The following is a 144,179-nucleotide window of genomic DNA, read 5'->3' as shown; positions in this document are numbered from 1 at the left end:
TCGACAAGAGGCGAAACCGGACAGTGATGTTGGACGCTCGGGTCTGGAATGAAGTGCAACTTCTGACTCATCCCAAATGTCTGCCACTGGGTTCAGGCCGGAACTCTGGGCACACCAGTCCATTTCAGGAATGTTTTTGCCCATACACGTCACACATGCTCCTTTATGACAGGTGGATTGTCTTGCTAACATAAACAATGTTCGTCTCCGAACTGTTCCTCTGATACTTGTATACGCTGTACACAATGCTGTAAGTTGTATTAATATGCTTTCCCATTAAGAGTTTTCTTAACTGCAGTAAGGAGAGCGTGTCACAACAACGAAAACACATGCCGTCACCCACCTCGTCCCTACTTCACTGTTCGCTTTACATGATGGGAGCTAACGGTCTACAGGCATTAGCCCGACCGTAAACTTTGCGTTGTGTTGCCGCAGTGTACAGCGTGAATCATGACTAAACATCACTCGTTTCCAGTTAGTGCCCAATGACGTCCCTCTTTACACCGACTCACGTGTCGCTCAGGTGACTACATAAATACGTGGCTCGTCATGAGCAGCTCGATTACTCTACCACATTCTTCTTATGTCCCTACGCACAATTAGTGAGCTAGCTGACCTGCTGGTAGCTATTTTAAATTCAAGAGTGATTCTTCCACCGATTTCATGCTGTTTTACGCCGTCACATCACCAGCAGTTCACTTGGTCACTCTTAGAGGTGATGGGTTCGTTAGTCAGGTGATGTACAACGATGAGCCCCAGTTCGAAATCGCCGAACTCTCCTGACCAGCTGTTACAGCTTGTCTGCTGGCAACTTTTGTACTTTCGGGTGTTCACCTCGTCACACCCAGTCGTCAATACCGCATTACATAACGATCGTCAGATAGTGAAGATATAAGGAAATCATAAGATGCCCGACGCTTTCCGCAGTGTACGCACTAGGAATTTCATGAGCAAACTACTCCATCCCGCACAGCGCCTGACTTATTAAACATTTCAGTGCAGTTTGTCGAGTCTGTGCGTAACCCTCTCGCGAGAAGACGTTGAAACGCGCCATTCTTCGTTGGATCCCTTGTGTTAACCAGGCAAGTGTCACGAACAGGAGCAACAAACATGAATCAGTCGAAGAAATGTTTCCTAAGGCACTGATTAGCCAAAACATTACGACCACCTGCTTGATAGCTTGTTCATCCATCTTTAGAAGGAAATATATCACTGATGCTGCATACCAAGAATGCAGTGGTTTGTTAGTAGATTTGTGGAGGTATGTGGCATTAGATTTGTACGTCAGGTCACGTAACTCGCGTAAATAACGGGCCGCTGATTTGGGTACGCTATGATGGCACCCGATAGCGTCCCAGATGGGTTCCATAGGATTTACATCAGGCAAATTCGGTCGCCGAGACATCAACGTCAGTTCACGATAATGCTCCTGAAACCACTGTAGCGCGGCTCTCACTCCGATGCCCGGACAATTATTCTGCTGAAAGATGACATCGCCCGAGCGGAAGAAATCAAGCGTGAAGGGGTGCACGTGGTTCGGCGCTGTCAACGTGTGTTCGATTACGACCACAGGTTCCACGCAAGCGCAAGGAGAATGTTTCCAACGTGATTGTCCCGAAGGGCCGACACGTTTCCATTGATCGACGGCCGAATCCCGATCGTCTCCTGCCCACTTCAGTCGTAACTGACGATGTCGTTCGGTCAACATGTGAACACGTAGGGGTGGTCTGCTGCGGAGCTCCGTATTCAATAATATACGATGAATGGTGTGCTCCGAAACTCTTGTGCGTGCACCAGCATTGTGCTCATTCACAACAGACGCCACAGGTCACCATCTATTCTCGTTTGCAGAATGGACAAGCCTCAGAACCCCACGTCCTGTCAAGAGTCATGGGCGTCCAAACATTTAGTGCCTAGTAGTAGCTTCACAGACCTTCTGCCTCTTTCCGTAGATGCTTACTAGAGTAACATGTGAACATTCGCCGCTTTGGAGATACCCGTTCACAGGCTCTGTGTAATAATAATCTACCCTTTGTCAGAGTCGCTAATCTCAGTGGACTGCCCCACTTGCAACCGATACCTTCGCTAGGACGATCTCCTGTCTGTGCCTGCTCCACTTACATACTTTTGTTATCGCGTCACGTTCGCCCAACGCCACGATGCGCCATCCAACGGCGCTGTGGCCACTGGTCAAACCACTGGTCAAAATGTTTTGGCTTGTTGTTGTTGTTACTGTGGTCTCCAGTCCTGAGACTGGTTTGATGCAGCTCTCCACGCTACTCTATCCTGTGCAAGCTTCTTCATCTCCCAGTACTTATTGCATCCTTCTGAATCTGCTTAGCGTATTCATCTCTTGGTCTCCCTCTAAGATTTTTACCCTTCACGCTGCCCTCCAACACTAAATTGATGATCCCTTGATGCCTCAGAACATGTCCTACCAACCGATCCCTTCTTCTAGTCAAGTTGTGCCACAAACTCCTCTTCTCCCCAATCCTATTCAATACCTCCTCATTAGTTATGTGATCTACCCATCTAATCTTCAGCATTCTTCTGTAGCACCACATTTCGAAAGCTTCTATTCTCTTCTTGTCCAAACTATTTATCGTCCATGTTTCACTTCCATACATGGCTACACTCCATACAAATACTTTCAGAAACGACTTCCTGACACTTAAATCTATACTCGATGTTAACAAATTTCTCTTCTTCAGAAACGCTTTCCTTACCATTGCCAGTCTACATTTTATGTCCTCTGTACTTCGACCATCATCAGTTATTTTGCTCCCCAAAGTGTCTCATTTCCTAATCTAATTTCCTCAGCTTCATCCGACTTAATTCGACTACATTCCATTATCCTCGTTTTGCTTTTGTTGATGTTCATCTTATATCCTCCTTTCAAGACACTGTCCATTCCGTTCAACTGCTCTTCCAAGTCCTTTGTTGTCTCTGACAGAATAACAATGTCATCGACGAACCTCAACGTTTTTATTTCTTTTTCATGGGCTTTAATACCTACTCCGAAGTTTCCTTTAGTGCTTGCTCAGTATACAGATTGAATAACATCGGGGACAGGCTACAACCCCGTCTCACTCCTTTCCCAACCACTGCTTCCCTTTCATGCCCCTCGACTCTAATAACTGCCATCTGGTTTCTGTACAAATTGTAAATAGCCTTTCGCTCCCTGTATTTTACCCCTGCCACCTTTAGAATGTGAAAGAGAGTATTCCAGTCAACGTTGTCAAAAGCTTTCTCTAAGTCTACAAATGCTAGAAATCTAGGTTTGCCTTTCCTTAATCTATTTTCTAAGATAAGTCGTAGGGTCAGTATTGCCTCACGTGTTCCAACATTTCTGTGGAATCCAAACTGATCTTCGCCGAGGTCGGCTTCTACCAGCTTTTCCATTCGCCTGTAAAGAATTCGCGTTAGTATTTTGCAGCTGTGACTTATTAAACTGGTAGTTCGGTAATTTTCACATCTGTCTACACCTGCTTTCTTTGGGATTGGAATTATTATATTCTTCTTGAAGTCTGAGGGTATTTCGCCTGTCTCATACATCTTGCTCACCAGATGATAGAGTTTTGTCAGGACTGACTCTCCCAAGGCCCTCAGTAGTTCGAATGGAATGTTGTCTACTCCCGGGGCCTTGTGTCGACTCAGGTCTTTCAGTGCTCTGTCAAACTCTTCACGCAGTATCGTATCTCCCATTTCATCTTCATCTACATCCTCTTACATTTCCGTAATATTGTCCTCAAGTACATCGCCCTTGTATAGACCCTCTATATACTCCTTCCACATTTCTGCTTTCCCTTCTTTGCTTAGAACTGGGTTTCCATCTGAGCTCTTGATATTCATACAAGTGGCTCTCTTTTCTCCAAAGGTCTCTTTAATTTTCCTGTAGGCAGTATCTATCTTACCCCTAGTGAGATAAGCCTCTTCATCCTTACATTTGCCCTCTAGCCATCCACGCTTAGCCATTTTGCACTTCCTGTCGATCTCGTTTTTGAGACGTTTGTACTCCCTTTTGCCTGCTTCATTTACGCCTTTTTATATTTTCTCCTTCCATCAATTAAATTGAATGTTTCTTCTGTTACCCAAGGATTTCTACTAGCCCTCGTCTTTTTACCTACTTGATCCTCTGCTGCCTTCACTACTTCATCCCTCAGAGCTACCAATTCTTCTTCTACTGTATTTCTTTCCCCCATTCCTGTCAATTGTTCCCTTATGCTCTCCGTGAAACTCTGTACAACCTCTGGTTTAGTCAGATTATCCAGGTCCCATCTTCTTAGATTCCCACCTTTTTGCAGTTTCTTCAGTTTTAATCTACAGTTCATAACCAATAGATTGTGGTCAGAGTCCACAACTGCCTCTGGAAATGTCTTACAATTTAAAACCTTGTTCCTAAATCTCTGTCTTGCCATTATATAATCTATCTGATACCTTCTAGTATCTCCAGGATTCTTCCATGTATACAACCTTCTTTTATGATGTAATGTAGAGTAATGAAATTCCGGGAATGCACTTGTCTAGGTAACATATGTAAGTGATTAACTATGCAAGACTACAAGTTAATGTAAGGCGAAATAAGCCGTTCCAATTGTGAAACACTGATGCAGAGATAACCGATGTAACCTCCAGAGTGTTGAATGCAAACGTGCACGCACTGTGTTTTACAGTTGCCTGACGTCAGTTTGTGGGATGGAGTTGCATGCCCATTGCACTTGGCCGGTCAGTAGAGGAACGGTTGATGCTGTTTGTGGTTAGTGCTGGAGTTGTCGTCCGGTGATGACCCGTATGTGCTCGACTGGAGACAACTCTGGTGATCTAACAGGCCAGGCCAACAGGTAAGCAGTCTGTAGAGCTTCTTGGGTACAACAGTGGTTTGTAGGCGAGCGTCATCCTGTTGGAAAAGATAACTTGGAATGCTGTTCATGAATGGCAGTACAACAGGTCGAATCATCACATTGACGTACAAATTTGCAGTCAGAGCGCATGGGATAATCACGTTAGTGCTCCTGCAGCCATACGAAATCACACCCCCGGGATCAAAACTCCAGATGGAGGTCCAGTGTGTGTAGCTCGCAGACAGATTGGTTGAAGGCCATCAGCTGCCCTCCTTCTAACCAATACACGGCCATCATTGTCACTGAGGCAGAACCATGTTTCGTCCAGTTTCCCTCCAGTGAGCTCACTTTTGACACCACTGAAGTCATAAATGACTATGGTATGGGTCCCTGGAATGCACGCTATAGGGCGTCTAGGTCGGAAGTGTCCTCGAACTAACTGTGGTGCCAGCTGCTGCTCCAGTTGCCGCTGCAGACGTAGGACAATGCACCAGAGCCTTATGCCGAGGACGATGGCTGGTCTTCCCTTTCGGCAGTGCCACGTGACCATCCATCTTCTTGAGACCGTACTTTCCGCGGCCACTGCCGCCAGCAGTCATGTACAGTGGCCACATTCCTACCAAGTCTTTCTCCAGTATTTCACAAGGAATATCGAGCTTCTCGCAGACTCGTTCAAACTCGGTGACGTGTTGGTATTGGCATCTGTGTCACTCTAAAGGCATTCTTGACTAACATCAACTCATTTCGCCCATTCGTAAAGGTAACTAACGGTCACTCCACTCTTATGGACCTTGAGTGGGGCAATTGCAAATTACATGGAAGGATATTCATCATTTGGGGTGCAACTCTTGTCTTTTTCGTGTTTGCAGATAAACATGTACCCAAACTCATTTGAGAAGCTAGTTACCATAGACGACCAAATAACTTTTCTCACAATAACTTTCCAGAGTCTAGCTAAGCAGCTGTTAAAAAGTTATTGTGAGGAAAGTGATTTGGTAATCTATGGCAACTACCTTCTCAAATACGTTCGGGACCATGTGAAGGAAGAAGATATGAACTGAACCTTAAGTGCAACCGTTTGAACAGAATTTCATTAAAGAAGAGAATATTATGCCAAGTTACCAGTAGGAAATAACCATGGAAACCGGATGCAAAGATGCAATAAAACGAAAGTCTACTGATAATGGTTCAAATGGCTCTGAGCACTATGGGACTCAACATCTGAGGTCATCAGTCACCTAGAACTTAGAACTACTTAAACCTAACTAACCTAAGGACAGCACACACATCCATGCCCGAGGCGGGATTCGAACCTGCGACCGTAGTGGTCGCGCGGTTCCAGACTGAAGCGCCTAGAACCGCTCGGCCGCACCGGCCGGAAACTGATGATGGCACAGAGGTGTTGAAAAATGTTTGGAAACTTTTGATTAAACGCTGTTTCACATAACTGGTGGACCTTACATACAACAATTATATGGAAGGATTAGGAATGCCAACCGCAAAAATGAAAATACGTTAGTCATGAATATTTATTTTCAAAAGCAAAATGCCTTTGGACCGCGGCTTTGAAAATACAATTTACAAGTTAGCTTTACTCAGGAAGTAGAAAATAATAATTGTCATTAATAATTTGCTAATTATCAAATACAAGGTTCTCTGCTTCGTCACCGTGGTATTTGAATCGTGGTTGCTATAAGGCAAACGGAGCGGGCACACGGATGTAGATGAGAGCTGCAGTGCCTCTTAGCGGCCGGTGATCGGACTGCTGGCGCCGTGGAGAGAGACGCGCTGCGGGTCAGCTGGCGACCTCTCGCGCCAGCCTCACGGCCGGCCGTGTCTGCCGCGTTAAGGCGGATGGCGCCGCCTCCATCACACCACTGTGTCGCCAACAGCTGTCCCCGCACCTCCTCCCCCCCCCCCCCCCCCCACGGCGATCTCTCTGCGTCCTCCAGAGCTACGTCCCTGGGCGTGACCTTACACTCGACTGTCTGCTTCATATTCTCCTCCAGCCAATCAAATCATTGTTTAGTTTATTATTGCTGCTTATGGTTCACATCCTCGTAAAAATGTTGTGTGCCGCCCACAACCACACGCAGACTACAATGTAGGTGGAATTCCCTCGCTGGAAAAATTCCATGTCACCAGTTGGGAACTGATATACTTTGTGGCACCCCACCCGTGGCTTGTCCGCTTTTTGCGAGTGTTCGCCCCTGACAAACAATTTACAAAGAAATTGCGAGTGGAACTGTGCGCAAAAATGGATAACGCTAGATTTAAATGTGGCCCTGTCACCCCTAATTAATCTGCGGTGGTAGCGTTGACGATAAATCACACCTGTTTTTACTTCCAAACATGAACGATCACGAACACTTTGGGTGTTCAGTGACATCAAACACATACACAAAAATAAAATAAAGCAAAAGGCTGAATTCAGGATCAACTACTGAAAGTAAAGGCTCTACTTAATCACAATAATTTTATTATAACCTTCAGATCAATGCTGAATAAAACACAATGAACAATTTACAAATTATCCTCCTGACTGGCATTGGTAGTGAACTGTGTTAAAATTGGTCCAAAACGCGATCTCTTATAACTTGGCTGACCGACTGACATCGACACAAAACGTAAAATACGAAGAACCACTACACACCAAAGTACCGTGAAACCTCTGTGGAAACAGCAACTGCACGTGATCCAACTACACTCCTGGAAATTGAAATAAGAACACCGTGAATTCATTGTCCCAGGAAGGGGAAACTTTATTGACACATTCCTGGGGTCAGATACATCACATGATCACACTGACAGAACCACAGGCACATAGACACAGGCAACAGAGCATGCACAATGTCGGCACTAGTACAGTGTATATCCACCTTTCGCAGCAATGCAGGCTGCTATTCTCCCATGGAGACGATCGTAGAGATGCTGGATGTAGTCCTGTGGAACGGCTTGCCATGCCATTTCCACCTGGCGCCTCAGTTGGACCAGCGTTCGTGCTGGACGTGCAGACCGCGTGAGACGACGCTTCATCCAGTCCCAAACATGCTCAATGGGGGACAGATCCGGAGATCTTGCTGGCCAGCGTAGTTGACTTACACCTTCTAGAGCACGTTGGGTGGCACGGGATACATGCGGATGTGCATTGTCCTGTTGGAACAGCAAGTTCCCTTGCGGGTTTAGGAATGGTAGAACGATGGGTTCGATGACGGTTTGGATGTACCGTGCACTGTTCAGTGTCCCCTCGACGATCACCAGTGGTGTACGGCCAGTGTAGGAGATCGCTCCCCACACCATGATGCCGGGTGTTGGCCATGTGTGCCTCGGTCGTATGCAGTCCTGATTGTGGCGCTCACCTGCACGGCGCCAAACACGCATACGACCATAATTGGCACCAAGGCAGAAGCGACTCTCATCGCTGAAGACGACACGTCTCCATTCGTTCCTCCATTCACGCCTGTCGCGACACCACTGGAGGCGGGCTGCACGATGTTGGGGCGTGAGCGGAAGACGGCCTAACGGTGTGCGGGACCGTAGCCCAGCTTCATGGAGACTGTTGCGAATGGTCCTCGCCGATACCCCAGGAGCAACAGTGTCCCTAATTTGCTGGGAAGTGGCGGTGCGGTCCCCTACGGCACTGCGTAGGATCCTACGGTCTTGGCGTGCATCCGTGCGTCGCTGCGGTCCGGTCCCAGGTCGACGGGCACGTGCACCTTCCGCCGACCACTGGCGACAACATCCATGTACTGTGGAGACCTCACGCCTCACGTGTTGAGCAATTCGGCGGTACGTCCACCCGGCCTCCCGCATGCCCACTATACGCCCTCGCTCAAAGTCCGTCAACTGCACATACGGTTCACGTCCACGCTGTCGCGGCATGCTACCAGTGTTAAAGACTGCGATGGAGCTCCGTATGCCACGGCAAACTGGCTGACACTGACGGCGGCGGTGCACAAATGCTGCGCAGCTAGCGCCATTCGACGGCCAACACCGCGGTTCCTGGTGTGTCCGCTGTGCCGTGCGTGTGATCATTGCTTGTACAGGCCTCTCGCAGTGTCCGGAGCAAGTATGGTGGGTCTGACACACCGGTGTCAATGTGTTCTTTTTTCCATTTCCAGGAGTGTATTTAACGTCACTCCTAACACAGGCCGAAGCGGGAGCGATCTCACCGTAGTCTTCCTGTTGCAGCGGCGGTCTCTGAGGGCGACGGCGCGGCTGTGCGGCTGGCGTGTGGCGTCTCGGAAGGTACACTCCTACACTACTCGGACAACAGACCGCTGTCCATAAACTTCTCTATTTCCAACGATCATCCCAGCAGCAAAGAGCTGGCGCGGCTAACGTCGATTCAGAACGAAAGACCAAGACGGGAGACGACTTGGCTAACGTCCTCTCAGTACGAGAGCCCAGAACGAAAGACCTCGACCGAGAGTCCAGCAAGATCGCTCTTCACCTTTGTTTTCTCACCTCAACTTTTACTGAGCGCATCACATCACTAGAAGCTCTCAAACTACCCAATTTGCCGGTGCCCACCAATGTACGGACTGGGAATAGAATTCTTTTCCACAATTCTTTTATTTCTACAAAATTTCACAAGCTAACTCCGCCCTCGAAGGCTGGGAAGAACCACAGCTGTGGGCAATAACACGTTTACTGGAAGTTTTCTCCCAAGAGACCACTCGAGATTCCACGTCATAGCGAACACTGATCCTTGCATTGAAAGTTTGTTATTCGGAACTTCTGGCCTGCCCCACTTGAGTTACTCGAAGGCGTAAAATTAGTGGGACATAGGCGAGAGCACGCACAGGAAAGCCCGTCCAGCTATCCACTGCTCTGTTTTGGTAAACACTTGGACACCTGCAGCCGCGCGTCCCTCCGAGGTTGGCGGCCGCTGTGGCCTCTCTAAACGGATTACAGAAATCCCCCAGTTCACCATTCATACCATCAGGCTGTGGCCTTCGGCGGTTAGGCGGGGACGTAGCCGAGCTCTGTCTCGCGAACTGCCTTTCCGCAAAATCTTATAGTTACAAAATTTTGGAATTATCGCGTGCCGATGCGTTTCCACATAGATTTCCTACACCGTAATTTAGAGTATTACTCCAACAAAACCTAAAGTGTCACGTTAAATGCACTCATGTAAGGTGCAAGGCCGTTGCCACCTTACAACGTTTATTGTGTCCCGTCCATTTGTCAACCCCTCCTCTTCTGCTAAAACCTCCTCCAACTTCAGCGTGATTTTTACTATATATCTTTCAGAAGAAAGACACACGCAGCAGTCACAGCAAGCGTTCTTTCCTTTAGCAAACTGCGATTCGTCCATTTCACATCGGCGTCTCACGTCCGATAGAGGCTCCTTCATTTGGTAAGGGGTCTCTTCTTACTTTTCTCAGCAGCGTTCTGGCTTACGGTAGTGGCTACCCAACTGGGGTGGGGGACACTCTTCGGTGGCTCGGCGCTGCCTGTCCCCCAGAGGTGGCCAGGCCTCTGCGCTCTTTTCCATTTTGGCGTTACCTGCAGCCAACTGTGAAGCAGCGATTACCTCATACAGTGAGGTTTTCCGTAGTTTGGGTGCGGTCCTCTTATTGCGCTGAGGGAAATGCTGAGTGCGAATGGATATCAGCACATTTTACATCACTGTGTACTGCGTTCAGTAGAGGAGCGTTGCGGTTGTGTGGGCGTGACAACAGAATCTGTTTTAAAACAGCGTCTGTGAGGCAGCGGTCTGTGGGCAGCAAATAACACTGCTGAAGGAGACTGGCCCCACCAAACTGCCGGCCTGAACCCAAGATGACACCTCTGGGATTTGAGGACGTCGACTTCCTTCCAGACCCCTACCACTAACGTCTATAACTTATTGTGTTTGTGTCCTCGATGACGAATGAACTATCACTTGTCCACCTCACTGACGGTGTTCACACAAGAGTTCATGCAAGCTAAGGTTGCGCACAACAAGTATTAATGTCCTCTAATCGTTAGGTTGGTTGATTTGGGGGAGACAAATAAACAGCGAGGTCATCGGTCCCCTCGGATTAGGGAAGGTCGGGGAAGGAAGTCGCATTGCCCTTTCAAAGGAACCATCCCGGCATTTGGCTGAAGTGATTTAGGGAAATCACGGAAAATCTAAGTCACGATGGCCGGACGCGTGTTTGAAGCGTCGTCCTCCCCAATGCGAGTCCACTGTGCTAACCACTGCGCCACCTCGTTCGGTCCTCTAATTTTGAACAGATTGTGTATAACGTGCCATCATTCAGAATAGTGTCAAATTTGGTTTTATTTTTCTCTTGTGGCCATTTCCAGTTCCTTCAGGTGAAAGGGTACAGTACCGCCCGACATTGAAAATAGGTACAACATACTTCATTATTCTTGTCAGTACAACGTATTTTTTCTAATAATAAATCAATTTCAATTAATACAGCGAAGCCGGATACCAGTGTGGGAAAGAATGACAATTTATTCATTTAATTTATCGCATGTGCACTCCCACAAAATAAATACCCACATCCAGTTTGGTGAGATCTGTGAAATGAATGAATGTATGGTCGTCTGCTAACCGCAGATAGTGAATGTGAATATATGATCATCTTTGAGACGATCCTTTGGCCACCTTTGGTGGAACCAAAGAGATGAAACTTACCGGAGCTTTGAGCGCCTGAAATGTGGCTGACCAATACGGTAGCATGGTCTTCCCCCACCTCGACAGAGGTGCGAGATGACCTGAAGAACGGCCATTTTTCAGCACTCTGACGCTGGATCTTGTGTTGGTAAGACCTGTCTTAGGTGTCCTCCGTAAAGACAAAACAGTGGAGAGAACGGTATGCATGTGGAATACTTAAAGAGTAGTTTAGAATAATAATTTCTCAATTTCAGGAACTTTTGTGGGGAGAATTAAATGTCAGGCAGGTAATATTAAGGGGATCGTAGTAATCTTCGGAAGTGACCAACGGTCACAATGAAACCACATGTAGCAATAAGTTGAAATACTTCCGTGTGCTTAAGTTAAGCTTAATTACTAGCGTGTGTACCATAAGTTGAAATATTTAAGAAATGGCGTGTGCAAGACTTGAAATTAGAGACGAGTACTTCCACGTGGTGAGTACTGTGTGAGTCTCAAACTGTGTATGAGACAAAAGATAAAGAGAAGTACTCGTCCATGGTATCAGTTGAGGACTCGCGTGTGTGATGAATACGTTCTTAATATTAGTTTGCGTGAAATGATTCCGTGTGACGCTAGATTCAAACTCTGAGAGAGAAGCAAGGTGAGTCGGCCGTCTATCCAGCAACGCCACTTGGCTTGCATTGCACAGGAAGACGTGCACATATCTCCATAGTAGGAAAGTAGAATTACGGAGTGGGGCAGTGTCGGGTGAAACTGGGATAAATATTAATTGAAGTGGGAAAGCTGAAAGTGATAATGTTGTGACTATTCCCTGTGTAGTATTTCATATTGTAGTGTGGTGTATGTCATGTAATTTGGGTATGTGTGGTTTGCATGGGAGAGTACCGAGGTAGTTTCAAAAGATTAGTGGGTTATGCTTGTTCCTTCGGTACCGCTCGGTCTGGAGGAAAGTTTCGTGATGATGATTGTGAGAGTCGAAGTGTGACGTATAATAAAAGATCCACCATCCTATCCAGAAAGTGCACTGTAGCGTTAAATAATTACGAGACCATAAGGTAGAGAATCACCAATGTAAAGCCATGCCCACTGGGCGGAATTTCTCATGTGTTATTGTTGTAGGTTATAGAATTTGTGTGTTTAGGTTATAGAATTTATCGGAATAAATAAGATAGTGAAAAGAAAAAGATTGGTGGCCTTTTCCTTCGAATTGTATGTTGTCATGATATCCAGAATTTATAATGTGTGCGCCACTCATACTCAGTGCGGTGGCCACGTGTTGATAAAAGCCGTTAAATAAAAAGGAAAGAAAATGTGGTATTGCCAGTGCGTAGTGAACAGTCAGAGTTCTGTAAATTACTGACAGTCAGATGCGTGTTTCCGTTGCGTGTTATTCATATAGGAGGATAATTTGTAACTTAGTTGTGAGTACGAGAGTTCATGTTACTCGATAAATAAGAATGAATCCACTCGCCTGGCAGACCACTCATCTTGCAGGCCTGACTGTTTGATGCCACAGTATGAGCAAGGCACGTGGGTGCCTCTCACAGGAAGCAGCGGCAAGAACAGGGATGGAAGAGGGCGTAGGAGTGAGAGGCGTTATATGTCTGCTTTCTTATTGTTTTCTTGCTGCTAACACACGAAAGCGTACATCAATTTAATCAGGTAATAGTTGATATGACACTACGTCGCAGTTGAAAGCAACATCAGTGATGAAAATTACTTTTACTTAAGTCAGTTAAGAATGAGATCAGAATTGCTTAACAACTATATATCAGTACGAATCTCTGTATAAATAAGTATTTCTAAGAATTATTGCATTATATTCAACGAGCCACCGTAACGTCAGGGGCGTTTTTGTTTGTACTCAGCGCGCACGTACACAGTGGGCGAACTGAGGCCGTGGCGAAGACTCGCCAAGGCAATCGCCCCGAACCGACTCGCCATCGATCGCTCAAGCTTCTGGCGAAGCTGTCCGTGTGTTGTGGTACGTCGTGCCTGTATCTAGTCAGTAACATAACAGTGCATTTTGAAACCGTATTCTTCTCCACATGACCAAGAAAAATAAGTGCTGCCGCTATTCGAAAGAATACTTGACATATATCACCTTGGCAACGACTGAGCAATTACCGCTGTTCGTCATTCGTGAAAAGTCGCTTTAAAATGAAGCTGCGAGGCTATCTCTGCCTTGTCATTACCTTGGAAAGTACTATTTTCCAGCTCAACCGTCAAAGCTCGGTGACAAACGCTCCTGTTTCCAACATTCGTTTTCTTACATCGAATACGGCCAACTCTGAAAGACGTACGACTGTTACTCAGAGTAGATGTTCTTTGGAATGAAATTCATCTTCTTACTTTCCCAGCACTTTTTCAGTTTTTGTTCCTCGGTGAAAATTCTTCCTTATTTCCCTTCTTTTTCTTGAGCACACTTGAAATTTTTCTTGGTTTTCGTGTAAATTATTCTCTGTTTTGAGTGTCTTCTTCAGTTTAGTTCATCTCTTCTAACTCTTTTTTACTACCTTTGATCAACTGATTTTCTGCCCTTTATTATGAAAATACTGGAACGTTCTTTTCGTTAACCTAAATCTATCTCCAAAGAAATTTCCCCGGGCTGTGCCTGGAGTTAAGCAATTTTTTGACACAGTTATTTCTTGCCATTTTAATTCGAAGTTCCCATATTCGTTTACCTCAGCCCACCTCCATCTGATCATAACCCATGGACGGGTCTTGCCGAGATCGGGTGGCTTGAGCACCCTGTAGGTGCAACCACAATGGAAAGATATCAAAAGAGACCAGACTAACTCATGGTTAGTGACGAGGGAGCAGAAGCGACAACCTGCGCTTTTGACTGATCCCGCTTTTAACACCAGCCAACGTAGCCTCGCTGCCCTGCTGTTGCGAATAGCTGAATGCAATCGAAATATTCTGGACGTAAATTAGTACTCCATTTTGATCTCGGGGCGGGAACTACTCAGGAGTATGTCATGACCAGGAAAATCAAATGTGTCGTTTTACAGATCGGAGGGTGAATGTTATATCCTATAACCGATTAGGCAGGTTACAGAAATTAATAAGCGAAGCGGACAGGCTGAAGCTAGACATAGTGATAATCGTTGAAGTGCAGTGGCAGGAAGAGCAAAACTTCTGATCAGGTCAGTACAGGATTATCAGCACAGTAGGCCAGTGTGGCCGCGCGGTTCTAGGCGCTCCAGTCTGAAACCGCGTGACCGCTACAGTCGCAGGTTCGAATCCCGCCTCGGGCATGGATGTGTGTGATGTCCTTAGGTTAGTTAGTAGTTAGATAGTTAGTTAGTAGTTCTAAGTTCTAGGGGACTGGTGACCTCAGAGCCATTTGAACCATTTCTTTTATCAGCACAATATAAAGTAGCGATAATGAAAGAGTAATGAATAGGAAAATATGGTAGTGAACAAACTACTTCGAACAGCAAGGCAGATACGAAACAAACACCCACCACAACAGTACGAGATTATAAGCCAACTAATTCCGCAGATGATGATAAGAGTGAAGTAAATAATGAGATAAATGAAATTATTCCGGTAGTTGGGAAAGGGAGGGGAGACGAATATTTATTAATGGTGGTTCGCAGGAATTGCCCTGTACAAAAAGCAAGAAAAGGACAAACAGTAGAAAGACATGGGCTTACGAAAAGGTATAAAAAGTAAATTCATCCAGTTGAATTTTGTAAACAGCATAATTAACCATTGCTAACATTCTGTTTAAGAGTCATGAAAGAACGCTGTAGTATATGTGGAAGATATCTGGGGACACTGGAAGGGTTCATGTTGGTTATATGATGATCAAACAGAAACTTTGAAACAAGATATTAAACTGTAAGATATATCCATGAGGCAGATGTGGACTCTGACCATAATTTATTAGGCATTAAATGCTGATTAAAACTCACGAAATTGCGAAAAGGTAGGATTTTAAGGAGATGGGATCTAGATGAAAAATAAGGAAGCTGAGGTTATTGAGAGTTTCAGAGGGAACATTAGGCAACGTTGGAACGAAACAGTGGGAGGTAACGCAATACAAGGCGAATGGGTAGATTTGAGAGAAGAAACTGCCTATTGGCTTCTATCTCGGGTTCTTCGGCCGAAGGTTCATCTGATGATTTTACTGACGTTTCGCCAGCACGAGTAGCTGTCATTGTCAAAGTTTCACCCTCCATTGCCGTTGGTGAACTGGAGCCGAGCTCGCGGCCGCAGACTGTATGTACCTGGCGCGCCAACATTCGAGGGCTTCTCTGCTGTCATTTACGGTGCGGTTCTCCTCTTATTACCTGCGACGGTCGTTCGCTGCAGTACGGGAAGCCAGGATCCGTTTACCTTAAGGGGGGTAGCACGTCAAACGGGCCGACTTGGAGCAGGAGAGGCACCACAGGACATTTTAATTTCCACTGTCTATACTTTTACAAATAAATTCATAAAACTTTGAAAGCATGATTAGGAAGGATTCAGGATTCATACACATAGTAGTGGAAGCTCAAAATATATTTTTTTACATGTGAAATTCCATCATTTTTTCACTTACTACTGGCTGCATTGTTGCTATAGGTACACTTTTCTTCCTAAGTAAGAGAGATTCTTCGATGAATTTTGCACAGCATACAAATTACAGTTACATATGTATGAAACTCTAGAGTTTATTTAATTTATGAAAAAATGAATGAACTGTTACATTTTAAACTTCTTGTTCAGAAAAACTCAAGTTTTATAGTTAATTATCTCAATTTTTACCACAGTTTCTAGCAGATTTGAAAAATTCTAGAGTTTCATACGCCTGTAAGTACTGCTTGTATACTGTGCAAAATTCATCGAAGAATCTTTCTTAGTTAGGAATAAAAGTGTACCTACAGAAACAAATGCAGCAAGTAGTAAGTGAAAAAATGATGAAATTTCACATGTAAAAAAAGGTATTTTGCTAGTTTTTGAACTTCCACTGCTATGAGTGTGAGTCCTCAATCCTTCCTGATTATGCTGACAAAGTTAAATGAATTTATTTGTAAAAGTATAGACAGTAGAAATTAAAATGTCCTGTGGTGCTTCTCCTGCTCCAAGTCGGCCATTTTGACGTCCTGTCCCCCTTAAGGCTTTCCTCTTTCTTGTTGAAGCTGTTCGCGTTTGTTTGTATTTCTACAGCTTCTCTGAACAAGCAGGTGTGATATTGCTTCTCTACAGCGAGAACTTCTGTGTCGGCGAATTTTATTACGTGGTTGGTCTCACTTAGTGCGTGCTCTGCCACAGCCGATTTCTCCACCTGCCCCAACCTGCAATGTCGCATATGTTCTTTGATCCTGGTGTTGACCGATCGTCCAGTCATTCCGACATAAACTTTTCTGCATGTGCATGGTATACGGTACGTTCCCGACATTGCAAGTGGGTCCCTTTTCTCCTTTGTCGATCTAAGACATTCTTTGATCTTCCTTGTCGGTTTGAAAATCGTCTTTACGCCGTGTTTGTCAACAAGTGGCCACGAAAGCCCCAACAATTTTGAGAGAAGAAATAGGAAGGCAGAAGATGACGTAGGTAAAAAGAAAAAACCTGGTAGAAATCCTTGATAACCTAGACAGTGAATTTGATTGACAACAGAATAAAACACAAAATTGCAGCAAATGACGAAGTCGAGAGAGATAATACACGTTAAAAAATGAGGCAGAAAATGAAAAATAACTAAAGAGGAGGGGCAGAGGGGAAAGTGTAAGACTTTAGGAAAATGCATTACTATGGAAAAGTAGACATTACGTACGAGGAAATTAAAGAGACCTTTGCAGGAAAGAGAAGCAGCTGCAAGAATATAAACAGTTCAGAAGACAAGCCAGTTCTTAACAAAGAATGCAAAGCTGGAAGGTAGAAGCAGTATATAGAGTGTCTACGTATATAACGGAAGTAAACTTGAGAACAACATTATAGAAAAAGAAGAGGACGGAGGTGAAGACGAAATGGGAACTACGAAACTGAAAAATTTGACAGAGCACTGAAAGGCGTAAGTAGAAACTAAGCGCCATGGAGTTGACGAAATTCCCACAGAATTATTGAGACTCTAGGGGGAGCCAGTGTGACAGATCTTTTGCACGTGCAGTGCAAGGCATACGGAACTGGGAAAACACCCCTAGAAATCATGGGGTCGCCCGTTGTGGCCGAGCGGCCCTAGGCGCTTCAGTTCGGAACCGTAGTAGTGACCTCAGATTTAAGTCCCATAGTGTTCAGAGCTATTTGAATCATGGACTTCGAGATTTATCGGTAACAAGACGGCAAAAGTCTTGGAAGAACAGTTAAACAGAATGGACAGTGTCTTGACAAGAGATTATAAGACAAACATCATAAAATAATTTGTACAGTGTAGTCGAATTAAATCTGGCGATGCTGAGAGAATTAGATTACGAATGAAGAGTAGCAGATAGGTTTTGCTATTTGAGTAGAAAAAAAAAAAAAAATTAATATGGTAGAAGTAGAGAGGATATGAAACACCAACTGGCTATAGCAAGAAAAGCAGTTTTGAAAGAAGTGTAATACAACATATAATATGAATTTAAGTCTTACTTTTTGAAGGGATTTGTTTGGAGTATAGGCTTGTACGGAAGTGAAACTTGGACGGTAATATGTTCAGACAAGAGGAGAATAGAAGCTTTGGGAAGGTAATTATGTAGAAGAATGCTGGAGATTAGATGGCTAGATCGAATAACTGATGGTGAGGAACGAAATCCTATGGAAGAAGAAAGGAAGTTTTGTATGTTCAACCTTGTGGCTGGAGGTCAGGGGGACCACAGCCGTTCACTAATGTAAGAAAATGAACCCACATCCGTCCTTGTGATCTAACTTATTGTGTAGCTACCAGTTTCGGTGCTTCAGTGCACCATCTTCAGGCGTTAGTTGATGCTGAAGTGGTTATCACGATCCATATTCATCAGTGGTCAATATAACCGGTTTACGCAGACTACCTCTAAGTGTGAAGTTTCCTCTCCAACCATCAACTGTTAACGCAGCTAATTGTTGGAGAGATGATATCACAGTTACAGCTAGTCTGCGTAAACCGGTTGTGCTGGCCACTGATGCATCGTATGTATGGACCGTAACAACCACTTAACCATCAACTAAGGCCTGAAGATGGTGCATACAAGCAAGGAAACTGGTAGCTATACAGTAAATGATATCTTAACGACGGCTGTAGGTCTTTCATTTTCTTCGAAAAGAAACTTTTTTTAAAACTGACTAAAGAAAGGGATAAATTGAGAGGACACATCGAGGGAAGCAGCAAATAGTGTATTTGGTTAATGGCTGGAAGCGTAGTGGTAGTCAAAAGTTATAGAAGCAGAGCTAGTCACGAGTAGAGCAAGCGGACTGCAATAGATGTCGGTTGCAGTTGTTATTCAGAGATGAATGCACAAAATAGAGTGGAGAACTACATCAAATCAATCTTGGGTCTGAAGATCAGAAGAAGAAATTTTTCGTTTATGATGAGAACAACGATATTTTCGAGTATGTTAAGACCTACAATTTTTCGAAGGATTCTCGACACTTTTTCGTGTCCATTTTTTCTCTTGCCTTAATTCTGGGAATACAATCCACTGTATATACCACATCTGGCTTTGTAACTTTCGTAGGTTCTAATTTTCGCATACATACTGATTGATTTTTTATTATAGTTATTCTTGGAGAGATGTTACGCCGTCTCTTTGTTCTGTTTGCTTCTTTGGTGAGTCCATGCGTTTGAATGATTACTTCGACGTATATAAACGTCAGGACATCGTAACACTTTCCAGAATCTGGTTTCGACAATTTGTCGACACCTTCGATAGTCGTCATGCTTTCTGCTCAAGATATGGGTATTTGTAAGTACGTTTCCTCTGATAATCCACCGGGAAGGTCAGTTTGCGTGATAACTGACCCTATATTTTTGGAAATGAATGTAAAGAAATCCCGAAAGTTCAGTCATTGATTTTAATTCCTACGTGTTCCGCTCGTAATTTTATTTGTTGATTTTTTCCAGGTTCTTTTGCATAGTGAACTTTTCACATTTAGTAATGATTTTTTTTTTCAATACGCAGTGAAGGAGAACAGGGAAAAAATGGAAATGAGTGTACGGCACTGCCGGCCGGGACTCCCCCATTCGGTAAAGTTTGGCCGCCGAGGGCAAGTACTAATTGCATTCGACGCCACACTGGGCGACTTGCGCTTCGGAGATGAGGATGAACTTATGATGAGGACCACTCAACACTCAATACCTAAGCGGAGATAATCTCCTGCCCCAGCTGCGAATCGAACCCGGGCCCCATGCGAAATTTCTGTTCCGATTTTAAAAGTTCAGTAATTTTTGCCTCGGAATTTAAATTTAAATGTTTTGTTCGTCAGGGAGAGCTTTATGAAATTAAGTGTTTTCTGTCCACTGCAAATTCTAGTGTAGGTAATAAGACTGATCTGTCGATATAATCGTAAGCTTCTTTAAAATAAGGTGGTGACGTCGTATTGCCGCGTCATCCTGTAATACCTTCTTATTGAATTTTGATTGATTTGTTACACACTAAACACATTATTGATTGGAAATTACGAGAATCGACATCATCTACATCTATATCTACATCCATACTCCGCAAGCCACCTGACGGTGTGTGGCGGAGGGTACCTTGAGAACCTATATCGCTTCTCCCTTCTATTTCGGTCTCGTATTGTTCGTGGAAAGGATTGTCGGTATGCCTCTGTGTGGGCTCTAATCTCTCTGATTTTATCCTCATGGTCTCTTCGCGAGATATACGTAGGAGGGAGCAAAATACTGCTTGATTCTTCGGGGAAGGTATGTTCTCGAAACTTCAACAAAAGCCCGTAACGACCTATAGAGGGTCTCTCCTGCAGAGTCTTCCACTGGAGTTTATCTATCATCTCCGTAACGCTTTCGCGATTACTAAATGATCCTGTAACGAAGCGCGCTGCTCTCAGTTGGATCTTCTCAATCTCTTCTATCAACCCCATCTGGTACGGATCCCACACTGATGAGCAGTATTCAAGCAGTGGGCGAACAAGCGTACTGTAACCTACTACCTTTGTTTTCGGATTGCGTTTACTTAGGATTCTTCCAATGAATCTCAGTCTGGCATCTGCCTTACCGACGATCAACTTCATATGATCATTCCATTTTAAATCACTCCTAATGCCTATTCCCAGATAATTTATGGAATTAACTGCTTCCAGTTGCTGACCTGCTATATTGTAGCTAAATGATAAGGGATCTTTCTATGTATTCGCAGCACATTACACTTGTCTACATTGAGATTCAATTGTCATTCCCTGTACTATGCGTCACTTCGCTGCAGATCCTCCTGCATTTCAGTACAATTTTCCATTGTTACAACCTCTCGATATACCACAGCATCATCCGCAAAAAGCCTCAGTGAACTTCCGATGTTATCAACAAGGTCATTTATGTATATTGTGAATAGCAACGGTCCTACGACACTCCCCTGCGGCACACCCGAAATCACTCTTACTTCGGAAGACTTCTCTCCATTGAGAATGACATGCTCCGTTCTGTTATCTAGGAACTCTTCAATCCAATCACACAATTGGTCTGATAGTCCATATGCTCTTACTTTGTTCATTAAACGACTGTGGGGAATTGTATCAAACGCCTTGCGGAAGTCAAGAAACACGGCATCTACCTGGGAACCCGTGTCTATGGCCCTCTGAGTCTCATGGACGAATAGCGCGAGCTGGGTTTCACACGATCGTCTTTTCCGAAACCCATGCTGATTCCTACAGAGTAGATTTCTAGTCTCCAGAAAAGTCATTATACTCGAGCATAATATTGACGAATCTCTTATATTACCGCTGTTACAGAAACTGTCAGCACGCGTTAGGACCTGACACGATTGCCGTGTGGAAATGTATTCCAAAAGAGGTGGTGTTTCTCGCCAGAGCGTGGCTGCAGGGCCCGGGGCGTGCGCATCCCGCAGCGACCGGCGTGGCGCCTCGCGCCGGCCATCCAGTTTTATGCGTCGCCCGCTGACGTTCGTTCCTCCTCCACCACGTGCCGCCAGACGCCGACCCCCGCTTGATTTCCTTGGGGTCGCCGCTTCGAGAGGTTTCTTCCGTGCCTTCTCTTTTTTTCCCCTCGAATACGGCGGAAACTGCTCAGAGGGGAGTATTACTATCGGACAACATTACGACGTGGACTACGGCTTCAGCGTGTGGCATACTCACCCAGATAATTTTCGACCAACTTACGGGAATTCAGCCAGATAATATTTTCAGCCTGGCTGAATTCGCGTAAGTTGGTCGAAAATTGTATACGCCAGGAGGAACTCAAATCTGATCCAGACAATGTTCAGTAAATGGAAAAAGTCGGAGCAGTTTAGAACCAATACATGGAAAAGCACCGATAAATACTTAAGGTGTCCACCAAAGCACTTTGAGTCTCAGATACAAAAACACTATTACACCATTTCTTTCAAAAAGCTTTCTTCTTCCTTTTTGACTGTCTTACTCGTGCATTCTGGAGAACATTAGTTTCTTGACACGTCTCTGTGAACTCGTTTCATAAGACGCATGTCGAATTCGGTACAACTTATTCACTTTACTACCTGGTTTTGGCTCAATTCATGAACTCTTCCAGATAGACTGAGCACTCAAATAAGGCCTATTGAATATTATATGTGTCTTTTAATGCGGGGTTTCGGTTTTGTTTTGTGGGAAACGCTGAGTTGGTCATCGTCTGCTGGGCACAGACGATGTTGCTTCTCGTTCGAAGGAGGGCACAGGATGACCAACTTCGGTTTCCAGTACCTGAACAGAGAGGTTTACCCATCTTAGTCGAAGGCTGTTTTTGTGTATGAGGTTGGTGACGGAGGGCTACCCCTCTGGTAGCTTCCGCTGCACGGGGAGCTAGGTAATCTCGAAAGAAAAAGCGGCACTCTTCGCTGAACGCTTGGTGATTACGGATTCTAGCTCTTAAGGGGGGTTTCAGGTGATGGGAAGTAGGTTGAGTTAGGACTTCGTTGTGTTTAACTGTTGAAACACCTAATAACTTGAGCTTAACTGAAGCGTGTGAAGCGAGTTAGTTTTTCGAATGTGCCACAATTATATTGTTTAAATAGGCGATTTTTGGGTGTTTCAGTTAAAAGTGTGGAAGTTACTTTGTTCATTTTGAAGAACAATGAAGTAGAATTTCAAACGGTAGATCTGTTTAGGAAATTCTGGTTAGGACCACTTCAACCGTACGTGAGTGTAATACTGTGTCGAAGCGAGTATGATTTTTAATGATATTTAATCTTACATTTTGTGGAAGTTCCTTTTCTCTTTGTGTGTCGATTTTGTGCCACATTTTTGGTAATCCACCACGGCACCGCAATAGGCTTTATTTTAACAGTTTGCTTGTTTAATGAGCAAGAATATATGTTCTTTCGTGCGCTTTCTACAAAGCAGCAGAGCAGTTTGATTCGGAATGCACCACGTACTCTAGTTCGGCCGCTTGCAAGCAGCAGACGCAGTTAGTATGTTGAATAATTATCGAACAACCTCGTGCATTGGTTAAACCTCTGCCCAGAATAGTGCAAGTGTAGAATCGTAATGCGGATCTCACTGAGATATTTTTATGGTATGAATGCAAAGGAGATGATAGTATCATTGTCTCCCACCCCCGTTTTCTGTGTTTCTTCTTGCTGTAGTTTAATTGTGCTCTGTTTCATTCGCACGCAATTCTTACTTAAATGTTTATAGTCAGGCACCAGTTATGTGTAGTTAGGATTTGCAACCAAATACTTAGATTCAATAAATAATGTACGTGAAAGATAAATTCTGTGGCGTTGATCTTACCCTCTTACTCCGATTTCCAATCCTGAATTAATCAAGTTCCTTCATGCACTACATGGACTGCTATTTATCTGGATACTTACAGAAATTTGCATACTTGTAATTAAATTATTAATGTAATTAAACTAATAATATTCCAGCTCCGTTTCTTTCTAAATGGTTATGGAGGGCTTGGGCTGGTTGTGATCCTGAATGTCTGAATTTTTATCATTATTTGTGTGAGAGAAGCAGCCAGAAATGCGAGATAGCGTCGTAAAGATAATAATACGTTACATGCTCTTTCGTAACTGATATTTGAAAAAATGTATGAAAGCCAAAATACTATGATCACCGCGACATTGTACGCAGCCTGGTGGCGTTGCGGCCACGTGACACGGTAGCAAAAATATGTAAGCAGAGAAGACACGGATGGGTTGTCACCCTTGTGAAAATATGGGCTTCAAATGAGGCAGTTCACTGAGATAAGCAACTTTCACAAAGGCCAGAGTGTTATTACTCAGAGCCTGTGAACGAGTATCCCGAAAACGGGGAAGCTGGTCGAATGTTCACATGCTGCTGTTGTGAGCATCTACTAAAGAGGTAGAAGCACAGTGAAACTACTCCTAGGCACTAAATGGTTAGACGTCTACGACTCTCCACAGAATGTGGGATTCAGCGATTTGTTTGCTCTGTACAGAAGAATCTCTGCTGAAAGAACACAATACCGGTGCATGCGCAGTTTACACCGTACTATAGCATCAAACAGTGGTTCAGTCATTCACCTTCGTGATAGCTAGAATCACAATTTTGCAGTACTGAGCTCATTAGAGTATTCTCGGATAGATTCTCGATATATTCTAACATGTGTGAGACTGGTTCTGATCTATCTTCCTACCACAGTTGCACAAGGACGCTCTGTTAGTGTTTTAGGAATTTGTTGTTGAACCTGTGCCTGCAAGGTAGGAAGATACCATCTGATGCATGCAGAGTTCAGAAGAGTGCAGCAGTACAGACAGTGATGTAATCAGACAATGATCTCAATGTCAGTTCCACTAAGCTCCCTGTAAAGGAAACACTATCACTAACAGAAATTAATGTACGGGTTCAGGCTTAACTACGTGTTAGCAAAAACGAAAATCTTAGGTTTTCGTTTTTAAGATTTATTTTTCCTCTAAGTATTGCTTCATGACGTACCAATATTAGCGAAATTATGTACAGGATGGTAAAATATTGATACTGGGTATTCACATTGGTGAAGATAAATTCCTAACTATTTTTTATTTATTTTATTTACTTAGCGTATGGCTAATACAGACATATCATAAAATTAAATTGAAAAAAAAAAAAAACAGTTTCTGCTATTTAGTTGATATGTCATTGCCAGGAGATCCTATGGGTAGTCTGGCTGGCTGCAATCACTGTTGCTCGATTAGCACCACCCAGGAGGCACGTGTAGGGTATCCTAAGATTCGCCTGCGGAAGTGAGCAACTATTATAAGGTTTTTAATGGTAAGATGGTTGATGACCATGTCCGGGGGTCGATAAAAATGCAAACAAATTAAATACAATTGGGGCCAGTGATATCAATTACGCTAAAATGCACAATTAAAATACCCAAAATAGAATGGGGTCTATATATAGGGTACGTAAATATCACTGCAAAGATAATTGCACAATCAAAACTGTTCAATAATTTCAGAGTATAAAGCACTCTACAGTGGCTGATCACTCCTTTTTGTTAGACCGGAAATCTCGCATTTCTGCTTCAATTAAGCCCGACAGTCGTGAATATGTTTAACTACAGCTCATGGTCGAACGTAGGATAAAGATAGGTGGGATGGAGACTGTGGTGTCACCGCCAGACACCACACTTGCTAGGTGGTAGCCTTTAAATCGGCCGCGGTCCGGTAGTATACGTCGGACCCGCGTGTCGCCACTGTCAGTGATTGCAGACCGATCGCCGCCACACGGCAGGTCTAGAGAGACTTCCTAGCACTAGCCGCAGTTGTACAACCGACTTTGCTAGCGATGGTTCACTGACAAATTACGCTCTCATTTGCCGAGACGATAGTTAGCATAGCCGTCAGCTACGTCATTTGCTACGACCTAGCAAGGCGCCATTATCATTTGCTATTTATCTTGTGATGCATATACCGTCAGACCGATGTTCACCAATTATGGATTAAAGTTAAGTATTCCACAGCTACGTCCTGTTTTTGCTAGTTCATTTCCGTGTCCTGTTCCAGACCTCACGCCAGCCTGCGTGAGCTTAAACGCGTGCCTTTCGGCTTCCTCTCATAGTGGATTGGCGCTCTTGCCAGTCCACAACAGAGACGACCGCAGTTCTGGTTGTCAATTGCATATCGCTTGCTGGCGTAGAGCGAGCGCTCGTGTTTACCTTCGATCGGCAGCAGCAGTGGCTGCTGTCGGCGTGATCTGTGCGCCTGAGAATCTATGCTAAAGTCTCTCTCGACTGTTAAACAACAGTTCGAAACATTTCGTACATCTTCAGTGAAGCCGAGACTCCCAGTTATTCCCTAGCAAAGTTAATTGGCATGTTACACGCTATTTGGCTGGAAGAGCAGATACATTGTTGCCCTGAAATCAGTCACAAGCGTTAACACCAGTGCTTGGTGCGATTCTCTGTACTAGGAGACTTTGCAGTTTAACTCCTTATGAGTTAAGATGAGTCTGTGCAAAAGTGTTCCCGTAATGACTCTCGCAGTTATCTCAGCGTGGCGCGAGTCGCCTTGCTCAAACACTTGACAATTTTCTGCAAGAGAAGAGGCAAATTACTCTGTCTGCAATTTGCCTACATCAAAGCTGGTGTCCACACGTTTTCCTTCTGGACAATCAGAGCGTTCGTATTTGCTATAACTCCATCCACTAGAGTTTTTGCAGCCTATCACACGCGTCGTTTCTTTCATAGGGCAGAGTTTAACTTTTACTACGTAATGCAGAGATAAACAACTTTTTCTTTCATGCAAGTAGGCTACAGTGAGTCACCAATGTTTTGAGTTGGGTTTCTCCGAACGTTTATTTTCCATCACCGGCCATGTTCCTGTACAAAGACTTTCCAAAGGGTCGTCGTTAAAAGCAAGGACAAGGGGCAGCTTTTGCTAATGGCAAGGGTAAGTCAGTTATTATCCGCAATTTAGTTATATTCTGGTAGTACTGTCGTTTTACTTTGAAGACGCATGCTTTGTTTATTTCTAGTTATATCTTTGCAACTTTCAAGCTGATAGATTAGTTTCGCTATCGCTGTCGTGCTGATAATCATGGCTGCTCCGCTGTCTATTTGCATCAAAGAAGAGCAACGTTCAGTGATTCGTTTTTTGTGATTGGAAGGCGCATCAGGGGCCGAAAGTCATCGAAGACTTTCGGTACAGTATGTGTACAGTGTTTTGCCACAACGGAATGTCAACGAATGGATTGAAATATTCCGAAGTGGTCGCAAAGTGTTACGTATGATGAAGCCGGACGACCGTTTACTGCCACAAATGAAGAAACCATTGAGCGTTCACGTGAAATGATTCTCTTGGAGAGAATATTAACTGTTGACAAAGTAGCTCATTGTTTGCAAATTAGTCACTATTCTGTCTACGAAATCATCCACAACAGACTTAGGTCTTGTAAATTTTGTGCAAGATGGTTCCCAAAACAACTCACACAGTTGCATAAACAAACGCGCTTGGACATCTGCAAAAAAACATTTGGATCGCTATGGTAACGAAGGGGATAAGTTCTTAGACAGGATTATTACTAGCGACGAAACCCAACATGGATCCATCATTGTGAGCCAGAGGAAAAACGACAGAGTATGGAATGGAAACATCCAAATTTACCGTGCAAGCAAAAGTTCAAAACCCAACCGATCACAGGAAAACTGATGCCAACGTTGTTTTTTTTTTTTTTTTTTTTTTTTTTTTTTTTTTTTTTTTTTTTTTTTTTTTTTTTTACGCGCAGAGCCCACTACTGGAACATCGAATGTTAGTTAGACTTAAGTAGTTCTAATTCTAGGGGACTGTTGACCTCAGATATCAAGTCCGATAGAGCTTAGAGCCATTAGCACTATTTGGAAGTACTGAATCATGCGCCATATAGTCCCGATCTTTCCCCTTCTATCACTTGTTTGGCCCACTAAAACAGGCATTAAGGGGCCGTAGATTTGCCTGGGACGAAGCAGCGATAGAAGCGGTGCATTCGTGGCTCATAGCTCAACCGAGAACTTCCTTTAAGAAGGCATCAGGAAGCTTGTACAACGATGGACCAAGTGCGTTGAAACGCAAGGAGACTACGTTGAAAAATGATGTTCTTGTAAGTTTCCTATTTGATTACAATAAAATTTTATAACTACTTTGCGGATAATAATTGACTTACCCTCGTATCTGCTAGGTCCTGCTGTGAACGTTTTCAGCCTAACGCAGGATTTCTGTGCCATTGTAAAATTTTCATTCCCTCAGAACTGCGTCTCATAGCTCTGGTCGGGAAAATTACTTGTGTGCAATTACTAGTGTGAGTGTTAGTGGTTTACATTCAAGAAATGCTGGCTTATTTATTAGAGCTGCATGTCAATAAAATTAGTGCATTTTCACGTGTATGTGTCATGTGACATATCTATTTAACCAGAATTGTTTCAGGAATTCAATGTAAGGTGTGGTATTTGTATGACACCTTACAATATAAGTCTTCAGGCTTTCGTAGCCATTGTTATCCATTTACAAGTAGTCTCCTAGATGTAGATACGACATTACTCACTGCTAACATGAGTCTTCACTGCGTTTCTCTGACTTCAAGTTAACTACTGTTTATTTTAGATCCAGAATGTTGTCTTTTCTGATGCCTTTGTAACAGCTATTGTCCCAAAAGTTTTTTTTTTCAGAATCTCTGGGACACAGAGCGTACTGGAGGCTTACCGACAGAAACAAGTATTTAGACACGTTGTAACATCATCACCCATTGGAGAAGCAGGCACCACTTAGCACTGCCTTCACCTTCCTTCTGCAACAATGGAAACGACTGCCAAGAATCTGCCACATCGGTTGCCATCCAGCGGGGCTACACTCCAAAGCACGCACGCTGCCAGCAAAAAAATTGTTCAAATGGTTCTGAGTACTATGGAACTTAAGATCTGAGGTCATCAGTCCCCTAGAACAGAACTACTTAAACCTAACTAACCTAAGGACATCACACACAGCCATGCCCGAGGCAGGATTCGAACCTGCGTCCGCAGCAGCAGCGCGGTTCCGGACTGAAGCGCCTAGAACCGCTCGGCCACACCGGCCGGCACGCTGCCAGCCATTGCATAACATTTCCTACAAATTGAGGGTGTTGCCACAAAAGGTTACACCACTGCGAATGACATACAAGTATCCCCTCTCTGGAACCCCAGTAGCAGGTGCACTTAATAGGTTCGATCATCCATGCAGAGCCCATTTTATAGCTTGAGGACTCTCATAGCGGTCAGGGTTCGTCATCTACGGAATAGTCATTGTACTGAAGACTGTGCAAATTTTAAACCTTTGTATCGGTATATACACTGTCAGGCAGACCACTATCACCACAAACCTACTATCATTATAAAACGTCATTATCCAGAAAATGGCAGTGTCACCTGGAGAAAAATGACTGCCAGTCAGACACATGCACTGTGTATGTAGTATCGGTGAGAATACTGCCCATGTCTAGAATGGGGAAGGCACTCGATCTATCGGATTTTCACTGAGGGAAGATTGTGGTGGTCCAGAGGCTCAGCACGAGAAATTCGGGAGCTGCACGGATTTTCGCGTATTCGAGGAATGCTGTGGTGAGTGTCTTCAACACGTTCCGAAACCAAGGTGAAACAACGTCCAGGCATTGTGGCGTTGAACGGCCACCCCTCATTACAGTTTTCCGATGTCTTAGGCTGGGCAGACTGGTAAAACAGGACAGGCAGCCAGCTGTGGCGAAACTATCATCATACTTTAAAGCTGGGCAGTGTACAGGTTTGTCTGAATACACAGTGCACTGTATGCGCCTAACGATTGGCCTCTGCAGCCGACGACCCATGCATGTGTCTCTGTCAGCACCGCGACATTGGCAGCTGCGACTGACCATCGACACCGGACACTGGCACAGTGCCAGAGCATTGTGTCATGTCATGAATCTCGATACTGTCTCCATCTACTGACAGGAAGAAACCAATACTGTCGTCTTCCAGGGCCACAGCTCCTTGACACCTATACAGCAGGACGGAGACAACCTGGAGGCAGCGCCATTATCCTCTGGAGAACATTTATGTGGCCATCCAGTGGAGCTTGAGCACGGCACCGCGACAGCCAAGAAGCATTGTACGCTGGTTGCAGACCAAGTACATCCCTTCACGACGATCGTGATTCCGGATGGCAGTGGCATTTTTGAACACGATAATGCGAAGTCCCAAGGCCATGAGTGTGATGGAATGGTTAGAGGAACACAGTGCCGAGCTCCAATTGATGTTCTGCTCCCCGAGATAGGCGGATCTGAACTCGATCGAATGCATCTGGGATGTGATTGAATGTAGCATCGGAGCTCAGCGCCCCCCTCCGCTGAATTTACGGGAATTGGGTGACTTTGTGTGCAGATGTGGTGCCAACTCCCTCCAACGACCTGCCCGGGCCTCACTGCTTCCATGCCACAAAGCGTCTCCGGTGTTACTCGTGCCACAGGTGAAAATAACAGGCTGTTATGTAGGTGGTCATTATGTTCTGGTTAATCAATGTATTTCAACATTCAAAGTCACTGTTAGCAACGGAGCTGTCGCTACAGCAAAGTTATGTACTACTTTTACTATTTGATATTGGACGTAGAATTAATTAATATCTCATTTCTCTCTCCGGGAATCGCGTCTGTTCCTCACTCTTGCATCGGTTGAAGAACCAAAAGCGTGGGAAGAAAGTTAAACAGAATCATAGATGAATTTCTTAAGGAAAGCACTGATGACGAAGGTCAACGTATGTTTACTCATAGAGATCGTCTTCAAATGACGTTTCAGTAGTGTTGATAAGGAGAACGGGCAATCTCCTCCTCACTCGGTAGCTGACTGCTTATTAACAGGGTAACTATCAATCAAATTATTTCGGAATTAATTCGCTGATACCAAATCCTTGACGCGAGTTGCGTTAGACAGAACGTTTTATTGCCTTCGATGTGCAACTGAACCTTCAGACTGCTGACGCCGATGACGAGGGCCGTTGACGCTTCATGCAGTGGATTAGTCAACAGCTGCAGTTAGTGCGAGTGTCTGGGAGTCGAGACCACGCAAGTGTCGAATACTTTATCACAAACGCCCCGAAGTAATCCGTCGGTTATCGGGTTGCCAGTGAACAGGAAGTTAATATTTCAGTCACGATTTTTCGACCTTGGTCACTGAAAGTTGTCTTTGCCCATGGTCCTATACACCAGCGTATACGTAAGGCTTTCATTTCGATCGCAGTGTTCGATTTGTTAATAATTTCTATGATTCTTTCCTTGGGTGGTCTTGCACGCTATTACGCATTGTTTCGCTGTGCCTTACTACATACTTTATGTAACTAGAAAATAGCTAAGTTCTCACTTTCGCGCACAGAGAGGCTCAATTGTCTTAAGTAAATCAAGTTCCTGTTCATTTAGCAGATTTGAACAACGCTGTTTTCTCTAGTTCCAAGAGTATGTGCTATTCGAACAGCCAGTGATTCTGTGTACCGCGGTGTCGGTCATACGGCAGTACTGACAGTGTGGGTGGATGCTGTGCCGTCTCTCGGCGGTGGGTAAAAGATCGTTGACGAAGCTGCGGACGCCCAGCTCTATACATAGGCCAGAGAGATTTTCGCAAGTAGTCTTCCAATGTACATGCAGTACCTTCGATTGGCTGTGTCATGTGTCTACATAACTTCATTACCTAATGCTAGGAACACTACTTGAATCACAGCAACTAGCACAATGAGACAACGAGAAATCACAACCAATATTGATATGGTTGTGTGTCTGCCTAGGCTTGTAATACTTACAAGGGGGCATGTCTGACAGAAATTCTCTGTCAGTTTCCTGGGCAATTAAAGTACTCAGTAGTAAAGCCGCTTTATAAAAAGGGAGAAATGGATAATGTAGATAATTTTATACCTATTTCTGTGCCATCAATGTTTGCCAAAGTTATTGAAAAGGCTGTGTATGTAAGGATAAATGATCATTTTATATCACTCGATTTGCTGCCAAATGTACAGTTCGGCTTTAGAAGTCGTTTAACAACTGAAAATGCCTTATTCTCTTTTCTCTGTGCGGTACTGGATAGGTTAAACAAAAGTGTCGAATGTGAGGCATATTTTTTATTTAACAATGGCACTTGATTATCACAAAATTTTGCTCCAGAAGTTGGACCATTACGGAATACGGAGAGTAGTTCACCTCTTACTTTAGCAACAGACAGGAAAAGGTCATTATTCACAATGTTGAGAATGGCTGTGATGTGCGGTATGAGTGGGGTACGGTCAAGTGGGGTGTGCCCCATGGATTTTGTGTTGGGGCCACTCCTGTTCCTTATTTATAAAAATGATATGCCGTCTAGTATTACGGGTAACTCTAATATATTTATGTTTGCTGATGACACTAGCTTTATAGTAAAGGATGTTGTGTGCAACATTGGCTCGGTTTCAAATAGTGCAGTTCATGACCTAAGTTCATGGCTTGTAGACAGTAAACTAACACTAGATCACAGTAGTACTCCGTTTTTACAGTTTATAACACGGAGTTCAACAAAACCTGATGTTTTAATTTCGCAGAATGGGCATATGATTAGTGAAACCGAACGGTTCAAATTTCTAGGTGTTCAGATAGATAGTAAGCTGTCGTGGCAAGCCCACGTTCAGGATCTTGTTCAAAGACTTAATGCTGCCATTTTTACTATTCGAAGGGTATCTGAAGTGAGTGACCGTCGATACGAAAATTAGTCTACTTCGCTTATTTTCATTCGCCTATGTCGTATGGTATTATACGATTTTGGGGTAACTCTTCTAAAAGGACACTTTTGGCTGAGAAACGGGCGGTTCGGGCAACAGGCGGTGTAAGTTCACGAACCTCTTGTCGACCCCTGTTGACGAGTTATGAGACTGGCCTCTCAATATATATATATATTCCTTACTGCCATTTCTTGTTAACAATATTGGCTTATTCCCAAGAATAAACGCCTTTCACTCAATACTCGGCAGAAATCAAACCTGCATCTGGAACGGACTTCTATAACTTTTGTGCAGAAAGGTGTGCATCCATTTTCAATAAGGTACCACTCGAATTAAAAAATCTTAACAGTAATCCACGTGCTTTCAAATCGAAACTGAAGAGTTTCCTCATGGGTCATTCCTTCTATTCTGCCGAGGAGTCCCTTGAGAAATTAAGCTGATTCTTGTGGTATTGTTGATTGCGTTTTTCTTAAACTTACGGTCTGACTTTTTTCGGGTTCATAAACATTTATTTTTACATGTTATTACTATTATGTTGTACTGTCATGTACCGACACGTTCCATGACCTTGGAGATTTGCTCCTCGATTTGGTCCTACGGAACTTGACGTGTAAATAATATAAAAATAAAATAGTAAATTTCAGACATTAGTAAGTAAGTAAATTGCGTCGTACTGCTGTGGATGGTCAACAGTGTCTGTTCTTTCAGACATGCTTGTAAGTAGACTCAAATTTCAAATGGTTCAAATGGCTCTAAGCATTATGGGACTTAACATCTGAGGTTACCAGTCCCCTAGACTTAGAACTACTTAAACCTAAATAACCTAAGGTCATGACACACATCCATAAATGGGGCAGGATTCGAACCTGAGACCGTAGCAGCAGTGAGGTCCCGGACTGAAGCGCCTAGAACCTCTCGGCCACATCGGCCGGCAGACTCAAATTTCTTCGGATGAATGGTATAATGACTACGTTTTTCAGTTAACACAAGATGAAATACTGGCTCCGGCCTATAACTACGTGTGTGATCGCGACCACACTGGGGAGGTCTGTGAAGTCACCTTACGCTCTCTATTCTCAAGCGATGTTACGAAGCTGGAAGACAATTGGACAGCCACGTTTCAACACACCGACAAGTGGATCAACATCGAAACAGTATCACTGCTGTCTGTTTAGAATCCACTGCAACCGACTGATAAACACACTACCCTGCACTGTCAGGTACTACGTCAGAGACGGAGGGTGACCTAACCGGCGGGTCACAACCAGCCTCGCATCATCTGCAGCGCTACAAATCGGACGGTGCGCTCTTTTCAAGAGATGGCTAACATCCGACTTCCGACACTATCTACTAGGTCATTTATATATATCGTGAAAAGCAATGGTCCCGTAACACTCCCCTGTGGCACGCCAGAGGTTACTTTAACGTCTGTAGACGTCTCTCCATTGATAACAACATGCTGTGTTCTGTTTGCTAAAAACTCTTGAATCCAGCCACACAGCTGTTCTGATATTCCGTAGGCTCTTACTTTGTTTATCAGGTGACAGTGCGGAACTGTATCGAACGCTTTCCGGAAGTCAAGTAAAATGGCATCTACCTGGGAGCCTGTATCTAATATTTTCTGTGTCTCATGAACAAATAAAGCGAGTTGGGTCTCACACGATCGCTGTTTCCGGAATCCATGTTGATTCCTACATAGTAGATTCTGGGTTTCAAAAAACGACATGATACTCGAGCAGAAAACATGTTCTAAAATTCTACAACAGATCGACGTCAGAGATATAGGTCTATAGTTTTGCGCATTTGCTCGACGACCCTTCTTGAATACTGGGACTACCTGTGCTCTTTTCCAATCGTTTGGAACCTTCCGTTCCTCGAGAGACTTGCGGTGCACGGCTGTTAGAAGGGGGGGGGGGGGGGCAAGCTCTTTCGCTATATCCAGGGCTCTGGCATTTTTCAGCTGTATGAGGCCTAGATCACATTCCTCTTTTAAGGTAAATACACGAATGTAGTCTGTATTTACATGTATACCCTGCAAGTCACCTTGCGGTATGTGGTGGAGGACACTTTCTGTAACACAACCACAACTCCCATTTTCTGTAGCGGCCGGAATGGCTCGCGGGCAGAAGCAATGCCGGTAAGGCTCAGTGTGCGCTCTACCGTCTCTAGTTTTATCTTCGTGGCCTTTCCCCGAAATGTGCGTAGGAGGAAGCAATATATTTGTTGACTCTTCTAGGAAAGTGATCTCTCGAAACGTTAACTGTAGACCATAGCGTGATGTGGAGCGCCTATTTCGCAGTGTGCTACTGGAGTTGGCTGAGAATTTCTGTGCGCTTTCACTCTTACTAAATGAACCTTTAACGAAATGCATTGCTGTTCATTGAACATTCTCTATTCTATCTGTCAACTTTATTTGGTACGGTTCCCACACTGACGAGCAATATTCAAGTAATGATGGAGGAAGTGTTTTGTTCACGGACTGCATTTGGTGAAGATTATTCCAATGAATTTCAGTATGTCACCTGTCTTTCCCTTGATTAATTTTATGTGGTCGTCCCACTTTAAATAGCTCCCTACGTATATTCCTAGATATTTTGTGGAAGTAACGAAATCCAGAGATTTTTCTGTAATCGTGTAATCGTAGAATAACGGGATTTCTGTCACATTTGCTAATGTCGAGGGTCAATTGCCACTGTCCGCACCGATCGTCGATCTTCTGCAGGTCTTCCAGAATTTCACTACAATTTCCTGGCCTTGCGATTTTTCTGTACAGAACAGCATCATACGCGAAAAGCCTCACGGAACTTCCGGTGTTGTGCACTGTGTTCTTTGTGTATACTGCGAAAAGCAATGATTCTGTAACACTCCCCAGGCGTACACCCGAAATCACATTTACGTTTGATGACTTCTCCCCATTTAGAACAAAACGCTGTGTTCTGTTTGGTAGAAACTCTTCAACTTAATCACACATTTGGTCTGATATTGCATACGTTCGCATTATGTTCATGACAGAGAAGTGCGGAAATCAATCGAAGGCCTCAACGGAAGTCATGGAGCACCACATCGACGTGAGCGCCAGTATCTGCCCCTTCTGAGTCTCGCAGGCCAACAGACCGAACTGTGTTTCACACAGTCGTTGTTTACGGAAACCATGTTGATCACCACGGAGGGGATTTTATGTTTCCAAGAATGTCTGATATACGAGCATCAGACATATTCCAAAAAACTGCACCTGACTGTTGACAGAGATATGGGCCTACAGCTTTATCCATCTGTTCGGCGAACTTCTTGGAAAGGGGAAGGACCTGTGCTTTTCTCCAATCATTAGAAACATTGCCCTCCTCAACTTAAGTTTTTTTTTTTTCATCTGGTTTCTCACTTGTTTGATGCGGCCCGCAACAAAATCCTCTCCTGTGCCATCCTCTTCATCACAAAGTAGGAAATACAGTATGCGTGGTAAGTTCCTATAGGACCAAACTGATAGGTCATTGGTCCCTAGACTTACACAATAAGTAATCTAACGTAAACTAACTTACGCTAGGGACAATGCACACACCCATGCCCGATGGAGGACTCGAACCTACGACGGGGGGATCCGCGAGGACCGTGGCAAGGTGCTCTAGACCGCGCAGCTACCCCAGGTGGCACCTAAAGTAGGTTTACCATTACCATCCTTCAGTATCTGTACGATTTATTCTGGTCTTTCTCTTCTCCTACACTATTTACCATTCTAGTTCCCTCAACTACCGCGGAAGTTATTCCTTGATATCTTTGCACATTCTCTATCATCCCATCCCTTCGTCTTGTCAACGTTTTCCACATGTTCATCTTCTCACCGAATATTCGGAGAACCTGCTCATTTCTTACCTCATCAGTTTGCCCAATGTTCAACACCCTACTATAGCAGCTCATCTGAAACGTTTGGCATCTCATCTTTCCCAGTCCGCAAAGCTCGATTTTCTTACACGGTAGCGGAATTCCTACATTTGGTCTACTTCAAGGTCCCCACTTACGATGTCAAGTTTGTCGCTAATCGTATTTCTGCTGCTCGTCATTACTTTCGTGTTTTTTCGGTTTACTTTCAGTTCGTAGTCTGTGTATCTTGACTATCACTGACGATACCAATGTCATCAGCGAATCTTATCACTGGTATATTTCCACTCTGAATTTTAGATCCACTCTTGAGACTTTCTTTTGTTGGCGTCATTGATTCTTCAAATGGCTCTGAGCACTATGGAATATAACATCTGAGGTTATTAGTCCCCTAGACTTAGGACCACTTAAACCTAACTAACCTAAGGACATCACACACATCCATGCCCGAGGCAGAATTCGAACCTGTAACAGTGGCAGCAGAGCGGTTCCGGACTGAAGCGCCTAGAACCGCTCGGCCACAGCGATCGGCCATTGATTCTTAAATGTATACTTTGGAGAACAGAGGCAAAAGACTTTCTCTATAGCTTACACCTACTTTTCGAAGAATTTCGAACATCTTGTACCATTTTACGTTGTCTAACGCGATTTTTCTAAAGTCTTGCCTACTTTATCAAACGCAACGTCGGGCTTGTGCCTTTGCTTTTACGTAAACCGATACTGGTCGTCATCTCACTAATAATTCTCTTTTCCAATCGTCTGTATGTTATTCTCATAAGCATTTTGGATGCGTGAGTTGTTATTGTTGATATTTCTCGTACTTAACTGCGCGATTGCGTGGACGATATCTTTTCGAAAGTCTGACAGTATGTCACCAGTCTCATACAATTTACACACCAGCCCACAACAGCTTTAGAAACTCCGAAGGACCTTTATCTACGCCTACTGCTTTATTTGGTCGCAAGTCTTCCAGAGCTCTATGTTGACATTGGTATTGGATCCCCTATGTACTCCGTATCAACTTCCATTTCTTCTCCTACGAAATCATCAGACATTTTCTGTTCTTATTATGTATGTAAACTGATTTCTTATACTTCACTGTCATGTGTTGTAACGTGAGCGTGAACAATGTAGATGGTGTACTCATGTAAATGCTATCTCGTAAAAGGGGTCAGCAACTTCGTCAGAAAATTTGTTCAGGTATTACGATTAACTTTCACCAAAAATAAGTAAAAATCATAAAACTTTGTACTAAGTGTGCTATACTGTGAAATTTTGTATTGTGCAACGGAGTGGACAGTGCTAAAGTGCATGACGTCTGAGCGCTTCTCTTACAGTCCCAACAAACACAACTAACAGATTAAAAATTCTACATAAAATTAAAAATCTAATTTTGTAAGAATAAATGTCCAAAGTGCTTTTACTAAAACGCCCTGTAGTACTAAGTACAATCCTGAACACACACACGCATACGTAACACGAATAAGACTGTCTGACAAAGTAAATGGGATCTGAACTAAACTTTATCGAAAGGAACGTGATAATAAATTTGGAATGCAAAGTTTGACTGTAAAGTATTTTACTGTGTCCTGATTGATGTTAAACTGGCCTTAAAAAGCTTTCATGACTTACCTCGAGGCGGCTGGGATGACCGAGCGTTTCTAGGCGCTACAGTCTGGAACCGCGTGACCGCTACGGTCGCAGGTTCGAATCGTGCCTCGGGCATAGATGTATGAAGATGTCCTTAGGTTAGTTGGGTTTAAGTAGTTCTAAGTTCTAGGGGACTGATGACCTCAGAGGTTAAGTCCCATAGTGCTCAGAGCCATTTGAACCATTTTGAACTTACCTTGTGGTAACGGAAACTCGCTACTTCTCGAAACGGGTGAAAACTGAAATGCAGCGCAGCAGCTAAAGATAAACCCTGCCATCTGCGATGCAAGGGAAAACAATTAAGATCAGCACATAATGCTTCTGACCAAGTGAGTTCCACTAAGTGCAATGTGGCGACACATAATTACAAAATTAAACTCTACAGAGGAGATGGTGGTAGGAAGTCGACGTACTAAATGACTGAAAAGAGACCAGCATTCAAAACTTTATTATGAACCTCATTCCCTAACAATTGCAACCATCTTTACAAAACTCACATGTTATACAAATCATGATTATGCCATGAAATTAGTTAATGGATTGATGAAAGAGTAGTGAATCTAATACTCTGAGTCCAAGTTACTTGAACAGATAACTTTGTTTACTCACGTCTCGACAATCAAACTAACTGACCTGAACAAGTAAGAAAAATCCGTACTAAATACTTACCTTTTTCAAACTCATAATAAATTACGCACGAACAAACAGTGCAGCCTCAACATTAACCGAATATCTTCACAGTTGTGAAATCAGTCTTTGCAAAATCATAATTCCAAAAAGCAACACCCGCTGCGTTTGCAGTCCTGCGTTCTGGTAGATATTTCCGGACCTCTCAGCAGCATGACAAACACTCGACTTTCTCACTTACTTCTCACTGAATGTTGCAGTGGCAACGACAGTGCTACTAACGACTAAAGATCACATTGTTTGTACTCAGGACCTCTGTGGCGTAACATATCGACCGCGAAAACTTCTGTTTTAAAAATATCCTAAGTACATATATGAAGCACAAGACATCAAATAAAATGAGAACTCACATAACATTCACTGAATACGAAACAAAGCTGCAGACCATATGCTCTGTCTCGTAGAGATCTTCATTGTGTTCTTTCCAGCCATCTGCTCTCTGCTCAACGTTCAACCGGAATTTCTCCTGCACTCTTAATGTTGCAACCGATTCTTTCAATTTCACTGAAGGTTGTTTTGATTTTTATCCATGCTAAATGTTTCCTTCCAGTGACGATTTCAGTTTCAATTTCTTCATATTTTTTTTGCAGGCGTTTCATCTTGGATTCCCTGCATTTCGTATTGATTTCATTCCTAAGTGACTTTCATTGTCACTTTCACTCCTTTTCCGTAGCATTTTTGTACTTCCTTCTTTCGTAGATCAATTGAAGTACGCTGCCGGAAAAAATTCATTCAAGATCTATTGTTGAAACAGTGCAGGTGGAATGCACGGAATGATTACTTTTACAGATCGACACAACAAGAGGGTCTGAGGTACCAGGTATCGACGCGTGCTGAAACACCCACATTAGTGTGTGGAGCAGCCTCCACGGGCGGAAACGCAGGGGCTGACTGTGAAATCCAGTCGATCGTACAGATGGCGAATACTGTCCTGGAAAACGTTACGCCACGCCTGCTCGAAGTGTTCACGTACTCCTGCAAGAGTTGTTGGCTGACCGGTTGCGCGAGTCACTTCTCGTCCCGTCATGTCCCACACGTAGCCGACCGCAGACAAGTCCACAGATCGTGCTGACCGCGGAAGTTGGTGCGCGTCTTCCAGGACACGTTGAGTTTCACTTGCACTGTGTGGCCGAGCATGATGCTGTTGGAAGAGCACATCACTTTTCGCTGCATGAACGGCAAAAGAACGGGTCCAACAACATTCTGCTCGTATTGAGCCCTGGTTAGCGTCCACTCCAGAAATACCAAACGTGAACGAGAGATGTAGCTTATATCCCACACCAGACCATAACGCTTTGGATGGGGTCAGTGCGTATTGGACGAATGCACTCTACGAGACAGCGCTCACCATATCTACGTCCCACGTGCAAACGAACATCATTCTCGTGAAGGTAAAGCTTGCTGTCACTGCTGAAGATCACGACGCGCCATTCCGTCTTCCAAGCGATTCTTCGACGGTATCAGTGGGGCCGTGCACGTCGATGCTGTGGCGTGAGTGGAAGACGGACTAGAGATGTGTGTGCCCGTACTCCCTCCGTTGCTAAACGGTTCTCAACAATTCGCGTTGACACAAGCCCTTTTCCCGTGCTGTGATAACTGTACGATCTGCCACTGCGGCCCTTACAATACGACGATCGTGGCCGGCATTCGTGTGTGAGAGTGATCACGTGACCACTGATACTAGCGTCGTTGCACAGCTGACGCAGCACGTCGTATTTGTGAGGCAATTCTCCGAAAGACCATCCCGCACTCGGAAGGACACAATTTCTCCCCTTTACAATTCGCTCATTTGGCTATATGAAGCACAAGTGGGTCTCTGTGGCATGGTTGCTTCACACGTTTGCAACATAATGAGCCCTCTGGCTGTGAGCATTCCGTGTTAAAGGGTAAACACAGATGGCACTCTGGTGGCTATGCCACTAAACTACCTGTTGGCAGACGATACTGTAACCATTGTCAGTACATCAGCTGCCCCTCCCCGCCCCCCCCCCCCCCTCCCATCAGTTGGCGTATGCCGTCATAGGATCAAATTCGACGTCGCTTTTCCAGGTCTACTTCTTTTTCTGGTAGTGTATTTCTTCTGTTATCGATACTACATGCGCTCTTCCCTTCCTCGTTTCTATACTTCCAATTTCTGTGATTGTCCTTTTGAGAGATGTCCGTTGCTGTTCAACTGGACTGCCTACTGTGGTATCCATTGCCGTTGTATCTACATCCTCAAATCACTTCAAACGCACTTCATCGTTCTTTAGTTTGTAGCAGTTTGTTTCTAACACCCGTGTGAAAGAGTGGATGTCCTCTTCTCTTTGAAAAGTTGTTTCTAGAAGATCTGAAGCAAAAGACCAATTAAATATATAAAATGTAAACTGTGAGAGCTGCCTGTGACCCTACCACACTGTCCAACACTTCTACGATAACAGCACAAAGTACGATACGAACAGCTAATTGAATTGAGTAAACTGTAGTGTTGCAAGTAAGGAGAGGGGAAGGTTGCCTCGAAAGCAGCAGTCCGCAGCTCGTGGTCCAGTGAGTAGCGTTGCCGCCTCTGGATAACGGGGTCCCAGTCGGGCTGGGCATTTTCTGTGCCCGGAGACTGGCTGTTTGTGTTGTCCTGCTCATTTCATCATCATCACCACCATCATCATTCGTGACAGTGATTCGAATTGAATGCGAAAAATATAGGACTGTGAGAAAATTGGGACTTTGTAGAGGCGCTGATGCCCGCGCAGTGGAGCGCCTCACAAACCAAACATCACCACCGAAAGCAGCAGGCCGATGAAAAGGGTGCAGTTTCGGCCGTTAGGAGGAAGAACGCCGTACAGTCCCAGCGCAATACTCCTCCGCTCCCTTCGGAACTACTGGAGCACCTGTTTCCAACTGCAGGTGTTGCTTGACGATGGCTTAGGTACGACTCTGTTGCAAGTCGTTCATTCAGATCGCCCGAGGTTGTGCTTTTATCTAGAACCACGTGGTGGCGGCTTTGTGCAACAGAAAAGTTCGACATCGAGTCTACATCGCCGCCAAACTCCCATTGTCCTCTCTCAGGTTTTCGCAGTTTTCAGCTGAGGCACGTGGCCGCCCGCGGCTCGTCTCTGTACTCACCAGTTCGTCGGCAAGTGGCCGTTCCCATGAGGTGAGCCATTCCGCCATTACTCTCCCTCGAGGCGTACTCCAGCATTTCCCCTCGGTTAGGCCTTTCTTAAAGACATTCAATCATAGGGTGACTTGCTGCAGATGGATAATTTGCTGCATCTATCTTTTCTTGTACAATATGTGAGTGTGTGTGTGTGTGTGTGTGTTTGTGTGTGTGTGTGTGTGTGTGTGTGTGTGTGTGTGTGTGTGTTTGTGTGTGTTTGTGTTCCCGTTCCTTTGTATTGTTTCATTCACATTCAGGGTGCCCATTCCCCACAGCTAGGTGCTATCGTGAAAATATTGAACATCGTCCTGATTGTCCGTACACTTTGCTGAACTCTGTAACAAACTTGTGTTACGGAAGTCTTGTACCATGGAACACATTCCATACTTTTGTCGTATCATTAACGTTAATATATTTTCTCATTCCACATCGAAACGATAGCTTTCACTTTCTGTGTGCAGCAATCTTTTCCTGAAACTACAAAAATTACACTGGCGAAGTAAGTGTTTTCCAAATGTGAAAATCTGTTGCAAGGTAGAGCATGATTATCTACCTAGGAACAAACATTCTATTCAGTTTTAAAATATTGCAATGGAGAAAGCCTTGTCCGTAATGCATTCAGTAGTCTATGTGTTACATTATTACTCTACTACACACTTATAGTGAGTAAATGAAATCAAATTAAGATGAAAATCAGTTACAAGTTGAAAAGGTTATGGAACAGAACTTATTGCCAGCAAAAAGAAAATTCCATTTTTGAGACAGGGAAAATGTTAAAGCTTTTAAAGAAACTCAGTTCATTTGCAAGTATCATGTATTCTATGGCAAAGGGACATTCTGCTTCAAGGTACAAGACAGTGCACACCTAACGACGCTAGGTCAACCATCGTCACATTATGCAGTTAGTTTTGAAAATATGCGGAATTTTACTCACCATAAGTCTCTAACAGCAGAATCAACAATATCCTCAAAATAGTATATTCTATATAGAACTCGTAATACTCTTGATAACATAATTAAAGGACCATTTCTTCGAAGGGTGGCCAAGGAAAAGAATTCAATCACACCGCAGCTAAGAATCGACATGACAAGGTCACAGGTTAATGAAATCATCCCTTTTCAGTGGGCCATTTATTTCTGCACATTTCGAGGTCGAAAATTACAATTCTTAGTGAAATGAGCACCGGAGAATGTTTCGACAATCTTTGATGCTGCTGACATACCTGGACTTGTCGAACCCTCTCTAAGGACACTGTAGAGCTGTGTCCTCACTGAACATGGCAGCATCTCTTTGGAGTGGAGCTCGAAAGCAATTTCTGCTCTCGTATACAATTTAGAACCACTGTGGACCATTCAGAATTCTTCTAGAAAATTTGAACATTATCCCAAGCAGCCAACAGTGCTTACGCCATTTCAGTGCTCCTGCTTCACACCCTTCTGTAGTGTGATCATGGAGGGGTGCAACATTGATGTATGCGTGAGTACAATGGAAAAAGAGTCTCTATAAATCCCCCTGGTTCAGAAATACCCTCGACTGCACATGCCTCAGAGTTACTGAGAGTTTTAAAAGTATAACTTTTACAGAGAAAAACTGCAAAGTAGCCCTAGCGCCTACATGCAGGCAACTCCTTGACACACCTGCGATGCTGGTTGAAGCATCAGCGAGCTCAAGCTGCATGTTGCAAAGCGCCATGCTTTTGCACAACTTATACATCATAATGGGAGGCTATTAAAGGGTTTCAAAAAATTGGCCCTTGTTGTTGTACATTTTATTTACAAATGCCGTACAAAACACAATGTCGTGTCTCACAACAACAAAAACAGTAGAAAATTCCAGAAAGTACTTATTGTGTTCCTTCACGTCTTCCTAAAAGTGGCCATTACATTGAAAAAGCGAACAGGAAGCATCATACTTTCCTAGGTACACTGTTCTTGAGTTACTACACTCTCCCGTATTTCAGTGAAAAATAGATTTATTATTGTGTTGTGTCTATAGGGAGGATTTATCTTATCCCTTGGAAGCCACAGTCACTACCTGTAAAATTATATGACATGATTCTCTTCTGAAAGTAGCAAAAGGAATCCGAATTTCCTGATGTTAGTTAATCATCTTAGTTGCGTGTGAGTAAATTTCAGTTTCTCTTTAACTTAAGCCTTCTCTTACTCATTATTAAACTGTGGTATGAGTCTTGTTCCTAGGTATTCCTTACGATTCGATAGCCCATCTGACCGTCACAACTTACTGACTATAAAACCGCCGTGATGTTAAACCCGCAGCGTCACTCGGGATGTGCTACTACTTGGTCTCGGCCCGTTGTGGTGGTGGTGGAGGTCCGGCGTTAGCGAGGGAGGAATGCGGCCTCCGTCACCAGGTCCCACCCCCGCCTCCGCCCCCGGCTGTGTGTTTCCCGCCCCCTGCCACGGCTCGTTAGCTGAGATTAGCTACGGCGGCGCCACGGGCCACCTCCGCGTCTCAGCCGGTTTACAGCCCGTCGCCCTGGGGGCTGGGCGAGCCTGCGGCCCATTCACGCCCGAGGCCCCATCCCACGCACCGGCGCGCCTCAGCACCAACCACGCGGCTGCTGGCCCACCACCTGTGTCCGTAAACTTTATTTCTTTCCCTCCGGTCAACACTCACAAGGCAAGTAGCCTACAACAGCTCCAGTGGGTAAAATAGAGTAAAAATTATTTAAAAAGACGGAAATGTGTCTGTACTGCTGTAAGATAACAGGCGGCAGTGTCGTTTACACGTCGGAGCTGTAGCACCGTCTGCTGCAACATGTGTACTGTCGGAAATTTCGACAAGAAAGTCCCGACAGGAGAGAAATTTGATTTAGAAAAAACAAGTGCCAAGACAAGTCATCCACAACGAAACGGTCCAACCTGACTGAACCCACATAAGGTTTGAATGTGAAGATGGAAATTAGTGCAAAAAACAAAAGCAGCTGTGTCGAAACGGGAGCTGTAAATATGGTAAGAATCTTGACCAGCGTGTATGGATTCCGGCGATGTGGTGATCTAAAAACAAATAAGATGAGTTTTATAGCAATTATTTATTTTATAACAATTATTTTCATTTTGCTACAGTTTTAACTAGTATGACTTAAATGTCAAATATATATGACCGGTTGCAACCAATTCAGTTTGGCCGCAGTTAGGGATTTGCCTGGGGTAGTTGTCCCTTGACTCGTGGAGCTCAGAGCGTGCAGGGATGCTTCCCAGGTCTTTTGTCGGTGGGCGGCGAAGTGCCACTTGGGTATGTGAGCTGATTACGGGATTTTGGAAGTGTGTTTTGACTTTAGAATAGAAATATATATTCCAGTAGCCGCTTGCCTTTTCAGCACTACGTAATGCCCTTTTTTGGATTTCGCATATGCGTTATTTGCTTGCAAACTGCTTTCCATGCACTGGCAAACACGTCAACAATTCAGTTTCTACTTAGAATAATACCGTATGTGAACTAATGTCATTAAATCAAGTGTTTTCAAAAATTTTAATGTGTTTTCATAATTAATGGACAGAGATTCATTGTCCACTTGATGAAACTGCAACATCCACATAAGGGCGTAAATGTATCGATGGACAACCGCCCCCTTAGTAGACGAGCCATCTGCTCATTTTAGGTTGTTCACTTGCTCCTTCGGTGGGAAAGTAGCTCTGGTGCCTGCTGATGCAGTTTGATAGGCTCGACAGGTGTTTATTAGTGCACGCTTCTTCCCCGGTACACTGCACAGGACCCACCAATTCCTTTTGCCGATGATACTCTGAATTTGTGAATGATGTGCGAGATACATCAGAAATTAATATCCCCCATTAAAAAAATAAAACAAAACATAGACCAAAACTTTGTCGCCAAAATGTTGTAGCTAATTATCGACATAATCACCACCAATATCACTGCTTTCGGCAGAGAACCGAAATAACACGTGGAAAGATTACGCTCAAGACTTCTACTAGGTGGAGGAACTGTCCGACGACAAGAGAGCTGATACGGAAGATATAGGGTATGCAGCACTAGAGTTTGGAAGACTTGCGATGAAGTGAAGGAGAATTTCTGAAATAATTGAGGAAATGTTATCCAGTTCTTCAAGTTAGTGTGCACAGCCTACCAGATTTGCGCAAAAATATTGTCAACATAATTTCAAACTTAACACGGGGACATAAGCCGGAGAAGTATCTCACTGCTCATGTATCAGATTCCTAAGTAGAATAATGTGCAGAAGAGTGGAGAAGGAAGGTGAGGGGCTTTTAGATGAGGATCACTTTCGCTTTAGCAAAGGTAAAGGCACCAGAGAGACAGTTCTGACCTTGCACTTCATAGTAGAATCAAGACTTCCTCACAGGAAATGTTAAACAAAAAAAGGGTCGACTAGGTAAAATGGTGCTACATTTCCTTGGAAAGATCGGTGAACGCTATAAGGAAAGGCGGATAACACAATTTGTACGAGAACCAGGAAGATACTGTTGTTGTTGTGGCCTACAGTGCAAAGACTGGTTTGATGCAGCTCTCCATGCTATTCTATCATGTGCAAGCTTCTTCATCTTCTAGTAACTACTGCAACCTACATCCTTCTGAATCTGTTCATTGTATCCATGCGATGGTCTCCCTCTGCGATCTTTACCTTCCGCGCTTCCCTCTAATTCTAAATTGATGATCACCCGATGCCTCAAAACGTGTCCTACCAACCGATCCCTTTTTCTAGTCAAGTTTTTCCACAAATTCCTCTTCTCCCCACTTCTATTCAGAACCTCCTCATTAGTTACGTGATCTACCCATCTAATCTTCAACATTCTTCTGTAGCACCATATTTCGAAAGCTTCTATTCCCTTCTTGTTCAAACTATTTATCGCCCATGTTTCACTTCCATACATAACTACACTCCATACAAATACTTTCAGAAAACACTTCCAGACACTTAAGTCTATACTCGGTGTTAACAAACTTCTCTCCTTCAGAAACGCTTTCCTTGCCATTGCAGCCCGCCTCCAGTGGTGTCGCGACAGGCGTGAATGGAGGGACGAATGGAGACGTGTCGTCTTCAGCGATGAGAGTCGCTTCTGCCTTGGTGCCAATGATGGTCGTATGCGTGTTTGGCGCCGTGCAGGTGAGCGCCACAATCAGGACTGCATACGACCGAGGCACACAGGGCCAACACCCGGCATCATGGTGTGGGGAGCGATCTCCTACACTGGCCGTACACCACTGGTGATCGTCGAGTGGACACTGAATAGTGCACGGTACATCCAAACCGTCATCGAACCCATCGTTCTACCATTCCTAGACCGGCAAGGGAACTTTCTGTTCCAACAGGACAACGCACGTCCGCATGTATCCCGTGCCACCCAACGTGCTGTAGAAGGTGTAAGTCAACTACCCTGACCAGCAAGATCTCCGGATCTGTCCCCCATTGAGCATGTTTGGGACTGGATGAAGCGTCGTCTCACGCGGTCTGCACGTCCAGCACGAACGCTGGTCCAACTGAGGCGCCAGGTGGAAATGGCATGGCAAGCCGTTCCACAGGACTACATCCAGCATCCCTACGATCGTCTCCATGGGAGAATAGCAGCCTGCATTGCTGCGAAAGGTGGATATACACTGTACTAGTGCCGACATTGTGCATGCTCTGTTGCCTGTGTCTATGTGCCTGTGGTTCTGTCAGTGTGATCATGTGATGTATCTGACCCCAGGAATGTGTCAATAAAGTTTCCCCTTCCTGGGACAATGAATTCACGGTGTTCTTATTTCAATTTCCAGGAGTGTAGATTGAATGAAACGGAGATGGGCTACACCACGTCGTACTTCCTTCTCAACCACTGCTTCCGTTTCGTGCACGGAATGAATGATTGAAAAGGGTGAAACACAGGAATGATGTCTTTCATCGCCACTGTTCAGTCTACATATCGAACAAGCAATGGGGGAAACAAATGGAGAATCATGTGTGGGATTAAAATTCAGTGTGAAAGGATATCAGGGGTCAGATTCGCTGATGATATTAGCCTCATCAGTGAATGTCAGGAAAAGTTACAGGACATGTTAAATGGAATAAAGTCTAATGAGTACAAAAACTACGTAAAGGATGAAATGAACAAAGGAGGAAGTAATGAAGAGAAACGGAAATGACGATAGCGATAAACTTAGCATCAAAACTGGCGACCAAGAAGAAAATGAAGTGAAGGAGCTGCCCTATCTTGGAAGCAACGTAATGCATGGAAGATGGAGGATGGATGACGTAAAAAACAGACTGACGTATACCAATAAAAAGGTTCCCCGCAGTGTTGGTCAGGAACGTAACACACGGACGCCGTCGACAAGTAGAAGAGCAGGATAATAGAATATGTGTTGGCACGTCAAGGAACAATTTCGTTGGTACATGATAGAGGGTAAAAATTGTAGTGGAAAAGAGAGATTCGAACATAAGCAACATTCAGGATGTAGGAATATGTGCTGATCTGAAATGAGGAGACAAGCACAGGAGGCAGAATCGTATCGTGTCTCATCTCATATCGGAGACTCAACTTTTATGTTCCTGTATTGAGCAAGCGGCTTTCCTGGTGCCTATCTGCAACGTAGCACGACTTCTGCGCGGTTAGTTAAGAGAGTAGTGTGGCATTTATGTCATTCTGAGGCGCGTGCGGTAAATGGAGAATCATGAACCGTGGCGAAGTTATTACCATGTGCGTTATTCTTTTCTTGGCTGCCTAAGTACGAGCACCAGTAGATATCCATCGAAGAATGAAGAGTGATTCTGCGGCAGCCAAGTCTGTTGAAAACCATCGTTGTGGAACTGTGCGCCAAGTTCCGTGCCGGTAGTGGTGCGACACATGACCCCAACTCAAGTAGACACACTCTGGCACCTGCCTCTCCCCACGCGACTACCACGCTTTGAAAAGGGTTGAAGAGTCGATGACCAATGTCGAACGTGCAGCAGGCAGTTACGGATTTCTTATGCAGCAGACCACGCTTTTTTACCAAACGGGTATCTTCAACCAGACGTGTTGGAGCAATGATTGCCTCAGCGCTCAGAGCGACTTTGCCTGAATCCCTTGCTTATTCTAGACTGCCCCTTTATCAGTCTGCCGCTTGGGAAAGGAAAGAGTGTGTGACAGTTTCTTCAACTCTCTTTCATTGTGAAAATGATGACCGGGATACTGCAGTATCTTGAGGTGCAAGAAAATATGTGAGTAGCTGTGACGAATGTCTGGACTGTGTGATCAAGCAGCCCCGCGCTAATCTCCTTCAGAGCAGTTGTTACGCCCCGAGCCGTGCCTCGGCAGCGCATTCCTCGCCTCCGGTTTTGAATGGCGCCTCGCAATTTCCGCAGAGTATCAGAGCGAACGGTCAGCGTTCATTGTTTCCTGCCTGGGCTGTAAGTCCGCGAGCAGAGTGCCGCTCCTGTTCCAGGCCACCTTGCCACGTCGCTTTCTGCACCGACACAACCTCTTTGAACTTCGTCTTGACCGGACATGCGCTCTGACGCCACTGAACGGACTCCTGCTCCTTCCAGTGAGAAACACACGTCTCATCATGGCCCTTGACCATTCTGTTGAGATACTTGTCACTGTTATCATGTTAGAGATGCAGGTATGCCGCTACTCATACTGAAGGACATATTTTATGTCGGCAAGTGAGGTTTCTCGGTCCCCATCTGGGGCACACTTTCCTCAACAGCGGTTGCTTAGCAATGATTTCTTGCAAGAAGGATCACTGTATTGGAGAGGTATTCATGCAAGACATCTTCCTACTTTTGTTTTCATCCAGACGCATGTCAGTACTTTTTGTGCTACCTTGAGGTACACAGAACCTCCAAGAGCACTGAAAAGCAATAGCTCACGCTCAACATTTCCAGATCACCTAACAGCACAGTATCACCACACAACCAACACAGAAACATACTTCAAAATCCTTAAAATTAATAACGGTCAGCACCAGAAATTAACAACAGAAGGAAACCATCACAGGCAAAAATCAATAGCCCATGGAAAGGAAGTACTGAACGAATACACATTACTGTGCAATAAAACCTCTTTTCCACAATATATGACCTTTATGAATATCAACTACCCCAGAACTACATACGATCAACTTCTAAAATCAAATTCCTGTCTCCCTACATGGCCGAGCGGTTCTAGGCGCTACAGTCTGGAACCGCGCGACTACTACGGTTGCAGGTTTGAATCCTGTCTCGGGCATAGATGTGTGTGATGTCCTTAGGTCAGTTAGGTTTAAGTAGTTCTATGTTCTAGGGGACTGATGACGTCAGAAGTTAAGTCCCATAGTGCTCAGAGCCATTTGAACCATTTTTTTTTGTCTCCCCACATTGCACACAATCACAGTAGATGCCAGTATCTCTCTGTCTCTCTCTTGATCTAGGAAACACACACACACACACACACACACACTAACTAAGCGCCACAGTCGTCAACATCACTTCAAATACGCGCGCCACATCACGAACAAAGATGCCACACAGCGACAACAACACGTAATGGCGGCGAAAGCTCTGTGCTTGGCAGGAAATCGTGTCAGATGAATGTGTAACGTGTCAGATGAATGTGTAACGTGAAAAACTTAAGAAACATGCGTGTTATCTCGACACAAAGAATAGAAACATCGCAGCGCCAAACAAAATGATGCATAATGAATCTCGCTCGCAAAAGCATGATAAACATAAAAATAAAATAATGTTCTGCTCTGTGCAGATGACAAGCTCTAGACTGCATAGTAGACTTGAACCTAGTACCATAAATATCCAGTAGTTTCATAAGCATGTAAACAAATGCATACATCCACTTCATTTCCAAATGTACTATAAAACTAGAAATTTTGGAGATATCGTACATAAACAATATATAATGTCAAACTCAGTGATATATGTCTATCTCTGCACTACACGCAAAAGATGTAAGAACATTTGACAGTAATCGCTCATTTTACGGATGGATGTGTATTGTACCAAAGTTTCTTCAAAGGTTAACATGTAACAATTTTGCAGAAGAAAAATAAACAAAGGCAGTAAAGATAGCACAAAAAAGTGCTGAACATGTCTGGGCGAGAACAAAACTACAAAGGTGTCTTGCATAAGGTGGAATTCCTCTCCAATTTCCTTATACGGCACAGAAACAAGAAGCACTGCAACATTCACAACAGGTACCGCGGTATCCGCCGAAGCTGGCTACAGAGATAGCTCCCTATTCGTAGACCGAAGGTTCTTCACTGCGCAACAGCTCCACGACAGCGTCACTGGCGACGGACTACCAGCCACGGTTCTGTCCCAACCTGCGGAAAACTGTCTACACCAGCGACTCGTCATCTGTTCGCTCATGACATTCAGGCCGTATACAAGACACATTCGACGATGATTTTAGATGGGCACAGTGTTGTGTCTATTAAGAAATTTCAGCCCAGCTGGTGGGAGAAACAGTAAGAGCTGACGTTCTCAGTGACTGTGAACTGCTGAGACTACTCCAGGCGTCATACCCTTGTTATGCGCTCGCGCTGTATTTACGGCTAAATACGTTTCCTAAAAGAAATAGGGAAATTTAATTTCTGGATGATTCCCGTATTCTTCAGGGCTAAGAATCTAACTGATGTGGTGACCGTCAGTTTCACAAGGTCCTGAACGAGACACTGTTAGTTAAAAATCTGCCGAAGTTGAAAATGCCGTACTTACAGTCATAGTTTTTAAATTGGAATTTCTGATTGTTACCCTGCAGAGTCAGCGCCGGCAAGCCAGTGGGAGACGACAGAGAAGAGAAGGCTGTGAGGGAGGTCAGCCAGTCGCACGCTGACCGACCTCCCTTCAGGACTACAACGCGACAACAGTGGCCGCTAGGTGAAGACGACATAAGCGCCGTGGCCGACTGGCGGACCTCACTTCGATAGCAGCTTCAACGATAGCCACTTCGTTAGCCGACGTATCATAGCCTCTGTCATTAGCAAACACTGCGTATGACACACTTGTGCTTGTCTGTTCTGAAGAAGACTGGTTATTTTGTGTGTCGCCCTTTGCTTGTGACCCGTCTATCAAATTTAAGTTAAAAAAAAATGGCTCTGAGCTCTATGGGACTTGACTTCTGAGGTTATCAGTCCCCTAGAACTTAGAACTACTTGAACCTAACGAACCTAAGTACATCACACACATCCATGCCTGAGGCAGGATTCGAACCTGCTACCGTAGCGGTCGCGCGGTTCTAGACTGTAGCGCCTAGAACCGCTCGGCCACCCCGGCCGGCTCAAAGTTAAGTATTTGTATTTTTCTTATTGTAACAACAGTCATTAATACAAGTTGACTGTTTGTCTAGCGAATAAAGTATACAGGATTCCTAGACATAACAGTGATAGTGTTCATTCGTCATCAAAGAGCAAACGTCGAGTTTCAGTGAAGTGATTCAAACACAACGGAATGGTGTAACAGGCGCACTTGCGGTCATGCTACGTCAATCTACATATGCATCAACCTTTACATCCATGACTCTAGAAACCACTTTGAAGTGCATCGCAGAGGTTACGTCCCATTGTATAAGTTATGAGGGCTTACTGTTGTTGCAGTCACGTATGTATCGCGGGGAGAATGATTGCTTGAATGTCCCTGCGGGAGTGATATGAAGGGAGTAATAGTATATCCCTACATTCATCACTTAATGCTTCTTCTTGAATATTATTAAGAAGGCTTGCTTGCGCGGGATGGATTGTGTCTATCTTTAGGCGTCTTCCTGTTGTTTTTTTGTTTTTTTTTATTTATTTTTTTAGAATGCGTCGCGCAAGTGATCTGTAAATAACGTCCTTTGTGGGCAAACAGCATTCCCCTAGAATTTCTATCTGCTTCACCTACCATTAAGCTCATGCGATCGTTCCATTTCATACCTCTACAAAGTGTTAAACCTAGATACTTGCATGTGTTGACTGATTCCATCTGTGACTCGCTGATACTTCAGTTATAGCGGACTACTTTTTTTCCATGACGTGAAAAGTTTTATGTTTCTGTACGTTTAAAGCAACCTTCTAATCTAGCACCAGGCTCAAATTTTTCTGAGATCTGACTGAAACGTTGTTAAGCATTTTTCAGAGGATACTTCATTATAGATTACTGCAGCATCAGTGAGAGGTCTGATGTTACTGTTTATTTGGATGTATTTGTACTAAAATAGTCCAGTACTGAATGACTCGGTGATCACATTATCCAGATCCTTGGGCGAACTGTTTCATTTTGCTGTGTTTTAATTACTTCATTCTTCAAATGTGTGTGAATTCCTGAGAGACCAAACTCCTGAGATCATCGGTCCCTAGACTTACACGCTACTTAAACTAACTTATGCTAAGAGCAACACACACACCCATGCCCAAGGAAGGACTCGAACCTGCGCCGGAAGGGGCCGCGCAATCCGTGACATAGCGCGTCAAGCCGAGCGGCCACTTCGCGCGGCTTACTTCATTAAAACACAACATCTGCATTTCATGGCGAATGAGGAACAACACAGCAGCATCTGTTTTGCGAAATATGTCACTGAACGTACTGCATGTTCGGATATACAGGGCGATTCAAAAAGGCTGCGGACAGAATGAAGCAAGTGATAAAGGAGTCGAAATAACTTTAGAATCAGAACTTATTGTCTGGGGAATAGTCCCAAGCCAGTGAGAGCTTCGCGCGATCACTTTGGAAAAGACATGAGCGGTTTCCTTCCCTGTTATTTCCTAATCCCAACTTTTACCCCTTCTAACATGAACCCATCGTCATCCCTCTTTTCTCTCCCTGAGTGAGAACACGTCAATGTAACTAAAAAAGGAACATTCTTTTAACTGAGCGTAGTGTATCTACGTAAGAGCAGTAATCATATAGGTAACGAAGTTGCAGCAGAAGCTAATTGGAAATTCAAGTCTCAGAACTGACAGCGTCACAGTCACGCTGTACAGTTGCTGTACACTTTGCCGTTATCACACAAGTTTTCTTCGTCTGAGTCAGGAAATTAAATCACCGAAAATACCTAATAAAACTAGGATGGACTGAGCGGTATGGGAACGCGCCAGGAAGCAACATAACCATGGACAAGTCACATACCACGGAAATCGGCAGAGGGTTCCGGGAGGCGTCACTGTGGACAATGGATGCACTTCAGGGACAAAATGGCGGTCCTCACTAACACCGACGTGGCGTCGCCCTGTTGTGCTCGCTCATATTGCACCTGCACTCTCCCACATCAGAACCTTCTTCCTCGACCCCATCTTCCTCATCTATGTGCACATGAATTTCCCCTGTGACGAATCACCCTGAGAATGTGGTTGAACGACTCTACCCAGGTGTGGCGTGGCCTGCGGTAAGGATAATGATTAACTAAAAATGTTTCACCCTAAAGTTCCGCGCCACCTGGTGCTCTGTGGTCAACGAAAAGTTGGCTACAAGACGTACACTGCACGACTTTGCTTTAACTGACTCCCCGACGTGCATGCGGTGTCGTGGGACCACTAAGGATGACCATTGTCTGGATGTGGACCTTCCACAGATGAGCGGTTTCTAATTCAGAGGATACTTGCCTTCTATCTTCGAGTGTTGCTCCACATGATCGAGCCCAAAATGTTCCTTCACCCGGTTAAGACCTACTTCCCCAACCAGAGGCACATGTGATGAATTGTATCAAAGGACTTCTTGCGTACTACCTTTCTCAGGACGCCTTCGAAGCTGTGCGTCACTTCTGGACTTCCTTGCAGAAACGACACGATCAATTGCCTTCTAATCCAGATATCGTCTGACTTTTCGTCAGACTTTTGCTAATTACTGAAAGAGTGTATTCAATGATTTCTGCCTCTGCCCCCTCCCCGATAATCCCCACTCCCGCTGCTGGGCATTACTGCGGAAGAGAAGTTGATTGTGGTGGACGCAGATTTCATTCTCACAGTGGAGCATTGAATGAAACTTTACTTCCAGAAGACGTACGCAGGTCTCTGCTCTGGAGAGTTGGGACCGGACACCATTTATTGCCAGCCGGGGTGGCTGAGCGGTTCTAGGCGCTTCAGTCTGGAACCGCGCGACCGCTACGGTCGCAGGTTCGAATCCTGCCTCGGGCTTGGATCTGTGTGATGTCCTTAGGTTAGTTAGGTTTAAGTAGTTCTAAGTTCTAGGGGACTGATGACCTCAGAAGTTAAGTCCCATAGCGCTCAGAGCCATTTGAACCGTTTGAACACCATTTATTTTCTGATATTTTCGAGTGGTCGCCATTATTATGTTGTGCTCTCGGGAGGATTCCCTCAGTTTGGTTGTACTGCTTTACGTTGTTTACTATTAAAATATAACACTGTCAGACAGGTTTCATTTTAAGAATGAAATTTTCACTCTACAGCGGAGTGTGCGCTGATATGAAACTTCCTGGCAGATTAAAACTGTGTGCCGGACCGAGACTCGAACTCGGGACCTTTGCCTTTCGCGGGCAAGTGCTCTACCAACTGAGATACCCAAGCACGACTCACGCCCCGTAGGAGACGAGGTACTGGCGGAATTAAAGCTGTGAGAACGGGGCGTGAGTCGTGCTTGGGTATCTCAGTTGGTAGAGCACTTGCCCGCGAAAGGCAAATGTGCCGAATTCGAGTCTCGGTCCGGCACACAGTTTTCATCCGCCAAGAAGTTTCAGGTTTCATTTTGTATTTTAATTTTATTTTGATGACTGTTATTAGGAACATGTAAGTACATTAAAATACTAAAAACATATGTTCATGCCACAAGTGGAAAAATTACAGTGACATTTTCTTGTTCAAAATGCTCAGCACATTTTTCACTTCGTTATTGTTGCAGAATTTTTGTATTTCTGATTTAAAATACTAAATAAATGGAAATAAAAGATATTTGTGTCGCAAGAGGAAAGGTAACAGTGGCATTTTCGTGTAACAAGATGTCGACAAGGCGACCAGTCGCGATAACCGTGAAATACAGGTTCGAGTCCCGCTCCCACAGAAGTTTTCGTGTTCACTATTGAGTAGCAGCTGTGCATCTAATATAGCTGACGTCAAGGTATTCGGAGTCGACGAATCACTTACGAAGTAAATAACAGGCGTAAAAGTATCAGCATAACTACATTGAATATTATGGGTCAATTTAATCAAATGCAATACCTTGGATAGCTTCTGTTCGTGTGACACAGAAACCGAACTTCGCATCGCCCACGCTTTGTCCACAGTTCCAGAGAGACAGACGGCCAGCAGGAGCGCCACCCTCGGGGTCGGAGGCGGGGCTGGCGCGATCGCCAGCGCGGCGCCATGTTTTTAATGAACGACTTCTGAACTCCGTTAATTAGAAATTGCTCCGCGGCTACGGCGGTCGCTCCGCAAATTCTGTGCGGCTGCGCTGCTCGCCGCGCGAGAACTGAAACCGAGCGCTAAATTATTTCCAGCGGTCAAGCGATGTTTTAAAAACAGGATCAATTAAAAACGCGAATTGCCTTTTGGAAATAACGACAAAATATATGTGGCACAAACCACAAACACTTTACAAATGCTGCCGACTCGGTTGGGACAGTTTGGTAGTTTCTGTGATGGTTCCATTCATTTTTTTGCAATGGCGCGTTTTTTTTTTTTTTAGGACGCACACATTGAATGGGGGCACAGAGTGCAGCACATATACACGTCTAATATGCTCTTTGAAATGAGTCGCCAATGGTGAACTGATGAGCCAAAACGTTATGATTACCTGCCAAGTGGCTTTGTTTTCCGTCTTTGAAAAGAAACACTTCACTGACTTTGCGCAGGCCGGAGTGGCCGTGCGGTTCCAAGCACTACAGTCTGGAACCGAGCGACCGCTGCGGTCGCAGGTTCGAATCGTGCCTCCGGCATGGATGTGTGTGGTGTCCTTAGGTTAGTTAGGTTTAACTAGTTCTAAGTTCTAGGGGACTGATGACCTCAGAAGTTAAGTCCCGTAGTGTTCAGAGCCAGCCACTGATGTTGCGTATCATGGATCAGACAGTTTGTTGGTAGGTTTGAGGAAGAATGTGCATTAGACGTTGTAATGGTGCTTGAATTACGTATCCATTACAGCACCTCAACTTAACCTCTCGATACCAGCAATATTCTACTGTGTTACTGTAAAGTAGTTAACATATTTCTGAGACAACATACAGATTTGATTTCATTAATGCAGAGGTACTTTGATACATCGATATGTTTATATTGCAGTGATATTATTCTTATGTATATTATTTCTTTTGTCACTATGATCTTTTACGTACTTGTAACTCTGATTTTTGGGCGCATAAGCGATTATTAGTTAGTTAGAGAGTCGGACCTTTAAAAAGTCAAGTCTTGGACGTCATGCTGGAAAGACGCATATTATAGTAAGCATATAAAATGCGAACTTTAACAGTAAGGAACATGTTTTAAAGTATGTTTTGTATTGTGAATTTATGTTTTGTGTGTTACGTGATATTGTAGCAAAAGTAATAAAATAGAGGTGTAACTTAAATTCGGAGTGCTGATTATTTTTTTTACATCACCATTGTGCTAACTTTCAAAGGTTTAATCTTCAAGAATGATTTGTGAAGCGCATCTACAAAACTTTTGAACATAGCAGTATAAAACCTAGGCCTCTTTGCACCCGAGCCTGGAATCATCACCACCTAGATTTTCGACGATTGAGCCATGATTTTACAACTAGACCACCGTGGGAAACACGAAAAGATGAGTGCCTAATTTATTCATTATTACATGAAATGACTTTATTAACTGTGCTCTAATGACACCTGCCACATAATAACTTTGTTGTTGCCCGAAAATTCAGTATTTAGCAGCGTGAGCAACACCACAATCATTATTAAATTTTGACCTTTGTTGTGGTAGGGTTGTTAGAACGTCTATGCACAGATGATGTAATTCGCGTGAATAACGAGTTGCTGATTTGCGTAGTTGGTATTGTCTCTCAATAACAACTCAGATGGGTTGAATAGGATTTGCAGAAAACGAATTTGGTCGCCGAGACATAAACGTGAGTTCATTACTATGCTCCTCAAACTGCTGTAGCACATTTCTGGCTCCGTGACATCCACAATTACACTGCTGATAGATGACATCGCCTTCGGGGAAGACATGAAGCATTAACAGAAGCAGGTAAGCTCCGCCGTACACCTCGATCACGGCTTTTGTGGAGAGGACCATCGGCCTAATATAGCAAAAGTGTCATTCACGTGGTGAGCCGACACGTTTCCATTGATCGACGGTCAAATACCGGAGGACCCGTGCCAGCTGCAATGGTAACTGACGATGTCGTTGGGTCAGCATGTGAACACATAGGGGTGGTCTGCTACCGAGCTCCGCGTTCAACAAACTATAGTGAACGGTGTGCTCCGAAACACTTGTGCGTACTCCAGCATTGTGCTCTTCCGGCTGACATGCCGCAAATCACCATCTATCTACTTTACAGAGCAGACAAGCAAATGGCTCTGAGCACTATGAGACTCAACATCTGAGGTCATCAGTCCTCTAGACTTAGAACTACTTAAACCTAAGGACATCACAGACATCCATGCCCGAGGCAGGATTCGAACCTGCGAACGTAGCAGCAGCGCGCTTCCGAACTGGAGCGCCTAGAACCGCTCGACCACCGCGGCCGGCTGCAGACAAGCCTACGCACGCCACTTTCCGTGGGGAGTCTTGTACTTCCAACCATTTAGCGCACAGTAGCAGTTTCACGGTCCTTCTACGTCATTCCGTAGATGCTCGCAACATTACTATCTGAACGTTTGACCACCTTCCCCGGTTTTGAGATACTTGTTCACAGGCTCTGCCTTTTCTCATCGTTGCTTATGTCAATGGAACTCCCCATTTGCGGCACTTATCTTCGCTAGGGTGATCCCCGTCCATGTCTGTTCGGCTTACGTACTTTTGTTACCATGTCACGTGCCCGCATCGGCGACAGGCGGCATCCAATGTCGCTGTGGGCGGTGGTCATAATATTTTGGCTTATCAGCGTATATTAGCAGTAATGGCTATAAAAAATTTAAATGTCGTGATAAATCACAGTTTTTTCTGGTATGATTACCGCTGGGTGTACGTTTGAAAGTGAATGTCAAGAGAAGTATTGTCGGGCAGTGTGTATGTGTGTGTGTGTGTGTGTGTGTGTGTGTGTGTGTGTGTGTGTGTGTGAGTCTGTGTCTGACAAAGAGAGAGAGAGAGAGAGAGAGAGAGAGAGAGAGAGTTGTGTCAGGACACAGTGTGCAGTCCGTGTGACTGCATGACTTCATGCCGCATTAAGAATGAAGCGTTATTTGAGATGTTCCACGTGTAATTTGGGGATAAAGGATGATTTGAGATGATTTTATTAAGAGGTTGCTCATTTCGAGAAAGGTAACCAGCATCACCTTTATTTACTTCAAGACTAGTTCCATAATTATTGTAATGTAAAGATTTTATCATGTTTAGCAGTACCTACATGTTGGTATCTAGGCTGAATTATCATTAATGTATTCACTATTCTAATTAATTTGCCCCATCAGATTTAAGTTAAAGATATTTCATTAGGAATGTAAGATAGAAAATATGACGTAATCTAAATTTTGCGTTGAAACAAAATTTATCGTTTATCACACTGCTGAGAGAGATAATACTGAGAAAGTATAATTGTTCAAATTAGTTAGAGTTTCTTTCCTAGTCCCCGCCTGGAGATCCGAATGGGGGACTATTTTACCTCCGGAATATTTTACTCAAGAGGACTCCATCATCATTTAACCATACAGTAAAGCTGCATGCCCTCGGGAAAAATTACGGCTGTAGTTTCCCCTTGCTTTCAGCCGTTCGCACTTCCAAAACAGCAAGGCCGTTTTGGTTAGTGTTACAGGGCCAGATCAGTCAATCATCCAGGCTATTTATTGCCCCTGCAACTACTGAAAAGGCTGCTGCCCCTCTTCAGGAACCACACGTTTGTCTGGCCTCTCAACAGATACCCCTCCGTTGTGGTACGGCCGTCTGTATCGTTGAGGCACGCAAGCCTCCCCACCAACGGCAAGGTCCATGGTTCATGGAGGGAGGATGTTATTGATAAGCATTTTTTATTTTCAGTTTCGTTTGCAGACAGTCAGATGCGTTTCAGTAATTTGCATAAATACGTTCGTCTTCAAAAGCAGGGTAGCTACGCCGATTCTAGATCAGACACTTTACTGGGAATTTACAACTAGTACCCAAAAAACACGAGATGTACAGACACTTTAAATTGAACTTGAGTAAGATTGTAGACGTTTTTCAGACTTGTATTACCTCTAGAGCTTGATATACTCGAAATATTAACATCGGCAGCTAAAATAGAGTCACCTCAAAATGAACGAGAGTATGTCTTTAATATGGACAACTATACTGTCTTATTCAACTGGGAGTCCCCAAGAAAGCCCCACTAAAACTACTCCGCGTTGGAAAACATAAGCAACAAATATTCGTTGGCTCTCGATTCCATTACATCATTCGCCCTTCAATTTTTAACCGTGTTTACCGAGCTTTCAGAACGTTCTGCCACATTTAACCGTGACCACGACGTCGATATTTCCAGTGACGCGGCGTGCTGGTGTACGGACTAATTTATAGTATTTGATCTGCTGTCAACTGACGCGTGTAAAGTATTTTCCTGACAGTCGATATGAGAGCGCAAAGTGAATAATTAAAGAGTTTTGTATAATATTTGCTGATGTTTTGCGCCACCATATTACTCATTGACAATGTATGTCATTAATATTCATATACGTCGAAAATGTAAAGGCATGCACCCCACCTCTTGCCTATACTTTTAGTCTGCTTCCCCCTCTCCTCTCTCTCTCTCTCTCTCTCTCTCTCTCTCTCTTTCTCTCTCTCTCTCTCTCTCTCTCACACACACACACACACACACACACACACACGCACACTCACACACACACACACCACACTCATTCAAATCGTTAATGCGTTAACATTAATTAGAGCGAGAATCAGTGGCGGAGGAAGATCGAGAAAGTGAGAAGATAGACATCTCCCAAAACATCCCTAACATTAGCTTTTGGTCTCGCTTGGTGCAGGCGACGTGGCACTAAACTGCCCAAGTAGCGTCGGCCACGGTAGTGAACTTTTAGAAACTTTACTTTCCTTTTCCTTTTTAACGTTTATACGACGGCGCCGGTGCTCTCCCGCATATACATGGCATCTTAAAAGTCGGGCTGCTCGCGTGTCTATGGGCGAGTAAACAAAGTTGCTCCAGGGACGCCGCGTGCCATTATCATAAAATGTAAATTTGTCCACGCACCAAGTGAGGCTCTCCGCACCTGACGGAAGTTACGCCACGCTGTCTGATGGGCACAGACGTCCGCGCGCGTCATTAGGTGGACTCCGCACGGCAGTCGTTCAGGAAGGAGGCGAACGTTCTTGCACCTAACCGGTCAGTACATTTAGGTCGAATGCACCGTAGACGATCATATCGTTACAGACTAAGCAGGCGGTGTACCTAGATACGTTCAGCAGTATTACACTGGTGCGTAAAGCTTGAGCACGAAACTAAGCCTGCCGGTGTGACCGAGTGGTTCTAGGTGCTTCAGTCTGGAACCGCGCCACCGCTACGGTAGCAGGTTCGAATCCTGCCTCGGGCATGGATGTGTGTGTTGTCCTTAGGTTAGGTAGGTTTAAGTAGTTCTAAGTTCTAGGGGACTGATGACCTCAGATGTTAAGTCCCATAGTGCTCAGAACCATTTGACGAAACTAAATTTCATATGATACCGTGCGTGACTGCCGGAAACGTACCTTCTTGAAACTCGGACTTTCCATAGAAAGAAACGCTGCAGTACACGACGGAAAGTAACTGAAAGAAGCACGCGGTGAGACCAAAAGAAATGACACTTTTACTCGAAGACAATAATTACACCGAAGGCGCGGCGATTTACGCCGCTCCCCAGGTTCCCCGTGTCCGTCACGGCCAATGCGTACTCGCCACCGTGCTCCTATGCTGCCCGCAAGGTCGGTAAGGTTTTCTTGTGGCAGGGCATTCCATTCCTACACCAGTGCAATTGAGATTGGTCACTGCTACCGTAACACTACACTCCTTCCTTTCGTCCGTTTTCACTTGTGACAATGCGTGACCACCGTGAACAGCGCAGGTGAAGGAACTCTTAGAACTAAAAGGTGACATGCTTTGGAGTGGCGTACTGGCACGGCTACACGCTCCAGCGACCACCCAGCAGTTTTCCACCACGCCTGTGGATGAGTAAAATGCCCGACCACTAGAACTCCATACTAGCTTTGTGGCCAGTGCGAGAGCATGTTGCGAGACATGTATTACGGTAATCAAACACTTCGTAAAGAACCATGTCCCGCCTTTTGTAATGTCCAGAGAACCATCAGAAATATCGATAACTACGGTGCACTTATTGTCGTTGAACAATAATCTCATTTCTCTTCCTCATATCGTACTTCATTCAGTCCTTCTAGACTGTAGCAGTTCCTTCCCTGTGTAGTTCAAGTCTCATGGAGCAATGTTAGTTGGCAGTGACACATCATGCGAAATTTACTTTTTTCCTAAAATTTCTGACCAGTGCACCCCCATCATCCAGAACATTATGAGCGCTCACCTAATAGTCGGTACGTCCACCTTTGGTAACAATAACATCGTCGCTGTCTCTCTGCTTTGTTTTACTACTCGCGTAACAACTAATATATGTGATAAAATATGTTGCTACGAAAAGAGCCCTGAAATACTTTTTAGGGATGCCGTGCTGTGACTTTCTTTGGATCATTAATTTTCAACAAAACAAAATATTTTATGTTCTTATTATTCTGGATCTGGCTTTCTATTAAAGGAACATTGTTTCGTTATTGTAAAACACCAATAAGTACCACGACTAACACGAGAACATGAGACTATTATCAGAGAAAAAGATGTTTTTATTATAATGTTTGCCAGACCAGAACTACGCACAGCAACATTTCTTTTACGTTATGAAGGTAAATTATCTTTTTGCACTGTTAACAATATATCATCCGCAGCCCGCGTCCACCTGTAAAACACATCATAAAATCTGCTGCTCGGCCCTGCAATTCCGAAAGCTGAAAGAAATGATTTTAGGTCACTATTACCTGTCCGCTTCTTTGCGGTATGATAGGTTTCATGTGCCGCGGCAGCGGCTCGTTCGCTCGTAGCGCAGCTCTGCACCACGAACAATATTTAAATAGCTGAAAACTTCTTAAAAGGATGGGATAAAATACCAGGCAGCCTTATTACAAATCATAATGCAAGTTTTCACTAAGTAACTCTATTCAAAACATTTAAACAGATTAAATTATTACACACCTTTACAAATCAGTACCTAATGGCGTACGTCTCTCAATCTTGACAAAAGAATGCTACACAAGCGTACAATATAACGTCACAGGCTCTTCCTACTCACGTTACTCCCAGAAGACGACAGAGAAATTAATGTTCGGTCACTACTATCTATACTCATTGTCACATATTCTCATCTTTGTTTGATATTTAATAATTATCGTCTGTGGCGGTTTCAGTACTCGCCGACGCAGATATTATCTTTAAAAAAAATCGGTACATAATTCTATACAGGTATAAAACATGACACATAATGGTTTCTCTCTATTACATAAAGTTCACACAATCATTGTCCACGTAATTACAATCATCCAGTTCAATTATTCTTTTCTCCTTTTTTACCACATAGAATGTGTGTTTTGCCACGAAACGTTACAGCACCCACCTAATAGTCGGTACGTCCACCTTTGGTAACAATAACAGCGCCGACGCGTCGTGGTATGGAAGCAAAGAGACCATGGTACGGCGTTGGAGCGAATTGGCACAACATTTGCACACACAAGTCATGTAATTCCCTCAAATTCCGGGGAGGGGGCGATGAGCGCTGACGCCACGTTCAGTCACATAACACATTTGTCCGATCGGGTTCAAACCTGGTGAGTTGGAGGCCCAGGACATCACCTGAAAGTCGCCACTGTGTTCCACGAACTACTCAATCACAGTCTTGGCCTTTTGGCATGGCGCATTGTCTTGATGAAAAATGCCTCTGCCGTCGGGGAACATGATCGTCATGAAGGGGTGTAAGTGGTCTGTAACCAGCACACGATAACCCTTGCCCGTTGCGGTGCCTTGCACGAGCTCCACTCGACATATAGATACACACGTGAATGTTCCCCAGAGCATAATGGAGTCGCCCCCAGCTTGCCTCCGTCCCGCAGTACAGGTGTCAAACAGCTGTTCCCCTGGAAGACGACGGATTCGCGCCCTCCCATCGGCACGATAAAGAAGGCATCGGGATTCATCAGACAATGCAACGCTTTGCCAGTGTCCACTGCCGATTGTCCCGTGCCCATTTCAAAATGGTTCAAGTGTCTCTAAGCACTATGGGACTTAACATCTGAGGGCATCAGTCCCCTAGACTTAGAACTACTTAAACCTAACTAACCTAAGGACATCACACACATCCATGCCCGAAGCAGGATTAGAACCTGCGACCGTAGCAGCAGCGCGGTTCCGGACTGAAGCGCCTAGAACAGCTCGGCCACAGCGGCCGGCCCGTGCCCATTTAAGCCGTAGTTCTCGATGTCCTGGTGTTAACATTGACACATGCATGATTAGTTGGTTACGGAGACCCATCGTTATGGGTGTTCCATGCAATGTGTGTTCAGACGCACGTGTACTCTGCCCAGCATTAAAGTCTGATGTTAGTTCCGAGACAGTTCACCACCTGTCCTGTTTTACCAGTCTGCACCGCCTTCGGTGTCTGATATCTGTAATGAAGAATGGCCGCCCAACCCCACGAAGTGTGGACGTGGTTTCATCTTGCTTTCGCCACGTGTTGAAGACGTCAACACAGCACTCTTCCAACACCCGAAAAGTCTTGCAGCTTCTGAAGTGCTCGTGCCGAGCTTCCTGGCCATCACAATCTGCCTTCGGTCATACTCGGACGGATCGCGGGCCTTCCCCGTTCTACACACGGGCAGCTCGCTCACTGATACTACCTGGACCGTGCGAGTGTCTGACTAGCAGTCATTCCTCGCCAGGTGACGCTGCTATTTCGTGGACAGGTTTGCTGATCAGTGTGTATAGAATTCCTTTGTGTTTATTCACTACTCATCATACCAAGCCAAGGAGACTTCGGAGTCAAGATCGTTAATGTATGTCTGTGCTTTGGCGGTAGACTCGCATCGACAGCCTGTTCGAATCATCGTGGTCGAATGTTTTCATTGGCAGTATGGCGTCGGGAAGGGGCAAGAGGTGATGACGTAAAGTTCTTGATGACAACTCTTTTCGCCAGTTCCCTGGGTTGAATTACGGACCTTTCCTCAGTGTCTCATTTATTGAGGGCCTGTGACACAGCTGATGATGAGCGACACTGTTGATGATGATTCGTCCGTAGGATAGGGACTTTAACCTCGAGAGGAGTCGCCGATGTGCTGGCACGCTTTCTCTTCCCGTCATCCACGAAATGACGAGCACTGCACTGCCCTGTACGTACTTGCTTCTGAAACCAGATACACACAGGAAATCGTTTTGATAACTTTGGAGCTATGTAATGAGATGAAAAACTGACCGAGGAGAAAACTTTTTATTTACACGAACAAGATTTAGTCTTAGTTATTAAGTCATAACATTTTTATCAAATAGGACTGGTTCCGTGACCAGGTCGTACGTACTCTTCCGGCGAATCGGAAGTACGTGCTTGAGTATAATGCTGTGTAGGTTTCTTCGTGTATTTCAAATTCTATTGCATGTCATCCACATTATGCGAAACAAACAACAGTAAACTGTCTTGGAAAAGAATACAGATGTGAGACTGGGGAGCTGTGGATCATATAGCTGTCCTACGTAATTTGTTGTCTTTTTCTCTTTGTCAACATCTCGATACTGATTGTCAGGGACTGGAGCATCCATACTCCGCCGCACTGGACGTTACATCAGCGCAACCGCTCGTCCAATCCACATTGCAGGTTGTCTAACGACTTACATCGGCAACGAAAATTTAATTTTCAGTATTTGGTAAAATTATTGACCGAGATTAAAATTTAAAATGTCACAATCTACTCATTAACACAGGAAAAATTTAACGCAGTAAGTGAAGTATTAAAAACTGTGTATATGTTTGAGACAATGTTATTCAATGTGTATTAATCCAGTACCTGACGATTTCTAATGATTTTATGACATTATTTCAAACCTCTTCCATCCTTTTTCTCGCTGACACGTACTCGCAATAAACGAGAAGAAATTCGATTATCGCCCACTATAAACTCGCTGTTTATGCAGTAAACTTCGAGCAGCAGGCACGATGTTTTAGTTTGTTACTTATTTACAATCAACACTATCCGCAGCACAGTTTTCAGACAGTATCCTCGTGTACCACAACATGTACTTGAAACCTTATGTCACTGTAAAACAAATCGTTCAGGAGATATGACATTATAAATACACTTCTGGCCATTAAAATTCCTACACCACGAAGATGACGTGCTACAGACACGAAATGTAACCGACGGGAAGAAGATGCTGTGATATGCAAATGATTAGCTTTTAAGAGCATTCACACAAGGTTGGCGCCGGTGGCGATACCTACAACGTGCTGACATGAGGAAAGTTTCCAGCCGATTTCTCATACATAAACATCAAGTTGACCGGCGTTGCCTGCTGAAACGCTGTTGTGATGCCTCGTGTAAGGCAGAGATATACGTAACATCACGTTTCCGACTTTGATACAGGTCTGATTGTAGCCTATCGCGATTGCGGTTTTTCGTATCGCGACATTTCTGCTCGCGTTGGTCGAGATCCAATGACTTTTAGCAGTATATGGAACCGGTGGCTTCAGGAGGGTCATACGGAGCGCCGTGCTGGATCCCAACGGCCTCGTATCACTAGCAGTCGAGATGACAGGCCTCTTATCCGCATGGCTGTAACGGATCGTGCAGCCACATCTCGATCCCTGAGTCAACAGATGGGGACGTTTGCAAGACAACAACCATCTGCACGAACAGTTCGACGACGTTTGCAGCAGCATGGACTATCAGCTCGGACACCATGGCTGCTGTTACCCTTGACGCTGCATCACAGACAGGAGCGCCTGCGATGGTGTACTCTACGACGAACCTGGGTCCACGGATGGCAAAATGTCATTTTTTCGGACGAATCCAGGTTCTGTGTACAACATCATGATGGTCGCATCCGTGTTTGGCGACATCGCGGTGAACGCACATAGGAAGCCTGTATTCATCGCCATACTGGCGTATCACCCGGCGTGATGGTATGGGGTGCCATTGGTTACACGTCTCGGTCACCTCTTGTTCGCATTGACGGCACTTTGAACAGTGAACGTTACATTTCAGATGCGTTACGACCAATGGCTCTACCCTTCATTCGATCCCAGCGAAACCCTACATTTCAGCTGGATAATGCACTACCGCATGTTGCAGGTCCTGTACAGGCCTTTCTGGATACAGAAAATGTTCGACTGCTGCCCTGGACAGCACATTCTCCATATCTCTGACCAACTGAAAACGTCTGGTCAATGGTGGCCGAGCAACTGGCTCGTCACAATACGCCAGTCACTATTCTTGATGAACTGTGGTATCGTGTTAAAGCTGCATGAGCAGCTGTACCTGTACACGCCATCCAACCTCTGTTTGACTCAATGCCAGGCGTATCAAGGCCATTATTACGGTCAGAGGTTGTTGTTCGTTATACTGATTTCTCAGGATCTATGCAACCAAATTGCGTGAAAATATAATCAGATGTCAGTTCTAGTATAATATATTTGTCCAATGAATACCCGGTTACCATCATCATTTCTTCTTGGTGTAGCAATTTTAATGGCCAGTAGTGTATTGAGATGATCGAAAAATTACCTTGTCTTAAAAAGTTCTTTAAGCTGTGCAGAAAGTGGTATTACTGGTATATGTTGTGTGGTGTCGGTTGTGCTCGTGGCATAAGATGCACAATACTTAATTATGGTGCCCAACAGAATGGGTAACCACAGGAAATGATCATCTAAATCAATTAAAAACAAGGATGAACTGAAATGATCGTGTGGCATTGTTGGCCGGGAGACTCCACGCGGGGAAGTTCGGCCGCCGTATTGCAAGTCCTTCTTTTAGTTGCCGACACTTCAGCGACTTGCTGGTCAATCACTATGAAAATGATGATGAAGGACACACATCACCTATACAGTTGGGGAAAGGAAAACGTCTTAGTTGGTTAGTTACATGTTTCATGGATCATTTTGCAGGATGGGTCGTAGTGATGTGGGACGACTCATTTTACATTCACATCGCAGGTTAATTTGTACATACGGTAACATTCTGAACATTTCTAACATTTTTTATTTTATTTGCCTTTTTACATAAAGAGAAAAGGTATGCAGATGAGGGTTAGTAATTCCTACTCACCATCATTTACAGATTACAGTAATAGAAGTTCATCTACGGAATAGAGAGAGTTGTCAAGCAGAAAATTTCTCAGTTTATTACCAAATTTTACTTTGCTTTTTGTGAGTCATTTTATATAATTGGGTAAGTGATCAAAAATTTTTGTTGCAGCATTGTGCACCCCATTTTGCGCTAAAAACAGCCTTAATGTGGTGTAATGAATGTCATTTCTCCTTCTGGCATTGTAATTAGGAAATGCAGTGGATTATTTATGACAAACTAACAAACTAACTTCATGAGGGAATACACATACGTGAAGCAGTTGTGAAATGCCAAACTCCTTAGACAGATATCTACAAGATGATGGTGGTGCACCACACATTATTCTTAAAGCTTACTGATTTGATGTGTACGTACTGATTTGTCTCTCCTCAGGATTTGCAAATGATTACATGAATATTAATAGGAGTGGCTCTACTAAGCATGAAACAAATGAGTGTGTCACTGACACAGATACATTAATTGGAAAAGGGACTTTGTAGCTAGAAATGGAAAGAAACGGACACCATAACAGTTAAACTGAAATGAAAGTTAGCCACTGACATCTTAAAAAGATTTATTAACAATTGGAAAATGGAATACAACTCAACGTATAACTATGACACTGGTGTGTGCTGGGGATGAAACGCAGGCTACGTTAATAATTCGCGAACACGGCCAGTGACTGCCAAAGTTGTTAGTTAAAAGTAGTAAGTACACAGAAAGATAAGAGCGAACGCTGTAGTATCTACAAAAATGCGCATTGAGAGCAACAGGCTGGATGCATGCTTTAACAGGTCGTGCGCCCATCTCCTGAAGGGGGCGTGTGAACGGTGACGGCGGGAGCGACGATTACCAGCGCGCACGCAGGGTGATCGAGGCTAGCTGGCGGCAGCAGCGGCTGGAGAATGTCACTTTCGCAGTCCCTTTGTACTTAGTGCTCAAGTACAGAAACTGTTCCAGCGGCAGCTAGACTTGTCTCATCAGTCAACTCGCCTGTCTGAACCTGAAGCCTTTATGAAATCCTGAAAAGACGTGTCTACTTTTCAAAACCCTAAAACCAAATAATTACTCTACGGAAGCCTAACACGGAGTGAGTTCTCTAAGAGCTGTCTGAAACGTGTTGCCGGAGCTGGAAGTCGCCACCCAGTAAACTCAGAGGTTCCGAGCTCCGCCAAATAAGAAATACGTACGGCGTCAAACGACCTCGTACTCTTTTCTGTGTCATTGTAATTCAACCAGTCGCTCAGAGGCAGGTAGATGGAACCAGGAGACTTCTATCACTCCACGACATGATTCGGAAATCGAAGGATGAAAAATTCTGTACGTAGGTACGGCGCGAAAGCACGAGATCTCCCCAAAACAACAACATGACCCAATCAGAAGACTGTACTGTAAAAGTTGAACACGATAATGCAGTGCCTATATTCTCAAAAAGAACAATGCAATGTTTCTCCGGACGTGCACACGTGGTTGTGACACGAGGATGACGACATGCGGAAGTTCGACTTTCGCCGTTCGTCGAGCGCTGATAGCCAAAGCGGTTAAGGCGACCGCCCGTGTAAAGCACGATATCCTGGTTCGAGTCCCTGCCTGATACAAATATTCATTGGTCGTTCGTTACTCTTATGCACAACTGCGAATACATTTCATGTAAAACTGAAAGTGTAAACCCAGCATTACTCCGGAGCATCGTAGTGGACATTCACTTACCCTGAGGGAAGCCATACCTGCAGAGAGGCTCCTTACCTGGCTGAAAGACTTTTGCGAAGAATTCCACGTTTACTTTGACACAGAAATGCGTTTTCTGTAACGCTCCTGGATAGTGAGCTGTGGGAAAGTGAAGCGCAACCCCGCTACCTGCGACGGGCGCCTGCCGACGGTACAGCAGATGTACAGAGGCCAATTCCTCTTAATAGGACCCTTAACTGCTGCATCCAACTTTTGGACTTTCGGGTCTTCGATAGGTACGAGAAAGGTAGGAAACAGACAACAAAGCGGAAAGAGCCACTGGCAATGCTAACCCAGATCCGCAATTACAGAACAGTGCAACTGCACTTAACTAACGGAGTTTACATAACATCCTCTGACATATTTTAGTGGACAGTTACATAGAAATAGGCCACGTTACAATATACATTCTGAGATTATGAACAACTCGTCGTACAGATGTAGATGAGATACAGAAGATTCAACCAAGAGTGTTCGACGTCTCGTGACCGTTTTAGTGACCACACCGCCTTTCTTTTAATGATATTCAGCCCAAATCCTGTATCATTTCTGTGACACTCTCTCCCATATTTCGCGATAATAGAAAACGTGCTGCCCTTCTTTGAACTTTTTCGATGTACTCCGTCAGTTCTACCTGGTAAGGATCCCACACCGCGCAGCAGTATTCTAAAAGAGGACGGACAAGCGTAGTGTAGGCAGTCTCTTTTTCTAAGTGTCCTGCCAATAAAAGTCAGTCTTTGGTTAGCCTTCCCTACAACATTTTCTATGTGTTCTTTCCAATTTAAGTTGTTCGTAATAGTAATTCCTAGTTATTTGGCTGAATTTACGGCTTTAGATTCGACTGATTTATCGTGTAACCGAAGTTTAAGGGATTCCGTTTAGCACTCCTGTGAATGACCTCACACTTTTCATTATTTAGAGTCAATTGCCAATTGTGGCACCTACAAGTTGTGATGAATGTTTGGTTTGATGACAATAGATTGTGGTCGCCAATCTTACTCCGAAATGTTGCTACTTCTGTTTTAGGGAAATATATTTTCTTTGGGTTGGCTCCAAGTAGACAAAGAAAAACTGCTTTGGCTTGAACTTTACAATCTAAAAATATTCCTTCATTCACTGAAACCGATCTTAAAAGCTAGGTATTACTTCTGTAGTCTCCATCTCAGGAAAGTAGTTACAGATTGAATTTACACTCCTGGAAATGGAAAAAAGAACACATTGACACCGGTGTGTCAGACCCACCATACTTGCTCCGGACACTGCGAGAGGGCTGTACAAGCAATGATCACACGCACGGCACAGCGGACACACCAGGAACCGCGGTGTTGGCCGTCGAATGGCGCTAGCTGCGCAGCATTTGTGCACCGCCGCCGTCAGTGTCAGCCAGTTTGCCGTGGCATACGGAGCTCCATCGCAGTCTTTAACACTGGTACCATGCCGCGACAGCGTGGACGTGAACCGTATGTGCAGTTGACGGACTTTGAGCGAGGGCGTATAGTGGGCATGCGGGAGGCCGGGTGGACGTACCGCCGAATTGCTCAACACGTGGGGCATGAGGTCTCCACAGTACATCGATGTTGTCGCCAGTGGTCGGCGGAAGGTGCACGTGCCCGTCGACCAGGGACCGGACCACAGCGACGCACGGATGCACGCCAAGACCGTAGGATCCTACGCAGTGCCGTAGGGGACCGCACCGCCACTTCCCAGCAAATTAGGGACACTGTTGCTCCTGGGGTATCGGCGAGGACCATTCGCAACCGTCTCCATGAAGCTGGGCTACGGTCCCGCACACCGTTAGACCGTCTTCCGCTCACGCCCCAACATCGTGCAGCCCGCCTCCAGTGGTGTCGCGACAGGCGTGAATGGAGGGACGAATGGAGACGTGTCGTCTTCAGCGATGAGAGTCGCTTCTGCCTTGGTGCCAATGATGGTCGTATGCGTGTTTGGCGCCGTGCAGGTGAGCGCCACAATCAGGACTGCATACGACCGAGGCACACAGGGCCAACACCCGGCATCATGGTGTGGGGAGCGATCTCCTACACTGGCCGTACACCACTGGTGATCGTCGAGGGGACACTGAATAGTGCACGGTACATCCAAACCGTCATCGAACCCATCGTTCTACCATTCCTAGACCGGCAAGGGAACTTGCTGTTCCAACAGGACAATGCACGTCCGCATGTATCCCGTGCCACTCAACGTGCTCTAGAAGGTGTAAGTCAACTACCCTGGCCAGCAAGATCTCCGGATCTGTCCCCCATTGAGCATGTTTGGGACTGGATGAAGCGTCGTCTCACGCGGTCTGCACGTCCAGCACGAACGCTGGTCCAACTGAGGCGCCAGGTGGAAATGGCATGGCAAGCCGTTCCACAGGACTACATCCAGCATCTCTACGATCGTCTCCATGGGAGAATAGCAGCCTGCATTGCTGCGAAAGGTGGATATATACTGTACTAGTGCCGACATTGTGCATGCTCTGTTGCCTGTGTCTATGTGCCTGTGGTTCTGTCAGTCTGATCATGTGATGTATATGTCCCCAGGAATGTGTCAATAAAGTTTCCCCTTCCTGGGACAATGAATTCACGGTGTTCTTATTTCAATTTCCAGGAGTGTATTACTGATGATAAGTGCCGATTTATTTCATGTGCGAACGAGCATTTTTCACTGTCGGCGTCGAGCATCACAATCAGTTCGTGCAACATGGAAATATCTTGAACTTCAGCCCTGCGATGCTGAAGTTCCAGTCTCCGAAGAGAACTGGCACCGCGTATCTTGCGCTGTAAAAATATTCACCTCATTTCTCTGCAAGCCGTAGTGAAGCATATTTGGCTCTGCAAAAAAATCCGCAAGATAGGCTACTTTGGAAATAAATGGCGCCTAAGTCTTTCTCCTTTTCCGTCCATGCCCTTTCCAAAAACAAAATATTCACCTCATTTCTCTGCAAGCCGAAGTTAGGCATATTTGGCTCTGCAAAGAAATCTGCAAGATAGGCTACTTTGGAAATAAATGGCGTCCAAGTCTTTCTCCTTTTCCGTCCATTCCCTTTCCAGAAACAAAGCGTTCGCTGTGAAGGCTTGACTCTAGTGTCCAGTGATTTCCGACAACAAGTATTTGTCTCTCAAGTTTTCTTTTCCTGATTTATCGGCGGTGAACTTTCGCTGAGACGTAGTACGCATTTTTCTGCCTGATGTTTCGTCGTCGGACCCAGGCATCTTCTTTAGGTGACGAGACTTTTGCTACCTGGACACCAACCAGCCTGCCAAGTACTGTCAGCCTCGCGCCGCTATTTATAGCTAATTGTGAGTTCGACTACTGGCGCCCACTACTCCGTCGATGCCCTTCTGTTTTAGAGCCTGCTATGATATTCCGTGAAACTCACAGTGCCTCAGTGTCCCCAGTTCTGATGCATGTTGTGGTCGGCGATATCTTCCTTGAGTGGCAGACTACTAGGCCTCTTTAAATTGAAACTTGACTCCCCGTGAATTAGGGTTTCTGACATCTTTATTTCGAAATAATTCTTCATTGTTCTGTTAGAGAAACTTGTCCTCTACACTACAATACTGGGGTCCCTGTATTTCATTTCGTAATTATATCCGAGATACAGTGCTATTCGGCAACCGACTCGCTCCGTTGCTGTAGTCACGTGTGTGGTGGACGTTGTTTACACACTCCGCGACTGTCCTACGACGGAATGCCCCTCGTCACAGATGCCACATCCACGATGATTACGGTGACGTACAGCTTGCGGAGCCCTTGATCGTTTTTTGCGTCACCATTTGTTGAAGGGAGCAAATACACTGGACGTTGTGTTTCCCAAGGAGTCTACGGATCTTGACACATATTGGGCAATCGTGAGGCAGGTAGGCGATTCTCGGCTTCTTTTTCTGAGTCTCAGTCTCAGACTCTTTCTTAGGTGTTCTTCACTCTGACTGCTACACCTGCTCAGTTAGACGACTTTAGTATCGATTTCTTCGGAACACTGTCCATAGGTATGGTAGCTCTTCGGCGAGAGTAGTCCTGTCTGAAAGCTTTCGTGATTGGACAGGAGTATTTTTACCACTGAACGTCTTTGTGACGGATGGTGATGATGAACTTAGCGTGTTCTAGAAGCTTTGCTTCGAAGTGTTTCATGCATAGGTTCGGCATGACAGGCGAATGCGGACTACACCTCGCCACAACACCAGTTTGTTAATAATACTTTCCGTCGAACAGGAAACGGGCTTAAGTTAACATCGAAACGTGCCTAAAACGTTTAATAAAGCAGTCGTATAGTTTTCAGATATTAATTCCAAGGTTTTAGAGATTTTGAGTCTCTCATAAAGAGGGAAACTGCGTCGAAGTTTACCATACACTGTGTCTGACGACGCAGCTGACATAGCTGATGTACAAAGGGAGCGGAGCTGCCTGTGTGGTTCTCATGCTTCCCCACCCATTCAGTGAGTAGGGCCGGTTCAAGGCTCAAGTGACGGAAGCGTCTCCTTGAGGTGCCAAGCTTACAGCGGTACCAGAGGCGCTCAAGCGCAAAATTTGTACGGCGGTTGTATTATAATTGGTAGTGAAAACAGCCTGTTTTCAGATTCATTCTTGGTTTTATTTTTAAATGTATTACCAAAACCCCCAGGAAAGGTAAGTAATGTGTGAGGTAACGAAAGAAGGACACGGGGGCACCAAATGGTATGTCGCTTGTGTGGAAAAATGTTCTCCATCCGGCCCTGTCGCTGAAAATGCGTTTCCGTATTTTTCCGGCTGGTCTGTAAGTGCGTCAGTATTACTGTGGGCCTACGAGGAATGCCGCTTTTATGTACATAACTCCCAGGAGAAACGCTAAGTATTCAGTGATATGACAGGAAAGACCATACGAAGCAAAAATATCTCGTAAACATGGGCTTTGAAGTGTGTACCTTCATAACTATGACCGCTGTTACCGCTGCTACTAAACAATTCTGCCACTCAATCCTAATCGAAACCTTACTGTTTTTACGTCCCATATAATTCCATTTTACCCTAAGAGAGTCATTATGCCGAGGCTGGGAGCCACAAGTTTAGACCCGGAACAGAGAAAGCTTTTGAGCCCAGCAAGGCATAATTGCCATAGACCTCTCCCTTCACGCTGTCATTTCCAAGCTAAAGTTATAAGCTATGACCTGTTATTTGTTTAAAGAAGTTTTTGCAAAAGTGTGTGTGAGTAGATATCAAACTGATACTTGACTCATCATCATCTACAAACATAATCCTCAAGCCACCGTACGGTGCATGGCAGAGGGTATTTGCATTAGAGCTAGTCATTCTCTTTCACGTTCCGCTCGCTATTGAAGCGTGGAAAATAGACTGTATATATGCTTCCGTACGAGCCATAAATTTTCTTACCTTGTCTCTGAGGTCCTTCGCTAGGTGTACTTTTCTGGCGGTAGAATCGTTCCGCAGTCAGCCGCAAATGCCAGGTCTCTAAGCTTTCTCGATAGTGTTTCGCGAAAAGAACGTCTCCTCCCCTTCAGGGATTTCCATTCGAGTTCACGAATCATTTCCATAGTATTCACATCTTGAGCGGATGTGCGGTAACAAATCCAGATCCGCCCCTCTCAATTGCTTCGATGTCTCCCTTTGTTCCGACTTGATCACGATTCACGGATCTTTCGCACATGTGTTACGATTGCGATCTGCTTTATAGGTGCCCTACACTTTTCTACAGTACTCACAATAAATTGAAGTCCACCATTCGTCTTTCCTGCTACTATCCTTAGGTGCATATTCTATACTGCGTCTACATCTACATCTGCATTTACATACGTACTCCGCAAGTCACCTTATGGTGTTTGGTGGAGGTTACACTGCACACTGCTAGTCACTTCTTTTCCCGTTCCACTCGCTAATAGAGAGAGGGTAAAAGCCTGTCTATATGCCTCTTTACGAGCCCTAATTTCTCTAATCTTATCTTCGGAGTCCTTACGCCAAATGTATGTTGGCGGCTGTAGAATCGTTCAGCAATGAGTCTCAAATGCCTGCCGGTTCTCTAAATTTTCTCAATAGTGCTACTCGAAAAGAATTTCGCCTGTTCTCCAATAATTCCCACTTACGTTCCCGAAGCATCTCCGTAATACAGGGCTATTACAAATGATTAAAGCGATTTGATAAATTCACTGTTGCTCCATTCATTGACATATGGTCACGACACACTACAGATACGTAGAAAAACTCATAAAGTTTTGTTCGGCTGAAGCCGCACTTCAGGTTTCTGCCGCCAGAGCGCTCGAGAGCGCAGTGAGACAAAATGGCGACAGGAGCCGAGAAAGCGTATGTCGTGCTTGAAATGCACTCACATCAGTCAGTCATAACAGTGCAACGACACTTCAGGACGAAGTTCAACAAAGATCCACCAACTGCTAACTCCATTCGGCGATGGTATGCGCAGTTTAAAGCTTCTGGATGCCTCACGGTTTAAAGTTTACGGCCCCTTTTTCTTCTGCGAAAAAAACGTTACAGGACACGTGTATCTGGACATGCTGGAAAATTGGCGCATGCCACAACTGGAGACCGACAGCGCCGACTTCATCTTTCAACAGGATGGTGCTCCACCGCACTTCCATCATGATGTTCGGCATTTCTTAAACAGGATATTGGAAAACCGATGGATCGGTCGTGGTGGAGATCATGATCAGCAATTCATGTCACGGCCTCCACGCTCTCCCGACTTAACCCCATGCGATTTCTTTTTGTGGGGTTATGTGAAAGATTCAGTGTTTAAACCTCCTCTGCCAAGAAACGTGCCAGAACTGCGAGCTCGCATCAACGATGCTTTCGAACTCATTGATGGGTACATGCTGCGCCGAGTGTGGGAGGAACTTGATTATCGGCTTGATGTCTGCTGAATCACTAAAGGGGCACATATCGAACATTTGTGAATGCCTAAAAAAACTTTTTGAGTTTTTGTATGTGTGTGCAAAGCATTGTGAAAATATCTCAAATAATAAAGTTATTGTAGAGCTGTGAAATCGCTTCAATCATTTGTAATAACCCTGTATTTTCTTGTTGTTCGAACCTACCGGTAGCAAATCTAGCAGCCCGCCCCTGCATTCCTTCGATATCTTCCTTTAATCCTACTTAGTCCAGATCCCAAATACTCCAACAGTACTCAACAATGGATCACACAAGTGTCCTATAAGCGGTCTCTTTTAGAGATGAACCACACTTTCGAAAATTCTCCCAATAAAACGATTTGGACCATTCGTCTTCCCTAATATAATCCTTACATGCTCATTCTATTTCATTTTGTCTTGCAGCATTACTCGTAGATATTTAATGGACGTGACTGTGTCAAGCACTACACTACTAATACTCTACTCCAACATTATGGGTTCGTATTTCCTACTAATCTGCATCAACTTACATTTGTCTACTTCTGGAACTAATTGCCATTCATCACATACACAGAAATTTTGTCTAAGTCATCTTATATCCTCCTACAGTCGCTCAACGACACCTTTCCACACACCAGGTCATCATCAGCAAACAGCCGCAGATGGCTGTTTACTCGCTCCGCCAGATGATTTATGTATATAGAAAATAACAGCGGTTCCATCACAATTCCCTGGGACACTCCTGACGATACTTTCGTCTGTGATGAACATTCACCACCGAGGACGACATATTAGGTTCTGTACAACGTTATTCTATCGATGTGACTTTGTCAAACAGCACACCAGTAATACTGTATTCAAACATTAGAGGATTGTTTTTCCTACTCATCTGCATTAATGTATATTTTTTCACATTTAGAGCCAGCTCGCAGTCATCACATAAAATGGTGATTCCGCTCAGATCAGTTTACAGCTGTAAAATAGCAAAACGAACACTGTAAAGTGGTTTCCCTTGCTTTCTGAAGTTTGGCTATGATTTCGATGCCACACCAATCTTCATACATGCGATCTACCCCGGTGAGCAGAAACATTATGTTCATTTGCTTAATAGCTTGTTTGCCCTTCTTTGGAACTAAATACATCATTGATTCTGCGTAACAGGGATCCAACGGTTGTTTGGTGGATCTGTGGAGGTATGTAGCAGTAGATGTCTACGCACGGCTGATGTAATGCGCGTAAATAACGGGCAGCTGATTTGAGCACGTGGTGATGGCACCCTTTAGCGATCAACATGGGCTCCATGGGATTTACGTGATGTGAATCTGGTCGCCGAGACGTCAACGTGAGTTTAGTATAGTTCTCCTCAAAACGGTCCTGGCTCCGAGACACGGACAATTATACTGCTGAAACATGTCACCGCCGTCGGGGAAGATATCAAGCGTGAAGGGATGGAGGTTCTCCATCGCTGTCAGCGTGTCTTCGGTTACTACCGCAGGTCCCACGCAAGCCCAGGTGAATGTCTCACGTTTCGGGCCTCCGTTCACCTCGATGACGGCGTTTGCGGAGAAGACCCTGAATCTAGTGCAGCAAAAGTGTGATTCACCCGAAGAGCTGACACGTTCCCATTGATCGACGGCAGAATCTGGATGGTCCCGTTCCCACTGCATCCGTAACTGTCGATGTTGTTGGGTGAATATGTGAAAAGGCAGTGGTGGTCTGCAGCGGAGCTGTTCAACAATCTACGATGAACGATGTGCTCTGAAACACTTGTGCGTGCACCGGGACTGTGCTCTTTCGACAGAGCTGCCACTAAGCAAACAACCCTCCGAACCTCACGTTCTGTGTAAAGTCGTGGACGTCCGACCATTCAGCCCCTATTAGTAGTTTCACTGTCCTACGTCTTTTTGTGGATGCTCACGACTGTAGCACGTGAACATTCGACCAGCTTCAACGTTTTCGACACACTCGTTCACAGGCTTTGCACAGTAATAATCTGCCATATGTCAAAGTCGCTTATCTCCATGGATTTCCCTTTTGCAGCCCATATCTTCGCTAGAGTGATCCCTCGCCCATGTCTGCTCCGCCTACATACCTTTGTTACCGCGTCACGTACCCGCAACGCTTCCACGTGGCATCCGATGTCGCGGTGAGCGGTGGTCATAATGTTTTGGCGTATCAGTGTAGAACAAAGACTGAGTCCGGACTCCTTCGACCGCTTGCAGGAAAACGTCTTCCAACACTACTGATCCATAGCGCTACTCACACAGCAATGAAGTTAGTGCACTTGGGCGACGAACGATATAATTTTTTGCCGTACACATGAACGTGTTGGAAATCAGTCAAGGCCCAGTACATGCTTTATGCGAGGATGTGCGAGATGATGGCAGCAGTGAAAAACGGACTACGCTGTTCACACTTTAAGAGAATATCTTTTGTACACGGCTGTGTACGGGGGAAATGTATGGCATTTCGCTACTGTTCCGTTGCGGCATGGTTTCCCATTGTACTAGTGAAATTATAAGGGACTATCAAAATAAACGGGACTGATGGAAAACAGTAAGTAAACTGTTATTATTTCACAGGTAATGTCTGTAACTGTTAACAGTTTTATCCCACTCAGAGACAAGACCGTTAATGTCTTCGTGGAAAACTGTTTGCTGTTCCTTACAGAACCGTGATTGTAATTAGACGTGTACGTGCAACGTGGACTATAAACAGTTTAGACAAGAAAATAATAGAAGCTTTCGAAATGTGGTGCTACAGAAGAATGCTGAAGATTAGATGGGTAGATCACATAACTAATGAGGAGGTATTGAATAGGATTGGGGAGAAGAGGAGCTTGTGGCACAACGTGACTAGAAGAAGGGATCGGTTGGTAGGACATGCTCTGAGACATTGAGGGATCACCAATTTAGTATTGGAGGGCAGCGTGGAGGGTAGAAATCGTAGAGGGAGACCAAGAGATGAATACACTAAGCAGATTCAGAAGGACGTAGGTTGTAGTAGGTAGTGGGAGATGAAGGAGCTTGCACAGGATACAGTAGCATGGAGAGCTGCATCGAACCAGTCTCTGGACTGAAGACCACAACAACAACAACCTCTTCTTCCGAAGTACCAGAAATTTGCATATCGTCTGGGCGGAAGTCGAGACTGCAGTATGTGAGGGGTATAAGGTTCAAAAATGGCTCTGAGCACTAAGGGACTTAACTTCTGAGGTCATCAGTCCCCTAGAACTTAGAACTACTTAAACCTAACTAACCTAAGGACATCACACACATCCTGGCTCGAGGCAGGATTCGAACCTGCGAAAGTAGCGGTCGCGCGGTTCCAGACTGTAGCGCCTAGAACCTCTCGGCCACCTTGGTCGGCGGGGTGTAAGGGCTTCCCAGGGAAACTTTTGCAGTGTACTCGAAACAACCTGGGCAGCATGAGTGCTTCGGATGAAGAAGTGCACTTCTGGGTTCAATCGTGTTTCTGTGGGCAACCGCAAACATTTTAGTAGCAGTAGTAGTAGAATTATTCGTCCGTGGATCTCTTTTTGCACGGATATAGGACATGTCAAACTATTTACAAGTTTAGACGAATTTAAAGTAAGCTAATTCGCATACACATACATTTGTAGCCTTCTAGTTAGAGACAATCGTTAGATTTGCTCCACGTGTACAATACTTTTATTTACAAATAACTTATTAAATAATGTAATGCCACACTGTTCACTCGTATTTCACTATCAGTCACTGCACACATTATACACACATTGTTTCACAACATTTCACTGACTACACACACAAACACAGACACACTGGTGATCTCTGGGCCATTTTCTGTACGGCAACTTCAGATTTGCTATCCTGAGAAACTGATTCAGCATCCCTCTATAATGAGTGAGATGTTGAGCTCAGGAAGTAGAAGAGGTGTTAGTATTGTGCTACGCATAGCTTGGCGATACGTTTTTCTAGAAAAGGGAAAAAGAAGAAAATAGACATAGTGTGAAGGTATTATGTGGAATGTTGGATGTTTTATAATCATTATTATTATTTATTTGCATAACATTTTTTGTACCAAACCCCTACTCTGTTTTATCTAAGTAAGCCTTCAATGTATAAAATGTGATGCATAACAGGTACTTTTTTCTGCCTTTTTAAATAAGTGTATTTTTGCAGTTTCTTTAATCTCTTTTGGTAATTTATTGTACAGTTTGTATTCCTTGGTAAATAATGCTGTTTTGAGTTTTATGTTTATTTTTCCTTGGTAAATGTAAGTTGAATCGAGCTCTTCTTCCATGCTCATGGACAGAGCTGTTTGTGCACTAATTACTAATGTTATTTTTGATGTGTACAACTGACTGGAAATTTTAGCTGCTCCAGTGTTTCGAACAGATCTTTACAATGAGTTCGACTACTGTTTTTGGTTATTATTCTTATGGCTCTTTTCTGGAGTTTGAAAATTGTGTTCATATTTTGTGCATGTGATCCCCAAAAAAGAATGTCATAACTAAGATTTGAGTGAACGTATAAATAGTATGTAACTAAGAGACAATGTATGTCACACGCTGATGATTGGATTTTAAGGGCATAACATGCTGATGACGTTCTGTTTGCAAGTACCTTTGTGTGTTCACACCACTTCAACTGAGAATCAATATGCATTCAAAGAAATTTTGTATTTGTTACACAGACTATAGACGTGCCATCTACATTTCATTAAACATCGGCAATTTCCCTCTTCAAACTGAAAGTCGTGGTATTAGTTTTGTTATGTTCAATGTCACTTTGTTGCTTGTTGATCAATCGTAAACTTCCTTGAGTGTTTCATATGATTTCTCTGCAAGGAGTTCTCTCGTTTTCTCAGTGACTATAACATTTGTGTCATCAGCAAAGAGAATTTTTTCACTATGAGTAGTACCCCTGGGAAAGTCATTGATGTATACCAGGAATATTATTGGTCCTAATATGCTACCTTGCGGTACACCTATATTAACGTATTTTGGTTCTGATAAGTGGTTTACTAAATGTGTAGATGTATTTGAAATATGTGTTATCTCTGCTCTTTGTACGCTACCTGCTAGGTATGATCGAAACCAGTCATTAGCTACCCCTCTTATTCCCAATACTTCTAATTTATTTAATAGAATTTTGTGGTCGGCTATATCAAAGGCCTTAGAAAGCTCCAAAAATATACCTGTGACACACTGATCTTTGTCAAGAGCATCAAGTACAATTTTTGTGAATTCTACAATGGCTGACTCCCTATTTTTGCCACTTCGGAAACCAAACTGTGATACGCTTAAAATATTGTATTTATTCAGGTATTCACTAATCTGTCTTTCATAATTGTTTCTATTATTTTTGAGAATGGTGCCAACAGGGAAATGAGCCGGTAGTTTTCTATGTCTTGTGCATTACCTTTCTTAAACAAAGGTAGGACTGTTGCCTGTTTTAACTGCTCCGGAAAAGTCCCTGATGTGAAGGATTCATTTATTATATTTGTTAACGGGCCTTGTATAATCTTTATGCATTGTTTCTGTACCCACTTTGGTACTTCATGTAAGCCTACTCACTTTTTATTTTTTAGTTTTTGACCAGTTTTACTGACTACGTTCTCTGTGGTTGGAAGTAACATCATTGTATTTAGTGTAAAACTGTTTATAGATGTTGTAATGGTTTTGGGGAATTTTTGCTGTAACATCTTTACAATACTTGAAAAGTGCTCATTTACATAGTTTGCTAAGAGTTGTGGATCATTTATTACCTTATCCCCTCTCTTAGCAGTATGTTATTCAACATTTGTTTGCCTCTCCCCGTTTTCTTGTTTATAACATCCCACACTGCTTTTATTCTCTGCATTATACATTATATTGTCATTAAATGAATTTTTTGTAGCAGTCAGCACATTCCTATACATATTTTTGTACCTATGATAGAAATTTAAGAATTCTAAATCATTGCGACTCTTTTTCATGGAACTGAAGTACTTAACTGTTTGTGAGGACTTCTTAATACCTGCTGTTATCCATCTGTTTTCGTGAGATGTTGATACAGACATGCATACTTTTGGAAATGCCTGCTGAAAGTTCAATTTAAATAATGTGGAGAATTTAGTGAATTTCATGTTCGCATTGGTTTCCTTATACACTTCATCTCAGGTTTATTTTGTTAGTTCTTTTGAAAAAATCTTTTATTTGGATTTCTGATAGATGTCCTTTGTAGGCTTTTGGTTTAGAGAATGATACGATGCCTGATTTTACTGTTGTTATTTGACAGGGATGGTCTGATAGTCAGAGATCTTTTACAGCTACATCACATTTTTCCCTGTCCATATTTGTGCCCATATGGTCAATAACTGATGCAGTCGTTGTAGTAACCCTTGTTGCCCTGTTGACCAACAGGGATATACCAAAACAATATCCTGAAGGATATTTCTGAGGGTGCTGTTGGATTCATTTGTGATATTAGTGTTCATGTTAATATCCCCACATAGAATTATATTGACCTTTGAACTGGAGACTTTATCTAGAACTTCTGTTAATTTATTGAGGAAAGTCTCCACACTACCACTGGGAGGTCTATACACACACAAAAAAAGGTTCAAATGGCTCTGAGCACTATGGGACTTAACTTCTGAGGTCATCAGTCCCCTAGAATTCAGAACTACTTAAACCTAACTAACCTAAGGACATCACACACATCCTTGGCCGAGGCAGGATTCGAACCAGTGACAGAAGTGGTCGTGCGGTTCCATCATGGTGATATCAAGCCCTCTTAATTCAATAGCTGATATTTCAATGTGTTTGTCTTCACTTACTGTACTGAGGTCATGTTTTGATTTGAACTTTGTTCCTTCTCTGATATAAATTTATGATCCTCAACTCCTTGAAGCAGTTCTGCAGTAACAGTTTGCCCTTTCATACAATGATAATACTACATGTTGCGCTTAGAACCGATCGGCCACATCGGCCGGCTATACACACACAAAATGATTAATTTCTTGGTGATATCAAGCCCTCTTAATTCAATAGCTGATATTTCAATGTGTTTGTCTTCACTTACTGTACTGAGGTCATGTTTTGATTTGAACTTTGTTCCTTCTCTGATATAAATTTATGATCCTCAACTCCTTGAAGCAGTTCTGCAGTAACAGTTTGCCCTTTCATACAATGATAATACTACATGTTGGATTTCTGTGTCTCTACACCAGTAAGTACTAAGTAACAAACTACTACGCAGTTCAAAGATTGGAGCTCAACTTCTAATAGTTGTATTTTATTTTTTATTGATATCATGTTTTGATGGAGGATCGTAAAGTCTGTGAAATGCCCCATGTTACTGTTTCCAATGGTTTGTTTCTCTTTTTGACATCTAGTATGTGTAATATTTGGAGTGTTAAAGTCTGTCTTGTGAGTGATTGTTTCAGTATTTTTTAAACTGCTGGAGATACTCTTTAGGCAGGGGAACCTATTGTATGGATTTATCCCAAAAAAGACTTATTTTTCTTATCCATGACAACAGGTATTTTACTATGTGTGACCCGAGATCTACCCCCTATACTTCCATGAATCACCTGTACCAATCTTCCCTTCCCAGTCCTGTTTAGGTGTAGGCCATGCCTAGTGAAACCCCATCTGTTGACAGTCCCGATGGGCACCAGAGAAACATAAGCAAAGTCGGCTGCCCTCAGAGCCACCCGTAACTCCACATTGATTTGCCTCAGGTGTGGTCGATCATGGCGCCGGAAAAGCCCTGCAAAGTGTATGTTGGTACCATGAGTCATGAAAGTTATCTTGTGCACGTCACCACCTATGTCATATGCCCCATCCCTGTCCAAACTGTTTCCCATCCCACCCACTATCACTACATGGTCCTCTTTTGTAAAGTCCTTACATAAAATCCCTAAGTTCTCTATCACATGACTTAGCCCTGTATTTGGCTTGAAGATACTGATGTATTGGTACACTGCCCCTAAACTTTCCTGTAACTGCGGGCCTACACCTCGCCCATGGCTACTACTTAGCAGCAGCACTTTCTTCTTCCTAACACTTTGTACATTCCTAGGCTTTTTGGCCTCGGTTGAAGTGTGCTGTACATTTCCTGCTGTTCGTTCTACCTGAGGCTCTTCTCCACTTAAATCTTGCAGTAGTAGATACCAATGATAAAATTGTCAGGTCGCGTTCTGTTTCTTCCTATCCTCGTACCAGCTGCCAATTGCCAACCACCGTCCTCCCCCCTACCTCCATTCATCCTTATCAGTTCCTTTCTTGCTTCCTCCAGCTGTTCCTGAAGGGGACAGATTTTCCTATCCTGTTCCACAAACAGAATGAAGGCACACATCGTCTCACAGTGGTATAATGTATTAATAGTTATCTCGATTGCTTTTGAAATAATAAATAGCTTGCTTACTTTTCCGTTTGTGTCCCCCTTATACTGTGGTGAAAATTACAAACGGTTCAAATGGCTCTGAGTACTATGCGACTTAACTTCTGAGGTCATCAGTCGCCTAGAACTTAGAATTAATTAATCCTAACTAACCTAAGGACATCACACACATCGACGCCCGAGGCAGGATTCGAACCTACGACCGTAGCGGTTGCTCGGTTCCAGACTGTAGCACCTAGAACCGCATGGCCACTCCGGCCGTCGTGAAAATTACAGCAGACAACGAACTAATTTTGATTTTCCTGCATAATCAGTCACGACTCTTATGAATGAAACGTCTCTTCAGTAACGCCGCAATGCCGAAAGAGAGCTTTTCTAGAGCGGCAGCTGTTTCCCCGTTCACGCCAGTTGAGGTGGCGGCGGAAGCGCTGAAATTCGTGTAACAGTCTCGGAGGAACATGGGAGTTCGACGACAGTTCGCGGCAGTTTTTCACGGCGTAACAAAAACACTGCTAATGGTTTCCTATTACTTTTATTGCGCCGCGTAAAGTGTTTTTATGATCCATAAATATTTAACAAGCAGCGAGCTAAAAATTCAAATTTATGTGGAGCGGAGGCCGTTTTGGCGTGCGGCCCGGGGCGACCTCACCCGTCTCGCGGAAACATCCCTCTGTAAAGGGGTAGGGGTGGGCGGAGGTCGCGGTTGGGGTGGTGGGTGGGGTGGGCCGTGGAGGAGTGAAGGGAGGGGCGGCGGTCGCGTCTGCTTACTCAGTACGGCGGTCGCTGGGTCAGCGGCACCGCGGGGACATTCAGTCTAACCTCCACTTCTCCAACCTGTGAGGAGAGTCGCAAGGAACGACACGCGGTTCAGATTCCACGTTCAGCTGTCCCCCGTTTGATAATTCGGGAAGATCAGGGACGCGCAATTCGCTAAGAGGCGTGCAATTGAAAGAATTGCTCCTGGCCATTGAGCCACACGAAATTAAAGCTCGAATATTTGTAGTTCTGCCTTCATAGTCTTTGCGCCCACCACGAAGGTTCCCGAGGTGGTGTGGCTCGTATGCCTCAGCGATACGGAGTGCCGCATCGTATGTGAAACCACAACAGAACGCCAGACTAACGTGAGGATCCTGAAGCGACGCACAAGCCCTTTTCAGTAGTTGCCATACATCTCGATGATAGGCCTTATAGCATTAGCCAACAAGGCCTTGCCCTGCTAGCACTGCCAATGGGTGAAAACAATGGTAAACTGCCCCTGTAATTATCTTCCCAAGGGTATGCATTGTGCTGGCGTAAGCTGTCACCAGCACACCGGTCGGCAAAGATGTTGCAAGAAGATCGATATGTCGCGGTGGATCAGGCGCATCTGTCAGGAGAGAGACCAAAGACAGACTGGCAGGGATAAGCCGCCAACGTCCTCTTGACCACAAGTATTTGAACCGCTGACTGGAGGGCCTCATCAGTCACATTATCAGTCACTGGTCTGAGTCGCTAGCTCAGTCACTGATTCACCAACCAGCACTCCACCTAGCGTCTGTCATTCACCACATAGCAGGACTTGCACTTCACCAGCAGCGAGGCCAACATGGACTATTACAGAAGAGCTTGTACCACAACACACGGATTATACTGAAGATAACTAGCTTCCTGTGTATATGTCTAAAGAACCCTGTTAATACATGCGTGCAGTCGTGTTGTACAAAGAGGATACTGGCTAAGAAACAACATCCTCTCCCTTGCTTCTGTGGTACAAGATTCTACAGTGGAAACGAGGACGCAACATGCATCTCTACCTTATGGTCTGATAATCATGGCTAACGTTCGGGTAAAATATTCTGGAGCTGAAATAGCCCCCCATTCGGATCTCCAAGTGCACGTCAGAGTATCTCATAGTTAGGAAAATGAAAACTGGCATTCTTTGGCGCAGGGCGTGGTATAGATCTCTTAATCGGCTAGGTATATTAGAGAATTTAAAAAGGAAAATAAAAAGTTTAAAGCTGATATTCTGCAAATTAGTGAAGTACTTTTGCAGGAGAAACAGAACTTCTTGTCATGTGAGTACAGGCACATAAACGCAAAACCAAACAGGGATACTGCAGGAGTGGAGCTAACACGAATATGAATATTGGAATACAGTTAAGCTACTACGAACAGCATAGTGAACACATTATTGTACCCAAGGCAGACACAAAGTCCATCCACACGAAAATTTATATGCTAACTAGCTCATCAGATGAAGAAACGGGAAGAATGTATGATGGGGCAAAGAAATGATTCAGATAGTTGAGGGAGACGAAAATTCTGATGAGTGGCTCGAATTCGGTAGTAGGAAAAGGAAGAGAAGGGAAAACGGTAAGATAACCTGAAGCTGGGGAAAGAAATTAAGGACGAAGCCAACTGGCACAATTTTTCACACGGCATAATATAATCATCACTAACACTTCGTTTAACAATCATACTTGGATGAGACCCATCAGATGTTTCCAGAGGCAGATGTTGACACTGACGGGATGTGCTGAAGAAATTGCTAAAAGATAGGCGGTTTAGGACTTGGTACCTGTATAAAAAGAAGTAACTAGAGCGTGCTGAGACTTTCAGCGGGAGCAGTAGGCAATATTACAGTCAGCCAGGGGAAAGAATGCAACTCAACAAATTGACAGCTTTGAGAGATGAAATAGTAAAGGTAGCAATGGATTAAATGTTCGAAAAGACAAGGCCCAACGGAAATCCGAGAATAAAACAACAGATATTGGATTTAACTGACGAAAGGGAGAAGTACAGAAGATTAGTAAGTGAAACAGCTGGAAGGTAACATAAATTTCTAAATAATGACATTGAGAGGAAGTGTACAGTGGCAAAGCAGAAACCGTTAGACGGGAAATGCAAGGACGTAGAGTCGGGCACGGCTATGGGAAACTTAGATGCCACATACAGGAAAATTAAAAGGCCTAGAATATATGGAGAGTGTACACAAAGGATACAAACGTAACCACACTATTATAGAAACAGAAGACCAAGTAAATAAAGATGAGGTAGAGTAGACGAGTTTGCCTTGGAATTATTGAGATTACTGGGAGAGTGATCCGTAGCAAAACTACTCCACCCTTTATAGGAGATATATGAGACAGGCGAAATACCCACACACAGCTGTGAAGCACCATTTTAATAAGTCATAGCTGCAATAGAAACGATTTAATTATTTGCATAAAAATGGGAAAACTGTTTGAAGCCGACATCGGGGAAGACTAGGTTGCGTTGCGCAGAAGTGTAGAAACATGGGATGCAGTAATGATCGTACGACTTATAAGATGGATTGGAGAATGGGTAATTTATGTGTGTAGCATTTGTAGATTTAGAGAAGGCTTTTGACAGTGCTGAGTGGGAGAAACTCCTTGAAATTTTGAAGATAACAGGGATAAAATACAGGAAGCGAAAAATTATTAACAGTTTGTACGGAAATGAGACTGCAGTCATGAGTTGAAACAATGGTCAAGAATGGAGTGAGAGAGAGTTGTACCGTCTGCCTGATGTTATTCAGTCAGAACTATGAGTAAGCTGCGCAGGAAACCAAGGAGAACTTTCGGAATGGAATTAAAGCTCACGGAGAAGAAATAAAACTTTCGACGTTTGCCGATGAGACTATAATTCTGTCAGAGACGACTAAGGACTTAGAAGAGCAGTTGAACGGAATGAATAGCGTTCTGAAAAACATTCAGAGATAAACAGCAGGATAAAAACAAGGACAAGACAATGTAATCGAATTAAATGAGACAATGGTGAGGGAATGTGATCGGGAAATGAGACACTGAAATTAGTACAAGAGTTTTGCTGTTTGCTGATGTCGCCTAAAGTAGAGAGGATATAACTGGCAACATCAAGAAAAGCGTTCTGAAAAACAGGAATGTAATATCAATTTAAGTGTTAGAAAGTCTTTTATGAAGGTGTTTGTGTGGAGTGTAGCCTTGTACGGAAGAGATTCGTGGACGATAAGCAGCTCAGAAAAAAAGTGAATACATGCTTCTTAAATGTCGAGTTACAGAGGTACGTTGAGAGCTGTATGAGTAACTCCATGACAGATGAGGAGGTGCTGAATCGAACTAGGGCAAAAACGTATTTATGGCGGAACTTGACAAAAGAAGGGACTGTATGTTGGAACATATGATTTGGCATAAGGGAATTGTTGATTTGTTAGTGACGGAAATGTATGTGTGTGTGGGGAAGGGGGGTGGGGAGAGGGAAATGTGTTTGAGGAAGACTAAGGCTTGAATTCAGTAGATGCGTGTTCAGCAGCTGCATCTCTCGAAATGAAAACCACCACAACAGAAACAAAGCAACGACAGTCTTATCACGATATACAGTCATACATCTATGAAAAGGAGAGTGTCACACGATGAAGAACGTGCCCCAAATTTCTCAAATTGTGTGGAGATGTATATCACGTTGTGCGTGTTAAAATTTAGTTTCGTGCTATTTGTAACTGACGCCCATTATCAACATCATTATGAGGTGCGATTGCGAAGGTTACGAAAACAATCTTGGTTTCGTTTTAGCTTCATCTCGGGGAATTTCTTGCCGTCTCTGATGCACATGTTGTTCCGCTTCACAAAGACTGCGGGCCTGAGGCTGATACGAAAGTATGCGTCTCCCTCTCATATCCCAGGCGAACTAGGCAGGTCAGTCAAGGTTCCTTACGTGCATGAGCTACAGTAAAGACGTTAGTCTCACATGCTCACGGGAATGGAGCATGGGTTTCAGTTCCCCGTCCGGCAGTCTAGATTTCGTTTCCCTGTGGTTTCTGAAAATCGCTTAAGTCAAATTCCAGGGCCGTTCTGGGAAAAGCATGACGAGACCAGGGCAGCCTGACAGTCGCGTTCGTGCCTTGAGACTCGCCTTCGTTCCCTGCAAGATAATTTCGAAATGATATGTCAGATGAATGATGAATGGTTTCGAAATCCTTATTATCATAATTTGCGTACTCCAAAGTGTGTTACGTACTAGAAGATTTCATTGATATGCCGTCTGCTGCTGTGGTATGTGCCAAGAAGTTACGAAATTACAACCCCCCCCCCCCCCCCCCCTCAACAACCTTTAATCGTTGCTTTACCACTACCGACTATTCCAGTGTATCATATACAATTAAGCTGATTATGCCTGCAGCCTTGTATTCATGTGTATCATGTACAGTATTAACGCACACTAATTTCTTGAACGAAGCTGGCATAAAGCAGCTAAGAGTAGATTTTACTGACGGCAGACAGGAACGTGTTGTTGAATCCGAGCTAACATGTAATTGATATGTACCAGGTTCTGCAACGAGGCAGAAGTCGTATAGTAACCGGTCTCAGAGAAACACTTACAAAATTCACAAGGAGATAATGTTCCAGACCTTATCAAGTCATAAGGATGTTCGCGTCACACTTACAGGTGTTAGCACTATGATATTCATGTGATAGAAATGGGCCAGCCCCGAATCAAAAGGAGTCGAGTGGTTCCACTATCGATTACGCTGGCTTAAACTGTTACTGCTGAGTAATATGATCTCGGACAGTTTAGCTGACTTCCAGCTGGTTGGTCGGTTGATTTGTGGGAGGGAACCATACAGGGAGGTGAAATGAAATGAAATGATCGTATGGCATTGTTGGCCGGGAGGCCCCATGTGGGGAAGTTAGTTGACGCCAGTTCGGTGACTTGCGAGTCGGTGACGATGAAATTATGATGAAGAACACACAACACCCAGTCATCACGAGCCAGAGAAAAATCCCTGACCCCGCCGGGAATCGAACCCGGGACCCCGTGCGCGGGAAGCGAGAACGCTACCGCAAGACCACGAGCTGCGGACAACAGCGAGGTCATCGGTCCTATCTCATTAGGGAAGGATGGGGAAGGAAGTCAGTCATGCCAAGGAACCATACCGGAATTTGCTTAAAGCGACTTAAGGAAATCACGGGAAACCTAAATCAGAAAAGCCGGAGGCAGGTTTGAAACCTCATCCTGCCGAATGCGAGTCCAGGGTGCTAACCACTGCGCCACCTCGCTTTCAGCTAAGACAAGACTATAGCCTACGGAGCATGTACGAAACGCAGTGCATTCTGTACGCAGTCGCACAGTTACGGGAAATTTTCGTCCACGGACGGGCGTTAGTAGAAGTGGCGATACGTTGCCGTATGCTGGCTCAGCACAGGCCGTGTTCCTGTCCTACGCGCTCCAGGGTTCGATACTGTAAATAGTGAATCGCTTACTATCCCATAATGAAAAAGGAACGAAGAGCAACGCCCCGCATTTGTCTTTGGAACAGATGGTGAATGGTAGACGCCTTCTCAGCTTTGTATGATTTTGTATTAAGTAAATATTACCTACTGTACATACATAGACAATTATTGCACACTAAACTCATCGCAGAATTCGTAACAAGCGGTTTTCCTTTCTAATCTTCAGACTTCCCACTTTGGTGATTAGAAGGAATCACTTCCTCTCATCTTTATTTTGTATCCGACAGCGAGTTACGAACCCCTGTTTTCCATGGCCCTGATGTTAAAATGTGAGGCGCCTCCTCGTCCTTCGATTAGGACCGAGGCGGATACAATCTTTTTGCATATTTGGATGAGTGCCGGCATACGCCGACGGTATACGAAAAGTGAACATTTCGAGGAATACCTTGTGAGCCACGAGCTGCAGGTGGTCGTAATTGTGAAAGGCTACGGCGTACTGTGGAAGTTAAGGAAAGCAATGCGTGTGCACAAATGTACCGCAAGGGAAAAGGCAGCACTTCCGGGAAGAGAGGGCGTGAAGGGGGCGAGCCGGCCTTTGTGTGTGTGTGTGATCGCGCGCGCTCTTCAGGCTGTGATGGCGTGGCGCGCAGAGGCCGGGCAGATCTGTCAATGGCGTTCGCAAGAAGCTGGTGACACCTTGCCTATCGCTGAACCACTTGGGAGTTGGGCCGTCAGGCGCTGGGAACAACGGCCGTCTCAAATCGTGACCGCCAGCCGCCTGGCCGTTCCATGCGCTCCTACAGGGTGTCCACATGAAGCTTCTCTGATTTCTATACTGAAGCGCCCTAAATACTGGTATAGGCAAATACAAAAGGAATGGAAATTTGTGGTAAGTACCTATTGGACGAACTGCTGAGGTCATCGGTCCCAAGGCTTAGACACTACTTAATCTAACCTAAATTAAGTTATGCTAAGGACAACATACACATCCTTGCCCGAGGGAGGTCTCGAACCTCCGACGGGGGGAGCCGTGGGAACCGTGGCAATGTGTCTCACACCTCGCGGTTATTCAGACACAGAGATACGTAAACAGCCAGAATACGACCCTACCGTAGGCAACGCCTGTATAAGGCAGCAAATGACTGACGCAGTTGCTAGATCGGATACTCCTGCTACAATTCCAATTATCAAGATTTAAGTGGTTTGAACGTGGTGTTACAGTCGGCACACGAGGGAAGAAACACAATAAGCCGGAGGTAGCTATGAAACAGGGATTTTCCTGTACGACCACTTCACGAGTGTATCATGAATATTAGAGATTCGGTAAAACATCAGATCTCCGTCACCGGTGTGGCCGAAAAAGATCCTGCAAGAACGGGACCAACGACGACTGAAGAGAATCGTTCGACGTGACAGAGGTGCAACCCTTCCAGAAATGGCTGCAGATTTCAACGTAGGGAAAATCAGCAGGTGTCAACGTGCGAACCGTTCAAGGGCATATCATCATGGGCTTTTGGAGACACCCTTTATGTATGCACGACACAAAGCTTTACGTCTTGCCTGGGCCCGTAAACACCGACATTGGGCTGTTGATGACGGGAAACATGCTGTCTGGTCGGTCGAGTCTTGCTTTCTAATATTGTTTCGAGCAGATGGACGTGTACGGCTAGGGAGACCTCATGAGCTTATGAACCCTGCGTGTCAGCCGGGGGTGTTCAAGTTGGTGGAGCCTCTGTAATGAAGTAGAGTGTGTGTAGTTGGAGTGATATGGGACCCCTGATACATCTACATACTCGTACGACTCTGACAGGTGACACGTACGTAAGCATTCTGTCTGAGCACCTGCATCCATTCATGTCCATTGTGCATTCCGACGGATTAAGCAGAACAATACGACACCCCACATGTCCAGAAGTGCTACAGAGTGGCTCCCGGAATCCTCTTTTGAGTTTAAATACTTCCACTGGCCAGTAAACTCCCCAGGCATGAATATTATTTAGCATATCTGGGATTCTTTGCAACGTGCTGTTCAGGAGAGATCTCAACCCCCATGTACTCTTACAGATTTATGGACAGCTCTGCAGGATTCAAGGTGTCAGTTCCCTCCAGCATTACTTCAGACATTATCTGAGTCCATTCCACGTCCGGTTGCGGCACTTCTGCGTGCTCGCGGGGGGACCTACACAATATTAGGTAGGTGTACCAGTTTGTTTGGCTCTTCAGTATATATGAAGTTAATAAAGGAACTTTCAGTCACTCGTACTTATGGCACCATGTAAAGCAATTCAAAAAATTCTTTGTACATCGTTTTTCTAGGCTATTTTTTTCCTGTTGTTTCAGGAGTTACATAATTACCACAAGCGACTATACATCCCACAGAGCTCAATGCGTGGAGTGGTATACGGAAACGAAATCAGACATGACTGTCTAAAAGATTTGCAACGTGAATTCCAGAGGAATGCACCAGACGTTAAGGCTTCGAATGACAAGTTCCCAGCCACGGGAAGTGTAAACACACACCCTGATTGCCGGCCGAAGTGGCCGTGCGGTTAAAGGCGCTGCAGTCTGGAACCGCAAGACCGCTACGGTCGCAGGTTCGAATCCTGCCTCGGGCATGGATGTTTGTGATGTCCTTAGGTTAGTTAGGTTTAACTAGTTCTAAGTTCTAGGGGACTAATGACCTCAGCAGTTGAGTCCCATAGTGCTCAGAGCCATTTGAACCATTTTTGAACACCCTGATTCTGGCGGAAAACGTACATCCGATGAAATGACGGGGAGGAGATTAGTGTTCAACGTGCCGTCACCAACGAGGTCATTAGAGACGGAGCACAAGCTCGGATTAGGGAAAGACCAGACGGAAATCGGTCGTGCCCTTTCAAAAGAACCATCTGGACATTTGGCTGAAGCGATTTAGGGAAATCACGGAAAACCTAAATCAGGATTGCTGGACGTGGGTATGAACCATCGTCCTCCCGAAAGTGAGTCTAGTTCTAATGAAATTATAGGGGATATCAGAGAGACCTTTCAAATAATCCCAATGAAACCAACAGTTCACAAGGTGTCGCATAAACAATTTAGCTGGTACGCATACAAAGTTCAAACTGCACGAGCTTTGAAAGAAAACGACTCACAGGCTGGCTAAGAATTTTGTATTAACGTGTTGGACCAGATATCACAGAATACCAATTATGTAGGATATGTGGTTTTCTCTGACGAAGCATATTCCACACATACGGGAAAGGTAGTCGGCGCAACATTTGCATTTGGGGTTCAGAAATGGTTCACATTTTTCGGGAAAGCGTCCGAGATTGCGAAAATGTGAATGTGGGCAGTGTGTTCATGAAAGACAGCGTACGAGGATGATTTTTCCTCATGGAGTAGACAATAAAGGGAACCGTCGGTCTGGACATGACTGAGCAATTTGGGTCCATCAGATTCTTCTGATCTTCGAGCATGATGGTGCACCATCGCGCTATAGTTCACATATTCGCGACTTCATGGACCGGGCATTTCCACAGTGATAGGACGCGATCCATCAAGCAAGTGGCCAACACAGTTTCCGGACATGGCTACTCTCGATATCTCTCCGGTGATTGTTCGCTTCAGCTGTCAATGACCTTGGCGATCTATGCAGAACGATTGTGGATGCAGTATCCTCCATGACGGTCAAAATATTTTACTGATTATAGAACGAGCCCACGTAGAGGTATATTAATTTCTTGTACAAAACATTTTAAGGTATTTCAAATGATGCGGCGAGCATCTATGTATCGTGGTTTTCATTGTTGCATTTTGAAGGCAGGGTATTTCCATGTATACACAGTATGTAGAAAGTTGTGTAGAACGGCAAACCAGACAGACGGAAGAAAGATTGTACTCCAAACGTTCCGGTTGTTTACGTCGACGTGAGTAGACGTGGTCACGCGGCTACGCAGGACCTGTGTAAGGGAAAATTACCGGCCGCAACCATTAAAGAAGAACGAAAATGACATATCATTTCAGCACCATTATTACCGGGTTTTCCTTTCTCCTCTTCCACGAAGCAACAACTGCTGAGAAGTAATGTTGCGACTTCGCCGTCAGTCTAGCTTATGACCTACAGATGGTTTTTCGTTAACTGAATGAAAGAAAAATGACGAACAAAACAAAGCAATTGTGGTGCATAAAATTAAAACAGTGGCTTTTACAAGTAAACACCAAACTCGAACAAAAATAGTCTTTAAAATCAAATAATAGAACGAGTGAAACATTTTGGATATCGTGGCAGTGATACGGGAGTTGGACAGAGATTTGGAAACACCACAAGGAATACATGCTTGAACACAAATAGAGATGCTGGCTAAGCCTGCAGGTGGCGTTGTTGTATTTCATCACCAACAGCACCTGTGGAATGTCCCAAGTACGTTTCACGTGTCAGTTATGGTCAGAAATGTGGTGTCACCGCCAGACACCACACTTGCTAGATGGTAGCATTTAAATCGGCCGCGGTCCATTAGTATACGGCGGACCTGCGTGTCGTCACTGTCAGTAATTGCAGACCGAGCGCCACCACACGGCAGGTCTAGAGAGACGTACTGGCACTCGCCCCAGTTGTACAGCCGACTTCGCAACTGACAACTACGCTCTCATTTGCCGAGACGATAGTTAGCATAGCCTTCAGCTACCTTCGCTACGACCTAGCACGGCGCCATTATCCTTTGTTATATTGCTATTATACTTCTGTATCATCAAGAGCGATGTTCTACAATTATGAATTAAAGTTAAGTATTCCAGAAACTACGTACTTTTCTTTATAGCATTCATTACGTATCCTGTTTCAGACCTCACGCCAGCCTGCGTGAGTTTAAGCGCGTGCCTTTCGGCTTCCTCTCATTGTGTCTAGGCTGTCCTGTCTAGACACAACAAGAAAAGTGCTCTGTGTAGTTCTGAGTGCTTTGCGTCGGACTTCAAATGTGGGCCGATAACTGGTGCTCGTATGGTGGTTGAATTCCCAAACAAGTTAGCTGAAATGTTTGGTCTTTCAAGTTGCACCATATCGAAGATTCATAGCGCCTGAAGAGGAAGCGGGAAAAACATCATTGCTATGCCAGTAAGCGGGCTAAAGTATTCGTTGAATGATACAGACAGACGGGCACTGAAGAAAAACAAGAGGGCGGCAGGTGCAAAAGTCACTGCAGAAGCAAAAGTCGCAGTCTTGAACCCTGTCAGCACCAAAACAACACGACAGGAGCACCTTCAGGAGGGAACATCAAGTCAACCTGGGATCCCAAAGCAACACATCAGTGATGCAAATGCCCTTAACGGAAAACGTGGTGCTGAAGCCGTTATACCTGGGATATGGAGCAATGGAAGAAAATCCTTTAGTGGAATGAGTCTTGCTGCAGACTGTTCCCAAAAAGGCGAGGATACGGTGATGACTGCGGTAGACATATCGTGGCATTCTATGGGCCCCATGGGTACTCTGCAAGGTCACATTACTGTCAAGAATTATGTGATCATATTGACTGGTAAGAGCTATCTCATGCAACAGTGTTTGTTCTGCAAAAGTGATGCTTTGTTCCAAGACGACAACACCCCTATTCACACACTTCACGTCGCCGAGGATTGTGAGCACGAGGGTGAACGTTCACGGCCCCCCTGGCCACCACAGCCGCGTGGGATTAGCCGAGCGGTCTTGGGCGCTGCAGTCATGGACTGTGCGGTTGGTCCAGGCGGAGGTTCGAGTCCTCCCTCGGGCAGGATAGTTTAGGTTAAGTAGTGTCTAAGCTTAGGGACTGATGACCTTAGAAGTTGTCCCATAAGATTTCACACACATTTGAACATTTTTTGGCCACCACAGTCACTATCCGAAAATTACCTCGAGCAATTAAACAGAGAACTGACTCGTGGAGATAACATCTTGGACCTACTAATAACAAACAGACCCGAACTTTTCGACTCCGTGAGTGCAGAACAGGGAATCAGTGATCATAAGGCCGTTGCAGCACCCCTGAATATGAAGTTAATAGGAATATAAAAAAAGGGAGGAAGGTTTATCTGTTCAGCAAGATAAATAGAAGGCAGATTTCAGACTACCTAACAGATCAAAACGAAACTTTCTGTTCCGACACTGACAATGTTGAGTGTTTATGGAAAAAGTTCAAGGCAATCGTAAAATGCGTTAGAGGCAGGTACGTGCCGAGTAAAACTGTGAGAGACGGGAAAAACCCACCGTGGTTCAACAACAAAGTTAGGAAACTACTGCGAAAGCAAAGAGAGCTTCACTCTAAGTGTAAACGGAGCCAAAACCTCTCAGACAAACAGAAGCTAAACGATGTCAAAGTTAGCGTAAGGAGGGCTGTGCGTGAAGCGTTCAGTGAATTCGAAAGTAAAGTCTATGTACCGACCTGACAGAAAATCCTAGGAAGTTCTGGTCTTACGTTAAATCAGTAAGTGGCTCGAAACAGCATATCCAGACACTCCGGGATGATGATGGCATTGAAACAGAGGATGACACGCGTAAAGCTGAAATACTAAACACCTTTTTCCAAAGCTGTTTCACAGAGGAAGACTGCACTGCAGTTCCTTCTATAAAGCCTCGCACAAACGAAAAAATGGCTGACATCGAAATAAGTGTCCAAGGAATAGAAAAGCAACTGGAATCACTCAACAGAGGAAAGTCCACTGGACCTGACGGGATACCAATTCGATTCTACACAGAGTACGCGAAAGAACTTGCCCCCCTTCTAACAGCCGTGTACCGCAAGTCTCTAGAGGAACGGAAGGTTCCAAATGATTGGAAAAGAGCACAGGTAGTCCCAGTCTTCAAGAAGGGTCGTCGAGCAGATGCGCAAAACTATAGACCTATATCTCTGACGTCGATCTGTTGTAGAATTTTAGAACATATTTTTTGCTCGCGTATCATGTCGTTTTTGGAATCCCAGAATCTACTCTGTATGAATCAACATGGATTCCGGAAACACCGATCGTGTGAGACCCAACTCGCTTTATTTGTTCATGAGACCCAGAAAATATTAGATACAGGCTCCCAGGTAGATGCTATTTTCCTTGACTTCCGGAAGGCGTTCGATACAGTTCCGCACTGTCGCCTGATAAACAAAGTAAGAGCCTACGGAATATCAGACCAGCTGTGTGGCTGGATTGAGGAGTTTTTAACAAACAGAACACAGCATGTTGTTATCAATGGAGAGACGTCTACAGACGTTAAAGTAACCTTTGGCGTGCCACAGGGGAGTGTTACGGGACCATTGCTTTTCACAATATATATATAAATGACCTAGTAGATAATGTCGGAAAGCCCGCATCTCGTGGTCGTGCGGTAGCATTCTCGCTTCCCACGCCCGGGTTCCCGGGTTCGATTCCCGGCGGGGTCAGGGATTTTCTCTGCCTCGTGATGACTGGGTGTTGTGTGCTGTCCTTAGGTTAGTTAGGTTTAAGTAGTTCTAAGTTCTAGGGGACTGATGACCATAGATGTTAAGTCCCATAGTGCTCAGAGCCATTTGAACCATAGTGTCGGAAGTTCCATGCGGCTTTTCGCCGATGATGCTGTAGTATACAGAGAAGTTGCAGATTTAGAAAATTGTAGCGAAATGCAGGTGGATCTGCAGCGGATAGGCACTTGGTGCAGGGACCCTTCACATAGACAAATGTAATGTATTGCGAATACATAGAAAGAAGGATCCCTTATTATATGATTATATGATAGCGGAACAAACACTGGTAGCAGTTACTTCTGTAAAATATCTGGGAGTATGCGTGCGGAACGATTTGAAGTGGAATGATCATATAAAATTAATTGTTGGTAAGGCGGGTACCAGGTTGAGATTCATTGGGAGTGTCCTTAGAAAATGTAGTCCATCAACAAAGGAGGTGGCTTACAAAACACTCGTTCGACCTATACTTGAGTATTGCTCATCAGTGTGGGATCCGTACCAGGTCGGGTTGACGGAGGAGATAGAGAAGATCCAAAGAAGAGCGGCGCGTTTCGCCACAGGGTTATTTGGTAACCGTGATAGCGTTACGCAGATGTTTAGCAAACTCAAGTGGCAGACTCTGCAAGAGAGGCGCTCTGCATCGCGGTGTAGCTTGTTCGCCAGGTTTCGAGAGGGTGCGTTTTTGGATGAGGTATCGAATATATTGCTTCCCCCTACTTATACCTCCCGAGGAGATAACGAATGTAAAATTAGAGAGATTCGAGCGCGCACGGAGGCTTTCAGACAGTCGTTCTTCCCGCGAGCCATACGCGACTGGAACAGAAGAGGGAGGTAATGACAGTGGCACGTAAAGTGCCCTCCGCCACACACCGTTGGGTGGCTTGCGGAGTATAAATGTAGATGTAGATGTAGGTGTCTCAACATTGTTGAGCATTTCTGATCTACCGTGGAGAGACGGGTGCGTGATTGCTATTCACCTCCATTATCTTGCAGGAAGAATGGTACAAGAATCTCGTAATAAGCATGCGGCACCTGTGTTTACCCATTCCGAGGCGACCGGAAGCTGTTTTGGATGCCAACGGTTTTCCTACACCGTATTAGGCACGGTAATGTGTTGTGGTGTTGGTGTTCCTATATTTTCGCCCATCCCCTATATATAAGGTATAGTTACGGTAAAGAAATAGAAAACACAGGCTGCTACGTAGCTGCGAATCGAGAAAATGATCCAAAAAGTACAACATTTGTTTTTGTAAAGCCAGTAAATGATCCCATATAACTGATGTCAGACTGCGAATAGGACTTCCGCATTAAGGGTTACATGCAAAATCAGTTATGTGTAGACAGTTCATTCATCAGGGGAATCAATGATCTCGATAATTTTTCCATGTTATCGATATTGATACTGGCAACATATCGGTTCCAGGGATTCCAATACTTTCGAGAATATTTTAATTTCAGGTTTAAAGTCCGATAGCATATAACGAAAAATATTTTATTTCATGTGACACAGTTACAAATTAAAAAGATTCAGAATTTTTCTTTTGATTGTAGTGCGAAGCCTTGCTTCTTTCCAGATTTCATGATTGTAGGTCAACGGGAAATATCCTGCAGATTTTGAAGACATGTGACCTTCCCCTGACGCTAGGTGGGACGGGGGTGAAGGCGGGAAGGGGGGGGGGGAGGAGGCAAGGGCTTCACGTTCGCAGACTGTTTGCGGCAAACAGAATAGAAATCTTGCCCCACGTGAATATGTGCTTGGGTTCCGGCTTCCTTCCAGATCTTCTCGGTCACAGTAGAACGTAAGTGTAACTTCAGCCCAGCGAAAGGGTGGTGGTTTATGTCTCCCCAGGGGCGAATGCGTTTTAAACTCTATGCCAAAAAATGCATTTACCTAGGTAGTGTGACACTATGTAGCTTTTACCGCAGAGGATGACCTCCAGATTTAGATGAGTCACTCGACCACGTCAGTCAGTTTCTGAGAGGTGTGGGAATATCTGTAGCAAATATTCTAAAAAATTCCTTAGTTTAACTACTGCCTTAGTGTTAGTGGAATTGTGACATAAAGCTGTAATGTATTTTCAGAAGCTGGTGTCAAACTGCTCATAAACATTTGAAGAAAGTCTTGATTTCCGCCAAGAGCTGCTCATAAACTTTATTTTTGTCCACGGACCATCACCATGTTCCTGTATACCAATTGCAATAACATATAAAGAGAATTAGAAAGTTAAACTGTCACCATCCTGCTAACTAATGTGAGTGTTAACGAAGAAAGTCATGTAAAAATGTTATATGGTCACAGAAAAAACTTTTGTAGCATCGTATTAGGCGATATAAAGTCAGTGACGTCACATAACAAAATCACGGATTCGTCACTGGAAATAAAAGTTCAAAACATAGAATAACGTAATGATGACAAAGCATATCACGAAAAACGTAGATACATCGCATTTAAAAAGGATTACCAGTTGTCAGGTCGTAAACGGTGTGCAGCTAAGCAAGAGGCATGCTGTTTTTGTGATTGTCGTCCTCAGTCCGAAGATCTGTGCCAGCAGCCTCTTCCCCTGCCTAACTACTGTAACCTACTCTTGGCTTCCCTCTGCAATTTCTGTCCGCCACACTCCCTCCCAGTACTAAACTTATGGTGTCTTAATGTCTCAGAAAGCGTCACGTTGTGGCATAAATTTCTTTTCTCCGGAATTCGATTCAGTACCTTCTTATTAGTTACTCGATCTACCCATCTAATTAACAGCATTCCTCTGTACCACCACATTTAAAGGTTACTATTCTGTCCTTCTTTGAAATGCTTATCATCCATGATTGACGTCCGTTCAGTGTTACACCCCAGACAAATGTCTTCAGAACAGACGTATCTTAGATGCTAACAAATTATTTTCCTCCTGTAGCCATCCTGCATTTTATATTCTCTCTAACTCGATTGTCGTAAGTTGTTTTGCTCCAAAATACAAAATTTCATGTGCTGCGTTCAGTGTTTCGTTTTCTAAGATAATTTGACTACATTCCATTACCATTATTTTGCTTTTGTTGAGGTTCATGTTAAAACTTTTCACGACACTCATCATTACGTTGAATTTTTTCTCCAAGCCCTTTGCTATCTATGACAGAATTACAATGTCATCGCCAAACTTAAATTTTCTATTTCTTCTTCCTGAGCTTTAATATCTTTTGCAAGTTTTTCTTCGGTTTCCTTTATTACTTATTCAATGTGCAGATTGAATAACATCGTCTCTCTTCCTTCTGAATTAGTTCCATGCCGTTCGACAGCCTCGTTTCCGTTCAGATTCTAAATAACGTTTCGCTCCCTGAATTGTAGCTCTAAGGAGATCGAAGATAACCCCCGTACGGCCGTTGATGGTAAATGCAATGGATGCAGAGCAGTTTCTGGGATTCTTAAATCATCGTAGGCAGTGATTCGGAGTAATCATTAAAATAACTTCAAAGCGATTAATCCTAGAGTCGGGAAGATTTGGAATATATAGCCTATTGAAATCAGTTACATTGGAGTTGTTAATTTAAAGCATATGTGCTAGTTTACGTAATTCTAAGTAATAATGGGATAAACATCTGTGCCTGATAATTTTTTTTAAACGATGTATGTGATTTGCAGGATTGTAGCTGAACACACGGGCTCTTTTGTGTTGGTCGCAAGTGGGAGGTTTCAGCTGAAAATTTTTCCACCCTTGGGCATAGTCTTAAATCGAGGAGAAACTTTGGATGAGAACGTTGCTTACGAGGAAATATGTGCCGGTCTACTTTTTCAGTAACGTCTATGGCAAGTACTTTTTTTATCGGTTTAAGGCCGGTAGCATACTAAGAGAATTTCGTTACGCCTCCAGTTCTGTAGTTTTAAGGGAAATTTTCGTTTCAAAAGTTAGTTATTAACCGAATTAGCACAGGAACATACTTGTTTTCAAGAGGATGTAGGTTTTATTTATCAAAAGAATTTCAGGACTGCGTTTCACAGTAGTAAATTGTCAGGAGCGGAAACCCTGTTCTGCCGGCTGCTGTGGCCGAGCGGTTCTAGGCGCTTCAGTCCGGAACCGCGCTGCTGCTATGATCGTAGATTCGAATCCTGCCTCGGGCATGGATGTGTGTGATGTCCTTAGGTTAGTTAGGTTTAAGTAGTTGTAAGTCTAGGGGAGTGATCATGTCGGATGTTGAGTCGCGTAGTGCTTCGAGCCATTTAGACCCTGTTCTACTTTAACTCGTGCATATTTCGTTTCAAGATTCATTCCGTTGTTTCTGTCACTCGAGCTTCTTACACTACTGGGAACCGTTCATCGTGCTTGACGGTCCACGGTGAACTGTAGGTGCCCATTAATTGTCTGCATAAGCCAGTGCAAAGCGCAGTGGTGTTTATTTTGGTACATAAAATAAATTAAATTACATAGTATTTTAAATACAGTTAGAGCTCTTGAAAAATAGCTGTGCGACCTTGTGACAGTTGCCATCAGTCCGTCGTCAACCGTTCACGGTTGGAAGCAGCCCGCGGTGGAGAAGAAAATGGTCCTCGCGCTTTGTTCATCTGCCGCTTTGCTACCGGCACAGTGCACTGCGAGCGGATGTTCGGGATACAGTCGGATTAAAAGCAATCGTCGGTTAATGGTTCACGCCTCGGAGCTGCGTTGCTCCAGTATGCGGTTGCGAGGTGACGCATGCCTCTGCCTATACGGAACAAAGCGGCAGCCGCTGCCAGCAGTCCGCAACAAGCGAGCATCGCTCAACAGCTGGAGCGCCGGGTCGCGGCCCGCGGTCTGTTTGCACATCGCCGACTGTGGCCGGCGGGCGACGGCGCATTCTGCCGCCGCTGCCCGGCCGCACATCGTTTTGACCCAGCCTTAACAGAGGGGCAGAGGCAGCTGCTGGCTGCGTGGTTGGCGACGCTCCGCTGGCGCGGGACGGACGTAAAGTGGCAAAGAACTGTAGCCAGCTACAGGCAGGCATCTGAGCGGCAGGACCACAAATGAGGAATTCTCCGCCGGTAACTGAATCGTGCCGCCTACTACATTATACAAAAGGCTGTCTCTTTAAATTTCTATTTTTAAAGTTTACTGATTCGTATTTTTTTAGTTTTTACACTCAGTGGGTGCTCTGTACTGAGGACGCTGTGACACGTAACTGCCACTGGCGCTCTTTTGCTGACGTAAGTTCAAATTTTTACAATGAAATGAACACCATTAACTGCTTACAAGCGTTGACATACGTCAACGGGGACAGATGAAAATGTGTGCCCCGACCAGGACTCGAACCCGGGATCTCCTGCTTACATGGCAGACGCTCTATCCATCTGACACAGAGGATAGCGCGACTGCAGGGATTTATCTCTGGCACGCCTCCCGCGAAACCCACATTCTCAACGTATTGTCCCGCACTATATTCGTAGTGCCCCCGCCCATTATACTCATTACTCGTTGCCGATTCCAGTAAGAGTTCGGGCACTGTTTGTGCATTCGCACAGAAGAAGAAGATGGTCAAGTGGCCGGTGAGCCTTAACTATATATATACTAAGTATATATATCTTAGTACATATATGCTCAAATTTTTAGCAAGAAGGCCCCTTATGGCTAGGGGAATAAATTTTTTTTAAGTTTATGGATTCTTACAACGCATCCTGTAACATATAGCTGCCACTGGCGCTTATGCGCAGATGAAATTCTATGTTTTTACCAAAAAGGTTCATTATTATCAGAAAGTATGATTTTTAATTTTGATTCTTGCTATTGGCTTCTGCAGTGAAGGATCTCAGTGTTTTGCTTGTGTGCCATATAGTTAACACTGGCAGTATTTAACGTTGCTATGTCTTCTTCTTCTTCTTTTTCTTCTTCTCCTTCTTCTTGCGTTACGGCCTCTGTAGGACCACGGGTAGCCCCTTCGTTGACTGCATTTTCCTCTTCTCCCAGAACCTCTTCATTCTTTCTCTTCTTCTCTCCCGCTCTTCTTCCGCGATCTTCAGTTTCCGTTTCTCCTGTCGGCTCCACTGGTGACATTCTAATCTTTTCCTGTATTCTTCTCTGTCATTGATCTCCGGCATATTTGTCGGTGTATATTTGTTCCTTCAATCTTCCTTTCCTTCCATCTTGATCCGCGATTCCAACCAGTCCTTCCGAAGTTTGTGCAGCTGATTGCTGGAATTCCCCAAGGCGGGTGCATGCATTTGCCCGCGTCTTTTTCTTACTTTTTCTTGCTGTGTCTATATAATATACAAGTACTTTACTTTTATAGTGTCCTACTTAAGTGTGTTTTATGATTGAGATTCCGCACTTTCTCGGCTTCCGAACACAATATTGACAGTCAGTCAGTAGTGACATGTCTCGTGCTTTGGGTGGAGGAGGACAGATCTTCGCATGTACAATGTTGTTATTAGCTATAATACGACCTGCGACATTCAAAAATGGTATTCGTAGCTCCCCTATGTACTTTTATGCTTCCCCCTATAGCAATGTATTTATGTATACTTCTGTAATACCTGTCATGTTTTTTTTTTTTTTTTTTTTTTTTTTTTTTTTTTTTTTTTTTTTTTTGTTCTGATAGGATTTAACAGCTGTACACTTTCGTACCTCAAAGCCAGCAGGCGCCACCTGCCGAGTCCTGCGTGCACCAGTCTTAGGGACTTTAATTGTTTTCGTAGTGTGGTGTGTGCAACCAGAATATGCAGTAAACTTCCGGCGTGTGTATGGTGTAAGGTTTCACTGTAGGACTGATTCCGTTTGGTTTGCATTGGATTGCGCCACATGCCGTAATAATGTAATCGACTGCTTCTTTCTTATTTCCAGCGTAGACTGTGAATTTAGAAACAAAGCAGGTTACGTACATTTAAAACAAAAATACTTTCCTCTCGTCCTCTGTTTTATTCTGTTTTGTAGGACACCGTGCAGTTTCCTTTGCAACCATTGCTACCAAATATCAGTGTGTTGCTGAATACTTCCTTGGTAATTCACCTTCACTAAATGGGTCCGCAGCTCGTGGTCGTGCGGTAGCGTTCTCGCTTCCCACGTCCGGGTTCCCGGGTTCGATTCACGGCGGGGTCAAGCCGGCCGAAGTGGCCGTGCGGTTAAAGGCGCTGCAGTCTGGAACCGCAAGACCGCTACGGTCGCAGGTTCGAATCCTGCCTCGGGCATGGATGTTTGTGATGTCCTTAGGTTAGTTAGGTTTAACTAGTTCTAAGTTCTAGGGGACTAATGACCTCAGCAGTTGAGTCCCATAGTGCTCAGAGCCATTTTTTTCACGGCGGAGTCAGGGATTTTCTCTGCCTCGTGATGACTGGGTGTTGTGTGATGTCCTTAGGTTAGTTAGCTTTAAGTAGTTCTAAGTTCTAGGGGACTGATGACCATAGATGTTAAGTCCCATAGTGCTCAGAGCCATTTGAACTTCACTAAATGGAGTCAGGCCACTCTTATGAAATTTTGTACTATTTCCGTAGGCCAATCCAAAGATCCATAAATACATCTGGAACGTGTCATTGGGAAATAATAAAAAATTTTACGCAGCAACCCAAACTCCAGATGGAAGATGCCATACCTAAAATCTAGATGGTGTGTGGAGCTGGACACTGACTGGTATCAACGCTCTTGCAAGGTAATTGACATAGAAACACCATAGCAAAACTTTACCGTGAAGAACGAAAACCAATACTGGTGAATGATGGCCCGGTACGAGTATACACTGATCAACTAGTACACTATGATCACATACCTAATAGCCGGAATGCCCGCGTTTGACACTAGTAATAGTGGCGACACGTCGCAGCATGCAAGGTATGGGACCTTGATAGGTCGCTGGAGGGAATTGGAACCACAGAAGCACACACAAGTCACCAAATTCCCGTTAATAGCGGTGAGGGGGGTGATGAGCTCTGAAGCTACCTTCAGTCGCAACCCAGTTGTGTTCGATCGGGTTCAGATGTGGCGAGATGGGGGACAAGCAAATCAATTGGGACTCACCATTGTGTTCCTCGACCATTCCATCACACTTCCGGCCTAGTGACAAGGCGCATTATCTGGTGAAAATTGCCACTGTCGTCGGGAAACATGATTGTCATGACGTGGCGCACATCGTCTGCAACAAGTGTACGACACTCCTTGGCCGTCATGGTGCCTTGCAGCAGTTTCAGTAGACCCATGATTGCCCACATGTTTGTTCCCCAGAGCATAACGCAGCCGCCGCTAGCTTGACTCCGTTCCACAATACATGTGTCAAGGAGCAATGTTCCTGGAAGACGACGGTTTCGTGCCCTCCCGCCGGCATAATGAAAAAGGAATCGGGACTCGCCAGGCCTTGCAACGATCCACCACTGCGCCAACGTCCAGTTCCGACGATCGCGTACCCATTTCAGTCGTAGTTCCCGATGTCGTGGTGTTAACATGGGCACATGCGTGGGCTGTTGGTTGCGGTGGGCCATCCTTAGGAGTGTTCGGTGCACTGTGTGTTCAGCCACACTTGTACTCTGCCTAGTATTAAAGTACGATGTTAGTTCCACCACAGTTCGCCAGCTGCCCCGTTTTACCAGTCTGCCCAGCCTACAACGTCTGACATCTGTCACGAGGGGTGGCCGCCCAACCGCACCACGTCACCTTGCTTTCGCCACGTGTTGAAGACACTCACCACAGCACTTCTGGAACATCCGGCAAGTGGTGCACTTTCCGAAATGCTCGTGCCGAGCCTCTGGGCCATCACAATCTGCCATCGGTCCAACTCAGATAGATGGATCGTGCTCCTTCCCCACCGGACAGAACACTCACTGGTACATCTTTTACCGTTCGTGTGTCTGACTAGCAGCAATTCTTCTCCAGGTGACGCTGCTGTCGCCTGGACAGTTTTATATTGATAGTACGTTTGTGGTCATAATTGTTTTGGTTGGCAGGAGAGCCAACACCGTTTTACTAGAGGAGGCCGAAAGGCACGCGTCTTAGCTCACGCAGGCTGGCGTGAGGTCTGGAACAGGACAAGGAAATTAGAATTTAGAAAAACGGACGTAGCTGGTGGAATACTTTAATCTGTTAATGAAGAACGTCGGTCTTGACGGTACACGATTCAATATCAATAGTAGCTGATAATGGCGCCTTGCTAGGTCGAAGCAAATGACGTAGCTGATGGCTATGCTAAACTATCGTCTCGGCAATTGAGAACGTATTTTGTCAGTGAACCATCGCTAGCAAAGTCGGTTGTACAACTGGGGCGAGTGCTAGGAAGTCTCTCTAGACCTGCCGTGTGGCGGCGCTCGGTCTACAATCACTGATAGTGGCGACACGCGGGTCCGACGTATACTAACGGACCGCGACCGATTGAAAGGCTACCACCTAGCAAGTGTGTTGTCTGGCGGTGACACCACAATAATGTTCTGGCTGATCGGTGTATACGTCACGTGGTGTCCGTTTGGACTCAACATGTACCGTGTAATATCACATTGGCCTTGTATCTGTGCAAGCGTTGGGCCAGATGTGGGTTGTATGGAGCTGAGATTCTTCGCAGGATACATGGCCGACTTGACGCTGCCTGGTACACTCATGTTGTAGCTAATGTTGTAACCCAGTCAGTGCGAGAACAACATCCTGAGGGATGAATCTGTTTCCCGCAGGGTCAGTCTAGGATACATATGTGAGCCACCGTGCAGGAGTGGTTTGCAGAACGGAATGACACTTCTGTTCTCGACTGACCTTCTCCTGCAGCAGACCACCTCCCCGTCGTAAACACGTGGGCGGTGATGGAACGGATCGTGCGAGAACCTATCCTGAATCATCGTCGAGATATCTCGGATGTCTTTCGGAACGTCGCCCTAGTTTCATGGAAGCAGGTGGCAGAAAATGAGAGGTTTATTTCCCACCACCCTGACTCTCGACCTCAGATGACCACTGAAACGTCCTTTGGACAGGATATCAAGTGGAAAGTAAACACATGCCGTGGTCGTTTGAAAGCCGCAGAATCTTATTTAGTACAATAAAACAAAAACAGGAAAAACACCGCCCGATAGTGTAATTTGATACGAATCCTAACCCCCCCGCAGGTGGCTAGTAGTATACAAATTAAGCCACTGAACTACGAAGCCACTGTAGCATGGTCTGCTCTAGGCGGGTATTTCTTATTGTTGTTGTACTCTAGAATACACCTTATGACTTCACTTGCCTTCCCACGTCTGAAATCCTGGATTGATACGGGGCTGATTGTGTTGTGTGTTGCTAAACGGTACGTGTCCTTCAGAACAGTAATGTGGAGGGCTTACCACAAGTCAAGATCGGAAATTCTTCAAGTAACTTAACGTATAGGTTCTCGGTTAAATGGCCTTAGAAATGTATTCTAGGCTGAAAATAGTGTTCCCTGCCCGTAGTACGTCTCTGTGCTCTCGTAGAATTCACTCATATTACAAAGATGCAGGCAAATGCCACGGCATGTAATCGCTCTCTGTTTCCCTAGCAAGGTGACACTGTTGTAAGAATTTGTGCTATAATGGGGGTACAACTAGATTCACAACCCTTTTTTCTCAAAGTATGGGTGCATCAAAAGGAACGGACGGCTGAGACGTGATGAAACTAAGGAAAATTTTTTTAATCGCTTCAACAAAGAAGCCCCAACGGAGGCTAATCTTCGAAAACTGAAAAGAAAAGTCTTTGCACTTGAGTCTGTAACAGATGCACCACGCAGGTGAAGACCCAATAAATATAACAACTATAATGGAGTCACTGAACGCTTAAATGCATCATTACTTTGTTCAACAGCAAAATCGACAAGGAAACGGTAGGCGGAAGTCAACATTCTCAGAACCTACATGCGTCGTTGAATAAAGAAACAAGGTTACCGCTCATTTTGACCCGGCAGTGCCAGTGAATTAAGTGATCATAATAATTGATTCGTGTTGACAGTTACTTGCAGATTTTATAACATTAGTGGCTCGTCGTAAGGTTATGATGACAGACGAATGTGCTGTGTATCTTAGCTCTAGGTCTCGAAATGTTTATATCTTGTCGAAAGACAACCCTCATTGTAATGAAATTAATCAACACCCTCCTCGCATTACGCTGCGGCCCGGTGTCTGGTGTTACCAGTAGCCTTACCAGTGAGCCATGTTTCTCCCATGGGTCTATGACAGGTGCCTCGTACCCGCAGAGGTGATCTCACTGGCTGCTAGCGAACTCGACAATTCTGGCCTGCCGAACAGCGTATGTTGTGCAATAGGATAGTGCTCCTGTTGGACTCCTGTTTGACACTGGTTGAACGACCAGTTTACGTCACGGATAGGATGATGTGGGCCTCATACATGACACAACCCCCCCACTCTCCCCCCGCCACAGTTTTGTCAGAAAACCGCCTCTAAAATTCATGAGGCGCAGTCGTTGACGGCATCGATAGATAATTGAAAATGAAGCATATTTCTTCATCACATATTTTCGTATCCCGCCTGGATAGGGGGCGCGTGGGTCTGTTCCTGAAAACTGAAGGGTAGGCCGAATTTAGGAAGCTAGGAGGAGCAGGTGAAGTAGAACGTCCGCAGCTCGTGGTCGTGCGGCAGCGTTCTCCCTTCCCACGCCCGGGTTCCCGGGTTCGATTCCCGGCGGGGTCAGGGATTTTCTCTGCCTCGTGATGACTGGGTGCTGTGTGATGTCCTTGGGTTGGTTGGGTTTAAGTAGTTCTAAGTTCTAGGGGACTGATGACCATAGATGTTAAGTCCCACAGTGCTCAGAGCCATTTGAACCATTTGAATTGAAGTAGAACACTTGGTACGGCTATTAAAAGTGGTTTTACTATATCGCCAAACAATAACTTGAATACATCAATTGTACTTAACTTTGGCTGACAGATGAGCACGTAGGTACGAAGCTGTACATCAAGCTACAAAGTTACAAGTAGTGGCTCGCCCACTATGAAATAGAAACAATGTTGATTGGTCGTCTGCTCGGCATCAAATGGACAGAATCTGGAGCGGCGCTCGTGGAGCTGCACAGCGCCAGCTAGAGGGCGCTGTCCTCGGTGTCGGTGTCGTAGTGCCAACCTACGAACTTGCACCTACGCCGTGGCATCGTAGCTATCGATACCACACATATTGTATTCAGGAACGAATTTTTTTCCCTACATATCGATGAAGGAAACTTTTTTTGTTTGCCTCTAGTGCATGCGTGTAAACGCTGGCGTCGTGAACAAGGCATCTGGCTGGGAGGAGGGAACATGTTTTCGACTCCCAAGAACATTCATTTTCGATTTGTATTTGTTCCGTTTCGAAATTGTTAGAAATAGAGAAGTTAATAAGGTAAGTAAATCAGTAAGAAGTACTCAAAAGGTAGGCAAACAAATTTCTCAAACGACATGTATTAATATAGAATTAGAAATGTAATCCTCGTCCCTTTCGAACGGCTCTTTCAGTCACTCTGTTGCATGCCCTCTAAACGACATGGATTGCTAGGGAATTAAAATGTAACCCTGGTCGCTTTACAAAGCTTCTCACATTCATACTGTTTCATGTCCTCGATCTGTTTCGAACAACTAGATTGATGGTACTTTCATATAAACATTCGAAGAAAGTCAACTCGCCGCGCCAAGAAAGTCTAAGTAATCCAATCTTCGCGCAATTGTGTAGTTCCCCTCGAAGGTTCAGTGAGTAAAAGACTTGGTTTACGTTTTGAAATATTTCTTTTTCGGGAATTTATTTTGATGCCAATCACGCATACAATGACATTTACTGAGTAATCGGTGCTGAAAATGGATCACTGAATCATTATTTCATCCGCGGCGTTGTGCAATTGAGGCTGGTTTTCCAGAAGCTGATTGCAATTTTGAAACCACGAAATAAAACTTTTAACTTGGTGGCAAGAACAAACATCGCACGCTGGTTTTCCAGAAGCTGATTGCAATTTTGAAGAAGCCATGAAATAAAACTTTTAACTTGGTGGTAAGAACAAACATCGCACGGCTGGCACACACATGCGCCATTTGACGGTATTACTTCTACCGTGCAAATGGGTTGACCCTCGTTGTCTATAAACATACTACTACATATAGCGTTATTGGTTCGTCCACCGCAGGAATCTACTATGAGACAAAACTTCTTATCAGCACGGAAGGTTTTAAAGTATTCCCAAAATACGTTTTGTAAATTTTGTTTGTCAATTCACAGGGTTTGGAGCAAATGACGTAAATATTTCTTGGTTCAAATGGTTCAAATGTCTCTGAGCACTATGGAACTCAACTTGTGAGGTCATTAGTCCCCTAGAACTTAGAACTAGTTAAACCCAACTAACCTATGGACATCACACACATCCATGCCCGAGGCAGGATTCGAACGTGCGACCGTAGCGGTCTCGCGGTTCCAGACTGCAGCGCCTAGAACCGCACGGTCACTTCGGCCGGCAAACATTTCTTAACGAGGCGATTAAACGATTCATCTCTTCTATACCGCGTGGACCAGATTAATCGTTAGTTTCTTACAAGCAAAGGAAACTTTTAGGCAACAATTATCCAGACACAATAACGTTTCGTGTACGAATGCGTCATCATGCTACCAACTGCAACAAAGGTTCACTTTTCTCCCTTATGCGATAAACGTTCCTCGAATGCTCGTCTTCTCAGCACTCTACTCGCAGCTATTTTCGTGTGTCTGAGAACAAAATTTTAATTCTTTACTAATGCAATTCATCTGAGAAATTTGTTCGTCCACATCGTTTTCATTTCTTATTGATTTACTTACTTTATTATACCTCCCATTGCTATCAATTTCTAAATGGAAAAAGTACAAACAAAAAAAACTTTGATTAGGAATCTAACATGGGTTATCCGCTCCACACTTCCATGTCGTAGCAGCTGCGCCAGCGGAGCTTTCGTCCCCCAGCGTTCACCTTGTGGATGAGCAAGCGGCGTTCAGAAAAATTTTCTTCCTCGAGTTCAAGGAAAGTACGCGTTTGCGGCCCCCATGTATGATATTTCCAATTATCTGTCGATCTTGTCAATTTTGAGTCGATTGCACATCGTAAACTTTAGGAGCGGTTTTCTCAGAAAGGGGGAGGGGGGAGGGCTGTTGAGCTGAAACATCCTAATTTTAAGTTGTACACGAGCTACCTGCCAAATATGATCCTAATTCGTAGGCCTTGTATGGAGCCTCCCTGTGTGAGGGGAGCACTGTTGTCAGCGAATATCATCGTTGATATCCTTCCATCCTCAATTTTAAATGCCACTCCTCAACTTAACTTTTATTTCCGTCGTTGTCTCGCCGTTTCACAGGGAGGAAGGCAGGAAGCACTTGCGAAAAGGAAAGTAAGGAACACGGCCCAGATGAGACGCTAGAACCAACAGGAAAACACTCGAACGTCAAATCGGACCACGCACACTTGCTGGAGCTGTTTACCAAAATTAAATTCAACATATTGTTGCTGCAACTAGCCACTTAATGAATGTGCTACAAAGAAGAACCGTTTGGAGACTAAGATAAAGAATACCGTAAATTATAAAATGTTTCTAAATCTAGTTTTTCGCTCATTATTTGTTCTGTTAAACAAGTTGTATTATTGAGAATTCAGTGAAATATGACAAGCTGATGGTAGAATGCATCTGGCGAAACATAACTGGGCTGGAAGATTTCGTTGTTTGCATTGCCACGAAGAACGAAAAATCAAATGATATTGATTAACTACGTCTCCACAATATCCGAGAATGGCTCCAGCAGTGGAGACGAAAGGTTAGGCAGAAAAATGTACTCAGAAAAGCATCGACCAAGGATATGGGTACCGGTCACGAAAGACTGCATTTCAAGTCTGAGACAGCCAAAGTGGTCGTCTTCCGTCCTTCATCGACCACCTCCTGAGCGACACTTTTAATCATTTTTTGTACTGTTTTCTTTCAGTACCCCAATGCGAAAACGGTGCTTCTACTTCACGTCATTTACGGCGTGATTCTTCATTCAAAACTAGTGTTTTTGCATTCTGTCTGCTTTGCTGAGAATCGAAAGGGAGCTTCTGCTATTTTTTCTTCAGCTGTCTTCTAAAGACCAGTCCCAAATTCTTCTCTTGTGCCAAGCACCTCATCTGCCAAAAACACTTGCACCGTACGCCCTCAATTATTTGTTGGGTGTGTTCCAGTGTCCGTCTTGCACTATAGATTTTACACCCTACAATTCCCTCTACAACCAGTGCAGTAACACCCTGGTGTCTTAAGATATGTCCTATCATCTTGCCAGGATTGTTATCTTGTCTGTATTTTCCTTGCGTTTCTCCTCTCCTTTCCTGAACTTCGGCCTACATAATTTTCAAAACCCTGTCATAGCAAGACGTCTCAAACACTTGTGTGATGTTCTCTTCCTGTTTTCCCATAAACAATGATTCAGTAAGACACAATTTTGTACTCCATACCTACACTCTTGGAAATTTCTTCCTCAGATTAAGGTTCAAAATGGTTCAAATGGTTCTGAGCACTATGGGACTTAACATCTGTGGTCTAACTTAGAACTACTTAAACCTAACTAACCTAAGGACATCACACACACCCATTCCTGAGGCAGGATTCGAACCTGCGACCGTAGCGGTCACGCGGATCCAGGCTGAAGTGCCTAGAACCGCACGGCCACACTGGCCGGCTCAGATTAAGGCCGATGTCTGACTCTTTTGGGCATGAATGCCCTCTTCGCCTGTGATTGTTTTTATGTCCTCTTTGCTCGGTCCGTCATGTGTTATTTTACTTCCAAAATATCAGCATTCCATAACTTCGTCTACTTCGTGGTGCCCACATTTGCTGCTAAGTTTAACTGTACTCTCATTTCTGGTACTCCTCTTTACTTCCGTCTTTCTTCGGTGTATCTCTGGTCTACGTTCTGTGCGCATTAGACTGTTCATTCCACTGAACACTTCCTGTAACTTCTCGTACCTCAGTACGTTTTCACTAATAATAGAAGCTGAACTTCAGGGTGTAAAATGAAAGTGATACGGCAATTTTGCTGCTTCCTGTGAATGATGGGTATGTGCAGTGAGATATCAATTTCGCTGAGTCGCACTTGTCTTATTTATACTCTAAAACACATACATTGTTCGTTAATTAGTATTCTTTCGGGTAAGGGTAGAATTATTTGAAGTATTTGTCAAATCGTCGTTACACAGGCTGCGACATGGTCGCGTATGGAACAGTGACCCGAATATAGAATACATTTTTGGCGTTAGAGTACCGGTTTCGGCCTATAATGACCGTCTTCAGATATGTTTTATAAAAACATTGTTTTACAAAACAGATCTGAAGATGGTCGTTGTAGACCGAAACCGGTAGTCTGATGACACAAAAATTTGTGACCATAGACGTTTAGTAAAAGAATTTTAAATCGTCGTTATTTAAAATGTGCCATCTGCATATTCATCGTCGTTTTCTTTCCGTGTTTTGTAATCTACAGACTAGCAACGCAGTGCTTGCTACAATTTAGCCCCGACTGGCGCGCGCCACGTTCCTGGCGCCAGCTCGTTGGCGAGTTTCCAACCGCGGTCTTGTCTTCCTGGTGATTGGGTTAGGCCGCTGCGTGTTGGGCAGGCCGTGTTAACAGCCGGCAGTAGGGAAGGAAACCCCTGGGCAGCCATACTCTCACCGCAGTAGATGGTTCGGCCATGTTTGCGAACTTTGTACCGACCTATACATGTTGTTGGTACAGAAATTTTGCCTACATTTCGTTCTTCATGTAACGGCCAGTGTACTAAATAATAAAGGCAGTTGTTTGACTGGTCACTGAAACAGAATTAGTGAATATACCGAAATCTACCACTTTCAGTGGTAGATCATTTAGCAAGGGAACCACCTTTGCAGACACAGAACGTTCTATAATTATTATACTAAAATTAGAAAGTTTAACAGACAAGCTGGCTACAGAAGAAGTCTCCAAAACGATGAGCAGATACCGTAATGCTTCTGTCTAAAACACTCGAATATTTTAGTTGCAAAAAGGTGCATAGCCATCAACAATTTTCAGGTTCATAGCGTTCTGGCACACTGGCTGTCATTAACTGTTTTAAAACATCCCTTTACTTTGCACTGAAGGCTGCACAGTTTCTGCTGTGCAACCAATTTCAAGAGACTGCATAGTTCAACTCATCAAATGGACAAACTTGTCTGACAGTCGCAATTACCATCAAGCCACACGAAGGCGAAACATGTTTGAGAGATAACTAGACTTCACAATAGCTAGTGTTGCAGGATACTCTTACCCGTGCGTGATATCCTAAGTCCCTGCTATGGAGAAACCCGATGAAGTCAAGAGTTTAATGGTAAATTCTAGCAAACCCAAAAGGTTTGTACCATTGTCCGACATAATGAACGTCTCCTACTGTAGCACAAGTACGCCTATCTCACAGGGTACCAAATCGTAAGTGTATCACCTACGCCAATTTTCCACTTTTTTGTTTATATGTTAGGTTTTGCCGATGATTTGGACACCTCGCGTTTAACGTGCGAGGTCCACAACCGTAACAGTGTGACTGATGACTTCCAGTTCATTCACACTCTCTGTACGGTCGTACTTCCTTGTTTACGCACGCGGCAACCTGGGAAGTGCGCGGTGAAACCTTATCTTAAATTCTGATATGAGTATGAGATTAAGTTTTTGAATATGATTAGTTATATGTAGTTTTCAGGGTCTCTTACAGCCGCTTACAAATCTATTAAGTTGTTAACGTGCAGTGGAAGGTAGCATGATGCTGAATTCCTCTGTCTCTGCACTCGCAGCCGCCCCACTGCCCGGCCTGTGTTTCAGTAGTTCGAGGTGAGAGGGATATAGTCTGTGGTATGACAAAAGATGTACCGTGTCCCTAGTGGGATCGAAGAACAGAGAGTAAAGGCGTCGGCTCTTGTGAGTAGTGCCGTGAGACTCTGCCAGGTACTTATCCTACAGATTTTTAAGTGGAGTTTATTGATGATCATAACACTAGTTATGTGGTGGGCACTTCCGTCTTTTAGCCAGCATGAAGCAGCATTGCAGCTTACAGCGATGTCTGCCGGGCACATTCCGAGAACCAGCTACAGGGTGTAGTAGTGGGATGGAGGTATTGAGGGATATGAAAGGAACGATCATTCAAAGCAGAAACGTACACTCTAAAATGCATGCCTTGAAGGTATGAGCACTTATAAGTTACTGTGAAACAAATGTCTTGTGTTGGAGGCTCTTTGCTTTCCGTATTTTGAGACATGCTAGACGCCTACTGAAAGTCGTCTTTCAGTTGGTATGCGCTGTTTACCTGATACCTTAAGAGCTATTAGCATCTTCGCTTATGTGGAACACATCTCGTGTACTGAACAAGCGCTTGTAGCTCTTAAAGTATACATTTTAGAGCCCGTCTGTGCTAGACAAATTGTTCTTCTTTCGGTCCGTACCAGCTCCTCTGAAAACATAGAAAGCGAAGAGCTTCCAATAGAAGAAATTTGTCGCACAGCATTGAAGATGAAGAAGTGGTCACAGTTCTTACAGTGTGCATTTTAGAGTTCATGTTTATTATACTCTTTAGCTTTGAGTAATCGTTCCTGTGGTATTCGTCAATATTGATCATTCCTCTTGGGGCATCTTGTGTAACGACTCGACTGAAGTGGGTGGAAACGACGCAGGTATTCTCACTAGCGCTCTCGAGGCACAGCTGTTCCGCGCTGCGCGACGTGAAAGTGCTGACTCCAGAAGTAGAAATTGCTGTGAATACGACACTTCGGTGCGCTCTAGTGACTGAATTTAGTACCTCCTGTACTTGTTAGTATGTTCAGTATTATGGATGCCTTACTCACTACTGCCGATATGTGGTCTCTGTAACTACGATGTTTTTCTTAGGTAACTACAGGTCGCGGAAAACCACATAAATCGATTAGGCTACTGTATCGGAAACCACTCTGATCGCTGAGACGAGCTACGAGAATTTCACGCGTAGCCTGTCCCGTACTGAGGAACGGAACGTTATTACGCCCGTGCGAGCTCGGCGGCGCGCTAGCCGTGTTGTAAGCGCGCCGTAACGTTGAATGCTTACGTAATAGCGACAGGGAGAGGAGCGCCGGACACTTGCCGAGGCGGCGCAACCGATGCGGAGGCCGTTAATAGCAATTAGCGCAGAGCCCGGCGGCGGCCAGTACAAAGCCCCGGGGGCGGCGGCGCGTAATCGCCGTATTGCCCACCCCCGCCCGCCCCGCCGCCTACAGCCCTGTAGGAGAACAGCGCCCCTAATAGAGGCGGCCGGTGGGGGCGGACTCGTGCCACAGACAGGCTGGGTACTGCCCGGGTAACCTGCAACGCCGCAGGGACTCGAATACAGTGGAAGGGAAACCTGGAAAAAGAAAAACACTCGAGATACTATAACCGAGCGACGTGTTACTCCATCTTTTTTAAATCCTTAAGGCGAATTCCGGTAAGATTCCTTTCAGAAGGCCAATCCGATTCATCTACATCTATCTACATACGTAATCCGCAATCCACCATACGGTACGTGGCGTCCGCAGCTCGTGGTCGTGCGGTAGCGTTCTCGCTTCCCACGCCCGGGTTCCCGGGTTCGATTCCCGGCGGGTCAGGGATTTTCTCTGCCTCGTGATGACTGGGTGTTGTGTGATGTCCTTAAGTTAGTTAGGTTTAAGTAGTTCTAAGTTCTAGGGGACTGATGATCATAGATGTTAAGTCCCATAGTACTCAGAGCCATTTGAACCATTTTTGAACTGTGCGTGGCGGAGGGTACCTCGTACCACAACTAGCATCTTCTCTCCCAGTTCCACTCCCAAACAGAAAGAGGGAAAAATGACTGCCTAAATGCCTCTGTACGACCCCTAATCTCTCTTATCTTATCTTTGTGGTCTTTCCGCGAAATGTAAGTTGGCGGCAGTAAAATTGTACTGCAGTCAGCCTCAAATGCTGGTTCTCTAAATTTCCTCCGTAGCGATTAACGAAAAGAACGGCTCCTTTACTGTAGAGATTCCCACCCGAGTTCTTTTAGCATTTCCGCAACACTCGCGCGATGATCAAACCTACCAGTAACAAATCTAGCAGCCCGCCTCTGATTGGCTCTGAGCACTATGCGACTTAACTTCTGAGGTCATCAGTCGCCTAGAATCTAAAACTAATTAAACCTGACTAACCTAAGGACATCACACACATCCATGCCCGAGGCAGGATTCGAACCTGCGACCGTAGCGGTCGCTCGGTTCCAGACTGTAGCACCTAGAATAGCACGGCCACTCCGGCCGCCCACCGCCTCTGAATTGCCTCTATGTCCTCCCTCAATCCGACCTCATAGGGCCTCCAAACGCTTGAGCAGTACTCAAGAATAGGTCGTATTAGTGTTTTATAAGCGGTCTCCTTTACAGATGAACCACATCTTCCCAAAATTCTACAAATGAACCGAAGACGACTATCCGCCTTCCCCACAACTGCCATTACATGCTTGTCCCACTTCATATCGCTCTGCAATGTTACGCCCAAATATTTAATCGACGTGACTGTGTCAAGCGCTTCACTACTAATAGAGTACAAGATTCTTTTTCCTATTCATCTGCGTTAATTTACATTTATCTATATTTAGAGTTAGCTGCCATTCTTTACACCAATCACAAATCCTGTCCAAGTCATTTTGTATCCTCCTACAGTCACTCAACGACGACACCTTCCCATACACCACAGCATCATCAGCAAACAGCCGCACATTGCTATCGACCCTATCCAAAAGATCATTTATGTAGATAGAAAACAACAGCGGACCTAGCACACTTCCCTGGGGCACTCCAGATGATACCCTCACCTCCGATGAACACTCACCATCGGGGACAACGTACTGGGTTCTATTACTTAAGAAGCCTTCGAGCCACTCACGTATTTGGGAATTAATCCCATATGCTCGTACCTTAGTTAGAAGTCTGCAGTGGGGCACCGAGTCAAACGCTTTCCGGAAGGAATATGGCATCCGTTTGATACCCTTCATCCATGGTTCGTAAGATATCATGTGAAAAAAGGGCGAGTTGCGTTTCGCAGGAGCGATGCTTTCTAAAGCCTTGCTGATGCATGGACAGCAACTTCTCTGTCTCAAGTAAATTAATTATATTCGAACTGAGAATATGTTTGAGAATCCTGCAACAAACCGATGTTAAGGATATTGGTCTGTAATTTTGAGGATCCGTCCTTCTACCCTTCTTATATACAGGCGTCACCTGCGCTTTTTTCCGGTCGCTCGAGACTTTACATTGGGCAAGAGATTTGCGATAAATGCCTCCCTCGTTCTTCCCCCATTCGAGAGAATGCTTCGTTTCTAATGACGTCGTCACGGATGAGACACTAAATCCTAGTCTACCACTCCCTCCTTCGGGAACCACTCGAAGCAAAACTGCAGCCCAGAAAGTGGAGTTTGACAGTGGATTGCTGTAGGTGCGCAGAAGCTGGTGGCCGCGCGGTAGTTTCGTGTGTCCCCCAAGTGTGGAACATTAGGCCAGGCGGCCTTCTTTTACAATCCGGGAGCCCCGTAGCGCTGTTGCTGCTCCCAAGCCGGCCTCTCTGCCCTTCTAAGACAGCCCGACGTCGACAGTCTGCCAGGCAAGTTCTGTAACCTGGGGCTGTTCTTTGAGCGGCCTGACCCAGTCGTGCCACCAGGCATGACACATTCCAGTTGCCAAGAGGTGCTTCTTTCCTCCTTTCCATTTCTTCCCTAGGAGCTGTTGCGGACTCGGCACCTCTCTTCGCCCTCCATCCCCCTGATCCTCGAGAGGAGGCAAACTGAAAGAAGAGAGAAATCTTAGCAAGAGACTATAGTTAACTCCAATTGCGAATTTGCTGGTTAGCCCGGTGAGTGATATGAGTAGTAAGTGGTTTAAAAGAAGATATCATGTTATACTTTAGAGGTGGAGCATCCAATGCCTCGAGCTCCTACGATCTGGTCCCGATCAAATGCAGTGACACACGTGTCATGCACACGGTTAGTTCGACTATCGCGCCTAGGAGAGCACTCCAGTTTACGACGACATTCCAGCCACGTGGAATGCTGACTGCAAACACCGCAAAGAAATAGTTCACATGGCTCTGAGCACTAAAGGACTTAACTTCTGAGGTCATCAGTCCCCTAGAACTTAGAACTACTTAAACCTAACCAACCTAAGGACATCACACATATCCATGCCCGAGGCAGGATTCGAACCTGCGACCGTAGCGGTCGCGGTTACAGCCTGTAGCGCCTGGAACCGCCCGGCCACCCCGGCCGGCGAAATCACGGCAGGACCTGCAGGCAACTCTCTCTGCGACACAACAGCTATCTGTAGTTACATTTTTCATAAATGCGTGTCAAACACACAAGAAGAAATGGACAAAAAATTATTACAGACTTTGATTTTAGAACATGTCTTTTGCTCGCGTATCAGTTCATTTCTCTGTAGGAGTCAGCATGGATTCCGGAAACAGCGATCGTGTCAGACCCAACTCGCTTTATTTGTTCATGAGACACAGAAAATATTAGATACAGGCTCCCAGGTAGATGCCATTTTACTTGACTTCCGGAAAGCGTTCGATACAGTTCCGCACTGTCACCTGATAAACAAAGTAAGAGCCTACGGAATATCAGAACAGCTGTGTGGCTGGATTCAAGAGTTTTTAGCAAACAGAACACAGCATGTTGTTCTCAATGGAGAGACGTCTACAGACGTTAGAGTAACCTCTGGCGTGCCACAGGGGAGTGTTATGGGACCACGTAAATGACCTAGTAGATTGTGTCGGAAGTTCCATGCGGCTTTTGGTGGATGATGCTGTAGTATACAGAGAAGTTGCAGCATTAGAAAATTGCAGCGAAATGCAGGAAGATCTGCAGCGCATAGGCACATGGTGCAGTGAGTGGCAACTGGCCCTTAACATAGACAAATGTAATGTATTGCGAATACATAGAAATAAGGATCCTTTATTGTATGATTATATAATAGCGGAATAAACACTGGTAGCAGTTACTTCTGTAAAATGTCTGGGAGTATGCGTACGGAACGATTTGAAGTGGAATGATCACATAAAATTAATTGTTGGTAAGGCGGGTACCAGGTTGAGATTCATTGGGAGAGTCCTTAGAAAATGTAGTCCATCATTAAAGGAGGTAGCTTGCAAAACACTCGTTCGACCTATACTTGAGTATTGCTCATCAGTGTGGGATCCGTACCAGATCGGGTTGACGGAGGAGATAGAGAAGATCCAAAGAAGAGGGGCGCGTTTCGTCACAGGGTTATTTGGTAACCGTGATAGCGTTACGGAGATGTTTAGCAAACTCAAGTGGCAGACTCTGCAAGAGAGGCGCTCTGCATCGCGGTGTAGCTTGCTCGCCAGGTTTCGAGAGGGTGCGTTTCTGCATGAGGTATCGAATATATTGCTTCCCACTACTTATACCTCCCGAGGAGATCACGAATGTTAAATTAGAGAGATTCGAGCTCGCACGGAGGCTTTTCGGCAGTCGTTCTTCCCGCGAACCATATGCGACTGGAACAGGAAAGGGAGGTAATGACGGTGGCACGTAAAGTGCCCTCCGCTACACACCGTTGGGTGGCTTGCGGAGTGTAAATGTAGCTGTAGATGTAGAGTTACGGGTTTGGTATCAAGACTCCAAGTTTCGAATACTGTTCAGTGTTTTCAATTTATGTTTTTCCTTTTTTTTTGCTGTTCTAACCGCATTATATTTTTAGGACATAATTAGTTTCGAAAATGATCATCTTGAGATCTCAACATGAAACAATACTTAAAAAGCTAAGAAACTAAAAGTAACAGAAGTCATCCATCATTTGCAGAGAATCTGATGGACATGACCCACAGAGCAATAGACATGAATACACACGTAAAAATCCTTAAATGTAACAATAACACTGCATAGAATCTCAGCGTAGTAGAAAATTATTATATACTATACATAATAAAAAATATCAAATGAAGAAGATTACTATGAACGAAAGATGTAGTATAAGAAGCGATCATGAAGTTCCCGTTCGAAGGCGGTATGCCAATGAGGAAAGATCGCCGTGACCACGGAGGCAATAATCTCACCGACACACATGGCTGACGATACCTGTTCGGTAAACCACCGTGAAGTAGTCAGGAACTGCGTGGTGCACATGCTCGTCCGGTAGGAATCGTCGGTCCTTCAAGGGCCATTTTTTAAGGACCGAAGGCGTGACAATCGCCTGGGACGAGATGAGGACTACAAGGAGGGTGATCAAGTGTTTCCGTCTGGAGTTGGCGCAAGTTTCTCATTACGACATCGAGCGGGCCTCGCGTCAAACCGCGACCAGCGCGGGGTTTGGGCACGCCACTCCGTGACGGCGGTCTTCGACAGACGTGCTTCCCCACACACTTCAGTGTCCACCGGTGTTCGTCCTTCGGCGGCCAAGAAAAGAATAACAGCCCATTGGTCATCTATTTGCTTACACTTGGTAATGACGTCGCCATGGTTCACGTTTCCTCATTTACGGCATCCGGTAGGAAAGACACAAATGCCACACTAATTCTTCGCCTAGATGTTGGTGTTTACATATCCCCACTGGAGTCGCAGCGTGTTCACTATACGCTGCAGCAGCGTCCTCAAACGGGAATTTTTTTATTGCCCCTTACAGCTGAAAAAAAAATATGAATGCGCTGCACTCTGGAATGGAGCCCTGTTCTCAGTTCTAAAAGCACTACCAGAACATTAACCCACATAACACACACACACACACACACAGACACACACACACACACACACACACACACACACACATCTCCGATAACTGTTACTTAAATCTAACAAACGAAGGTTACAGAACAAAATAACAAGAGTTGACAGCCGAATATAATGTAATGACAGTAACGCTAATAACAGGGGACGGAACATGTCATTTACATTTGATTCATTTTTCTGCTGCCGTTTTATTTTCAGACCTGTAGATCATCAATGATCAGCTTTAATGGAAACTAGTCATGTCATAAAAAGTCAGTCCTGGCAGTCTCTGGAGCGAGTAACTGACAGCGGTGAGGTTGGACCCCAGATCTGAGCCGGAGCACGGAAACGTTCGGTCTCCTTCTGCTGAAACCTTCACCTCTCTGTGATGTGAAGTCGCCAGGAGCGCAACGTGCTTCGGTTTACACAACAAAACGCACAACGACAAATAAACAACTTCTTACAGTTTCCCGTGCACCGTCATCAGCAAAAGGAACACACTGCCAGTTTGTAAAACATATTAATCGAAGCATATCTTCTAATTCAAACATGTCGTAACCTCATTTTCAAACGTATGTTTTCTGCTCTTAGCGTCCTGAAGTCAGGAAACGAGACGACTGAAGTGGAAAAACTGACATTTGCGTTGTATTTACCTTTCTCACAGAGGACTATTTTTTATCGCCTGTCCCGTTGGATATGTTTATTTGTGAAATGTGACATATATGTCTAAATAAACGCAGCGTGTTATTCGAGCTTTGCCATTTATTTTCTGTGGTGGCACCTTTTCGGATAGCAACTCAACATGAAACACCAGTGGTAACATGGGGGGCGGGGGGGGGGGGGGGGAAGACGGGGGAGGGGATAATTACTGGTTTTCGTTGCTTAGATAAGCTGTCGACAGGTGCACATTCCTGCAGATAATTAATTACGAAGGTGCCACATTGTCAGTATAAGTACAATAAATACGAGGGGAGGATTAGCGAATATAATTGCGTACCTGCTTTAGAGTTAGCAAAATATTAAATTTTATTGAAAATTAAATTATATTTCTTTTTTTTTTTTTTTGGACATCAGTCGACTGACTGGTTTGATGCGGCCCGCCACGAATTCCTTTCCTGTGCTAACCTCTTCATCTCAGAGTAGCACTTGCAACCTATGTCCTCAATTATCTGCTTGACGTATTCCCATCTCTGTCTTCCTCTACAGTTTTTGCCCTCTACAGCTCCCTCTAGTACCATGGAAGTCATTCCCTCATGTCTTAGCAGATGTCCTATCATCCTGTCCCTTCTCCTTATCAGTGTTTTCCACATATTCCTTTCCTCTCCGATTCTGCGTAGAACCTCCTCATTCCTTACCTCATCAGTCCACCTAATTTTCAACATTCGTCTATAGCACCACATCTCAAATGCTTCGATTCTCTTCTGTTCCGGTTTTCCCACAGTCCATGTTTCACTACCATACAATGCTGTACTCCAGACGTACATCGTCAGAAATTTCTACCTCAAATTGTGGCCGGTATTTGATATTAGTAGACTTCTCTTGGCCAGAAATGCCTTTTTTGCCATAGCGAGTCTGCTTTTGATGTCCTCCTTGCTCCGTCCGTCATTGGTTATTTTACTGCCTAGGTAGCAGAATTCCTTAACTTCATTGACTTCGTGACCATCAATCCTGATGTTAAGTTTCTCGCTGTTCTCATTTCTACTACTTCTCATTACCTTCGACTGTCTCCTATGTACTCTCAAACCATACTGTGTACTCATTAGACTGTTCATTCCGTTCAGCAGATCATTTAATTCTTCTTCACTTTCATTCAGGATAGCAATGTCATCAGCGAATCGTATCATTGATATCCTTTCACCTTGTATTTTTATTCCACCCCTGAACCTTACTTTTATTTCCATCATTGGTTCCTCGATGTACAGATTGAAGAGTAGGGGCGAAAGGCTACAGCCTTGTCTTACACCCTTCTTAATACGAGCACTTCGTTCTTGATCGTCCACTCTTATTATTCCCTCTTGGTTGTTGTACATATTGTATATGACCCGTCTCTCCCTATAGCTTACCCCTACATTTTTCAGAATCTCGAACAGCTTGCACCATTTTATATTGTCGAAAGCTTTTTCCAGGTCGACAAATCCTATGAAAGTGTCTTGATTTTTCTTTAGCCTTGCTTCCATTATTAGCCGTAACGTCAGAATTGCCTCTCTCGTCCCTTTACTTTTCCTAAAGCCAAACTGATCGTTACCTAGCGCATTCTCAATTTTCTTTTCCATTCTTCTGTATATCATTCTTGTAAGCAGCTTCGATGCATGAGCTGTTAAGCTGATTGTGCGATAGTTCTCACACTTGTCAGCTCATGCCGTCTTCGGAATTGTGTGGATGATGCTTTTCCGAAAGTCAGATGGTATATCGCCAGACCCATATATTTTGCACACCAACGTGAATAGTCGTTTTGTTGCTACTTCCTCCAATGATTATAGAAATTCTGATGGAATGTTATCTATCCCTTCTGCGTTATTTGACCGTAAGTCCTCCAAAGCTCTTTTAAATTCCGATTCTAATACTGGATCCCCTATCTCTTCTAAATCGACTCCTGTTTCTTCTTCTATCACATCAGACATATCTTCAGCCTCATAGAGGCTTTCAATGTATTCTTTCCACCTATCTGTTCTCTCCTCTGCATTTAACAGTGGAATTCCCGTTGCACTCTTAATGTTACCACCGTTGCTTTTAATGTCACCAAAGGTTGTTTTGACTTTCCTGTATGCTGAGTCTGTCCTTCCGACAATCATATCTTTTTCGATGTCTTCACATTTTTCCTGCAGCCATTTCGTCTTAGCCTCCCTGCACTTCCTATTTATTTCATTCCTCACCGACTTGTATTTCTGTATTCCTGATTTTCCCGAAACATGTTTGTACTTCCTCCTTTCATCAATCAACTGATGTATTTCTTCTGTTACCCATGGTTTCTTCGCAGCTACCTTCTTTGTACCTATGTTTTCCTTCCCAACTTCTGTGATGGCCACTTATACTCCTTAACATATGTCAAATACATCCGAGAGCACATGTTACGGGCTACCTGCAGACCCAGGTCCGCTGCGTTTCGGATAACAGGTGCGTCACACTGTGGGAATGAAACGGCGCCACAACTGGAAACGTACTCGAAAGCTAACAGTCCGGTTCTTGCCGGCAAAGGTCTGAGTCCGGCAGAGATAAACCGTGAAACTGGCGGCATACCTGTGTGAACCAAATCCAGTGTCGCATGCAGCTGCAGTGAAATTTGGGAATTTTGGAAATTTGTGGCAAGATCCTTTGGGACCAAACTGCTGAGGTCACCGGCCCCTAAGCTTACGCTAAGGACAACACACACACACATGCCCCAGGGAGGCCTCGAACCTCCGACGGGGGGAGCCGCGCGTACCGTGGCATAGAGTCCCAGACCCCAGCAACTTGATCAGAGCTGCACAGCTTGACTGAAACTGATAATGCAGGGAAGCTGTTGACTCTGACCAAAGAGAACCACGCCCAGGCAACCGAGGAAATAACTCACAGCAGTCGCATGATTTCCCCTCGTAAGTAGAATGTTTCGCATTTACTTAATGCTTCAAGATTTTTTAAAGTACGGTACTGGAAGGTTCTAAAACCTAGAACATGTTTACATTTGAAGTTGCAAGGAGAATAGAGGGGAATGGCTTAAGAGTTTAAGTATATATAATTGGGGTAGCTCTTGCTGTTCTTCAGTGTGCGGTACATGTTCTGACTTTTTTGACGTGTGTATTGCGGTATAGGGAGTGAGTTCAGTTGAGTAACATCATAGCTTTTTGTGCAGGGCAACAGAAGGTAAGAGGACCACTTCCCCCTCACATGCCTGCCCTCTTACCCCTCGTTGCGTATCACTAACACGCCAAACTCAGACGATGGGCTAAAAGATTTATGGTCTTTAACAACATAAATACATTTGAATACTTTTGAAAAGCTTGAAATATACACCAATTAAAAAAAATTCATCAATTGATAAATGAACGAAGTGTTTTCCAAAATATAGCTGTTTTTGAAGTATTTTCTGATGTATTCTGATGTCTCCTCGTTTTGTTCTATGCCTTTACTTTGGTTGGCGTTCCTTTATCTGCTGGACTGTACTTGTCAAATAGTAGCTTGATTTAAAAGTTCTTTCAAAAAATGGTTCAAATGGCTCTGAGCACTATGGGACCTAACATATGAGGTCGTCAGTCCCCTAGGACTTAGAACTACTTAAACCTGACTAATCTAAGGACATCACATACATCCATGCCCGAGGCAGGATTCGAACCTGCGACCGTAGCGGTCACGCGGTTCCAGACTGTAGCGCCCAGTACCGCTCGGCCACTCCAGCCGGCAAAGATTTTTCATGCTGGCTGTTTAATATATATCTAAAAACAATGGTGTCAAGTATTTTACCTGCGGATAATGTCAATAAGTGGGCATTATTTAACCATAAAGCCCAAGGAGAGGCAATTGATGTCTGAAGGAAGAGAGCGGAGGGAGAACCAAATTGTACGCCGCTTTTGTGGTAAAACGGTGTGGAAACTCATACAATGTAAGCTTTCACGGCCGGTATTGTCTTCTCTTAAGACTTCCGGGATGATTGGCCGTGGTCGAAGTATAAAACTCTCCGCTGACGTTTCGTCTCCGACTGCGGGAGACATCCTCGGAGGTACAGCGGAAGTTTTAAGTGAAGGTGTAGAAACTGTCCGGTTTGTTGCTTATAATGTTACACGACCATTTTTTCCAACCCATACTTGATATAAATAAGAGTTTAAAAGATCTGTCAATTTGAAATAATTAATCCACACCAATAAATGAGATGTGTATCAGTACCAGTGAGTGCCAGTACCCAATTAATGTAGTTCGCATTTACATACTTAACTGTGTGGTTCAATTAAGTCATTTAAATAAGAGACCAGTATGGATTGGTTCAAATGGTTCAAATGGCTCTGAGCACTATGGGACTCAACTGCTGTGGTCATCAGTCCCCTAGAACTTAGACCTACTTATACCTAACTAACCTAAGGACATCACACACATCCATGCCCGAGGCAGGATTCGAACCTGCGACCGTAGCAGTCGCACGGTTCCGGACTGCATGCCTAGAACCGCGAGACCACCGCGGCCGGCAGACCAGTCTGGAAGCGCATTAAGATGTGCTGCAAGTAAACCGGTGCAAAGTGGATTATGTTTCCTGGACAGGGAGCCCACATCAGGAGAATCCTCAGAAGTCATTACCTCGCAGATGCACGGGTCAATGCCATTCAGTCAATGGGCGTTTATTTGTGGAGCCGCCGCTGGACGCACACATTGGAGCAGCAATACAGGTACGACCCCCCATAGTGTAGGGCCACCAGCAGAGGCTGTTTAGAACTTGGTTGAAATACACTGCCCCCTGCAGATAAGATAAAAAGAAGTGGAGGTGGAACCCAACAGTTCGGCCACCTTGATGACGTGAGACGCCACCATACTCAGACACTAGAAAAACCAAATGGTTTACGCAGTGAAAGATTAGCAAAGACTGACTAACATAAATAATATAAAAGTTAGCGAGAGCAACATGACTGTGCTGGCGAGGTCCAACCTCACTGGCTGTAGACAAAGACAGAAAGAGAACAGGACACAGTTTTTTAGCACCATGTGTTATGGGGTGTACTAAAGGTTATCAACCAGAAAAAAGAGTCAGAGAAGAGGACAAGTTTCTTTTAAGGTATCTTGTCAATGGTCGCCGCTTGTAATATCTGTAGGTTAGTCAAAAGAACTGACGTGACGAAGGAAAACGCGAAAATACGAGTCTCCCTTTTAAGAAGCAGTTGGTACAAAATGAATTCGCAGCCAGGGTTTTTTAACACCAGCGTCCTTCTGTGCCAGACTTCTGCTCCACACTTCATCAGCCGAGTAGATGAGTGCCTCTCAGAGCAGATGACCCAGGAACTTTGAAAGATTTTCAGCCGAGTTGAACTTAGTAGCAGACGTGACCAACGGCTGATTTCGCATCTACTTCAGCTTCCACCTGCAGATTAAGATGATGAGACATAGCTGCAGCAGTGAGATGAGACATAGGTACAGTCAAATAATTTTTACTGAGTTTCATTAACTTTGAGCTTCAATCGGAACACTTTTTATGAACTATATGCTATCAACATCAGCCAGAGATACAAATGTATACCATTCTGTTCTGCTATCTGCCTTTTAATACTAACAGCCCTGCAATCACGATATCCCTTCACGAATATAATTGTCTTGTAGTGCTACGTTTCATTTAGCCAGCACTGCCGTGGTATTAGTTCTGAATTGTCAATGTTTGTCAGGTGATTTAATACGTACTTGAAGTTAATGAAGAGAATTAATTGTGATTCCTTACTCATTATTTTGGAGGACAATAGTTAATTAGGGCAAATCAACAGGGCCACTTTACATATCCCTAGGCAAAATACTTCACGTGTTCGCTTGCAGTATGAACAGCAGGAAAAGTAAAATGAGATAAAACCAAATCAAATCAGGGATGCAGACTGGTCGTTGCGCAAGCAGAGACCGAGTGCGAGACGTCAGTGCTGGTTGCCACTGGCGGGGCGGCCATAGCGACTAGACCCGCAGTCGTCAGCATCCGGCACTTCCACTGAACTGGCCCCTTGCAGTTGCGGAAGCAGGCTAGGCTGGGCTGTGCTGCACTAGACCGGACTCAGCTCCAGTATGTGGGCAGCAGCCCTTTTCTGTATCGTTCAGTCACTTTGGCGGTCGGTGACCACACGCAGTGGTGTTGTTACTGCAACTGCGCCTCCGTGCAATTCCATAAGGCATTCGGCTCGAGTCAGTGAGGCATCAGAGTTCCCGAGGTGGGCTCGAGCCGTGTTGCCATCTCTCCACTTGCCAGGCAATCGAAGGCAATTGACCACAGCTGCAGGCATGTTCACTCGACAACTGCGCACTTGACACGGCGCACTGCAGTGCGCGCAGCAGCCCATATCCAAAGCGGCCAGCTGGCGCAACTTCCAGACACGCTATTCCCATTATTGATTTCGAAAAATGTGTGTACAGTGAATAGTGTTGGTCGTATAAGTGGGAATGGTGGGAGAAAATGAAAGTGTAAGTAAGTACATTCAGGTGCCGTAGTTTTTTGATGGGCTTCATATACAGCTGCTGTTCCTCTGCCAAATTATGGGCCTTCTTCCTTCTCAGTTGGTACACTCCCCCTCCCCCCCTCTCCCCCCTCCCTCCACAAAGATGATGTTGAGCATTTCAGAAGGGTTCGGCTTGTCCCGCAGGTTATGTTGATAAATCGGATGGGAACTTTGTTTGGGAATCAGACGTGGGATATCCGCTCCACACTTACATGACGTAGCAGCTGCGCGAGTGGAACTTTCGTTCCCTAGCGTTCACATTGTGGATAAACAAGTGGCATTCAGAAAAGTTTTCTTCCTCGAGTTCTAGGAAAGTACGCGTTCGCAGCCCCCATGTATGATATTTTAAATTATCTGTCGATCTTGTTAATTTTGAGTCGATTGTACATCGTGAACTTTAGGAGCGGTTTGCCGGCCGGAGTGGCCGTGGGGTTCTGGATGCTTCAGTCTGGAACCGCGTGACCGCTACGGTTGCAGGTTCGAATCCTGCCTCAGGCATGGATGTGTGTGATGTCCTTAGGTTAGTTAGGTTTAAGTAGTTCTAAGTTCTAGGGGACTGATGACCACAGATGTTAAGTCTCATAGTGCTCAGAGCCATTTGAATAATTTTTTTGAACACATTTTCTTGAGCTGCCTTCCTACCTTCGTTACTCTTGTCTTCATAACAGTACCATCCACACCATGTCCACATGATTCCCAGCTGTAATGCCTGCATTATAACATTTATGAACTCACTTCCCACGTGGATGCATGCTGTTGGTTCTTCAATAAAACGTAATCACTCCTTCCAAAATTAATAATCACTCAATATTTCTAAAATAACAAACTGTCTCCACAATCGAAGCACACTAAACGAACGGCGTTACCGTCGTCTCACCATCTCTCAGTACGTCATCACTAGTTATCTGCTATATTATCTGGTCCTTTGCCTCTCCATTTTCTGCGATCCATTGCTTCCATCTTAAGGCTGCTGTATGTTGTACCGTCCATCATGTCATCCAATATCTGGAATCTCTTCCTTCTTCGCTTCCTTTTCCCTTGTACATAACCTCCTAAAACTGTTTTTATCTGTCCGTCATTCTTTCTTAATATATGCCCAATCCAATTTCTTTTTCTTCTCTTTATTACATTTAGTAACTGTCTTTTCTCTCCCACTCTTCTCAGTACCTCTTCATTTTTTATTCTGTCCGTCCAACTTATTCTTTCCATCCTCCGCCATGTCCAGATCTCAAAAGCCTCCAGCCTTTCTCTTTCTTCCTCATAGTCCATCTTTCAGCGCCATATAGAAGAACACTCCATACAAGACATTTTATCAGTCTCGTCCTGAGTTCTCTGTCCAGAGCGCTGCAGAAAATTCTCCTTTTCTCATAAAACGCCTATTTTGCCTTTGCTATCCTTGTTTTAATTTCTGTTGTGCACTTCCAGTCGGTGTCTATCCTGCTTCCAAGATACTTAAAATTTTGCACCTGTTCTAGTATTTCTCCATTCAGCATAATTTCCATATTTTTTTCCGTTAGTTTTAATAGTGACCACCAAATCCTGTAGTTCTTTTTCCCCTGTGGCTAAAGACCATGTCATCAGCAAACCTCAAACACCCTACTCTTCTTCCTCCAATTTCTACGCCTTTGTCATGTAATGAGCGTTGGTCAATCGTATTTTCCAAGTGGAGATTGAAAAGGCATTTGACAATGTAGTTTGGGACAAGCTGGCGACTATAATGAGGGAAAAGAGAGTGGACAGGAAAACCAGAAGACTTGTAAACTCACTATATCTTAATCAAAAAGTTTCAATTAAAGTGAGAGGAGAAAGTGCAAACTGGATCGGACTAGGAAAAGGAGTAAGACAGGGATGCTGTCCATCACCTACTCTTTTCAACCTCTACTCTCAGTACAGCAGGTGGACCGAACGTTAGTAGGTCTCAGTAGCGTACAGAATAGCAAATGCGGCTACCGAACCGAAAATGACGTCACTACCGAGGCTGTCCTACGCAACCGAACGGTGTAGACGATACGGCAGGCCCAGCCACGGCCCGTCCCTCGGTGATGAGCAGCTCGCAACCGCCCTCTTACGGAAGACGGGACCCGCTACTCCGCCGCGCGGCAGCGCCGGCGCGCCTCTATTGATGCAATCCCATTTTCTTTCTGGAGACCCCCATGGATTAGCCTCTCTTAAAAACTGGGCCGCACCGCGAAGCTGCAGTGCTGCCAGCCTTATTGCCAATAAGAGGGCGGCGCGGGACTTTGCCTAAGCAACAAACAGCTCTAACGACACCGCAGGGGTGTGGCGCAGTGCGGAGCGGTTCGGCTCGCCTGCGTTTTAGTATTCAGAGATCCACTGCACGGGCCCGACCGGACTGAGAACTGCCGCATTCAGTGGCGTAGGATGGCTGTCCTACTCCTCTTGCGTCCCTCGATTGACTTTTTTACTTTCCGCTCTCTTTTATCTTCGCACACACACACACACACACACACACACACAACCGTAGGACCAAAGAGACGAATAGCAAACGTCTGTTTTCAAAGACAGTCACATATTCTGACATGTTCGTATCTTCACACTGACCATCTGTGATCATGTAACAAGTTCTTCTTCTCTCTTTGTTGTTTCCCACTTTTCTATGACCCCTCCATCATGTATGCATGCGGTCTTTCCCTCTCCTCCGATTTCGTATTCCTTGTGGCTCGAAAGCTTTCCACTCTTTCTTAAAAAACGACTCTGTTATTTCCGTTTGTTAGCTGTAGTTTCTTACTAGTTCTTTTCTTCTTTTTGCGAACAACACTATTGTCTCTGTTGTTTTCTAGAAATGCAGCAATATTTTTTTCGTTAGTCCGTCCTCAGTCACTTAGAGTTATCCAAAGAAGGTCAGTCTTCGCTTTGCTACTGCTTCTAACTTTTTTTGCAAATTTTCGTAGATCTCATTACTTCTCATTTTGTAATCATCTGTAGTTTGTCTTGCACATGTTATTTTTGTAATACTCCATGTTTCAAGTACCTCTGCTCTGTCCAGCTTCATCGGTAAGCGTTCACATAAATAGAAACATTCTGCTCTTCCTACTATGCTATACAATTTTAGTTTTCTTTTTCCAGATGGTATGCATTTCTTCCAAATATTTTTTGTCAAACATTATGCTCTTCCCATTTGTTAACTCTTATATCTCTTCCAAATTTTTCTGGTCCACTCTTCAAATCATTTAATATATCGGCCGTTGTGGCCGAGCGGTTCTAGGCGCTTCAGTCTGGAACCGCGCGACCGCTACGGTCGCTGGTTCGAGTCCTACCTCGGGCATGGATGTGTGTGATGTCCTTAGGTTGGTTACGTTTAAGTAGTTCTAAGTTCTAGGGGACTGATGACCTCCGATGTTAAGTCCTATAGTATTCAGAGCCATTTGAACCATTTTTTGACTTACTCGCTTTGTTTTACCTGTTAATATTCATAATAAAAGTTACGGATAAATATATTTTTCGAGACTACTAAACAATTACTCCACGAAACGTGGGCGGGGTTGTGACATCAACGCTAAAATGTTCTTACAAGGGAACCTCCCCATCGCACCCCCCTCAGATTTAGTTATAAGATGGCACAGTGGATAGGCCTTGAAAAACTGAACACAGATCAATCGAGAAAATAGGAAGAAGTTGTGTGGAACTATGAAAAAATTAGTAAATTATACAAACTGAGTAGACCATGCAAAGATCATCACTTTTTTGGGAGTGATTATCACATCCACAAGAAAACCTAAATCGGGCAAGGTAGAAGAATCTTTTTACCCATTCGCTAAGTGTACGAGTTAGGTGGGTCGACAACATATTCCTGTCATGTGACGCACATGCCGTTACCAGTGTCGTACAGAATATAGCAGACGTGTTTTCTTGTGGAGCAATCGGTTGACCTATGACTTTGCGATCAAATGTTTTCGGTTCCCATTGGAGAGGCACGTCCTTTCGTCTACTAATCGCACGGTTTTGCGGTGCGGTCGCAAGACACAGACACTAAATTTATTACAGTGAACAGAGACGTCAATGAACGAACGGACAGATCATAACTTTGCGAAAATAAAGAAAGTAAAATTCTGAGTCGTGGGAAGACTTGAACCTAGGACCTTTCGTTCCGCAGCTACTCACGCTAACCACGGGACCACGGCGCTCCTGAGCACGTAGTTTCCTTGATGTTGCCTATCTTGCGCATGGAATACTCAGTTTGCATATTTTAGTAATTTTTTTCATAGTTCCACACAACTTCTTCCTGTTTTCTCGATTGATCTGTGTTCAGTTTTTCAAGGCCTATCCACTGTGCCAACTAATAACTAAATCTGAGGGGGGTGCGATGGGGAGGTTCCCTTGTTAGTGAAATTATGGTACTGATAAAAATTCTCTCCACGATTCCAATGCCTACATCAGAAGCGGGATGGCGCTTTTCAACAATAAGGAAAGGATTAAAACCTTTTCTAAGAAGCACATTGAACTCGGACAGGGTGGAGGCGCTTGCGTTAATTTCACTGGAGAGAAACATCCTCAGTCGTCATCCAGAGGTCGAGGAGAAAATTGTTCATCTTTCTGCACAAATTAAAAGAATCGATTTCATTTGTAAATGAACTCTAGCAGTTTATGCTAAATTAAGTAACAAATATTTTATGTTGCTCCGTTAGTATTTTGTCAAGTAGATGAATAAATTTTCATTCTTGTTTCCTTTAACACAATTTTAAATCAAAACTAATAATTTTTTTAAGCAGCACCCCCGCTAGTATTCGCTAAAAGTCGCCACTGGAATACATGCTCTTCCTGTCCGTTCACCAAATGCTCGAAGAAAACTACAGCTACTGTTATTGAGGCGCCAACACAGAAAGCGTCAGCGGCAGAATCTCGTTGCGTTTCGTGGTACACCAATGCTGCCAGTAACAGGCAACGGTCGTTTTTTTCTTCCTGCATTAGCACACGCCGGCGAGCCACAACACACTGCCGTTGTCTACATACGTCTGCGCTGTCTTACCCTCTATCAGTACTGCTTCCGAATGTAAACGTCCGACATTTGTGTGACTTCGCAGAGGGATAGGGAAACGACTAATTCAGACTGTGTCGTGCATTAACTGACATTTTCATCTGCCGTTTCCCAGATCTCAGTATTGTTAGTTATTTCACATGTCTGTTGTCTCTACATATTTTACGAACTCCATCAGCCTGTCTGTTCGTCAGTAATGAAGATAAAACGTAATTGCTCGTACTGACTGATGACCCCTGGAGACTCATTAAATAGGCCATTTGGCTTATCAGCTATAATAACTCCAGACAGCGTGACTGACACCACTCAGTACCACACCTCGGGATAAAATTCCTGCCACATTGAGCAGACAGTAATGGCTGCAGGCTTCACAGCGGATCTGTTTACAAGATGGTGGAAACCGTCACCTAGGGTCTGGTGCCTATGTCAACGTTTCAATCATCTGGTAAAACAGACCCGCTGTGAAGTCTGCAGCCGTTACTCTCTGTTCAGTGTGGGAGGAATTTCATCCCGAGGTCTAATGAACATGTTGTAACTTCAGGTTTCAAACAACCAAATAAATCGATAGAAGCTCCCCATAAACTTAAACCATGACACAACGATGACAATACTAAAAACGTGTTAAGTATGCACCAATAACAACAAAGTGGATATTGTAGAATATTTTGAAATGTTGTGCAAGAAAATTACTCAACTTCATCATATAGTTAATGGAAAATTTTTCTAAGGATCTGACGGAAGTAAGCTGTTGTCCATATTTTACCTTATCCACATGTACACAAACAGGGTGATTCCATGATGATGTTACAGTATTTCACAGATGACGGAGAATGATAAATGTATCAATTCGGATTATGGTTCGCAAACGACCGACCGAGTCGAAAGTTACAAGCGAATATCGTTCTGACAGTGCAGTACATGTACCGGGACTGTTGTTGCTAAGACTTTAGGGTAGGCAATCCCACTCGTTAATCATCAACGGATGTTGTAACATGATGGAGCTCCACCTAACTTTACACTAGGGTTCATGAACACATTGATCAGACTCTTCCTGAAAATGGATAGCCAGAAGAGGTGGCCAGCAGGTTCACGTAATTTCTTCTCGTGCGGCCGTGTGAAAATTGGTAAGACGATGCCGTGCCTGCATTGACACTGGGTGGCGGGCACCTTGTGAAATTTGTGCATGTAAACGTACTCATTGTTACGGTACGGTAGACTCAGGACTTTTGGTATTTATGACATCAAGTTACGTGCGCTGCTACTTGTCCATCAACATCCACATCTACATCTACATCTACATGATAACTCTGCAATTCACATTTAAGTGCTTGGCAGAGGGTTCATTGAACCACAATCATACTATCTCTCTACCATTCCACTCCCGAACAGTGCGCGGGAAAAACGAACACCTAAACCTTTCTGTTCGAGCTCTGATTTCTCTATTTTATTTTGATGATCATTCCTACATAAGTAGGTTGGGCTCAACAAAATATTTTCGCATTCGGAAGAGAAAGTTGGTGACTGAAATTTCGTAGATAGATCTCGCCGCGACGAAAAACGTCTTTGCTTTAATGGCTTCCATCCCAACTCGCGTATCATATCTGCCACACTCTCTCCCCTATCACGTGATAATACAAAACGAGCTGCCCTTTTTTGCACCCTTTCGATGTCCTCCGTCAATCTCACCTGGTAAGGATCCCACACCGCGCAGCAATATTCTAACAGAGGACGAACGAGTGTAGTGTAAGCTGTCTCTTTAGTGGACTTGTTGCATCTTCTAAGTGTCCTGCCAATGAAACGCAACCTTTGGCTCGCCTTCCCCTGAATATTATTTATGTGGTCTTTCCAACTGAAGTTGTTCGTAATTTTAACACCCAGGTACTTAGTTGAATTAACAGCCTTGAGAACTGTACTATTTATCGAGTAATCGAATTCCAACGGATTTCTTTTGGAACTCATGTGGATCACCTCACACTTTTCGTTATTTAGCGTCAACTGCCACTTGCCACACCTTACAGCAATCTTTCCTAAATCGCTTTGCAACCGATACTGGTCTTCGGATGACCTTACCAGACAGTAAATTACAGCATCATCTGCGAACAACCTTAGATAACTGCTCAGATTATCACCCACATCATTTACATACATCAGGAACAGCAGAGGTCCCAGGACGCTTCCCTGGGGAACACCTGATATCACTTCAGTTTTACTCGATGATTTGCCGTCTACTACTACGAACTGCGATCTTCCTGACAGGAAATCACGAATCCAGTCGCACAACTGAGACCATACCCCATAGGCCCGCAGCTTGATTAGAAGTCGCTTGTGAGGAACGGTGTCAAAAGCTTTCCGGAAATGTAGAAATACGGAATCAACTTGAGATCCCCTGTCGATAGCGGCCATTACTTCGTGCGAATAAAGAGCTAACTGCTCGGATGTTCGGGTCCTTAGTTTTATTGCTGCGTGAGGCTAAGGCAAAACTGGGTAGGTTTTCGCTTATGTCTTTTTACTCCACCGTTTCCGGACCATGGTCACTTAGGTAAGGTTGACAGATTTCGCCCTTCTGCGTCGTCCCTGAAAGTTTGTTACACCATCACGAAAGCACTCTGTATGCTACACAGAGAAGCAGCAACAGCCTTAGTGGTGCATAGAAACTGGGGTTTGTTGCTGAAAGGCAACCAAGAAATTAGCTGACGAAATCAGCATGTGCTTCAGTCACAGACATCGACATAATCTCCGGTAGCGTATGGAAGTTCCATGAATTCGTGACGTCTCCATGACACAATTCGGCCAACTAAAGTACTTGACTGCCTCATGAAATGTCTCCTGACGATGACGATGGAAGGGATCGTTAAAACTCGAGACACATCTGACACGACAGGATGTCAGTGAAGCATTTAATTAAGAACAAGAGAACCTGGTAGTGCTTCCCAATGCTAAATATGTATGGCAGTTAGGGGTATGTACTTAACTCCCTCCCCCCTATCTTTGCCAACGTCCTTCTCCGCCGCACATTGTCCATCTCCTCTTACTCCTCGCTCTCTCTAACCATCTCCTCTTTCCCACCTCTGTATCCATTTTCTCGTCCCCCCCTCCACCCCCACAACTTCTCTGATTTCCTTTTTGCTTAAACACACACACACACACACACACACACACACCGCACGTACTACTCCCAGTAGAGAAACGCCCAGCTTTTTATTTCTCGCTGTCGATTTTAACTTTGTCGTAATCAGTTTTGGGTACCTGAATGGGTAGATCGCGTAGCTAATGAGGTACTGTATAAAATTGGGGAGGAGAGGAATTTGTGGCACAATTCGACTAGAAGAAAGGATCGATTGATAAGACATGTCCTCAAGCGTCAAGGGATCACCAAATTAGTACTGGAGGGCAGCATGGAGGGTAAAAGTCGTAGAGGAAGACCAAGAGATGAATACGCTAAGCAGATTCAGAAGGATGTCGGTTGCAGTAGGTACTGGGAGATGAAGAAGCTTGCACAGGATAGAACAGCACGGAGAGCTGCGTCAAACCAGTCTCCGGGCTGAAGACCTCAACAACAACAAGGAGTTGGGTACAAGCTGCTTAATTCTGCCTTCCTCGGCACACTTAAAATTTTCACAAACGTATGGCATGTGAAAATATTTGCGCTCTTGTTAAGATGCAACTCACCTCTGAACGCCACAGGCGCCTCTAACTGTAACTCGCTCCCACCTGCCAGTCTGTTGTTGTACGTCGAACATACCCTCCACATTCACTTGCCCCACTCTGACTCACTCATTATCTCTTTATGTCTCTCTGTCTCCTGTCTCACAGCCACTATCTCCCTCGCCCTGTCCTACTACTTCATTCATTCTTTTCCACTGCTGCTGTCCCTTGTCTGTGTCACTCTCTCTTCCACGTTGTCACTGTCATAGACTCTGTCTCCCATCACTGACTTTCACCATTTCCACTATCTCCTTCTCCTTATTCCTCTTTCACTGGCACTGCCTCCTTTACTTAGCACTGTTCTGTCACTGTCTACTATGATCCACTACCACTGTGTGCCTCTGATTCTCTCACAATGCTGTTATCTCCTTGGCTTTTTCAATACCGCAACCGTTGTCTGCTATCTTCCGGTGTGTATTACTTTACCGTCTCATTCCCACTGCCACTGTCTACTTCTATCACAACATAGAAAAGCGCGAATATCTTTTTATGTCAAAAGTTTTGGGAAAATTTTTAACGGTGTAGATAAAAGTAGAATGAGGAAACTGGTACCCCACTTTTCATTTAGACTTTTAAACAGGAACTTATCCGTCATTTTTGTGCTATGATGGAATTATTTTTCCACTGTTTCCCTTCTTTTATCTACCACAACAGGGCATACACTAATATGAGCCGGCCGAAGTGGCCGTGCGGTTAAAGGCGCTGCAGTCTGGAACCGCAAGACCGCTACGGTCGCAGGTTCGAATCCTGCCTCGGGCATGGATGTTTGTGAAGTCCTTAGGTTAGTTAGGTTTAACTAGTTCTAAGTTCTAGGGGACTAATGACCTCGGCAGTTGAGTCCCATAGTGCTCAGAGCCATTTTGAACTTATATGAAAATAGCCTTATGGACCAGTAAAATTTTGATAGTTTACAATGTGAAATAGAGATACCGTAAAAATAAATTTTACACATCAGACCGGATTTTACATACAGAAAAAATTTCCATATATTTTAGAACTACAACATGGGGTTCCGCCTACCAAGACTCTACTGATGATAATGGAGACCCAAATATGTATTTTATTTGTACAGATAGAGTAAATTTTTGTCTCTGTAATTCGGAAACGGATAAAGATATTTGAAAACGTTACAAGCTTATTCGAGGTCGGGACTTGGGAAGATATTGTAAAAATTACACTCATCTGCTCTGTATAGCCGTCTTGGAATCTTCGGCTCAGTTTCTCTACCCAAAAACCATGTTTTTGCGATGATTCTCGGAAAGAATAAAGATTTTTGAAAACTGGAAGATGCTACTTCTAGATAAATGCCTAAAGAATATATCGTTTCAATTTGATCAATTTTCTGCGGTTATTTAATATTTTGGTTTCACCTCACACCAGACTTTACGTGTGTATTTTACTTGTAAGGGCAACTTTGAACCTCTGTACCTCGGAACTGGATAAAGATATGTAGAAAATTGCAAGATTGCTCGATATGGGATCCTGCAAACATATCGTAAAAATTTCAGTGATTTGCTATGCTTAGCCGCCTTGAAATCCGCGGCTCAGTTTTAGTACCAAGGAAATGGTAAAAAAATATTTCGGAATTTTTCTAAGGAATCGCAGGAGAGCTAATGGTACCATAAGCCCATTAATGCCCACCGAAGAGCATAAGAAATGCAGAAAGTTTGAACCGGTTGGCTCCATTTACCTAAGCAAGAGGAAGCGTGTAATATTCATAATTTCACTGTGTTCTATAGGATAGTGGCACTAAGACGCTCCTTCTTTTAGGTATACAAACCTCTACCCAGAACACTTGATCCTATATTTCTGTCACCAACAGAACCCTTAAGTATGAGCCCCGGAAGAATCCCATTTTTATGTGGGGCGTTTTGGAACATATTAAGTAGCGCATACTGTAATATGCGTACCGTTTAGAGTCACTTGTAAAAATATGAAAAAAACTGATGAAGAACGGTCCGAGATATTTACTAATATCTTTACCTTAATATATATATATATATATATATATATATATATATATATATATATATATATATATATATATATATATATATATTGAAAGGGTCCTGTAGCCACCTTTCATTAGTCCGGTAGCCCATTTTCATTACCATTTCTCTTTCTTTTCCTCGTTTCTCTATTCTCTTTACTCTCATAGGAGTGTGATTGAATGAGTGTGGTTGTGTGTCACGTTGCTAGACGGTGGCGTAGTCTGCTGCAGAAAGTCTGCGATAGTCGTACAGATTCAGCAGCAGTTGCACAGAATAGCCAACTCTCGTAGTGGTCAAGTCGGCAAAGAGGTTTCCGCTACTTGTGAGAAATCCACCTGCGTTAGGTTGGTGGCGGAAATGGCATCTTGGGGTTTTCCGGTCCACGCGGAGCGTGGAAGACGCTCGAGAAGCGGGAGGCAGTCTGCCGCCGGTACGGGAAGCGTCCACAGCTGTGCTCCAGTCGAAGAAGGGTGAGTTAGACTGACCGCGTGGCGCGTTGTTACTTGGCGAGGGGAGAGCTGTTAGCCTTTGGTCTCGCTTTTGAAATCTGGAAGATTGCTTTGCCTTGTCGCAGCAAGGAATGCAAAACTTTGGCAGATTTTTCTTTTAGCAAATTTCTGTAGCAGACTTGGATCCGCCGGAAGAGCGCCACACAAAGGTGTCGATAAGAAGTGAGCACTCGCTTCTGTACGAATGTCTGTTTGCCTTCAGCTGTGCCTGTATAAGCTTTCACCTTTCTAAATATTTAGAGCCTTGCCTTCTCGTTAATTTTCCTTACTTTCCGTGTCTTTCGTCCGTGGGGAGCCATCCACGTGGTAGAACATTATAGTTGTTGGGCTACCGGCATCACTAACTGTCCGATCGCATGTTTGTTTTAGAAAATGTTAACATGGTTGTATGATGTGATATTGTTGGAATTTGGCACTATACCTAGAAATTGTGCCTCCACAAACCACGTGTTATCAGGAATCGTGTACATGCCTCACATCCTTAGTTTAGGAATAAATGATTTTATCTACAATTTTCTCTTGTGTTCCGAGATTACGTTTTTGCGCCTAAGCCACTCACCTCGTAGCTTTCCCATTAGCACATCCAATGCGTTTCCTTATGCACAGGTCCAGTAATTAGTCTCCTCTTGTATTTTATAACAAATGCTTTAGATTAAGTCATATTTGCAGGTGTGTTGCTGGGAGCTGATCTTACGCAGTGTTCATGCATATTCTATTTTATTTTAAATGTTTGATTGTCGTGAACAGCGCACGGTCAATACTATTAATTACATCGTATCTGCTGTGAGCGACCTCACAACGTATGCATTTTTGTGAGTTTTTGGTCTGTGATCAAATTAATTTATTTTCCGACTCGACCAAATCTTTGATTAGTTGTATGGTTTGAGTCGGTGGCGACCCTATTCTTCTCACGTTGATTTCATAAGCAATAAGTATTTCCATTCCCAATAATGAGGAATAACCCGTAGTAACCGGTTAGTTACAATATATATATATATATATATATATATATATATATATATATATATTTTGAACTGGGGACCTAGAAACGACGGAGAGGCTTCGTCCCCGCCGTAGCCCTCAGTGGTACACAACCCCTCAACAGGCTACAGCAGTCCACTCACCCCACCGCCGCCCCATAGCGAAGCCAGGGTTATTGTGCGGTTCGACCCCTAGTGGACCCCCCGGGAACGTCTCATTCCAGACGAGTGTTTGCGTGGTAGAGTACTGATGGTGTACGCGTACGTGGACACAATGTTTGCGCATTAATCGCCGACGTAGTGGAACTGCGGTAGAATAAGAGTAACCAGTCCGCATTCGCTGAGGCAGATGGAAAACTGCCTTAGAAGCCATGCACAGGCTGGCCGGCACACCAGACCTCGACACTAATCCGCAGGGAGGATTCGTGCCGGGGACCGTCACGCATTCCCGTTCGGGAAACAGCGCGTTAGACCACACGGCTAACCGGGCGGGCATATATTATATATGCATATTTATTTTAGTACCTTAAAGAATATATAAACTTTCTTTCCAGACGTTTATTAGGGAGGCGACTAAAAATTGAAAGTAAGTCGATCAAAAACTTTTCGAGATTTTAACAACGTTTACCCTTTATATATCACATATACAGATTATATTATATACATTAAAACTAGATACACCAATAAACCAATACACCATACTATACCCCACTCTCCGAGGTACAAAACTCTACCTCTTATCATAGTGTGCGTTCAGTTACTGGGAGGACTTATATCCCCACATGGTACCACTCTACCCGTGGACGTCGGAGGCTGTGTCTTTCCGTATTAGTAACGTCCCCATAATCCACGTACTAGTTCCCACGGAGTGCATCCTTCGGTGGAACAAACTGATGGAGTCGGGCGGTGCGAGAGGGCAAACGAGGAAGAAGAGTCCAATGAAGATTTGTAAGCTTCTCTTGGGTGCGACCATTGTGTGACGTCTTGGGTTTTCTTGGAGATGGACAAGTTCGTTCGCGTTTTTTCGGCGACGACCACGCAGCAGTCGTTTCTTCAATTTCCTGAAGATGGCCCGGCACGCGGGAGGTGGGACGGGTTTGCGCGGCCTGGTTACGACGACGACAGACGCCTCGCCCGACGGCTCGCCGTACTTTTGTTCACTGTCAGGTGCCTACGAATACCTGTGATGCTCTGCTGTGTGTTCCACTGAACGGAGCTCAATGACAGCTCTCTGCTTGGAGCTCACCTCCGTTACAGACGCAATTTTGAAGCCTACGTAAGCGCCACCACCTATCTTCATGAAACTATAGGAAAATATTAGCAGCCGAGTCGGGAATATTCCACGAAGTGCCACAGCAGATTCCACGTTTCTTCAACAGAAATTGGCCCAGAAAAAAAATGTTTTGTATTACTTATTGAACAGCCCATTTATACTTTCTAAGATGACACTCCAGTACAAACACAAAATCATGGGAGTATTGAACGCAACGTTCTGTCAAAATTTCTTAGGAATCGGGGAAAAAAGTTTAATTTCGGACGTTTATATTTTTATTTATATAGATAAAGTAACTGTTAGTCGCTGCTTAGCTCGCCTTTGAGCAGCTTTGGTACGTTGAGTGATGGTAAGTGAGCTAGTAATTTCACGAGAAGCCTGTGTATTTAACGGTGTAGAGACGTGTGTACACAAAA

The sequence above is a fragment of the Schistocerca americana genome, chromosome 3 (assembly GCF_021461395.2).
Source record: "Schistocerca americana isolate TAMUIC-IGC-003095 chromosome 3, iqSchAmer2.1, whole genome shotgun sequence".
NCBI lineage: Eukaryota > Metazoa > Arthropoda > Insecta > Orthoptera > Acrididae > Schistocerca > Schistocerca americana.
This window is presented reverse-complemented; position numbering follows the sequence as displayed.